This window comes from Toxotes jaculatrix, chromosome 5 (genome assembly GCF_017976425.1).
Source record: "Toxotes jaculatrix isolate fToxJac2 chromosome 5, fToxJac2.pri, whole genome shotgun sequence".
In the NCBI taxonomy this organism is placed as follows: Eukaryota; Metazoa; Chordata; class Actinopteri; family Toxotidae; genus Toxotes; species Toxotes jaculatrix.
The window spans coordinates 24,887,984-25,032,162 of record NC_054398.1 but is presented as its reverse complement, the minus strand read 5'-3'; the positions used below and the strand labels follow the sequence as shown (position 1 = coordinate 25,032,162).

Genomic DNA, 144,179 nt, shown 5'->3' with positions numbered 1-144,179 from the left:
AAAAGATTTTTTGACCTCAAAATGTCATAAAAAACGTCATAGTATAGTATGGCGTTTTTTTCAGGCAATAAAAGTCAAAAATTTTTTTGACCTCAAAATGTCATAAAAAACGTCATAGTACAGTATGGCATTTTTTTTGACCTCAAAATGTCATAAAAAACGTCATAGTATAGTTAGACATCAAAATCTGCCAAAAAAGTCATACTTTAGTATGACCTCAAAATGTCATAAAAAACGTCATAATATAGTATGGCGTTTTTTACAGGCAATAAAAGTCAAAATTTTGTTTTACCTCAAAATGTCATAAAAAACATCATAGTATAGTATGGCGTCAAAATCGGACAAAAAAAGTCATACTTTAGTATGACCTCAAAATGTGCCAAAAAACGTCATAGTATAGTAAGGCGTCAAAATCGGACAAAAAAAGGCAAAAAATTTTTTGACCTCAAAATGTCATAAAAAACGTCATAGTATATTAAGGCATCAAAATCGGCCAAAAAAAGTCATAATTTAGTATGACCTCAAAATGTGCCAAAAAACGTCATAGTATAGTAAGGCATCAAAATCGGCCAAAAAAAGTCATACTTTAGTATGACCTCAAAATGTCATAAAAAACGTCATAATATAGTATGGCGTTTTTTACAGGCAATAAAAGTCAAAATTTTGTTTTACCTCAAAATGTCATAAAAAACATCATAGTATAGTATGGCGTCAAAATCGGACAAAAAAAGTCATACTTTAGTATGACCTCAAAATGTGCCAAAAAACGTCATAGTATAGTATGGCGTTTTTTCAGGCAAAAAAAGTCAAAATTTTTTTTGACCTCAAAATGTCATAAAAAGCATCATAGTATAGTAAGGTTTCAAAATCGGCCAAAAAAAGTCATACTTTAGTATGACCTCAAAATGTGCCAAAAAACGTCAAAAATTTTTTTGACCTCAAAATGTCATAAAAAACGTCATAGTATAGTATGGCGTTTTTTTCAGGCAATAAAAGTCAAAATTTTTTTTGACCTCAAAATGTCATAAAAAACGTCATAGTATAGTATGGCGTCAAAATCGGACAAAAAGTGTCAAAAAATTTTTTGACCTCAAAATGTCATAAAAAACGTCATAGTATAGTATGGCGTTTTTTTCGGGCAAAAAAAGTCAACATTTTTTTTGACCTCAAAATGTCATAAAAAACGTCATAGTATAGTAAGGCGTTTTTTTCAGGCAATAAAAGTCAAAATTTTTTTTGACCTCAAAATGTCATAAAAAACATCATAGTATAGTAAGGCTTCAAAATCGGCCAAAAAAAGTCATACTTTAGTATGACCTCAAAATGTGCCAAAAAACGTCATAGTATAGTAAGGCCTCAAAATCGGCCAAAAAACGTCATAGTATAGTATGGCGTTTTTTCGGGCAAAAAAAGTTAAAAAATTTTTTGATCTCAAAATGTCATAAAAAACGTCATAGTATAGTATGGCGTCAAAATCGGACAAAAAGTGTCAAAAAATTTTTTGACCTCAAAATGTCATAAAAAACGTCATAGTATAGTATGGCGTTTTTTTCGGGCAAAAAAAGTCAACATTTTTTTTGACCTCAAAATGTCATAAAAAACGTCATAGTATAGTAAGGCGTTTTTTTCAGGCAATAAAAGTCAAAATTTTTTTTGACCTCAAAATGTCATAAAAAACATCATAGTATAGTAAGGCTTCAAAATCGGCCAAAAAAAGTCATACTTTAGTATGACCTCAAAATGTGCCAAAAAACGTCATAGTATAGTAAGGCCTCAAAATCGGCCAAAAAACGTCATAGTATAGTATGGCGTTTTTTCGGGCAAAAAAAGTTAAAAAATTTTTTGACCTCAAAATGTCATAAAAAACGTCATAGTATAGTATGGCGTTTTTTTCAGGCAATAAAAGTCAAAATTTTTTTTGACCTCAAAATGTCATAAAAAACGTCATAGTATAGTATGGCGTCAAAATCGGACAAAAAGTGTCAAAATTTTTTTTGACCTCAAAATGTCATAAAAAACGTCATAGTATAGTATGGCGTCAAAATCGGACAAAAAGTGTCAAAATTTTTTTTGACCTCAAAATGTCATAAAAAACGTCATAGTATAGTATGGCGTTTTTTTCAGGCAAAAAAAGTCAAAATTTTTTTTGACCTCAAAATGTCATAAAAAACGTCATAGTATAGTAAGGCTTCAAAATCGGCCAAAAAAAGTCATACTTTAGTATGACCTCAAAATGTGCCAAAAAACGTCATAGTATAGTAAGGCATCATAATCGGCCAAAAAAAGTCATACTTTAGTATGACCTCAAAATGTGCCAAAAAACGTCATAGTATAGTAAGGCATCAAAATCGGCCAAAAAACGTCATAGTATAGTATGGCGTTTTTTTCGGGCAAAAAAAGTCAAAATTCTTTTTTGACCTCAAAATGTCATAAAAAACGTCATAGTATAGTATGGCGTTTTTTTCAGGCAAAAAAAGTCAAAAATTTTTTTGACCTCAAAATGTCATAAAAAACGTCATAGTATAGTATGGCGTCAAAATTGGACAAAAAAAGTCAAAAAATTTTTTGACCTCAAAATGTCATAAAAAACGTCATAGTATAGTATGGCGTTTTTTTCAGGCAAAAAAAGTCAAAATTTTTTTTGACCTCAAAATGTCATAAAAAACGTCATAGTATAGTATGGCGTTTTTTTCAGGCAAAAAAAGTCAAAATTTTTTTTGACCTCAAAATGTCATAAAAAACGTCATAGTATAGTAAGGCCTCAAAATCGGCCAAAAAAAGTCATACTTTAGTATGACCTCAAAATGTGCCAAAAAACGTCATAGTATAGTAAGGCCTCAAAATCGGCCAAAAAACGTCATAGTATAGTATGGCGTTTTTTTCGGGCAAAAAAAGTCAAAATTTTTTTTGACCTCAAAATGTCATAAAAAACGTCATAGTATAGTATGCTGTCAAAATCGGACAAAAAAAGTCAAATTTTTTTTGACCTCAAAATGTCATAAAAAACGTCATAGTATAGTATGGCGTTTTTTTCGGGCAAAAAAAATTAAAAAAATTTTTGACCTCAAAATGTCATAAAAAACGTCATAGTATAGTATGCTGTCAAAATCGGACAAAAAAAGTCAAATTTTTTTTTGACCTCAAAATGTCATAAAAAACGTCATAGTATAGTATGGCGTCAAAATCGGACAAAAAAAGTCAAAATTTTTTTTGACCTCAAAATGTCATAAAAAAACGTCATAGTATAGTATGGCGTTTTTTCGGGCAAAAAAAGTTAAAAAATTTTTTGACCTCAAAATGTCATAAAAAACGTCATAGTATAGTATGGCGTTTTTTTCAGGCAATAAAAGTCAAAATTTTTTTTGACCTCAAAATGTCATAAAAAACCTCATAGTATAGTATGGCGTTTTTTCGGGCAAAAAAAGTCAAAAATTTTTTTGACCTCCAAATGTCATAAAAAACGTCATAGTATAGTATGGCGTTTTTTCGTGCAAAAAAAGTCAAAAATTTTTTTGACCTCAAAATGTCATAAAAAACGTCATAGTATAGTATGGCGTCAAAATCGGACAAAAAGTGTCAAAAAATTTTTTGACCTCAAAATGTCATAAAAAACGTCATAGTATAGTATGGCGTTTTTTACGGGCAAAAAAAGTCAACATTTTTTTTGACCTCAAAATGTCATAAAAAACGTCATAGTATAGTAAGGCGTTTTTTTCAGGCAATAAAAGTCAAAATTTTTTTTGACCTCAAAATGTCATAAAAAACATCATAGTATAGTAAGGCTTCAAAATCGGCCAAAAAAAGTCATACTTTAGTATGACCTCAAAATGTGCCAAAAAACGTCATAGTATAGTAAGGCCTCAAAATCGGCCAAAAAACGTCATAGTATAGTATGGCGTTTTTTCGGGTAAAAAAAGTTAAAAAATTTTTTGACCTCAAAATGTCATAAAAAACGTCATAGTATAGTATGGCGTCAAAATCGGACAAAAAGTGTCAAAAAATTTTTTGACCTCAAAATGTCATAAAAAACGTCATAGTATAGTATGGCGTTTTTTTCGGGCAAAAAAAGTCAACATTTTTTTTGACCTCAAAATGTCATAAAAAACGTCATAGTATAGTAAGGCGTTTTTTTCAGGCAATAAAAGTCAAAATTTTTTTTGACCTCAAAATGTCATAAAAAACATCATAGTATAGTAAGGCTTCAAAATCGGCCAAAAAAAGTCATACTTTAGTATGACCTCAAAATGTGCCAAAAAACGTCATAGTATAGTAAGGCCTCAAAATCGGCCAAAAAACGTCATAGTATAGTATGGCGTTTTTTCGGGCAAAAAAAGTTAAAAAATTTTTTGACCTCAAAATGTCATAAAAAACGTCATAGTATAGTATGGCGTTTTTTTCAGGCAATAAAAGTCAAAATTTTTTTGGACCTCAAAATGTCATAAAAAACGTCATAGTATAGTATGGCGTCAAAATCGGACAAAAAGTGTCAAAATTTTTTTTGACCTCAAAATGTCATAAAAAACGTCATAGTATAGTATGGCGTCAAAATCGGACAAAAAGTGTCAAAATTTTTTTTGACCTCAAAATGTCATAAAAAACGTCATAGTATAGTATGGCGTTTTTTTCAGGCAAAAAAAGTCAAAATTTTTTTTGACCTCAAAATGTCATAAAAAACGTCATAGTATAGTAAGGCTTCAAAATCGGCCAAAAAAAGTCATACTTTAGTATGACCTCAAAATGTGCCAAAAAACGTCATAGTATAGTAAGGCATCATAATCGGCCAAAAAAAGTCATACTTTAGTATGACCTCAAAATGTGCCAAAAAACGTCATAGTATAGTAAGGCATCAAAATCGGCCAAAAAACGTCATAGTATAGTATGGCGTTTTTTTCGGGCAAAAAAAGTCAAAATTCTTTTTTGACCTCAAAATGTCATAAAAAACGTCATAGTATAGTATGGCGTTTTTTTCAGGCAAAAAAAGTCAAAAAATTTTTTGACCTCAAAATGTCATAAAAAACGTCATAGTATAGTATGGCGTCAAAATTGGACAAAAAAAGTCAAAAAATTTTTTGACCTCAAAATGTCATAAAAAACGTCATAGTATAGTATGGCGTTTTTTTCAGGCAAAAAAAGTCAAAATTTTTTTTGACCTCAAAATGTCATAAAAAACGTCATAGTATAGTATGGCGTTTTTTTCAGGCAAAAAAAGTCAAAATTTTTTTTGACCTCAAAATGTCATAAAAAACGTCATAGTATAGTAAGGCCTCAAAATCGGCCAAAAAAAGTCATACTTTAGTATGACCTCAAAATGTGCCAAAAAACGTCATAGTATAGTAAGGCCTCAAAATCGGCCAAAAAACGTCATAGTATAGTATGGCGTTTTTTTCGGGCAAAAAAAGTCAAAATTCTTTTTTGACCTAAAAATGTCATAAAAAACGTCATAGTATAGTATGGCGTTTTTTTCAGGCAAAAAAAGTCAAAATTTTTTTTGACCTCAAAATGTCATAAAAAACGTCATAGTATAGTATGGCGTCAAAATCGGACAAAAAAAGTCAAAATTTTTTTTGACCTCAAAATATCATAAAAAACGTCATAGTATAGTATGGCGTTTTTTGCGGGCAAAAAAAGTCAAAAATTTTTTTTACCTCAAAATGTCATAAAAAACGTCATAGTATAGTATGGCGTTTTTTTCAGGCAAAAAAAGTCAAAATTTTTTTTGACCTCAAAATGTCATAAAAAACGTCATAGTATACTAAGGCGTCAAAATCGGACAAAAAAAGTCAAAAAATTTTTTGACCTCAAAATGTCATAAAAAATGTCATAGTATAGTATGGCGTATTTTTCGGGCAAAAAAAGTCAAAATTTATTTTGACCTCAAAATGTCATAAAAATCGCCATAGTATAGTATGGCGTCAAAATCGGACAAAAAAAGTCAAAATTTTTTTTGACCTCAAACTGTCATTAAAAACGTCATAGTATAGTACGGCGTTTTTGCGGCCAAAAAAAATCAAAATTTTTTTGGACCTCAAAATGTCATAAAAAACGTCATAGTATGGCGTTTTTTCGGGCAAAAAAAGTCAAAAAATTTTTTGACCACAAAATGTCATAAAAAACGTCATAGTATAGTATGCCGTCAAAATCGGACAAAAAAAGTCAAAAAATTTTTTGACCTCAAAATGTCATAAAAAACGTCATAGTATAGTATGGCGTCAAAATCGGACAAAAAAAGTCAAAATTTTTTTGGACCTCAAAATGTCATAAAAAACGTCATAGTATAGTATGGCGTTTTTTCGGGCAAAAAAAGTCAAAATTTTTTTTGACATCCAAATGTCATAAAAAACGTCATAGTATAGTATGGCGTTTTTTCGTGCAAAAAAAGTCAAAAATTTTTTTGACCTCAAAATGTCATAAAAAACATCATAGTATAGTATGGCGTCAAAATCGGACAAAAAGTGTCAAAAAAATTTTTGACCTCAAAATGTCATAAAAAACGTCATAGTATAGTATGGCGTTTTTTTCGGGCAAAAAAAGTCAACATTTTTTTTGACCTCAAAATGTCATAAAAAACGTCATAGTATAGTAAGGCGTTTTTTTCAGGCAATAAAAGTCAAAATTTTTTTTGACCTCAAAATGTCATAAAAAACATCATAGTATAGTAAGGCTTCAAAATCGGCCAAAAAAAGTCATACTTTAGTATGACCTCAAAATGTGCCAAAAAACGTCATAGTATAGTAAGGCCTCAAAATCGGCCAAAAAACGTCATAGTATAGTATGGCGTTTTTTCGGGCAAAAAAAGTTAAAAAATTTTTTGACCTCAAAATGTCATAAAAAACGTCATAGTATAGTATGGCGTTTTTTTCAGGCAATAAAAGTCAAAATTTTTTTTGACCTCAAAATGTCATAAAAAACGTCATAGTATAGTATGGCGTCAAAATCGGACAAAAAGTGTCAAAATTTTTTTTGACCTCAAAATGTCATAAAAAACGTCATAGTATAGTATGGCGTCAAAATCGGACAAAAAGTGTCAAAAATTTTTTTGACCTCAAAATGTCATAAAAAACGTCATAGTATAGTATGGCGTTTTTTTCAGGCAAAAAAAGTCAAAATTTTTTTTGACCTCAAAATGTCATAAAAAACGTCATAGTATAGTAAGGCTTCAAAATCGGCCAAAAAAAGTCATACTTTAGTATGACCTCAAAATGTGCCAAAAAACGTCATAGTATAGTAAGGCATCAAAATCGGCCAAAAAACGTCATAGTATAGTATGGCGTTTTTTTCAGGCAATAAAAGTCAAAATTTTTTTTGACCTCAAAATGTCATAAAAAACGTCATAGTATAGTATGGCGTCAAAATCGGACAAAAAGTGTCAAAAAAATTTTTGACCTCAAAATGTCATAAAAAACGTCATAGTATAGTATGGCGTTTTTTTCAGGCAAAAAAAGTCAAAATTTTTTTTGACCTCAAAATGTCATAAAAAACGTCATAGTATAGTAAGGCTTCAAAATCGGCCAAAAAAAGTCATACTTTAGTATGACCTCAAAATGTGCCAAAAAAACGTCATAGTATAGTAAGGCATCAAAATCGGCCAAAAAACGTCATAGTATAGTATGGCGTTTTTTTCAGGCAAAAAAAGTCAACATTTTTTTTGACCTCAAAATGTCATAAAAAACGTCATAGTATAGTAAGGCGTTTTTTTCAGGCAATAAAAGTCAAAATTTTTTTTGACCTCAAAATGTCATAAAAAACATCATAGTATAGTAAGGCTTCAAAATCGGCCAAAAAAAGTCATACTTTAGTATGACCTCAAAATGTGCCAAAAAACGTCATAGTATAGTATGGCGTTTTTTCGGGCAAAAAAAGTTAAAAAATTTTTTGACCTCAAAATGTCATAAAAAACGTCATAGTATAGTATGGCGTTTTTTTCAGGCAATAAAAGTCAAAATTTTTTTTGACCTCAAAATGTCATAAAAAACGTCATAGTATAGTATGGCGTCAAAATCGGACAAAAAGTGTCAAAAATTTTTTTGACCTCAAAATGTCATAAAAAACGTCATAGTATAGTGTGGCGTTTTTTTCAGGCAAAAAAAGTCAAAATTTTTTTTGACCTCAAAATGTCATAAAAAACGTCATAGTATAGTAAGGCTTCAAAATCGGCCAAAAAAAGTCATACTTTAGTATGACCTCAAAATGTGCCAAAAAACGTCATAGTATAGTAAGGCTTCAAAATCGGCCAAAAAAAGTCATACTTTAGTATGACCTCAAAATGTGCCAAAAAACGTCATAGTATAGTAAGGCATCAAAATCGGCCAAAAAACGTCATAGTATAGTATGGCGTTTTTTTCGGGCAAAAAAAGTCAAAATTTTTTTTGACCTCAAAATGTCATAAAAAACGTCATAGTATAGTATGGCGTTTTTTTTCAGGCAAAAAAAGTCAAAATTTTTTTTGACCTCAAAATGTCATAAAAAACGTCATAGTATAGTAAGGCTTCAAAATCGGCCAAAAAGTGTCATACTTTAGTATGACCTCAAAATGTGCCAAAAAACGTCATAGTATAGTAATGCTTCAAAATCGGCCAAAAAAAGTCATACTTTAGTATGACCTCAAAATGTGCCAAAAAACGTCATAGTAAAGTAAGGCATCAAAATCGGCCAAAAAACGTCATAGTATAGTATGGCGTTTTTTTCGGGCAAAAAAAGTCAAAATTTTTTTTGACCTCAAAATGTCATAAAAAACGTCATAGTATAGTATGGCGTTTTTTTCAGGCAAAAAAAGTCAAAATTTTTTTTGACCTCAAAATGTCATAAAAAACGTCATAGTATAGTAAGGCTTTAAAATCGGCCAAAAAAAGTCATACTTTAGTATGACCTCAAAATGTGCCAAAAAACGTCATAGTATAGTAAGGCATCAAAATCGGCCAAAAAACGTCATAGTATAGTATGGCGTTTTTTTCAGGCAATAAAAGTCAAAATTTTTTTTGACCTCAAAATGTCATAAAAAACGTCATAGTATAGTATGGCGTCAAAATCGGACAAAAAGTGTCAAAAATTTTTTTGACCTCAAAATGTCATAAAAAACGTCATAGTATAGTATGGCGTTTTTTTCAGGCAAAAAAAGTCAAAAATTTTTTTGACCTCAAAATGTCATAAAAAACGTCATAGTATAGTAAGGCTTCAAAATCGGCCAAAAAAAGTCATACTTTAGTATGACCTCAAAATGTGCCAAAAAAACGTCATAGTATAGTAAGACATCAAAATCGGCCAAAAAACGTCATAGTATAGTATGGCGTTTTTTTCGGGCAAAAAAAGTCAAAATTCTTTTTTGACCTCAAAATGTCATAAAAAACGTCATAGTATAGTATGGCGTTTTTTTCAGGCAAAAAAAGTCAAAATTTTTTTTGACCTCAAAATGTCATAAAAAACATCATAGTATAGTATGGCGTCAAAATCGGACAAAAAAAGTCAAAAATTTTTTTGACCTCAAAATGTCATAAAAAACGTCATAGTATAGTATGGCGTCAAAATCGGAAAAAAAAAGTCAAAATTTTTTTTGACCTCAAAATGTCATAAAAAACGTCATAGTATAGTATGGCGTTTTTTTCAGGCAAAAAAATTCAAAATTTTTTTTGACCTCAAAATGTCATAAAAAACGTCATAGTATAGTAAGGCTTCAAAATCGGCCAAAAAAAGTCATACTTTAGTATGACCTCAAAATGTGCCAAAAAACGTCATAGTATAGTAAGGCATCAAAATCGGCCAAAAAACGTCATAGTATAGTATGGCGTTTTTTTCGGGCAAAAAACGTCAAAATTCTTTTTTGACCTCAAAATGTCATAAAAAACGTCATAGTATAGTATGGCGTTTTTTTCAGGCAAAAAAAGTCAAAATTTTTTTTGACCTCAAAATGTCATAAAAAACGTCATAGTATAGTATGGCGTCAAAATCGGACAAAAAAAGTCAAAAATTTTTTTGACCTCAAAATATCATAAAAAATGTCATAGTATAGTATGGCGTTTTTTGCGGGCAAAAAAAGTCAAAAATTTTTTTGACCTCAAAATGTCATAAAAAACGTCAGTATAGTATGGCGTTTTTTCGGGCAAAAAAAGTCAAAAAATTTTTTGACCACAAAATGTCATAAAAAACGTCATAGTATAGTATGGCGTTTTTTTCAGGCAAAAAAAGTCAAAATTTTTTTTGACCTCAAAATGTCATAAAAAACATCATAGTATAGTATGGCGTCAAAATCGGACAAAAAAAGTCAAAAATTTTTTTGACCTCAAAATGTCATAAAAAACGTCATAGTATAGTATACTGTCAAAATCGGACAAAAAAAGTCAAAATTTTTTTGGACCTCAAAATGTCATAAAAAACGTCATAGTATAGTATGGCGTTTTTTCGGGCAAAAAAAGTCAAAATTTTTTTTGACCTCCAAATGTCATAAAAAACGTCATAGTATAGTATGGCGTTTTTTCGTGCAAAAAAAGTCAAAAATTTTTTTGACCTCAAAATGTCATAATAAACGTCATAGTATAGTATGGCGTCAAAATCGGACAAAAAGTGTCAAAAAATTTTTTGACCTCAAAATGTCATAAAAAACGTCATAGTATAGTATGGCGTTTTTTTCGGGCAAAAAAAGTCAACATTTTTTTTTACCTCAAAATGTCATAAAAAACGTCATAGTATAGTAAGGCGTTTTTTTCAGGCAATAAAAGTCAAAATTTTTTTTGACCTCAAAATGTCATAAAAAACATCATAGTATAGTAAGGCTTCAAAATCGGCCAAAAAAAGTCATACTTTAGTATGACCTCAAAATGTGCCAAAAAACGTCATAGTATAGTAAGGCCTCAAAATCGGCCAAAAAACGTCATAGTATAGTATGGCGTTTTTTCGGGCAAAAAAAGTTAAAAAATTTTTTGACCTCAAAATGTCATAAAAAACGTCATAGTATAGTATGGCGTTTTTTTCAGGCAATAAAAGTCAAAATTTTTTTTGACCTCAAAATGTCATAAAAAACGTCATAGTATAGTATGGCGTCAAAATCGGACAAAAAGTGTCAAAAATTTTTTTGACCTCAAAATGTCATAAAAAACGTCATAGTATAGTATGGCGTTTTTTTCAGGCAAAAAAAGTCAAAATTTTTTTTGACCTCAAAATGTCATAAAAAACGTCATAGTATAGTAAGGCTTCAAAATCGGCCAAAAAAAGTCATACTTTAGTATGACCTCAAAATGTGCCAAAAAACGTCATAGTATAGTAAGGCTTCAAAATCGGCCAAAAAAAGTCATACTTTAGTATGACCTCAAAATGTGCCAAAAAACGTCATAGTATAGTAAGGCATCAAAATCGGCCAAAAAACGTCATAGTATAGTATGGCGTTTTTTTCGGGCAAAAAAAGTCAAAATTTTTTTTGACCTCAAAATGTCATAAAAAACGTCATAGTATAGTATGGCGTTTTTTTTCAGGCAAAAAAAGTCAAAATTTTTTTTGACCTCAAAATGTCATAAAAAACGTCATAGTATAGTAAGGCTTCAAAATCGGCCAAAAAGTGTCATACTTTAGTATGACCTCAAAATGTGCCAAAAAACGTCATAGTATAGTAAGGCTTCAAAATCGGCCAAAAAAAGTCATACTTTAGTATGACCTCAAAATGTGCCAAAAAACGTCATAGTATAGTAAGGCATCAAAATCGGCCAAAAAACGTCATAGTATAGTATGGCGTTTTTTTCGGGCAAAAAAAGTCAAAATTTTTTTTGACCTCAAAATGTCATAAAAAACGTCATAGTATAGTATGGCGTTTTTTTCAGGCAAAAAAAGTCAAAATTTTTTTTGACCTCAAAATGTCATAAAAAACGTCATAGTATAGTAAGGCTTCAAAATCGGCCAAAAAAAGTCATACTTTAGTATGACCTCAAAATGTGCCAAAAAACGTCATAGTATAGTAAGGCATCAAAATCGGCCAAAAAACGTCATAGTATAGTATGGCGTTTTTTTCAGGCAAAAAAAGTCAAAATTTTTTTTGACCTCAAAATGTCATAAAAAACGTCATAGTATAGTATGGCGTCAAAATCGGACAAAAAGTGTCAAAAATTTTTTTGACCTCAAAATGTCATAAAAAACGTCATAGTATAGTATGGCGTTTTTTTCAGGCAAAAAAAGTCAAATTTTTTTTTGACCTCAAAATGTCATAAAAAACGTCATAGTATAGTATGGCGTTTTTTTCAGGCAAAAAAAGTCAAAATTTTTTTTGACCTCAAAATGTCATAAAAAACGTCATAGTATAGTATGGCGTTTTTTTCAGGCAAAAAAAGTCAAACTTTTTTTTGACCTCAAAATGTCATAAAAAACGTCATAGTATAGTAAGGCCTCAAAATCGGCCAAAAAAAGTCATACTTTAGTATGACCTCAAAATGTGCCAAAAAACGTCATAGTATAGTAAGGCCTCAAAATCGGCCAAAAAACGTCATAGTATAGTATGGCGTTTTTTTCGGGCAAAAAAAGTTAAAAAAATTTTTGACCTCAAAATGTCATAAAAAACGTCATAGTATAGTATGCTGTCAAAATCGGACAAAAAAAGTCAAATTTTTTTTTGACCTCAAAATGTCATAAAAAACGTCATAGTATAGTATGGCGTTTTTTTCAGGCAATAAAAGTCAAAAATTTTTTTGACCTCAAAATGTCAAAAAAAAAAAAAAAACGTCATAGTATAGTATGGCGTCAAAGTCGGCCAAAAAAAGTCAAAATTTTTTTTGACCTCAAAATGTCATAAAAAACGTCATAGTATAGTAATGCTTCAAAATCGGCCAAAAAAAGTCATACTTTAGTATGACCTCAAAATGTGCCAAAAAACGTCATAGTATAGTATGGCGTTTTTTTCGGGCAAAAAAAGTCAAAATTCTTTTTTGACCTAAAAATGTCATAAAAAACGTCATAGTATAGTATGGCGTTTTTTTCAGGCAAAAAAAGTCAAAATTTTTTTTGACCTCAAAATGTCATAAAAAACGTCATAGTATAGTATGGCGTCAAAATCGGACAAAAAAAGTCAAAATTTTTTTTGACCTCAAAATATCATAAAAAACGTCATAGTATAGTATGGCGTTTTTTGCGGGCAAAAAAAGTCAAAAATTTTTTTTAACCTCAAAATGTCATAAAAAACGTCATAGTATAGTATGGCGTTTTTTTCAGGCAAAAAAAGTCAAAAATTTTTTTTGACCTCAAAATGTCATAAAAAACGTCATAGTATACTAAGGCGTCAAAATCGGACAAAAAAAGTCAAAAAATTTTTTGACCTCAAAATGTCATAAAAAATGTCATAGTATAGTATGGCGTATTTTTCGGGCAAAAAAAGTCAAAATTTATTTTGACCTCAAAATGTCATAAAAATCGCCATAGTATAGTATGGCGTCAAAATCGGACAAAAAAAGTCAAAATTTTTTTTGACCTCAAACTGTCATTAAAAACGTCATAGTATAGTATGGCGTTTTTTTCAGGCAAAAAAAGTCAAAATTTTTTTGGACCTCAAAATGTCATAAAAAACGTCATAGTATGGCGTTTTTTCGGGCAAAAAAAGTCAAAAAATTTTTTGACCACAAAATGTCATAAAAAACGTCATAGTATAGTATGCCGTCAAAATCGGACAAAAAAAGTCAAAAATTTTTTTGACCTCAAAATGTCATAAAAAACGTCATAGTATAGTATGGCGTCAAAAACGGACAAAAAAAAGTCAAAAATTTTTTTGACCTCAAAATGTTATAAAAAACGTCATAGTATAGTAAGGCATCAAAATCGGACAAAAAAAGTCATACTTTAGTATGACCTCAAAATGTGCCAAAAAACGTCATAGTATAGTATGGCGTTTTTTTCAGGCAAAAAAAGTCAAAATTTTTTTTGACCTCAAAATGTCATAAAAAACGTCATAGTATAGTATGGCGTTTTTTTCAGGCAAAAAAAGTCAAAATTTTTTTTGACCTCAAAATGTCATAAAAAACATCATAGTATAGTATGGCGTCAAAATCGGACAAAAAAAGTCAAAAATTTTTTTGACCTCAAAATGTCATAAAAAACGTCATAGTATAGTATACTGTCAAAATCGGACAAAAAAAGTCAAAATTTTTTTGGACCTCAAAATGTCATAAAAAACGTCATAGTATAGTATGGCGTTTTTTCGGGCAAAAAAAGTCAAAATTTTTTTTGACCTCCAAATGTCATAAAAAACGTCATAGTATAGTATGGCGTTTTTTCGTGCAAAAAAAGTCAAAAATTTTTTTTACCTCAAAATGTCATAAAAAACGTCATAGTATAGTATGGCGTCAAAATCGGACAAAAAGTGTCCAAAAATTTTTTGACCTCAAAATGTCATAAAAAACGTCATAGTATAGTATGGCGGTTTTTTCGGGCAAAAAAAGTCAACATTTTTTTTGACCTCAAAATGTCATAAAAAACGTCATAGTATAGTAAGGCGTTTTTTTCAGGCAATAAAAGTCAAAATTTTTTTTGACCTCAAAATGTCATAAAAAACATCATAGTATAGTAAGGCTTCAAAATCGGCCAAAAAAAGTCATACTTTAGTATGACCTCAAAATGTGCCAAAAAACGTCATAGTATAGTAAGGCCTCAAAATCGGCCAAAAAACGTCATAGTATAGTATGGCGTTTTTTCGGGCAAAAAAAGTTAAAAAATTTTTTGACCTCAAAATGTCATAAAAAACGTCATAGTATAGTATGGCGTTTTTTTCAGGCAATAAAAGTCAAAATTTTTTTTGACCTCAAAATGTCATAAAAAACGTCATAGTATAGTATGGCGTCAAAATCGGACAAAAAGTGTCAAAATTTTTTTTGACCTCAAAATGTCATAAAAAACGTCATAGTATAGTATGGCGTCAAAATCGGACAAAAAGTGTCAAAAATTTTTTTGACCTCAAAATGTCATAAAAAACGTCATAGTATAGTATGGCGTTTTTTTCAGGCAAAAAAAGTCAAAATTTTTTTTGACCTCAAAATGTCATAAAAAACGTCATAGTATAGTAAGGCTTCAAAATCGGCCAAAAAAAGTCATACTTTAGTATGACCTCAAAATGTGCCAAAAAACGTCATAGTATAGTAAGGCATCAAAATCGGCCAAAAAAAGTCATACTTTAGTATGACCTCAAAATGTGCCAAAAAACGTCATAGTATAGTAAGGCATCAAAATCGGCCAAAAAACGTCATAGTATAGTATGGCGTTTTTTTCGGGCAAAAAAAGTCAAAATTCTTTTTTGACCTCAAAATGTCATAAAAAACGTCATAGTATAGTATGGCGTTTTTTTCAGGCAAAAAAAGTCAAAATTTTTTTTGACCTCAAAATGTCATAAAAAACGTCATAGTATAGTATGGCGTCAAAATTGGACAAAAAAAGTCAAAAAATTTTTTGACCTCAAAATGTCATAAAAAACGTCATAGTATAGTATGGCGTTTTTTTCAGGCAAAAAAAGTCAAAATTTTTTTTGACCTCAAAATGTCATAAAAAACGTCATAGTATAGTAATGCTTCAAAATCGGCCAAAAAAAGTCATACTTTAGTATGACCTCAAAATGTGCCAAAAAACGTCATAGTATAGTAAGGCATCAAAATCGGCCAAAAAACGTCATAGTATAGTATGGCGTTTTTTTCGGGCAAAAAAAGTCAAAATTCTTTTTTGACCTAAAAATGTCATAAAAAACGTCATAGTATAGTATGGCGTTTTTTTCAGGCAAAAAAAGTCAAAATTTTTTTTGACCTCAAAATGTCATAAAAAACGTCATAGTATAGTATGGCGTTTTTTTCGGGCAAAAAAAGTCAAAATTTTTTTTGACCTCAAAATGTCATAAAAAACGTCATAGTATAGTATGCTGTCAAAATCGGACAAAAAAAGTCAAAATTTTTTTTGACCTCAAAATGTCATAAAAAACGTCATAGTATAGTATGGCGTTTTTTCGGGCAAAAAAAGTCAAAAATTTTTTTGACCTCAAAATGTCATAAAAAACGTCATAGTATACTAAGGCGTCAAAATCGGACAAAAAAAGTCAAAATTTTTTTTGACCTCAAAATGTCATAAAAAACGTCATAGTATAGTATGGCGTTTTTTTCGGGCAAAAAAAGTCAAAATTTTTTTTGACCTCAAAATGTCATAAAAAACGTCATAGTATAGTATGGCGTTTTTTTCAGGCAAAAAAAGTCAAAATTTTTTTTGACCTCAAAATGTCATAAAAAACGTCATAGTATAGTAAGGCCTCAAAATCGGCCAAAAAAAGTCATACTTTAGTATGACCTCAAAATGTGCCAAAAAACGTCATAGTATAGTAAGGCCTCAAAATCGGCCAAAAAACGTCATAGAACAGTATGGCGTTTTTTTCAGGCAAAAAAAGTCAAAAATTTATTTGACCTCAAAATGTCATAAAAAACGTCATAGTATAGTATGGCGTCAAAATCGGAAAAAAAAAGTCAAAATTTTTTTTGACCTCAAAATGTCATAAAAAACGTCATAGTATAGTATGGCGTTTTTTTCAGGCAATAAAAGTCAAAAATTTTTTTGACCTCAAAATGTCATAAAAAACATCATAGTATAGTATGGCGTCAAAGTCGGCCAGAAAAAGTCAAAAATTTTTTTGACCTCAAAATGTCATAAAAAACGTCATAGTATAGTATGGCGTTTTTTTCAGGCAATAAAAGTCAAAAATTTTTTTGACCTCAAAATGTCAAAAAAAAAAAAAAGTCATAGTATAGTATGGCGTCAAAGTCGGCCAAAAAAAGTCAAAATTTTTTTTGACCTCAAAATGTCATAAAAAACGTCATAGTATAGTAATGCTTCAAAATCGGCCAAAAAAAGTCATACTTTAGTATGACCTCAAAATGTGCCAAAAAACGTCATAGTATAGTAAGGCATCAAAATCGGCCAAAAAACGTCATAGTATAGTATGGCGTTTTTTTCGGGCAAAAAAAGTCAAAATTCTTTTTTGACCTAAAAATGTCATAAAAAACGTCATAGTATAGTATGGCGTTTTTTTCAGGCAAAAAAAGTCAAAATTTTTTTTGACCTCAAAATGTCATAAAAAACGTCATAGTATAGTATGGCGTCAAAATCGGACAAAAAAAGTCAAAAATTTTTTTGACCTCAAAATATCATAAAAAACGTCATAGTATAGTATGGCGTTTTTTGCGGGCAAAAAAAGTCAAAATTTTTTTTTACCTCAAAATGTCATAAAAAATGTCATAGTATAGTATGGCGTTTTTTTCAGGCAATAAAAGTCAAAATTTTTTTTGACCTCAAAATGTCATAAAAAACATCATAGTATAGTATGGCGTCAAAGTCGGCCAGAAAAAGTCAAAAATTTTTTTGACCTCAAAATGTCATAAAAAACGTCATAGTATAGTATGGCGTTTTTTTCAGGCAATAAAAGTCAAAAATTTTTTTTACCTCAAAATGTCAAAAAAAAAAAAACGTCATAGTATAGTATGGCGTCAAAGTCGGCCAAAAAAAGTCAAAATTTTTTTTGACCTCAAAATGTCATAAAAAACGTCATAGTATAGTAATGCTTCAAAATCGGCCAAAAAAAGTCATACTTTAGTATGACCTCAAAATGTGCCAAAAAACGTCATAGTATAGTAAGGCATCAAAATCGGCCAAAAAACGTCATAGTATAGTATGGCGTTTTTTTCGGGCAAAAAAAGTCAAAATTCTTTTTTGACCTAAAAATGTCATAAAAAACGTCATAGTATAGTATGGCGTTTTTTTCAGGCAAAAAAAGTCAAAATTTTTTTTGACCTCAAAATGTCATAAAAAACGTCATAGTATAGTATGGCGTCAAAATCGGACAAAAAAAGTCAAAATTTTTTTTGACCTCAAAATATCATAAAAAACGTCATAGTATAGTATGGCGTATTTTTCGGGCAAAAAAAGTCAAAATTTTTTTTTACCTCAAAATGTCATAAAAATCGCCATAGTATAGTATGGCGTCAAAATCGGACAAAAAAAGTCAAAATTTTTTTTGACCTCAAACTGTCATTAAAAACGTCATAGTATAGTACGGCGTTTTTGCGGCCAAAAAAAGTCAAAATTTTTTTGGACCTCAAAATGTCATAAAAAACGTCATAGTATGGCGTTTTTTCGGGCAAAAAAAGTCAAAAAATTTTTTGACCACAAAATGTCATAAAAAACGTCATAGTATAGTATGCCGTCAAAATCGGACAAAAAAAGTCAAAAATTTTTTTGACCTCAAAATGTCATAAAAAACGTCATAGTATAGTATGGCGTCAAAAAAAAGTCAAAAATTTTTTTGACCTCAAAATGTTATAAAAAACGTCATAGTATAGTAAGGCATCAAAATCGGACAAAAAAAGTCATACTTTAGTATGACCTCAAAATGTGCCAAAAAACGTCATAGTATAGTATGGCGTTTTTTTCAGGCAATAAAAGTCAAAATTTTTTTTGACCTCAAAATGTCATAAAAAACGTCATAGTATAGTAAGGCCTCAAAATCGGCCAAAAAACGTCATAGTATAGTATGGCGTTTTTTTCAGGCAAAAAAAGTCAAAAATTTTTTTGACCTCAAAATGTCATAAAAAACGTCAGTACAGTATGCCGTTTTTTCGGGCAAAAAAAGTCAAAAATTTTTTTGACCTCAAAATGTCATAAAAAACGTCATAGTATAGTATGGCGTTTTTTTCGGGCAAAAAAAGTCAAAATTTTTTTTGACCTCAAAATGTCATAAAAAACGTCATAGTATAGTATGCTGTCAAAATCGGACAAAAAAAGTCAAAATTTTTTTTGACCTCAAAATGTCATAAAAAACGTCATAGTATAGTATGGCGTTTTTTCGGGCAAAAAAAGTCAAAAATTTTTTTGACCTCAAAATGTCATAAAAAACGTCATAGTATACTAAGGCGTCAAAATCGGACAAAAAAAGTCAAAATTTTTTTTGACCTCAAAATGTCATAAAAAACGTCATAGTATAGTATGGCGTTTTTTTCGGGCAAAAAAAGTCAAAATTTTTTTGACCTCAAAATGTCATAAAAAATGTCATAGTATAGTAAGGCATCAAAATCGGACAAAAAAAGTCATACTTTAGTATGACCTCAAAATGTGCCAAAAAACGCCATAGTATAGTAAGGCATCAAAATCGGCCAAAAAAAGTCATACTTTAGTATGACCTCAAAATGTCATAAAAAACATCTTAATATAGTAAGGCATCAAAATCGGCCAAAAAAAGGCAAAAATTTTTTTGACCTCAAAATGTCATAAAAAACGTCATAGTATAGTACGGCATCAAAGTCGGCCAAAAAAAGTCTAAATTTTTTTTGACCTCAAAATGTCATAAAAAACGTCATAGTATAGTATGGCGTTTTTTTCAGGCAATAAAAGTCAAAAAATTTTTTGACCTCAAAATGTCATAAAAAACGTCATAGTATAGTATGGCGTTTTTTTCGGGCAAAAAAAGTCAAAATTTTTTTTGACCTAAAAATGTCATAGTATAGTAAGCTGTCAAAATCCGACAAAAAAAGTCAAAATTTTTTTTGACCTCAAAATGTCATAAAAAACGTCATAGTATAGTATGGCGTCAAAATCGGATAAAAAAAAGTCAACATTTTTTTTGACCTCAAAATATGCCAAAAAACGTCATAGTATAGTAAGGCATCAAAATCGGCCAAAAAAAGTCATACTTTAGTATGACCTCAAAATGTGCCAAAAAACATCATAGTATAGTAAGGCATCAAAATCGGCCAAAAAAAGTCATACTTTAGTATGACCTCAAAATGTGCCTAAAAACGCCATAGTATAGTAAGGCATCAAAATCGGCCAAAAAAGGGCATACTTTAGTATGACCTCAAAATGTGCCAAAAAAACGTCATAGTATAGTAAGGCATCAAAATGGGCCACAAAAAGTCATACTTTAGTATGACCTCAAAATGTGCCAAAAAAACGTCATAGTATAGTAAGGCTTCAAAATTGGCCAGAAAAATTCATTCTTGAGAGTGTCCTCAAAATACATCAAAAAATGCCATAGTATAGTAAGGCTTCAAAATCAAATTTGGCCAATAAAAGTCATACTTTAGAGCATCCTCAAAATATGCCTGAAAACTTCATAGTATAGTAAGGCTTCAAAATCAAAATCAGCCAAGAAAAGTCATACTTTATGATCTCAAAATGTCTCAAAATGTGTCACAAGGGGATGCAAGGACTCAGACCCAAATGCAAAAAAACTCCAAAGATAGGCAGAATCAGAGAACTAAAAGTCTTTTAATAAACCAAAAATCATCCACATGGGAGAAACAAAACCTCAGAAACAAAACTAAACAACAAAAATACAAAAATAAACAAAAAACAAAAATAAAGTCCTTACTTTAAACGAAACCAAGGTAAGTCCATGAGGGGGAAATCACATGACACAGGAACATGAACAGACTTGATCATAGACAGTGACATGGAAACAGGCATGGAAACTGACAAACCGACAAGAAAACAGGGAAACAATGATACTTAAATACACAAGGCAATGGGCAACAGGTGAAACCAATTAAGGCGGGGCAGACAATCACCAATGGAGGGAAACATGACAAAAACAGGAAGTAGAATAAGACAAAATACTCTATCTATCTATCTATCTATGTGGGAGATTCAGGCACAAATACATCCATTTCCTGTGTGTTGGCAAACGGTCAACTTTGTGGCGGTGCCACAGCCACACCATGTAACTTTGATGAAAGCTTTTGATAACTTTCACTCATCAATGTCTTCTGAACCATGAGTCAACATTTAAAATGTATCAGATTATGTCCCTAAGAGGACTTCATTAAAATACAGTGTGTGGAATGTGGAAAATAGGGCTAAAAATAATGCATACAGCCAGTAGGTGACGCTATGACTGTATCATCATATTAGCATATCAATCTGTTCAGAATCACATGGTCATCATGCCTGATTTTTTTCCATCTACATTGGATGAAGTATGTGGGCGATACAGCCACAAGGCCGACTTCCTGTACATTGCGGAATTTTTCTCCATGAGGCTTTATTTCTCGTCTTGACGTGATGCATCTGTGTACCGATTTTCAAGTCTGTTGGTCTTACGGTGAATATTTTCACACTAGGGGATGCTGCAGAGCCGTTTGGCCACACCCGGTCGCACGGACAGTGTCAAACAAGAATTTTTGTCGTGGGACAATGTTGGGCAAAGTTTGGTGACTTTTTGAGCACGTTCAGGGGGTCAAATTAGCCAACAAAGTGGCGGAAGAAAAATAAAAGAGGAGAATAATAATAATAATAATCCCTTCAGTTACAATAGGGCTTTGCACGAATTTCGTGCTCTAGCTCTAATAAACCGTCCTCTGTAACATGTTTTTTCTTTAAACATTTATTGACATTTATCAGGTAACACTATGGTTTTAAATCATTCGGTTCACTTTAGAAAATCCTCCAATGACATACCGTAAAGCTACTCTGAAGAATCCCTTTTGATGTGTGGATTCACACACAGCATGATATCGCTTGAGTACTTCCTGTCTGGTTCTTCATTTTCGTCATTGTCTTCCGCTCTGTGTTGACTGTGCAGGTCCGTCTCACTGTCAGTGTGCTTCCACATCTCTGTCTCTGTGTCATCTTTCTGCTGCCCCGGAGACCAAAAAGTGAAAATGTTCCTTTTCCAAAAGGAGAGAAAAAAATTTATATCAGGAACATGATGTTGATGGATCACTAAAGGCTTATTGAACTACAGATCACTGTCCTAACATCAGTTTGTTAAACTGCCTCCTGCTACTAAATACATAATAACATGCAAAGAAAACAGAGGAAGCTCATGTTTTTAGAATTTAAGATAGTTGCGCTCAGAATTGTCTGTAGTCTGTGATTTTTATTCTTCTACATTCTAAACTAAAGTCGCTGTTTCTGTTTCCACAGGGTTTTAAGTTGTGCAGCAGATCTGAAAACATGACTTACAGTTTGTAGTACCACACAGCACCTGCTGCTGCCAGAAGCAGGACAATGACGCCAAGAATGATGAGTGCCATGGGTGCAACTGGAAAATAAATCAAAATGCACCAATTCAAATCCAAACTGAACAAAATTTCTCAGAGTGCGTTTACGTGCACCTCAGTGTCCCAGTTTCTGTGGTTCTCTATACACAGAAATTATTCTATTCTATGATTTTTTGTGTGTTTTGTTGATGAATTAACTAAGGGTTATGGACTGTATCAATTTTTCAGAATATGGTCCAAATGGTCATGAGATTCTATATATATATATATTGCTTTTTCTTTTTTTTTCTTCTCCCACTAGTGATCAAAATTGTATAAACGCAGCTGTAAGGGTGGAGACATGACAATCACAACAAAATGAAAATCTAAAAATGAAAGAAAACCGAACCTCCCAGAGAAAGTTTTGCAGAGCTCACAGACTGAGGCAGCGCTGGCTCAGAGGTAGAAAAGGCCAAAGCAACGACAGCGGCTTTTGAGGTGATGAGATGAGAAAGAGATGTAGGAACACGGGTGGAGAGAGATTTAAGAGAGGTGGAGGTGGAGGAAATCCCAGTTGAATGTGCTATCTTGACCGGGAGAGTGAAAGCTGAAGTGAAAGATGTCTGCTCGGGGGATTTTGTTGTCATGGGCTTTCTTGAAGGTGCAGTCGTGGTTGTTGATTTAACCAGAGTTGTGGTGGGCGTCGAGGGAGACGTGGAGGTTTGGGGGGCAGCTTTTGATGTACTCTGAGTTTCCTCTAAATCTGCAAGAGGAGAAGATTGAACTGATGTTCAGCATTAACTTTAGTACCTTCTGTACATTACTACTAATAAGGAGATCAACAGTTATAATACACAGACTATAATTCATAGCTGTAGAACGATCAAGTGACAGAAGAAGGGAAAAAAATAGAAGAGAGTTTTCTATTTTGCTCTCTCAATAGATGGGAACATTCAATAAGGTCCAGTAAACATTAGGTTATTAAAGAACCATAATATCTTCAAAAAAATGATTTAACTGTACAGACTGAAATAAACAGCACCTGAGCCACTGAAGCAGAAAACACCAAACTGTCTCTCTGCAGGTGCGAACCACGGCACCACTCCAGTTTTGCCATCTCCACAGGTTTTGGCAGATGTACGTCGTGGGATGACTGCGATCTTTTCGGCTACCCAGCCAAATCTGTTGGAATAATAAATAAAGTGCTGATGATTTAATTAATGGACTGATGAGTCATTTCTCAACACTGAGCTTCAGCCTTATTTTACTGATGTGTAGTAAGAAATCTGGTGGCTGTTTTGTTTTGACATTTTCACCTTTTCTTTGTCAGAGAGACTGAAACAGGGAGCAAAACCTCCTTCACGTTTACAGGCTGCACTCAGCTCAGAATAACAAGGTTTGCCGATTGCCATTTTGTCGTAGAATCACATGAGGTTAATTCACAGGCTTAAGTCTTGACATTTTCAAATCTGAAACCTTCCCCTTTCATTGCCAGATCCTGCGTGAAACTCAAGTTAACAATCTTCTTTTTTTTGTCTTTTCTTTGATTATTTGTTTTTTCTGAATCAGACATCAGCTGTTATTGGTAGCTAACACGATGTGATGAACTTGGTTCAATCATTTGTTTTTTGCATGAGTGATTAATGGTAAAGTGTCGGAATATTTCACCACAAAAACAAAAAAAAAACCAAACAATTAAAAAAAAAAACAAACAAAAAAAAAAAACAACAACAACAGAGAGCTTCCAGCAGGAATCTTCAACACTGCACATCGGTCAGTGACCACATGTTGTCAGCCTACTTGCACATCTCCAGTCCTTGCTGCACTGCTCGTTGCATCTGGTCCGTGGTCGCTATGGTGACGTTCAGAAATAGGCAGGCGGCTATGGCAGCACTGAAGTTCAAGGTGTACTGTCCTCCTTCAGGGACCATGAAGACCCCGGCAACTCTCTGACTTTGAGGGGCGGCTGATATTTTGTGGGAATACGCACATTTAAAAAAAACATGCAGCACCAACATGTCATGTAAACAGTATATACATAGTCACAATAAATAGGAACACCATATATGCACATGTGCCACAGATTAATTCATGGTACTGTTGGTAAAACAAAGAAAATGCATCAGAATTGAAAATCTTCTGTATTGGTCTCATGATAATATTTGATAAATGTACATTTTTCACGTGTCCTTGATGCTTCGATCAGACCATAGGATTAACTTTTGATTGTCACATGAAAAACAAAATATTCCTTTGACTATAGAAGATCATGCAGGGAAGACCATAAATAAATATTGAAATGTGACACATTCATGCATTCAAAATGACTACACCATTTTCACACCAGCAAAAGAAATACAGAAATACATGAATGTTCCAGCTTGGTCAAAATGTGACTATTCAACCTACACCAGAAACAAACAACTTACCTTTAATTACACTGGATTCAAAGGCAGGAAATGAAGCTGCAAAACACAGAAGCAAAAACTGAGTAAAAACCCAAAAACTTGCCATGTTTTGTGTAAAATATGTTTCACTGTAGTGGGTGAAGGTGAAGGAGCAAATAAACCAAATGCAGGGAAAAAGGCACAGGACAAATGCGATGTGGATAAGACGAGGAAACAGGAAGCAGAGGTCAAACCTGCCTGATGCCCTGTAACCAGATAACACCCACATCCACATCAGGAGACTTTGACACCAGCTCTAATTATCCAGACTTTTTTTTGTTTTGATGTTCAAATCCTGGATCCGTGACATTTATAAAACATTCGACAATAACCTGGTTAAAAAAAAAAACAAATTGAGGATTTCCAGGAAATATTAAATCTGTATAAGATTAGCTTGAGTTATCATTGAGTTGATTAAACCTGTGCAGCTTGTTGCTTCATGTTTCTCTATCAAACTGCTGCTTTAACAGCCAAATTTAGATGAGGCAATACATATACAGTACATATTTGTCTTTTTAAGGTTTTCAGTGTTTTGGAGATTTTCTGCTTTGCCAGCATTTATCGTTCAGAGGTATGAGGGGCCACAGGCACAGGGGTCAGTGGGAAAGGGAACTTCCTCCACATTGTACCTCATTCCTGTCTCTTGTTTTTTAACCACTTTCTATCTTCATCTCTATTATCATTTCTGGCTCTTTTATTAAACTGTGGTATTTTTCTATATATTTTTTAATGATGTTTCTTGCAGCTGCATGTTGCCAAAGAACAGTGTTCAATCCTCTTCCTTTTTTCTTAACTATCACAGAGGTAGAACAGTGTGTCACACAGCAAAGAAGCAAACCGAGACAACGTGCAGCTGATGGCACAGCACCTTTGATGTGTTTGCATGTTCAATGTGGGCAGCACAGCCGGGGATCAAACCTCTAACCCTGAAAGAAGGTAAAGAGTAAAGCAGAGAGAAATCAGATTTGTTTGAACCTCTGCTGTCAGTCTCCCTCACCAGGCAGGACGAGCAAGTCTGGATTTAAGCTCAATGTAAACTGAGCTTAAAAATAAATGTACAATCCTTTTGAGGGTCGCGAGGGGGGAACAGAATCAGTCCCAGCTGAAATGACTAATGGATGGTGGACAAATGTACAGTATAAATATAAATTCTTTGTTTTTACCTGTTTTTGAAGCTCTGTTTTGGAGTGAAGTGTGTAAAAGGTCTAGCTTGATATTAGTAGTTTGACATGGAAAATATGTTCCATTCCAGGGATTCAAACCAGCAACTTTTCAACCAAATGCCTGCCTGCTTCTCTAGGAGATGGTGGATGAATAAACAGTACAAATACAAACTAAATGTGGGAAAGAAAGAGGTCTGTCATTGTGAAGGCTGCTCTTCTCTGTCAGTCCAATGTATTTACAGTCAGTCATTGCTTTCTGTTCGACATGTCCTACTTTCATGACTGAGTGAATATCATGTGAACAGTGGAGCTTCCTGCCTGCTTCAGGCTCCAGCACTGATAACTGGGACTGGGCTGTAAGGGATCCAGTACTGTAACACAGATAAGAGCAGGAGGAGAAGCTAATTGGTCACACTTCCATGGTCAAGAAGAGTGCTAAATCTAATTTCAGCCAACGGGAGAGAAACGCACAATAATTCAATGATAAAAGTGTGACAAGTTCCTTCACGCAGCATCATTACGGTAAATCCTCCCCAGGGACAAGAGGAGATTGTAATTGAAACAGTTTTCCTGAGGCCACTGATCCAAAGCCAATTACACACACTTTTATTTTTTTCTCAGACAGACTTCAGTCACATAATTCACTCTTCCTAAGAGTTAATATTAAACTGTTATCTGCTGCTGTGGTTAAGTTTAAGCACAAAAACTACTCGGCTAATTTTAGGGAAACCATGACTGTGGTCATGGTTAAAAGAGAGGACGTGATCAGTGGTCTTCCATGTCATGTCTTTGATTTACAGTACACACACACACACACATACACACACACACACACACACATATATATCTATATATATATAAAATAATTGCACCCTTGGCTTTCCAGATGCCAATTTTGTCATTACGGCTTATTTTTCCCTGCTGTTTTCAGATTCTCAGTAACAGCTGACTCTACCTGAGCCCTCTGTCAGCCTGAGGACACCTGAGGATCAGCTGTGAAACCCAGGAAAGTGGCCCTTTAAAAAAAACAAAGAAAAAAACAAAATGTGTCCCCTCCTCTGAAAATGTCTTGTTCCCCAGTGTTGAATGGTATCTATCTGAAGATTTCATGTCTTCATACCAGTGTACACAAAGTGTTTGCCTCTGTCCCACACAGGTTTGTCCTCTCATGTTACCTGATGAATAATGAATGACGCTCACCTGGTGATAGGATCCAGCCTGTGAACTCCACATGAAACCGAGAACTTCATTCAAGTTGTTGGCCCACATTCTGGCTAAAAACGAGGCACCCCATCTTCTCTCAGAGCATCATCACAGAAACCTGGACCTGGCTTTGAAATGTCTCTCAGAGCCAAATCCCACACAGACCTGCAGACAGCTGGGAAGTCCTCGCTGGATGACAGCTTGTATAAGTCCTTCTCCATGAGCAGCAGTAACGTCGACAGAGGCAGCAGGTTCGGGAATGAGGTAAGAGAAGAAGTCAAAGGTCTCTCCAGGCCGACCAGGAGGCCTGTACGGCTGGTCAGGCCGGTCAGTGCCATCAATTCCAGCGGATCCTTCCTCCAGATCAACCACCTGCAAGGAGAGCTGGTCAGAAAGAGGAAGGTGAGGAGGACGAAGGGTGAGGGTGGAAGTGAGCTGGATCAGGCCCCAGGCTTTTCATGCATTCAAAGAGATTTAGTTAGCTTTAATAAGCACCAGAAGGGAAACTAGCTACTGTATTCTCATAATCCCTTTTAGGATGCTATCTACAGATCTAAAAAAAAAAAAAAACCTCATTAATGTGTATGATTTTACCATGGCATTATGGGCCTATGTATGTATGGGATGGCTGCAGGCCGGATTGGTCTCAATATTGTTGCTTGTGTCTGTGTGAACTGTTTGTTCTGTGAAAAACAAGATGTCAGTGAAACAACTCTATGCTTCAGAAATGTTGCAAGAATCGATGAAATTCTGCAACTGGAGCAGAAAAATGCATTTGAAGAAACACCTGACAGTGTTTTCAGTTTGTTTGTTCAATTTCTGTGGATGAACCTGAACCTGTTGGTTCATGGCACTGTCACTTCATCACTGCGATCATGAATGTGAATAAAAGCCACTTGGTGGCAAACAGCGCCCTCTCATGGAGAGTCTGCAGCCTGCTAAATGCGAGGGAGTGAGTTTAGTGCTGTGCAGCTAAAAAGATGCTAAATCCCTGAAGTTGTTTAGGAAGTTGAGAACCAAAACTCAACACAAAGTCCATTTATTAGCTAATCTGGGGCTTTCTATTAAATCACATGATCTTCATCACTGAATGGAGATTGCCCAGTTGCCGTGGAATGGTGAATGTTCTTAAAATGGTGAGAAAAAATGGAAATTCGAACACCTACAACACAATGACAACTCCATTTGATTGATGAAGATCAATCGACAGAACAAAAAGTTCAGAACAACCTACTAAATGGACCTTGTGGTGAGATTATTTTCTCAACTACCTAAATTACTTAAAGGTCATGAGGGAAGTCTGACCTTCAGCTTAGCTGAGGGACGTTTAGAGCTTAAATACTCATCAAAACATTAGACATAAGATGTTGTGATGGTAAGAATGGATGTAAAGAATCAGAAGTTCTGTTTCAAAGCACTGTGCTTCCAGGAAGCACCTTTTATGTCTCCAAAAGACAAAAAGTCATGATTAGGGTTATTAGGTTTATTTTGTGTAATCCATCATTTTGTCTCCTTTGAAATGAATCTCTTAAGTTTTTCCTCCACATCACAGGCCATTGATAACGTAAACTTTCCTCAGGAATGTGAGGATCTGAAGAAAGAAAACAAGTACTTATCAAACGAGATCCACATGGAGCGGATCATGATGCGCACAGAGAATGAGCTGACCATGAGGAACCTCAGGAACCTGAACCAGGAGCTGCAGGCTCAAGTCAAAGAGGTACATTCATGCACTGGAAAAAGTTTTAAACAGCACATCACTCAACAGATGAGAAAAAAGCAGTGCTTCCTCTTAAATTCACCCACCAATTCAAACAAATGTTTTTCCTCTGTCGTCATCATCAGTCTGAATGTTATGAACTGTAAACTGCGCTGTTAGTAAGAGAGGCAGCAGCTAGCTAATCGTTTTCACTGTATATTTGTTGTTTTCAGTAATTAAACATGATAATTCGTCACATTGGCAGTGTGACGTTACAAATATGAGGCTGAACATGCAAGCAATAGCATCTTTTCAACATTTAGTGCCAGTGTCTTTCCAACTCCACATCTCCAGTTTGTAACTGGACTCCTGTTATAATTGTGTAGCTCAAGCTGTAAAACCCTGCAGGGATGTGACTTATATGTGTGAAACTAATGGAGTGGCCCTTTAATACCAGACTACCAAACTTGAGGTAGAAGAAGATATAGAATCTCAGATTATATCTAGTCTGATATGATGTAGTGCTGAATATGAAAAGGGGAACCATCCAATGTCATTACCCCATATCTATTCATGCCATATAGTAGTACTGCTGACTCCTGTTCTTCAGCCAAGTGCTTGGAGTTGTATTACATCTACAGACAAAAGCCGGCGTCTACTGTTTCCTGACCAAGTCACCACACTATACATCCACCCCCTCTCTCTGATCACTCCCACCCCCACCCCATCAGCTGAAGCAGAAGCTGTATCAGAGCCAGCAGAGGGCGACGTTATGTTCCCGGGCTGCAGATGAGGCGGAGGAGTCCAGGGGGGAGGCGGAGAAGAGCAGGGCCCTGGCAGAGGCCCGGGCCCTCGGGTGTCAGCGGGACAAGGAGGCAGCCGAGGCTGACAGGAGCCGCCTGAGTGAGGAACTGCAGCAGCTGAGAAAAGAGGTTCACACACAAACACGACACATAGTGTCAGCTGATCTGCACGCTCACCTGTAAACAACTCGTTAGCAGCAGAAGAGAGATAAGTAGAGGCAGCAATTAGTGTAACTTTAGTACAGCATGTAATGTATACACACCCTGGACCCTTTCTGACTCCATCAGGGTGGGATTTCACACACTGTGGAACTTCATCCCAAATTTCAGCAGTTAGTGTTTTTATTTAACCAGCAAAGGATGCAGTAGTTGTAGAACAAAGAGCTAATTTAGCAACTGACTTATTTTAATAAGTCAGTTTGTCTGTACTCCTAATATAAGGACTGAGACAGTAACACAATCTGGGGTCCACAACCATAAAGGTCTGATCCCCCTGTGCATCTCACCCTGAGGTCTTTTAACCCAACAGTATTAGGTCAGAAGAAAAACCGCCATCATTATGAATCAGTCCGGGCTCAAACAGGATATGACATCATCAGACTGAATCGATGGATTAACTTGGCACGTACCTTTTCTTTTTGTAGCACACTGATGTGCAGCTCCTACTGGCACAGACAGAGAAGAACTATTTTGAAACCAAGCTGAAGTTAGACCGGGTGTCTGGGGAGAAACAGGCCCTGCTGCAGGAGAACAGGACCCTGGAGGGAGACAGAGATGACCTCCGACACAAGCTGAGACAACTCACTCAAGAAAATGTCCAAATTAAAGAGAGGTGAGGGCATTTCATCAGCACTTGGCAGTAAATTTTGGGACATTAAGCTCACCAGGCAAGATTTTTAGAATGTTTTTAGATAAATTCAGCATTAAAGAGAATTTCAATGTGAAAGAATATCCCTTCCCCTCTCACTATGAATATTACAGATCCACCTTATTTACCTAATTCTAGTTTAAGAAACACATAATTTCATGCTTGCAGGTTTACATCACACATGCAGAAGACATGAAGCAACACTGACGCTCATTAGGAAGAAGTTTTTGAAAGAAAGATACAACTGTGTGTAATGTTAAGAAAAACCCTTAAAGTGACCAAATACACTGCAGGATGTGCTGTATAAAGAAAAGTGAAGGACCAAGCATAGAGCCATGGTGTGCACCAAATTTCCGCAGAGCATGTGAGACACCTAGATTCCTGGAAAAAAAAAGTAGCAAAGCAGTCAATGCCACTTAAAACTATTCAGTGTTAAAGTCTAAAAAAATGAATAGTTAGTAATAATGTTAAACAATAGTAAAACTTAATTCATGCAGTTTGGTGTAAATACATCTTTTGCAGTGCTGCACCACACATGACCTGTGTAAATACTGCAGCTCTGTTTAAGCTAATTTAAACAGTTACCACAAAAGGCTCATTTTCTCCTGATGAGTACATAACAAAGGGAGCATTAGTCATAACATCAAAGGAAAATCAGGAACAAGGAAGTAGATCAGGAACACCACAAGTTTTTCTTTTTGTTTTTGTTGAGACTGAATTTGTAAAACTTTAAGTGCCCGAGGAAATGTCAAGAATTAAACTTAGTTTGTAGCAACCGCAGTATAAACACAACTGAAAATCAGCTGTAACTGAAAAACACTTCAGCTTGAATGATGACGGCGTCCCTGAGGTCAGTCATTGTGCAAGTTTCATAACTGATTTAACAATCATGACATGTCACACAACAACCCTTTGAACATGGTCAAAGCCCAGCCAGTGGTATGTGAGAGCAGAAGAGCAATAAAAGCTGCCCTGGAAGATGGAGGAGCTGAAAGGAAAGCAGAGGAGGCGAGGGCAATGGCGAAGAAAGAGAATGAATTAAAAGTCTCTGGAGGAAAAAAAAATGTAAAAACAAGAAGAGACAAAGATGAAAGTCAGACAAGACAAGACAAGGGCCATTTGATACTACGATAAGCTTCACAAGATATTTGGGGGTTTATAAAAACTACATTAACTTAAAAGTAAAACCTCATTAAATCACACTTCTTTACCTTCATTTTGACGTGTGCATAGGTGGTCTCTGTCCATCATCTGTGAAGTTGGGTGATTCTTCTGAGGGAAAATGGGGCGAAATTCCTGAATGCATATGTACTCAATTAGTATAGATTTATCCAAACGCACTACATGAATGTGTAACACAGGTACACCAAAAGGGGTTAGATTTACTGCCTCATAACTTGCTTATTTATGCACATACGTGAAAGTTAAAGAGCTGTTTGTCATTTTCGTCTCAGGCGACCAAGCGTCGTCTAGATGTATATAGTGCTTTAAAAACACAAGACAAGTTTGCATTGAAGTTCTAACAGCAAAAAAACAAGTTATGAGTTTGTTGTAGACATGGAATCAGAATCATTTCTCTACAGTCGGGCTGCAAAAATAAGATATTTGGGGATGTGATTTTGGTGTTCTGTTTACAGTGAGGTGAATTCGAGGCGCAGAGCGATGGCTTCTGAGGAGGAGAGCAAAAAGGCCAGTCAGGCTCAGCGGGAGGCCGAGGCTGAGAGGCGCCTGGCTGAGAAGGAGAGGCAGGAGAGAACGGCTGAGTGCCTCAGCTGGAGGGAGAAGCACCAGGATTTAGCCGACAGGTTCCGAGCTCAGGAGGACCTGAAGGCCCTGAGGCAGAACAAAGCTGTAAGAAAGCATCAGCACATAACAGAAGTTAGAAGTTTATAACAACGATGTGTGACATGCTTTCATTAAACCAACAGCACATGTTTATTTTTTCCCAACAGTGTCAAGCCAACATCAAGAGCTATTTCCTCTGCATGACAGAGAGCGATCAGAGGGTTAAAATTCTTAAAAATCAAGACGGCACCCCAAGAAATTTTACAGTGAGATGATTCTACATCTAAGTTCCTACACCTGGTGATATCACTGTCTGTGCCTACACCACTGGGCTTCTGAAGACAAAAGCTTTAAACCTGACAGTAGCATTGTGAAAGCAGTTTGTCTTATGTAATGTGATTTTGTTCAGGAGGGAGACCCCGTGTACATCTCCACTCCAGACTCCAGCCCTGAAGAGCCTGAGAGGAGCTCATCCAGGTAAACAAAGGCTCAAGGCTTTTGAGTGCTCAGTGCTGCAAAATTGTTTGGGCCTCAAAATGAGGCGGCAATCATTTTTACAAAATGATGTTAGTAGATCTGTAACAAAAGTAAATCTTAAAAGATTATTTTCTTCCTATAACATGTTTATTTATGCATCTTAACTTACTTGTGAATTACATTTTCTAAGGACCACGTTCAGGGTCTCCGCCCCACACGCAGGGAGGGATCTGGGTCCAAGTCACTTTGATGAGCTGCCCGCCTTCGGAGGGGAGCGACCCGACTCCGCTCCTCCACGCAGAAGCAGGAAGGTGGTGGAATACTTCTGGATCCCCACAGACCAGGACTGATCGCATCATTACCACAGACTGCTCTCAGCTTGCTTTCCACACGCTCTTCAGCAAGGCATCAAAAGTTAAGGTGCTTCAGCGGAGCTGCTCTCTGACACAGGGAAGTGTTGGAATATGGAAGGAAAAACAGTGTAAATAAAAGTGAAAAATACTTCTGGTGCTCATGTACTGGACTTTATTGACATTAAAGCAATAGAGGTGCACAATAATTATGAATACCTTATATTATGATCCAAATCCATTGCCTTTTACATAAACATGGCTTGTGAGCACGATTCTTGGGTAAAACTTGATGTTTATAATTTTTTAAGCTGTTAGACATAGTGGTTTGGGGGGTGGGGGCAATGACAACCTATCTAAAAGGTTTGCTTTGATTTTGCCAATTTAAGAAAACCATTAAAAAATCACTTGTTACATTTTCCAATCTGAGGATTCAAAATAAAGAGTCACACCAAATCCTGGGTGAGATGAAAGTCTGACACCCGACCTTTTAACAGGTACATTCCTCAAAGAGGACGCTGAGCTGTCGAATTCATAAAAACAAGCTTTTTCTTTCATTCTCAAACATTAATACTTGTAAACCACGTGAAGCTTCATAGGAAAAGTCTGCTTCAGTAAATTTATTGTGCAATTAGGCCAGGACTAAATCAAATACTTCAGCATCTGCTTGGGCTCTAGGTTCTTCTTAGTAGATTTCATTATCCCAGCACAAAAAAAACAAACAAAAGCCCATCTAACTAAGAGGTAGAAACACAGGCAACTTTGAAATGTTACGGCGGCACACCAATGATTACAGTTTTTTTAAAATATTGTAACATTTGGAGGATAAGTATTGCAACCACTCATGTAATAAGACAACAAAGAGGGACAGATAACAAAGGGAGGGGGGGGGGGGGGGTCTCCTGATGAGGGAGAAACAATCACAAAAAAAGGAAAATGCCCATCAGTGACTATGAAGAGCACTTTTATTTAAAAAAAAAAAAAAAAAAAAAAGGAGGGGGCTGGGGAGAGGCAGGAAACAGGTTTTTAGTAAGCATAGGTTGACTAAACACACACCTTAATTCATTACGAAATGTTTTGCCAAGTTACGCTTCTCTCTCACTTCAGTGGGCCCATTTGCCGTCAATTACACTTTAAGGAACAATGGCTGAATGTTGCCTATTGCTGAGGATTTTTCTCTATATGGATCCCTCTGCAGCCTCTCCGGTGATTTTAAATTACCCTCTGTTGTGTTTGAGCGCCACACGTGTGTCATGATGGTGAAAGGGAATCCAGGCTGGGCCCGCACAGAAGATCACAAAGCAGATCACTGACAAGACCTTTTGTTAACCTGTCTTATGTTTGCAAACTAGCATTAACGAAGATCACCTCTATTTTTTTTTTCAATTATTTAGGGTAAATCCTAAATATTCTTAAATAAAGCAGTTTCCTATTGGGGAAGGTTCAAATCAGTAAAACTTGAGTGGAAATAAAAAACATGCAATACAGTGAAAAAAAAAAAAAAAAAAAGATACAAACCTAACACAGTCAGAGCAAAAAGAAAAAAAAAAAAGACATGGTTGAGCCACTCCAGACTTCATGTAGCTGAGCAGGACAGATCCAAAATCAAACATCCATTAGGCAACAGATCACATGATGCTTCTCAGCCTATCATCACGGTGCAGGTGGTAACACACGAGGCCCTACAGGTACAAGCTTTCGGTTTATATTTGCAAGACAGAAGCAGCTGAGTGCCGTGTGGTAGTGGTTAAATTAAGCATGGAGTTTAATAAAGGAAAGGCGAGTGTAATAATAAGATAAGGTCGATCTTCTAACACCATGATGCTTCTGCTTGGTTTCTCAATCTGCTTCGTCCTCAGACTCCTCCTCCTCCGCCGTCTCCAGCCAGGTGAGCCACTGGTTTACCTGACGGGGGAACAAACAAGGTGAAAATCTGTATAACTTCACTGATCATTAGACTTTAACCGTTTCATGTAATGTTTATGAACAACTGCAGATATTCATCGCACATATTAAACTAAAGTGTTTTTTTTCCTCTAATAAAGACATTAAAATAAAAAAATAAATAAATGTAAACCCCACTGTGATGACATTACTGTACCTGGAATAAAGCCTTTCCTTTTCCAGGGAATTCTTGGGTAATGTCTTCTTTCCATGCAAGGAAGGCTTCTTCTTCAATGATCTCCATGTCGTAGAAGTTGACAAAATAGCGCAGCAGCATGCCTTAGTTAAAAAAAACAAAAAAACAAAAAAAGCATTAATGAATGTTCCCAGTAACCTTGAAATATTGTTTTACATGATTTGTTGCAAATATATATATACATACACACACACACGTTTGACCAGGAATCATAACCAAGATATTTCCTGAGGAGGAAAATCCTGCTGTTGAAAAATAAACCTGGCGCTGCTCTCTGGTGGACAAACTATGTAATGGAGAGTTTCCAGGCTCTCTAGCATTTCCATACTGCAGTTTATTGTTGCTTACCAGCCACCACAAACAGCATAAGCGATATATTTGCAATAAGCTTACATCAGCCTGGCCAGTTTATTGGTCTTGCTCTAGCAGACTGTCTAAGACACTGGGATACTGTACCTTTAGGGAACCCGCTGGCGTTGCAGTGCACCTGCAGGGCGTAGAGGGCGCTGACCTGCAGTTCGGTATGGTCATGCAGGAACTTCTGCATGACGGGCTTGAAGGCCAGCAGCAACTGTTTCTCCTGCTCCAGCTGCTCTTTGGAGGGTGCCGCTAGCTGTTCGTCACCCTCCGCCATGCACAGCTCCTGGGAGATGTACTGGAGGAAACTGGGGGACGGGGGGGAAAAATCATAGGACACTGGTTAGTTACACCACAGATCATATCACTTCCTTACATTTGTTCTGAATTTATACACACAAGTTAAAAAGACATCATGACTTCTGTGTACCTAAACATTTGCTGGTTCCAGATTCTCCAATAAGAGGTTTTTTTTTTCTGGTTTTCTGTTTTATTTAGGTGTAACTTGAAAAACTGAATATATCTGAGTTTGAAGTTGTCCGCTGAAGACGAAAAGAAATATAAACTCACCTTTAATACAGCCTAGCTTAGCTCTGGACGTTTCACACACACACACACACACACACACACACACACACTGCTTGAGCCTCATGTTCATCAAAATGAACAATATGGAGGGTGTAATTACCTGGTCATGAGGATGTTGACAAAGCCTTTATCAGTGTGAAGCTTGGGAGAGATGTTGTCTTTAATCCACTTGTAGATGGACTGTGGAGAGGGGTCTGCCTTTATCTGCTTCAGCAGCTCCTTCTCCAGCTTCAGCAGTGGGAACAGGAAGCTGAGGCCCTTCCCCTCCAGGATCTCCAGCATGCGGTCTTTGTTCTGATCGATTTCTGCCAAGCAGTCAGTTAATCAGACAGGGGGTCAACGTGCTGACAGCAGTCTGCTCAGTGGGATGTTTGTGCGTCTAATGTGATCCCTAATTGATGATATCCGTGTAGAGGAGACTGGGGGTTGATGTGATAAAGGCAGAGGACCATTTTCAACAGGAAAGGGGAGGAGGTACATACCTGGGAGCATCTTCTGCATGTTGACCTTGCTCTGCTGGAAGAGGTCGGTGAGCCACTCCCGGTCCTTCAGCTTGGCTGTCTGTTGCAGACAGAGCAGGAAGAGGGGGAAGTGGGTGCCGTTCTCCAGGGGGTGAGCCAGCTCCGCCACGCTCACCAGCTCTGCGATGATGGCCCGGGCCGCAAACTGGGCCAGGTAGGACTTCACCAGGGGCACGTCCACCTCGATCTTAGGGCACTGGTCCAGGACGTTGAGGAAAGCCTGCGCGAGCGGAAGGAAATGTGGGAGCATAAATAACAATGTGGTCTCCTTCTGATCAGTGAAAAATGTGTCATCAATAATGAACAGCAAACTTTGAGGGCAATTTATTATTCTTTCGAAAATTAAGAAGTAAATAAGTTTAAAATGAAGTGGTGAAATAGTTTTTTCATTCCTCCCCTTTCTGAAAATCCCTGGGATATTTTGTGCTGGACTGAACGTGGCTGATAGGGATCATCTGTGCTGTGACTGTGTGGTCTGTACATATATGTACACACACTGATTTTTGCATTTATTTTTGATATTTAATTGGTGCTGGGTGTGCGCACCTGCATGAAGTTCTCTGCAGTGATGAGGCCCTCGATGCGGAGTGTGTGGATCAGAGTGCTGGCGTGCTCCTTGTCCTCATCGGGACGGTCCAGGGAGCACACGATGATCTTACTGAGCATCTCTGGCAGGAAATGCTTGGGAGCCTTCATCTCTCGTACGCCGCTCACAGCCTCAGTCAGGTTCTTACTGTTCAAGTACTCAGTCATAATCGCCTCCTGAAGAGAGGATCCCAGTGCACAGGAATGAGATTTCACTGTGCAATTACACACTGTTTATGTTTACCTTTCAAATGTGGTTAAAGATGATAGATAAACAAATAATGGTTTTGCTTACCGTCATCTTAAGCAGTTCCTCTTTAGCAGGAGGCGGTTTCTTGTTCGTCTTCTGAGGTTTCTCTTGGATGGGCGGAGGGTTGGTCTTCAGGCCAAGCTGTGGAGGCTGAGGCCAAAGGGTATGTGATTATTACACAGATACAGTTCAGCCAACAAATCTCTACAAGGTCATGCCACGGTTCTTCTCTAAAATGTTTTATTATTCCTCATTCATGTGTGTTTTAACTGCACTCCACCTGTAAACTGTGAAAAGGGACTGTCTCTTACCTGTCCCAGAGGGGGGGTCTGAGTGCGTGGGGGCTGAGCACTGGGAGGCATCATGGTGGGGATCTGAGGCTGGAGCTTGGGTACCTGGTTCTTGTTGAGAAGGAATGACTGAGCAGGCCTGAGGCTGATCTGTGGGACCACAAGGCATTGTGACAGACACAGAGCATGGAAAAGGATTAGTCCTGATCATTAGAAAATTCCAAACCTGCTAATTATCTAAATCCATGCCCTCATATCTCATAATCGCAGTCAGCGGACCAGCTACCAGTTTAAAGAAAAGAGGAGAAGGGGTGGAGGAAGGACAGGAAAGATGGACGAGGTGAAAGATAGAGTAGAATAGGCAGAATGGTAGATAGAGAGACTGGTAGCAGGTTGTGTTCCTCAGAATAACGCGTCTTTTTATAATCAGTGGGCATGAAGACTCAGCACTGGTACTTAGACTGCACGAAACAGCCAGCGATGCTGGTGTGATTATATCTTGTGCAGTGTCTGAACTGTGGCGTTTTAACTTTATTAAACTGTACTCTTAACACTTTCACTTCATTAGGTTTTTTGTCTGCATCTTGCAAACCAGCTACAACTAGTTCTGATTACCTCATCAGCATTGAGCTGTCCTTTCTTGCTGAATCGTGGAGGCATGTCCTTAGACTGGACCTGCTGCTGGGCCATGTGGTTCTGGTTCTGGTTGAGGAAATGCTGGTTCTGAACCTGTCAAAGGTGACAGCGGCATAAAGGGTCGCTTTGTTAAACTCTGACCTCAGGATTTGTAGAGAAATAGAATTCGGCGTCAGCCTGAATAATATTAAACTGCCACTGTCAGCAGGGTTACCTGGTTGGACTTAACAAAAGACTTGGGCCCCATGTCGAACTGTGACTGAGGTGGAGGGGCGATGTGGCCACCGTGGCCGTTAAAGAGCGGGTTGGTGCGATGGCGTCCCATTGTGGGCGAGTACCGATCCTGAATAACCCCCGGGCCAGTTCCAATCCCACTGCCTGAGAAAATACAAAGTACAAAAAAAATCATGTTAGTACAGATTTTACACAGAGGTGTGAATCCAAGCAGGTGTGTGTGAATCCAAGCAGGAGAAAAAAGCAGTCCACAAACCGGCCACTCCATTTTTAGCTCATTATTTTGAGAACCACAAAACAAAGACAATAAGTTGTAGCTTTTCAAGACCCCACTGAACAAAGCCCGTACCTGGCATCTGTCCAAACATGTCGGCCAGTCCCCCAAGAGTCTCCCTGTCCAGTTTCATTCTGTTGGGCATGAAGGGGCTTTCCAGGAAGAAGTCCATCCTCATCCCCTGAGACATGGGTGCTGGGATGAAAACACCCAAATCCTACAGGAATACAGAGAACACAGCCGGTGTCATTTAACTGTCCGACAACGTGAATAAAAGTCTAACTGAGAACTCAACTTGAATTTCTAACATTAACTCAAGTTTTTAAGTGTGCAGTATAAGTTTCTGGTATGATAACGACCATGTAGTTTAATTACATCCTGTGTATAGTGACTCACACCCTTCACAACAGGGTGTTTGGCTGATGTGCAGAAACTGGTTGTTTGTAAGGAACATAGGATAATAATGACATATGTTTATGTTTATTTCTGGACTGCTTAACATACTCACGCCTTAGCCTCAGCTTCTGATGGTTAACTATTTATCATGCCAAAATAATAATGATAATATCAATACTAATGCTTAGAATAATAATAATATTTCATTTATGTAGTACCTTTTGTCAACAAAGCTACAAAGAGCTTTACAATAAAAATAAAGAACATAAGTGATATAGTGAGAGATAAGAGATAGGGGGAAAAAAGAAATAAACATCCGATAAAATACTTTAATTACAATAAGTACTGTCAGTAAGGAAAAAGCCACACAGTAAAAGTGAGTTTTAAGAATAGATTTAAAAGAGGACACTGAGTTTGCCTGCCTAAGACTTCCTGGCAGGGAGTTCAACACAGTGTGGGTGATCTAAACAATGAGCACCATAACTTCACTGGACTCACTTTCACTGCATCCTGACGGATCTGGTTAATCGTCTTTGGTCCGTTGTCAATGAAAGCCTTGCGGGGGACCCAGTTGTTTTCTCGCAGTTCCACTGTATCTTGCAGCAGGAAGCGGATCCTCGCGGGCAACTCCTTGTTGTTCATTAAGGATCGCATACGGCCAAAGTACTGATCCATTAAAGACTGAAGAAAGCATGGAGAGAGGACAGTGGGAGTGAGAAACAGCAGTGCTTGTACATACAGCATGGCTGCAGGGTTTATGTTAGCAATGGCAGTGAGCCAATTGGGGCATTAGGTGAAGCTGCATGCAGCCAGATGGTGAGATAAGCCAGAACCTGAAATGACCCAGCTGACCCAGGCAGAGTAAGGCAAAGTGAAAAAGAAAAGAAAAACCCAAAATGTACAATGTTTGGTTTTTGTTTACCACCCTGATAATTTTAAAACTGTAAATCTTTCACTAAAGCTTTTTAGGGTTTTACTGCTTCATGCAACAGCAAAAGTAACTGTTTCACCTATGAATAGGTTATGCAGAAGGTCTTGCATGAAATGCTGCCATGATCCGCAGACCCCTTGGTGTTACTTCCTCTCCTGATGGACATGGTTTATGAGAGCCACGAAAGGCTGGAGCTGTTACCTTTGCTTTCTCATGGTCGAGTCTCGGCCCCACTGTTCTCATTATCTGACAGAGGCACTCCAGATCCTCCCCCATATCCTTGAGCTGGACTCTCTTCTTCTTTTCCAGAAGCTGCAGAAAAGATTGAGGAGAAAAGGAAGGCAGACCGTCATACAAGGTATTTTTTTTCTTCTCACATGTGCCTTCTTGTATATTCTTACAAATGAGAAACGGAGACTTCAGACATGATGTAAGGATTTAAAAAACAAAAGCAAACAGGAGTGTGCACGTACTGTTTTGATGCACTTATGAAGGATAGATTCGTGGATGAGGTCGAGTTTGCCAAGTTCCCCGATGAATTTAATGTTGCCAAGCATCTTAATCTTGGCAATGGCACGCTGCTCCTCCTCCTCAGAAGTAAGAGGGTTGTCATGTTTGTCATAGACTAAGGTAAAAGAGGAGGAAATACAGTTGGTGAATGGGCCACGGCAAAATGAGCTTCTGCACGTCTTACAAGATGCACATGGGTGGGGACTTACTTTCAACATTTCTGGTGCGGTTTTCAAATTCATCTTGAAGCTTGGAAATCAGCAGTCTTCTGAAGGTCTATAATAGCAACAAAACATCCACTGAGCAACAAGCAATATCAAAGCAAAGTGCTTCAATAAAAGTGCATATTACAAAAATGCATGAGAGCTTTATGTATTTTATATTTGCATTACACAAGAGAAGAGTGGTGCTGATGGCTTTATTATAGCTTACTCAGCAGAACAGGAACGGTTAGTGTTATAGAGGGGAAAAACAAACGGTCCAGAAGAATGTGAACAGCCACACTCACTGTGCTCTGCTTTTGGGATGTTTGGATCTCAGATGAAGGGCCATCAAAGTTTGGTGCGTCCTCTGCCAAGCGCAGACATAGCTGAGCATAGAGCGAGCTATATTTCGGCTCTTCTAGGGCTTTGTCTACAATCTGAACCACAGAGAGAGAGAGAGAGAGAGAGAGAGAGAGAGAGAGAGAAGGGAAAAACCCAGAGAGGGACCACTCAGGTCATTAAAACATGTGGTGTATGGGTATGAGTCACTCAGGGCAGCCTGCCAAGTATTGATGAATACATTCCCATTTAACAGAGTACTAAAGAATAAAAATGTACACTTACCAGCAAGATGATTCCTTTAAGGACGAGTTTTGAATCTACGCCCACGTTCAGGAGCTCAAGGCATAGCTTGTCAAACTTCTCAGGCGTGAGTTTGTTGAGTATGCTAGGAAAATAAACACAACAGGGGAAGGGAGAGGCAGCAAGAATATGATGTCAGTATGACTGTGCAAGATCAAGATGTTGGCATGACATAATTTTAATCAAGGCTTTCCCATTTATTTAGTTGCATGTGGCAATGCGCCAAAGTTTGATAGGACCACATCAGTAAAACAGCTTCCATATTGATTAAACAAACAAACAAAAAAAAAAAAAAAAATATATATATATAAATAAAACCTCCTCCTTTACCCACAGGCTCATGACTCGTCAAACATACACCACATTACACCTCTTGCATAAAATAGATCCTGTTGTTGACACGTGTTCAGACTGCATTTAGCCCACTAATACCAGGCTGCTTTCACAAATAATCCTTGGACATGGGGCTGTGTGATATGACCAAAATCATGTGACCTATATAGGTCATTTCATATCCAGATAACAGTACACCATATATCACATTTTCTGTAAATTCAACTAATATATCATCTCTTTCTACATTTTGAATTATGTGCTTCACAAATAAATGGTACTTACTCATATGTGTGTATTTTTCTACTTTTATTTAGAACTTTTGAGCAAATTTTCAATTAAGTGTGTAACAAAATTTAAAATATAAAGATATCAAATTTAAACACTGACAACACTTTCCAACCATAGTTGCAAAGAAAATAAATGTAGGTCTAAAATGTGAATATGATAAAGCTCAAGCCCAAACATATAATACTCTTTAACAGTAGAACGAGCCCTTCTTTTAGGTACAGGCTCCTCCTCCTGTTCTATATCATGTTCACTCTCTTTCATGTAAATTTCCTGCCATAAAGACTGATGTGCAACACAACAAAAAATAAATAATAAAAGATAATATGCAACAACGCTCATCACGATATATATCGTCATATGGCACAGCCCTACTTAAACAACAGAATTCACACAAGACACAGGTTTGAAGCTGTAGTTCTATACAAACCACTTCTAAATCCATACAATCATATCTGCCAAACAGAACTGCTGACTTTCAATATTTTGAAACTGGTCACTTCAGTGCTTGGTCTGGAGATTCTATGTGAACCTGCAGACAAAGTGAAGCAATTCCAAAATAAAATCTGTGCTCTTTTATATATATATATGATCACGTTTATTAGACATTTAAAAAGGAAGCTAACAAACTTGATAATGCCGACCATATAACAACCTTTTATTTATCACAGAAATCATTATTCTTCACACAGCTAAGTTAATATTACATCAAACCCACCTAGTTAAGAAAAAAAAACATCAACCAGTTCATAATGCTTCACCACTTGGATGCTCATTCACTAATTATGATTTATAAATTCTTTTTACATCTCATTATACACACTGGTTTTCTTATTCTTTACTGGCGTTGTACTTACTGAGAGAGAGCATCGCATTCTGTTAATCAGTGTGGCAGTCCGTATGTGAGTAAATGTTACATATCTTGATGTTTGGATCATGAATGTAGAAAAGCATTTCAGCGAGAAGAGAATTTTTACCCATATAAAAACACCTATAAAATTTAGGTGCGGTAGGTAACTCAGTTTCGTTGAGCTCAGCCTGCAGAGTTAAAAGTCTGCCTCTGGTGGTGGCCAACAGCAAACCTACATTCCTAAGAGAAACACTGTCATCTTCTGTACTTGTAAACATCACCTGACACAAGAGCCTTTAGCAAAGCACATGCCATCTTAATGACTGCAGAACTATGCAATTCAACACTCTGGCACTAGTGGACTCACAACATTATCTGCAAATGAAGTATCAACAATACACGAGCAGCAGAAAAAAGACAAGATGCAACCAATAAACTTCCTAAACTCCTGATCTGGTCGTTGATAAATTCAACAGAAGACTAAACTTTGAAACTAAAATTTGATTATCTGACAGTACGTGGGTATTTTCTTTAAATGAACCTGACCTCAGGTCCTGTAGCCTTTGTCCAAGACACTGTTACAACTTTCAAGATTATTGTACAAACATTTACTTGCTTTTTTTTTTCAGGAGAGCTCTACTGGAGTGAATTAATTTTTGCAAAATAAACCACACTAATCTGCTGTAAATTTTGTAAGAACTGGACTTTGCACACAGCTGAAATAGTGTGAGCAACAACAATCTTTGGGCCACAAGAGATCAAAATTCTTGAACACTATTAGGGTCAAGAAGGAGGCAGCAAAAAAGCAACAAAATGCTGGGGATGGATAATTAACTCAGAATATGCATATGGGTTCGAACCTTACCCCCTCACTTTCCTGAAGATTGCATCGTGACGCTCTTTTTCGTTGCTGGAGTTGACATCTCGTCTAGTGCTTCGTGAAGGAACCCATCTCTGAACGCTTTGCCCTGGGGTTTTCCCCAGGAACTCGCTGCAGAAACGCAGAGAAAGAGACTGAGTGAAGTGCCACACAGTTTGATGACACTGTGGCTGGTGAAGAAAAACAACATAGTTCTTATTCCAGAATAAAACCTAATCATTTACAGTACCTGTTTTACAAATGACAGCACACTCCTGCTACAAATGCTGCACTAAGAAGAACATTATTTTTGCCTCATTATTTACTCAAAATTCAGGTGTGTAGATAATCACAAGCAATCAAAACAACATTTGTTCTTAGTTTCAATCAAGTGTGAGTGCCCTTAAGGCATTTATACATTTCCCTTCTTTCCACCATTTGTTGTAAAACAATCTCAGAGTGCCCAGGATGGTACAGTAAACATGTACTATCTGAGGTTGACTGGCCTTTCAACCAACAAAGTTGTCTAGTCTATTTTTTCTAAGGCAGAGGAAACTACTAACAATCATCACTGGATCCATAGTGTTATTAATTAAAATCACTTTACATCAAACATGCTCTAGAAAAAATGCCAAACGACAAACCTGTTGCCGACAGTCTTGGGATAGTGCTGAGGTGCACCCCTACCACCTCCTCCCCCCGAAGAAGCACTGCAGAGGCAAAGTTTGAAACACATTAGGTACATGCAACACTGCACAGGACACAGTGATCATTTATCTCCATCTCATAAGAGCCAAGACGCATTGTACAGCTTACTCATTCATTTAGCCTTCATTTAAAATTAAAAAGACACTGAGGAACAAGTGCCCTCACTTAGAGGTGAGATAAAATTACTACAAAAAACAGTCTAAATTGAAATATGAACTATGTGTATCCATGTGCTTGATCACTGAATTTTGAGACCATTATTTGTGTTTTATAACTCCATTAAAAACAAGGTCAAAGCAATTTGTCATTTATCTGAAAAAGAAAAACAGTGTACTTAGTTAAAAAAATAATAATTTGAAAGTAGAAACTATTGGAATAAAGGCTTGGCCAAAAACTACTGCTGGAGAACCAGAGGTGCAGCTTTAAGAATGACAATTCACACATTTATAAAGAGTAACACACAAATCACAAATACAGTATATCTATGGTGATGGAGTGTGCATTAATGTACCCTTCAGTCAACTGAGAGGAACAAAAGTGAAACATGTCACCACAGTTTGGCCAACAGCATATCTTCCACAGATGGAACCAATGGTCCACCTTTCAAGTTGGGTTACCATTAATTTGGTTCTTGGTTATGTCACAAGTTTTGTTATCTCTATTATCTTTGAAATAGTATTGCAGTTTAGTCTGCTGAAGCATTTTTTTTTTTTTTTTTTACAACAGGTTGGTAGTTCTGTACCCGTGAATTTCCCCCGGGGATGAATAAGGTATCTATCTATCTAAAATTTGACTGATTATTCTATGTACTGATGAATCTAGGTTTATGAGTTACTGATTTAATGCTTACAAATAACATCATTACCAATTCTGCTTATTTTTCATGTTGCTTAAACTTTAAAACCTTAAAAGCATGCACTGTAAGTTTGAAATATCAAAGACAACTAATAGATTAATCAGAAATGAAAACCATTACTTATCAGTCAGGATTTTAGGCAGCAAATTACAGAAAACATATCACTTTAATGGCCAAAACATTATGTGACACACAAAAGCTAGGACTACATACACGAGTTTCAGGTGTAGTGGAAAAGCAGAACAGGTCATTCTTCACAATGACTGCTCTGTTCACAGACACCATGGTCTACTAATACTCAAATTTTTAGGACAGTGCAGGAACTGTAAGTCAGTGCAGCATGTGTCTGCAAGCCTTGTGAAGTTATTGAAGGCATTTACAAAACCTTTTAATGATCAACACAACCAATTTGACAGCTGACATACCATGTGAAAATTGAGACTTCTAAGAGGGCACACAGACTACAACCTTAAAACCACTAACTTTTACATTTAACATACAGTATCCCAGAGCACTGAAGCCTCAGTTTAGATCTTGTAAAACTTAATCCAGGTTGTGAGACATCCTGTAAACAATGACCCTGTATACTGAACTGGGTGTGTGCTGCCATCACCACAACACAACCAACAGGACAGAAATCCTCCCAAGGCTCATTATGTCTACCCAACCCCCCCTTTTCAAAAGGTCTCACAAAGAAAAGTGTCTGACAGCCATTTTGAGCCGTCCCACATCCTGCTTTGTTCTAAAGGCCGGAAGTTCCTGCCCAAAATGCTAGCAGAGGGCTAACCATGGGGGAAAAAAAGGCACAAGGATCTCCATGTTGGTATTTCATGTACAAGCTTTGGTTTATTACCTGAAACGAGAAGCACCCCCTTCTGCAATCACACTCTCCACTTTGGCGGCTTGACAATGAAGAATACTCAAAAGAATAAGAATAATAGGAAGGGATGGGGAAAACGGTGCTGGAGAAGAAAAAAGGGGATGGAATTAGTAACTGCATGGGGGTTGGGAAAAACAAGACACCATCATAGCCTAGATATAAACACAATTTGCCATAACATTATTAAACAGACAAAACATTGCACTACAAATTTAACGTTTTCTAGGGACAACGACGGTTAGCCAGCTTGGCTTGATAAATAGTTGACTAGCAAAGTCTTTGTTATAGGCCTGGCCCCTAACAAAAACTCAGAATTATCATAGCAACCACATTACACATTAATACACTGTGAACACGATCAGGCACCAGATACAACTGCATTAGTTGAGTACTGGTACGTTTGTTTGGCCCAATGACAGAAAATGCCGAACCGCAAAAATCTCTGCTCGTCTTTTCTCGGCTACAACAAAGCAAAGGTGCGTCAGCTAACCGGCTAACGCAACCCGCTAACGGCAAGTAATTAGCCAGCTAGGTTGCTAAATCCATAAGTTAGCTACGTCACGACACTGGAAAGATGCGTACCACGGTTCACTATTATTATTTTATACGGGCTGCAGAGGCTTTATTTGGCTGTGTAACCCAATTTGAGGAGGGATATTTACAGTTACACCGGACTAGAGGTGCTGTCTGATTTGAGATGCTCTATGTTGGACTGCTGTTCTGATGACAGAACTAGCCCGCAAACCAACCTAACGTTACCGCTACACCATAATGCAGTGAAACAGGGCAGGGCAGCGTGGTTAGCCGCTAACGTTTCCAGTCGACTGTACTTGTATTGCTATCCCATCATGGCTGAGGCTTGACATAAGAATTTAATCAGAAGTGATCCCGGGCCGAACTCCGTGCCATGGCACATAATGACGAGTCACAAAAAACAACAGTGAAACGATGTATCACCACGTTTACTTTCAAACAGATATTTGTTAGACTACCTAGGCGACGACGCCATTTTCTACTTGAATGTAAATCAGCTGAGCCATCGGTAAGCTAGGATATCTGCCGGCTCCTAAGCTAATATGCTATAGTTAGCTTAAGCAAGCTGCTGTTAGACGTTAGTATCTTAGCTTGCTAGCTAGCAGAAGCCATTTTGGATGAGCCGGTGCGGTTTTGTAAGGGAGAAAAGCCTGCCTTACCTTTACCAAAGCAACTTCAGTTTTATATTTTTGTGTTACTACCAGAGAAGAAATAAGACAGTCGTAAAAGAAAAACGAGTTTTGCGACGGATATCAGGAGAGCTTAAAGCAGAAAGATGACCGCACTAACACACACATCAATACCCTGCTCACCGCCTTGCTTGTTTGCGTTAGCTAGCTAGGAGAGAGCTCAAAAGCCTGCTGCCTTATGGGGGCAGAAAAGTCAACAATTTGCATTGGTCACGTATGTTGTTGCCATGTCAAATCTGGCCAATCACAATGAAGATATATTTTTAAGGCGTTTCCACGACACATAGCATCCAATGAGAGATGTCCTGAATCAAAAGAGGCCGCCTTCTTTATTTGATTGATGCACAATTTAACATCGGCAGTGCAGGACAAGATATTGGTTATCTGCACAAATTAACTATGATTAAGACATTTAATTACGGATAGATTAGGTACTCCATGAGTATCCCAACCCTTAAATGAATTTGCAAAATCTTATGTACTTATGTAAGAAGTGTGAACAACAGATCTCAATAATTAATTCAGGTTTTATAAGAAAACATTCTTGCTAATAATAATATTACCAAACGAGCTCCAGTTGTCTTAGGGAGAAATGCATTGTAAGATTCGCAAACAAATCCTACAAATGGGCATTATACACCTTTACAAGATATAACTTTCATTTTGCTTTTGAAACTTGTTTGCATTATATTATCTGATCTCATTATTTTAATGATTTTAATACAGTATTTCTGACTCAACAGAATTTAGCAGCAGAGAACCACGTTTCAGTAACTGTTACAGTCCAGTAATGTTTTTTCCACAGTATATACTTTAATTTGGTCATATAGCACTGAGACATTTCATTTCACATCTGTGTAGAGTATACAGCCAATTGTCAACTTTGGAAAGTCCAAAGTTGACAATTGGCTTACTGTCAAGTGACTACTATTAAGAATCAATCTATTGCTTTTCTGTGTTTGTATTTGGGTTAATCTTCAGGCAAGGATTAGTTACACATTTTTTTTTTTTTTAAATGGTAATTGGGGTGGGTTATAGCAACCCCTTTGGCAAGCCTGCTCTGCATTAGAATCTAGTATCTGTATTTTACTGCAATATACATTAAGTCATGTATTCATATCTATTCATACATATTTAAGTATCATTTATGCAGATATAATATGTGCTGCTCTTTTATGTGTTTCTCAAAGACAGTTTTTCAGTTTTCAAACTTTAAAGGGAAGCAGATCAGAAAACACTGCAACCCTATCCAATTTCCCTTGTTTATGGAATCTTCTAGAAATTACTCTCAGTTTTGTAAGGAAAGACAGGCAAATTACCGCACTTTTATCCCAGGGTTAAAGTGGGCCAGAATGATCCGGAGCATCGTTCTGGCACCTTCAATTAATAAGTAAATAAATCTGATTGGCAGTGTCATACATAATAATAACAAGCAATGGAGTGTGGTTATACTGGGACAAATCCCAGTGGGCTGCCTCATCAGTGGGCCGGTGGACCATCAAAAAATCCATTTTACCGGCCCTCTCTGTGTGCCTGTCATTTGGGTGTGCATGAGAGTGTGATGCATGTGTAATAGTAGGGTGCAGTATATGTGATCAGCTCTCACCAAGATCATGCTGGAAGTAGCCATTAAAAGATGGGTGAACTGTGGCCATAAAGGGATGCACATGGTCAGAAATGATACTTTGAGAGGCTGTAGCAATCAAAGGATGATTGATTGGTATTAAGGAACCCAAAGTGTACCAAGAAAACAGTTCCTACACCATTACCCCACCACCAGCAGCCTGGACTGTTGACACAAAGCAGATTGGGTCCATTGATTCATGTAGTTGATGACAAGTCCTGACTCTACCATCTGCATACTTCAGCAGAAACTGAGGTTTATCTGACCAGGCTTTGCTCTCTCAGTCTTCAACTGTCCACTTTTGGTGAGCCTGTGTCCACTGCAGCCTCAGATTTCTGTTCTTGGCTGACAGGAGTAGAAAACAATGTGGTCCTCTGATGGTTGGACGTATTGTGCATTCTGAGTTGTTTTTCTGCTCACCCCAGTTGTAAAGGGTGGTTATCTGAGTCACCGTAGCATTTCTGTCAGCTCCAGTCTGGCCATTCTCCTCTGACCTCTCTCTTTAAATAGTATCTGCCCACAGAATTGCTGCTCTCTAGAGGAGTTTTGTTTTTCACACCATTTTGAGTAAACCGTGAGACCGTTATGCATCAAAATCCCAGGACACTCAAACCAGTCTTTCAGGCACCAGTAATCAAAGTCCCTGAGATCACATCCTTTTCCCCATTCTCATGTTTGAGGTGAACATTAAAGGATGTATGTATGGATGTGAAGCAATTTACATGTATTAATCATATTTTTATTGCCAATGTGTGAATGAACTGTAATGTAACTTAAAAAATTAGGCTTTATCATTTGCCTACAACAGCCTGTGGACAGATGTCTGTTGTATTTTATAGAACTTGTGAAGAAATCTCTGGAAAAATCCAAAGGATGTGAGATTAATGCTCGGTCCTGAGCGCTTTGCCTCAGTGCCTCCCTCCCACTCCCCTACAGCGCCAACAGTGTGCAACACTAACTAACGCTATCTTAGAAATTGAGTCCTCTAAAGTCATCAAATGACCAGCTCCCAGTACAGCATGGACTCTAAGACAATGTGCACATGCGCACAAAAAACAACAACAAAAACAACTTAATGACTGATTGAATAATTGCATGAATAAATGGGTGTACAGGTGTTCTTAATAAAGTGCTCAGTGAGTGTACAGTCCAGAGCATTAGTATTTAGATAGTTCTTCAGGCTCTGTGCATCGGCACATTCAATTTGAAATAAAATTATGTATTTAAGTGCCATGTCACAGCTTTAATTTGAGTAGGTTTACATCAATATAGAAAGAACTGTGTGGGAGGGATAGAAAGAAGCATGAAAGGAACATTTATCTTATTTTTAGGCATTTCATGTTTAATTCTGAGGAATTAATAACTGCCATCACACGCAGAAAAGAATTAAGTGGGTATATCTCAAGGTTCAGGTTACGAGTTTTGTTTCTTCAACTTCCTTATGACGGATGGATCAGTCATCAGGGAGCTTGAATCCATGATTCTCCATTTACAAGTTCATATGCTGATGTAGCTGCTGAAGAAACTCTGCTGTGCACTGTCAATCACAGTCCAGTCTCAAACAATTATAACTTACTTCAATTTCACTTTATTCACAACTGGCAGGTTTGGAGCTGCATCAGTTAAGGGTGAACTTCTACACATCACTCAGTCTGCTGAGAAGGGCATGGGTCACAATATCTTCTTCTCCATGCAGCCAGGAAAATAATTGGGGACCTCCATCACCCTAGACACCACAACGCTTTCCCCTGGCACTTTCAGTTAATCAACCCTCCACCTCTTCACCTTTCCTGCAGCGCTCTAGCTAAATATCAGCTCAATAGGACAAGAAGTAAGAAATAAAATAGTTTTGTGGAAACATCTATACATAATACTAACATTTAAACAAACTGTCATTTAGTGAAATAACTCTGAGTCATCATGTCTTGAGGATGTGCTGGCAAATTAAAAGTATAAATTACTGCAGCTTTTGCGAAATGTGGTTAAAATTCAAATTGTGGCTACAGTTGCAATTGTAGCTATTGATAGGTTTCATACCAAACAAACAATACACCAATTAACTATTATTGATGATCAGTGAAATAAAATAAAATGAAATCATCTAGTGATTCTGGGCTGAAGTTGTTGTATAAAAAATGCAGAAGCTCCACCTGGAGGAGATGACATGGCTTTTAACTACACAGCTTCTAACCCACTGAAATGTACTGTAATATGGGGTACACAAAAACACAAATATTTGTTCAAAATCAGTACAAAAGCTCTTCAGCTATCTGCAGATATTGCAGTGAGCTAACTCTGTGAGAAAACTCTATCCACTGAAGAGCATGCACTTTGGTTGAAAACTAGTAAGTACATTTAATTTTAACTACTTTAACTACCTATTACTTTTAAGCACATATTCCCATTATTTTTTTTCACCCACTGTCTATAAGCTTCACAAAAGTAGTTTAATCAAAATATATAGCATTAGTATTCAGTGGTAGTTATGATGTGGATTGCAGTGCTGTTTGGTGTGATATTGTGCAGGTGTTCATATTAATCTGTGTACCCCCTATGGACTGGTACACAGTGGCATAATTAGCAAAGAAAGTATAATTATATGGACGTGATTATAATGTTCTAATGCTGAAGGACAGATTAAGAAGAAACTGTTTGCTCCTACAGTAAAACCTCCTACAATGAAGGAAAAAAGGAAAAAAAGTATGACCAGACCTGTGACATATGGTTACTAAAAGTGATGTTGTGCTATTGCTAATTATGTGTGAAATGAAGATAAATGGATGAAACATAACACAGTTTGCTCAGAACTGTACCAGCAAGACAGGGATGTTGCGTGAGGCAGGTACGAAAATTGTACTTGAATGTATTTCATTCAGTTCTCCACTAGAGGGCAGTCATCTCCCTGCAGTTGAGATGACTGACATCAAAAGGGTTCATGGGATTTTGCTTCTCTGTCGCTCTGTCTTCCATTAGGATTCATGTCTGGATCTCTCCTGAATCCTATTACCTTCCCCTATCATAACCACTGACTTCAAACCCCACAGACAAAATAAAACACCTGTGTGCCGTACCCTTGACAACACTATCGTGTTGTTCTCGCTAACCTCTTTCTCGCTCTGTCTTCATTGTTCTGCTTGTTTCCTTCAGGAAAACTTTCATCTTGCAGGTCTGCAGTAACCCTTTGAATTGCTTTATGAGGATAAAGATCTCTGACCCAATTAGCTGTCTTTATTAAATAACAGTCCACAGGCCCTCATTTAAACCACCAGCCAACCCTCACACCAACCTCAACCCTCCCCTTTTGTGTTTCTAAAGTACAAAGTGATTACAGATTTAATTAGCTCCGGACCTTGCTTCCACATCCATACTGATATGTGTGCAGAGTTTGGAGATAGAATCCTCAGCTGTGTGATGATAACTTGCAGAGGAAATGAAACAAGGACTGGGCTCTAGTTATCTTGACTAATTGCACAATGAGCTGATAAATCAAAACAACTAGCTTTTTCATGTAATTTTCACAATAATCACCATCTACCCTGAAACACCATGGATAGGAAAACCCTTACATCTATTCTCTCAACATCTGGTAAGGAGCAGGACAGACAGTCTAGTTACTGTACTGAGCCTCAGCTGGTCAGACCTCAGTTCTGTTCCCTCCAGCTCTCCTTCGTCAGCTGTGTTTTATTAAAGCTAAACTCTGTTTGATTCCATTAATTTTTTCTCTTACATATAATTGTCAGACAACTGCAGAAAAAAGCAACATGATCAAGGATCATACATGACACTTAATAACCAAGGCCAGCATTAAGTCCCACATTGTTGCATTAAAATGTTTGCTGATATCATGGATGCAGAATGTATAATTTGAGCTTTAGTGTGGATGGAAGGCCAAGAGGGAGAGAGAAAAAAAAAAAGCACTTTCAGCTGTACCTGGTTTAGTTTGGACATGGTCTAACTTAAAGGGTTGTTTTGAGGCTCTATATGGGAATACTGCCAGCAATGACAAGATACATGACTTTGTGCCCTGTACACATCTAATCTTTCCACTACAGGATGCAGTGCACAGACATGGCAACTATCATTCTTTTATACTTTGTTCTACTTTTGTCATTGTAGAAAGGCTTCTGCTGCCATAAATAAAGGCCACTGACTGAGCTAATGGGTTACAAGGAAGTATTATATGAATGTAAGGTAAAAACAGATGACTGGGATTATTTCTTCAGTCAAAAACTCTAAGAATGAAATTTCACTTTTATTTGTGTTTCTCTTAACAGGATTTAAAAGAGTATTTTAAAGAACCAGGTACTGTCAAAGATCTGCAAGCAGGGCTGGTGCCTAAAAAACAACCACCATGACCTTTTCTGAAGTCGCATTTATCGCTCAGTGACAGCTACAGCATGAGGGTTTTGGGGTTTTTTTTGCCACTTTTTGTTGGAAACGAGCTTGAGTGAACAGATCTGTCTGCGCTGCAAAGGTGAACAAGAGATAAGGAGGATCTGACGGTTTAAAAGAGAGCAGAGTGAAACACAAACCACAGCAAAGCAAACTATGAATCTTGTTGTAATTTATCATTTCTTGTAGCTGAATGCCAAAATGTCTTCTTAAATTGATCTATGTTCACTGAATGCCATCAAACAGAAGAATCTGATAGAAAACTACCAATAACTGAAGCTGAAGCTTATTATTAGCAGTTTATTCATCTTTGCTAAAGTAGCATACATGTTTTGGGATGGTCAAGGTCATGCTTTGCACCATCCCACTGGCTATTTAAAGCAGGTTCACCTTTAACCCGCTCCTATGTGCATTCATGCATGACCTTCAGAGTACACAGAAAATATGACTGAAACACTCCTTTGCGCTCCCCTTGAGATGAGTGTGACCTTTCTCAAGTATTTCAGAACCTCTATTTATCCAGAGAAGGGTTTTCCCAGTGTGCCACATTCTGTTTTTTCAGCTCCACAAGCTCTGCATTTTTACAAAATTCACACATGAGAGGTGCCCAGGATGGCCAAAGGCCTCTTCTGCAAGCCCATGAGGACTAGGACTACCAGGGAAAACATAAACTAGATTAATTTTAACTTACTAAAAACAGAAGGAAATGGATGGAAATAGCTGTTAATGCTAAAGTGAACGTCAAGTTTCTGAGAATCCACTCTTTTGCAATGACATTCAATTGTCAAGGATAAACCTGTCATAGTGGAGGAGGTAGAGGCACAGTTTTTCACAACAGTAGCCTCAACCGACCTTGCTGTAATACAAGCATAAAACATGTATTTTGAGAGAGGGGTATGACTCTTGTGTGTTGTTTACTGGGAAAAAGTCTGGCTGTGCTATCTCCCACCGCCTACACAACTTCACACCACATACTGTATCTGAGGTTTGTTGAGGGATATTCTGGGAAATGTGGGAAATTGTCAACTGGAACAGAAGTATGCTTTGCTGGTTTAGGGAAAGCGGGCAAAAAGCTGAAGCAATATCTCAAAGAAATAAGTCATTGGAATACAACGAGGAACACATTAGAAGGCTTGAATGTGTGTGGTTTTTTTTTTTTAGCCATGCTAGTGCTGTGGTTCGGTCCACCACTTTTGTCCATGTTGAATTATCTCAACAACCAATTGCCATGAAACAGTCATAGTCCCCAGAGAATGAAACCCCCCCACCCAGGATAAATAACATTGGCGATCCCTTAACCTCAACACCTAGTGCCATCATTAGGTCCAATTTATACATGTCTGATACTTTGCTTTTTGACCAAATACCCACAAAACTAGTTCATCCCCATCAACCTTGGCTCTGCTTTGTGTTTAGCACATTTGTTCTAAACGGTATGTCAGCATAGCCATTGTCAACATGTTGTTAGGCTGACGTTAACATTTAGTTCAAAACAACGCTTCGCTTAAGTACATGTACAGGACGTAGGTGTCTGTTCCTTTGCCTTGTTGAGGGACAGCTTGGTGGAGCTGAAGCAGTTTTGGGATTCAGTCTGTCAACCTGCCACTCACAAGCTCTCTCATGTAAATTTGAGGGCACCATTATCTACATCTCCTTCTCTGGCTGTAATTTAAGTTGAGAGGTGTCTGATGTATCATGCTAGATATCAGTTTTCAACATGGGGTTGGTAATAGTGGGTATGAGAAATGGAATAGGCTGCAGTCACAAACTTGAAAACAATTGACTGTGTGCAGCCCTTTAATCCTTCCCCCTTGTCCCCAGAGGGTATTATAAAAAGTCTCCCATTCCCAGGCTTTCTGCTGAGGTACTGATAAACTGTGGTACATGTGACCCTCCTCACATGCGAATCAATAATGCACTGTGATAACTTCTTTTTAATCTCCTCAGTCAATTACATTGTACCTGACAGGCTAATCTAAAAGAACGCATTACTGTTTGAGTGGCCCATGGCAAAGGTTATCGCTCTCTGTATAAGAAAGGGGTCTCTGTGCAGAGTACAGAAAGCAAAAGGACTTCATATCAAATTTCAGTCTCTACAAGTGATGTGAGAGAAATAATTCACTCTTCATGAGAAAATCAATATGAGTCCATGTTTGCAAACTTTCAGTCAATTTTGGTTCATCACAAGATGGTGATGTGTTTGACAGACTTCTCCACAAACTTCTCTAAGTGGGGCAATTGATCACTTGTCAGCTGCATGTCAAAGTCAAGAATGAGCACTTAAGACTTGGCCAGAGCAAGAGTGTATTTCCAGCATAAAGAACAAGAGAATTACTCCACCATAAAAACCCCTAAAGCACAGGTGGGGATACATTTTCCCTGTGGAAATGTGTACATATTATCTTCATGAAAAAAAACTTTTCTCCAACTTTTTTTCTTCCTATGAAAGAAACAAAATCTTGTTTGTTTGTGTTTTTCTCTTTGCTGAGAATCTCTCTGTCTTGGGAATGCAGGATTAAAATATTAGCACTTTCTATTCAAACCCTTCCCTCTAGTTCAAAACAAAAATCAATACGAGCTCGATTGTGTAAAAATGTTCAAAGAAACTCTGTCCCAAGGGTGGGGTTGCTCACTGTGAGTATTCCGGTGTATTTAGACTTGAGGATATACACCCCTCTGATAGAAACAAAGACTGCTTTTGGACTCAGATTTTAAAGAAGTTCAAGCCTCTTTTTTGTTGGTGGAGATTGTTCTCTACATGTGAAAAAGTGTGGGGCAATCCATTTTTATAGTTTTATGTTAAATATTCATATATTTGTATGTGGATGATGAAAAAAAACACTTGCAGCTCCTGGGCATAACTGGCCTCTGCACACAGATGTTTTTATACACAGGGAATGTCACTTTTCATACAGCAGATGCTGAGGGGCTAAGGTGGTCTGGTCCCTTGATGCTGGCAGTGGAACATAGAAAAGTCTTTTATTAACAGCCCACATTGGGACTGATCACAGAAACAAATAAATCCAAATGGTAAATTATAAGCTGGCCAGGTAAAGCTCTGAAATTGAGTCTGGGGCACTAATATATTCATGCAAAGCTTTTTCCTTAAGTGAACAAATGAAGAGACGTGTTCTTTCTTGCTGTGCCTTTAAAATGGTTACTCCCCACTGGCATTAAAATCTGAGCCTAAATATGAATACACTGAAGACACGTTTTCTTTTATCTCTCAACTTGTGTTAAAAAAGAGGGACTGTAGCAGCAAAAAATGGTTCTCAAACACACCATTACTCTGGACCTCTGTGGTAATTTCGCACCATGCCAATTACCACGCCCCATCATTTGTGTCATCCAAACAGTAACGGGCTGCCTAACATAAGAGAGCAAAAGCATCCGTAAATAATTTCTTGCTATGCAAATGGAGGAGACCACTGAGCAGGAAAGTGGCCTTGCAGCTAATTAAAAAGCCGCTGCTCAGGCCGATCCTGTCCCTCATTATAGGCTTCAGTCCTCCAAGGCTCAGAGAAGCACTATGCTCCTGGACTGAGCAGGCATCAAGAGAAGGAGCAGTCAGAGGTTAGGTCTAGGAAAAACCGAGGCAGCTTTTGTAGAGAATGACATTCAACCCAAATTAAGTTAATTTGAGGTTCTGCAGCGGGCCTGTCAAGTCCTCACAGCGTCAGGGCTCTGGCAGACACACAGCTAATAGGCAGCGCAGCTCTGTGGATGAGACACTGTGAGCTGCAGAGTTAGTGTCACACTCTATCTCAGCCTCAGCTCTCTCTTCCCCTTTACTGACGCTGACCCTGTCTGACATTTTCAGGAAGGAAATTATAGTTAATCTGTACGAGGTGTGTCTGGTTTGCATTTTCAAAGGTTTCTGTAAATGTGCTGATTACAAAATGTGGCATTTGAGGGGTGCGCATTGTTACCTTTGTGACTATTTATTCTCATTAGGAAAATAAATTGATTCTTTAAATTTTACTTGGACAATTACTGTAGCACAATAACAGCAAGACACATGTATTTTAATATTTCAACACACGGTGATTAGAGGTGGTTCCTCACTTTGCAGTGCCATCTGACAAAGATACAGCAACAATGGAGCACATGCAGAATTAACAGGAGGTACTATGACCTCCTGATAGTCTGGAGTGTTCAAGGATGATTTTTGATCTGCTTGATAATTGTCTTCCATTCAGTTGATTGCTATTTCTCCTCCTCAGTTCACATGTGATGCAGATCAAGTGCTGGCAAATGTTTCCATGACTTTTACTTCCATCGTCTCTGTATTCAGTCCTCATGGAGAAAGGACTTACCCGGGCGGCTTGTACATGGGTATAATTAAGATGTGAGACTACGATAAGAAATCTCTCAGAAAGTTTACAAACTGAGGCAACATGAAACGGCGATGTTTAATTTATGCCTATGCCTTTCAACATTTAATGATGTCCTCAGATGTTCTTTAGGAAGAAAAACACACAAATTTCCATGTAAATGAGAAGACAAACAAACAAATATGCTAGTCTCCTGGATCACCACATATCACGCAGTACCAGACACCCAGATTATGCCAGTGACTGAACAAACATGCCCTTGTCTTCTTTATTCATCGCTTTTCCGTTTAGTTTGTTGCCCTGGTTGTTTGTGCAAAGTGTATTATTCTGTTCCAACGGTTATCCCGCCCATATTGTCAGACAGTGGCCAATTCACTGCTGTTCACACAGAACTCGTCCTCGTGTGGAGACTTTGAAAGATGTGTTTTAATTCAAATAAAATGAGGCTAATGTGCAATTAATCTTCTGCAACAACAAGGGAAATTAAATGTCTCTATTCAGCATGAAAAGGTGTGATAGGAGGGGAGATTAGCTTAACTGGTACAATGACACACTGTTTGCTGCTGGGGAATCAGTGTTGTTAAATCTTGTTGGCGATTAGCCGTGATTAGGTGATGTCTGATAAGCGCTGATTTGTTATTTGATTTGCTCATTGGAACATTGCAGAGCTTTAAGCTGTATTATTATTATAAAACTTTACATTATTATTTTAATAAAACATTTAAAGCAGACAAGTTTTTGTCCTCAGCAAGTCCGGTAAGTGTGTATTTTGTGTGCATCTGTATATTTCTTTGTGCAATTTAAGTTTTTGTGGTCACAAGTAAACATTTCCCAATTAATATTCTCTGTCAACAGCACATCAACATTTTCCTACAGCTCAGCTGTTAGACTTCCAGCTGTGGACAGAACAACAAATGAATGACTTATTCTGTGTTTTCTGCTACCACAAACCAGACAGCACAGTGGCAGTGTCGCATCTGCTTCCTAGTTCCTCTTGTTCCCTGTTTCCAGCCCTTGCTCACTTCCCTTCATCTCCATGTTGTCCCCTTCAGGCCTGCCATTCTTCATCTGCCCACCAGATGTCTCCGGACTTTTTTCCTTTTTAAAATTCCACTGCTCACCTGTTCATTTCATTCTCCAGTCACCTGAGCTTCCCTCCTGACTCTCACACCTGATAAACCCAGTCTATATATATAGACTTGCCTTTGTTACTGGTTCTTCATTGGATCATCTGTTTGTTTTTCCTTGTGTTTTCCCTGCGTTCCTGTTACCTCCATGGATCATCCTGCTGCTGGCTTGTCTGCCTGCTTGTCATCTTGCTTGCCTCTAAGTCTGTTTTTTCACCATTAAAAGTATCTTCACTGAACTTGCCTGCCTTTGAGACTGTGGTTGGGTCTTCCCTGCCTGTGCTGTTTCCAGCAGCGTGACAGGAAGCCAACATAATAGATTCCAGAGGGATTGTGAGGAATGAAGAATTGAATGTTGTAGATCATCACTGATGAGGCCACCGAAGGCTTGTTTGTGCTAGTTAAACGAAGTTATATATCTTATAGTTCACTCATTATTTTCTGTCACTCGTAAACAAATACAAGTGACTCGGATTTAGCTTCAGGAAGCAAAAACTTAAACCCTAAAACCCACTGTTGGTTACTTGCCCAGCTCCAAATAGTAGATCAACAAAGTTAGCAACAATCATCTGAAGAGTTTTATGAAACTGAGCTAAAAAGAAGAGTGAATATTGGACCTGTCCCTGATGTCCACCAGGCACAGGTCTATGACGTCACATCTGCGATGCGCTTTTGTTCTGTCCGTTTTGCACGGCTTCACAACCAACGGGGAGTATTTCAGAAGCGAACATGACGCAGCTGCACACGGAGTGGGGTGGAGTTCCCAGGTTACGCTTATCTTGTAGCCAGAAACACAACCGCAAAAGTATGCTAATGTCACTCATCATCTTTTTCATATCAAATTTCAGACAAAATAACAATCTTTGAATTAATGCCTGTGAGCAGTTCCAGTTAAGACAAACAGCCAAGAACCCCCCCCTCCACTCACACACACACACACACGCACACGCACACGCACACACACACACTCACACACACACACACACACACACACACACACACACACACACACTGTGACTACCTCAGCTATCAATTCAAACATGATAAAATACCAATAAAACTGTTAAAACTGCAGGTTCAGTGTTTTTCTACAGCATCAGCAAAACCGCTTACATCCTGCCACCGTTCTCTTGAAATATGGTGTGTTTCCATACCATCAACGCAACTGGGAACAGGCCGGGTGAGAGACTGTCATGTCAGACAGTGCACAGATAGATATCAGACTGCACGCACAGAGTACACTCAATCTGCCGCCCCTGTGAAAATACACATATGATGGGTGATGAGTCTGGGTCATTACATCGAAATGTTCGCCGTCGCGCGCTGTGATGCATGGAGGCTTAGTGGGCAGCCAATCAGTGCTGGCTGCTGTTTGCATTAATTACTCGTTATGATGGGGCATTCCTCGGTTAATGAGACACTGTGCACTATTGTCATTTCTTTTGCTATTGTGATTAATCATTTTGTAGTTAGTTTGGGGAAGAGGGTGCTGTCTGTTGCTCTTTTGTTGTTAGAACACCAGGCCAGTGGACTTAACCATACTACAAAGCACAGCATGTCACTCCAAATCAAAAGCCTTGTCAAAACCTTTACTGGACTCACTGTATGCAACTATGTACAGTATAGCAGCAGGCTGTAGCTCATGACTTGTGACATTTTAGCTAGCATTTTTCAGCATGAGGATCAGGTTGTTTGCTCCAAAACAACGGTGATTACCCCTCAACACCTGATTTTCATGTCACGGTTCTCTCATGCTCTCCTGCATCCTGCTCTGTTGTCAGTGCAACATTGCAGCCCTGAAGCAATGTGTGCAGAGCATTGCAGAGAGAGAGAGACCTCCAGCCTCTAGTGAGAGATCACAAACCTGAGTTCCTTTCCAAGCATAGAGAATAAGGAGCAGTACGTCGTGAGAAATGGCAGCAGGAGATGTGACAAAGGTTGACAACTCTGAAGGCAGAAGAGGGCTCTGTCGATGTCAATGCAGAGCCCTGCTGTCAAGGCACAAGCATGTCAAATACCTTTGTAGGTATTAGCCAAAGACTACTTGAATAATTCAAGAATCTATAACTCTGCACCAACATGTTTTTAATCGGCACCTGCATTTCTCATCTGAAATATCAGCAGATTTTGCAGGTTCACTCAGTGTAAAAGTCTGCACCCGTCACCCACAGTTTCCAGTGCACTTATGTCAGAAGATCCACACCTAGAAGAATGTATCAACCAGTTACAGGAAATCAGTATGGTATATCATAAACTATTTATTTTATTTGGGTCCTTCAAAGTACTTTATTTACCAATACTAGTACTTTAGTAGTACTTTATTTATAATAGATTAAATTAAATTTGAAGGTGAAGTGACGGTTAAAAAAAAGGTTTTACCAATTTCAAGTGCATGTATTCATTGACTGGACATGGGTATAATGCTGAGACACTGCATTTGGTGGGTAGCTGTTGCAGTCATAGGGAATCTAAGGAGTAGATATCCTATGGTCTCCAATGAGGTCACACAACAATCTCATATTGGAGTTGACAGTCACATGTATTAGAGTGTGAACTGGTCAGAAACTGGGATGTCAGGACCTCAGCAGCTTCACAGCAATTCACACCTTTGTGACTCTGACCGTCACACATGAGATGTCACACACAGGTCAACTAAGCTTAAAATGCCTGAGACTCCTCGCCAGTCAGTAAAACATCATCCAAACTGAACAGGAAGTTGTCGTGTAATGAGTCAGCAGTCATTTCCAACCAAGTCATTTCCTTTTGTAGCTTTTCTGCTTGATAAATGAAGTCAGTTCTAATATGATAACCTGTTTGTCTTTAAAGTAGACAAGTGACTCATAATTATGTGCATAAATATACACCCAGTTTCATACTTTGTTTCCAAAACAGGATCTTTAACCTCTTAGATGGGTTTTACCTTTTTTATACTGCTCACTTTCATCAACAAATGCCACAGGCCACGTATTCTTTTGTCAGTGTTTTTGTTTCTAATTATTCTCATCCTTTGACTGCGATCCCTGGGCAGTAGAGTTGAGAGTTCTTTGAATAAGCAGTTACATATGTCTTCTAAAGTTGCTCCGATTTGTTGGTGTGTGTGTTTGTTTGTGTGTGTGTGTGTGTGTGTATGTATGACTACAAAACAAAATGATGCACAAATGAAGTCCTGAGGGAGCAGATGAAGGCTTCTAGTGCTGGCAGCTGATGTTTTAGTCAGAGTTGGACCATGGATTTTGATTGCACTCTTACCCACAACTGAAAAAACACTGCAGGCCATGCAAACCTACCAGCCAACCTACTGCCTTTGTTTCAATGTGACCCAGAACGCAACTTAAATTTAGTCACCAAGGTAAAGCCCAGCCGAGGTCACAGAGACAGCTGAAAACCACAATATAAATCTCCTCATTTAACAACTTAGGCAGTGAGCGTTTTGCAGGAGCGAACACACTCACTCACACAAGAAGTTTCCCAAAGTGTTTTCGCCATGCAGATGGTGCGTGACTCTCATAAAAGCCTTAACAAATGGAAGAAGTAAATGAAGTGGACAGTTCTTCCCAACCGGAACATCTAGGAGGTTCTACAATCTTGGAGAAAATAGGTTCACATCTAGTTTCACTGGTCCAAGGAAATAATGACACATGAAAAACTATCCTGCAGCAACTAACTTTGTTGGTAGTCCGACTCACAGAGCCTGATACCCTATAGACTCTATATTAGTCAGACAAGCTTTCCTCCCCTCTGGGTATACAACAGATCTATTGTTATTTGTTTTACAGTTGTTTCAGCATCGTACACAGAAAATGTTTTAAAACCTGTGACCGATCCATATTCCAGTGAAGTCTGTCAAGTTTTGAAAAATAAAAAACAGCACAAGACAGAATCTGCTTTTTGCCGCTATATATGTATGATTTATATTGCCTGATATGAGTTTTTTTTTTTTTTTTTAAACCAGTCACACAGAGTACGGCAGCACGTTAATTAATCAGGATTTCAATTAACAAAGCGAGAATGTTTGCATTATCTCTGCTGCTTCAGATAAAGCTGGGAAGCAAATTAAACGAGGATCAGCACTTGGACGTGCATCAGATGGAATGCTAATGGCCGCTGGCGATCGCACAGCTTCATTCTGCATACTGTCAAACGAGTGTTTAGGTGAGAGATGAGAAATGTTTTGCCAAGAAAAACAGCAGAGTAGAACAATGTAAAGATATATATTAAAGGTGAATTTGCTTAATTATAACTTGGGTGTCACATACACAGTTTTGACAGTTATTGCTATTGGATACATGACATGATTACTATTTAGTTAGTCACCAAAGTCACTGCTGTGTACTAGGAATATGGCAACTTGGCATTGTGGTTAGGTTAACCCTAACCCAAACTCAAACTGTAAGTATGTAATGTCTATAATAATTACTAATTCTGTGTGCACACAGCCATGGCAAATATGGTAGTAAATGAAGTATGTCAAGAGCTGTCCCTAAACCAGAGTCTCCTTTTCTGTCATGACCCCCTTTGGAATACTTTCAAAAGTCTGTTTCATACTTTATGTCATTTTGTTTTCTGAATAAATCTTGCTAACCTGACTCTTGAAAACCTTGTTAGCATCAAAGTCCTCTTGTTTCCCAAATGGATCAAAACTTAAAGCAGAAGTTTAAACTTGTTGTGGCAGGAAAGAGCACAGGTGGCTCTGCCTCCCAGCCAAGGAATCACTGCCCTTAACTGTGATGGATGTTTTGGGGACACCCGTTATCCTTTAAAGGATGCTTTAGGTAAAGACGTTACTGTTTACCTGGGCTTGTTTAAAAAGTTGTTTACAACTGATTGCCTGACAGCTTGTACTTCTTTTCCAGTCAGATGTCTGCTCTTTTACCAACATTTCCACAGTCCCAGATCTCAACAGTAAACTTGTATTTTTACCGAAATATTTATGAAAATAAGACCCAAGTTGTAATAATCCTGTAAGATACCTGAGCATTAGCACTGACTATGACTGATGATTGATAATTACTGATGAATGCTATGCTGCACAAAGATAAATTGAAATGGAGACATTTCTTAAATATGTGCCAAAGATTTGTGTCCTTCTTTAGCAACAAACAAACCCTTTGCACCATAAGCACCACACATTGGAGGTGTTTGTTGACTCTCCAATATAACAACACTGATTGGTGTGGTGAGAGAGGCCTCTAGGAATTTATATTAGCCTCTGTGATCAATAAGGAGTTTTAGGTTTATTGCATTGCAATCAATAACACCAAAACAAACTAAATGTTCATCAGATTTCATGATAAATTTATACAATCCAGAAACAATAGTGTATTGATTCTTACATTTTAAATGTGGAACCCTTGTAGGTTTCATAAACCCATAACAATTAACACATTAGACTCTATAGACAAAGTTATTATATTCAGAGCTCTCAATGTGTTCTTCACAGATATATTAAAGTTTCAAAGTAATCTGACTGATATAAGCAACACTTGCAAAACAGCATTTGACAAATTACAGCCCATGTCCTCACGCAGGGATATCCAATCAAAGCACAAACGACAGACAATAAAACTCAAAGACATACCAATTAGGGTTAAAGGCTAAGTGGGAAGGCTTCTCTGCAGCAGTCGTCTGGTTGACCACGTTATTGTGCAGATCCAGCTTCCCCGCACCAGCCAATCGATGCGGGAGGATACAGACGATGAAGGAGCAGAGTCCGCAGGGAGAGAAGTTGAATCACATGGTCTCCGATCAATACTCAGCAGTGTATTTCACCTCTGCTAAGACACTCGCCCACCACGGTATGGAACACACACATCTGACTGGCCTCAAAATCCGTTTCAATGAGAAGTACTTTTTACTTCCTTTGCAAATTGAACATTTAACTTCACTGGCATGCATAAATGTATTTTCTGGTGTGGTGTCAAATATGTCAGTGTTTCTCTACATACATCTCTCCCGCAGGAAAGATTAAAGAAGAAAATGGGTGGTTTGACTAACTCAATTTCAGAATTTTTAAAGAGACAGGTTTACAAGTGAGGATGTTATCTTCTGAGAGACTAATCAATAGAGCCAATCTCACACCCAGGAGGGCTTTACTGCCCATGCACTTATTGATGCTTTCACAGCTGTGGCACTGGTGCCAGCTCCTCCCTCTGCCCCTCAGGACTCAACACTAAAACGCTGTGGAGATTCCATTTATTTTTCTGTCCAAGGCTTTTGATTCACTAAAAAATTGCTTCACTTTAAAACAATTTTTTTTACTCAATACTGACACGTTTAGCAATACAAAAACTCCAGAGCAAATTGTTGTTCTGCTCACAATGTGCAGCCTCTTCATTTATCCAGGGCTATTTGTGATGGGGTAGATGTGGGCACAGTGAGGAATGACAAGAGGTATGCTCACAACAGAAAGCACTTAAGAGATATGTTTCTATTTTTCAACTTTTGATGTTCTATTTTAACTTTTGATGATATATTTCAAAATCAATAAAAAAAAAACCCACAAGGGAGCAAAATCAATGCACCTTAAAAATCACTTTCTGTCACATATACTCACACAAACACAATCCCACATACATTCACACAAACAGTAAACCAGAAAACTCTCTCAGCAAACACACCTCAGTATTACATGAAAACAGCACTACTGTTCAGTGCTGTACCCTCTTCCCCACAGGAAGAAGGTACAGTATATGGACAAAAATAAGTGGACCATGTTGTATACATTCTGCTGTGTAATTATGGTCTGAGTGATATTGTTTGTGGTTTGAGCTGGGCCTCTTATTTCTAAGGAAGGGCCTTCCTGACATGACCAAGTGTGTACATGACAACTGTCCACATACTTTTGTCCACATGGTGCACTTTACCCCTGTGTTTGGTAAAGCACATAGTGCAGATTGTCACAGCTACAGGCTACATATTAGTCTATAGATGCAGATATAGATTAGTGGCCTTTAGATGTGATGCTGGTGACTGATTTTTTTAAAAGCAAAAAGTTAATTCAGACTGCGGACGTTAAGGTTAATGTGTGGGTCCATAAAACACGGGCATTATATTGGTACGGCTGAGCCGATGCCAACACACATACATTTTACTTATCCACACTTACATAACCTCCCTTCTCTGCTAAGAACAGGGACAAATGTTGCAAATACTACATCCATCCTGTTTCTAATTGCTGTTAGGCTTGGTGGGCTGAAGTGAACCTGCACAAGTCTGCAAGTAATACTGGTTTACAAATGATAACGTGATTAATTAACAAACATATTTTTAGTGATTCTGTTTGGGGGAGCTGGAACAATAGGCACTTGCCTTGGACAACAGCTGGTGACAGTTGTATGACAGTAGCACCACAGGCAGGAATAATTAAAAATGAGCAGAACCAAAGAATGACTGACACTACTATGCAAGACTTCTGTCATGTTCTTTTATAATCTACAGGACATACCTCTCTTACAGACATACAGCATCTTCTCAAATTGGAACATTTAGAAATAAATGTCAACTGAATCAACTGAAAGCCCTGCTGTTTTTTGTTGTTGTTGTTGCCTTTTTTTTTTTTAACTTTTGCAATATAATCTGAGATTGATTTACCCCTGAGATGCCAGGGGCACTTGCTGTGTGCAAATGCCTGCTGTGTTAATGCTCCTAACTATGATGCCGTGAACTGCTTGGTAAGGCTGAGTCCTTGCTGTAGTCTGGGTGCCTAAAATTAGCATTAAGAATGACTGAACTAAAAACTTTACTTCAACTATTTTTAACCATCAGTTAATGGAAATAAGCGATCAGGCTTCATTGTGAAGGCTTATTGTACCTGCTGTGCAGAGAGTGTTGACCCACAATAATGTATTTTTAAATGCAAAATAAATTCAATCAGTCAATCTGCTGCTGCAGCATGAAATTTTAATCTCTGAGTTATCCACTGCTCAGTGAGCAGGTATGGTTCTGCAGCAGCCACTGCTGGCACAGCTCTGCAGCCCTCTACATGACATTGTTACATCCACCATTTTGTTAGCCTGGTTCCAGACCATCACCACATATCTCTCAGATTTGTTCAGCAATTCAAACAGGTCTGGTGTTGTGCCATTTGTGCCAACTTTCCCTGGAGAGAGAAACAATTGAAAGTGGAATTAATTATCATCAATCATGTTCCTACCTAGCAATCTGTATTCATTAAAAATAGCATCAGAAAAATGGGGACAAGTATGACTGAGACTGACATGGTTGAAAGTCGACCTAAAGAAATTCTCAAACTGTCATATGTTTTTGATCCATGTGAAAAATGATAAATGTTCAGATATCTGCTGAAAATGTTTTGGCAGGACAGCTACGTCACTCGCTGCTATTTGGTTAGAGCAAAACAAACAAAGCAAAAATAATATAATAAAGACAGAGAAAAGAAATCATCTAACGTGAACACAATGTCAGGATGAATGGAGTGAAATGAGATGGTAATTCTGAATATTAGAATATGATATTTTTCTACAAGCAAACAAACACTGACACAGTTCAACTGTGTCTCCTAAAAATTATATTTATGCACAGCTAATATGCAACAGCAAATGGATTTTGAATGAAACTTTGTTGTGACTGGATTACATTTTTTATTAATGTAATAGAGTAATGATATTCAGGCACTCACAGCACTTATGATTAAGGATGAGGGAAGGTTGATTTACTACTCAGTGTGTTTATTTACATGTAACCAAAGCCATTATCTTTCCATAACCTTAACTAAAGTGCTTGTGTTGCCTAAACCTAAGCACAGATGGGATTCTGTACTGAGGAGACTGTCATGGCACTTAGACAGTAGTAGTTCTGCTTTAATAAACATAAGCGATTAACACTGCTGAAGAACATGAGTCCCACTGACCAGAGTCCTCCTGTGGCACTGATCAAAGCTCAGAAGGCGCAGTAGATCCAGCCTTTGCTCTGTAACTCAGTTTTTGCAGAGTAACGTTTAGTAAGAGTAAGATTTGTGAGGCACTCATCACCAAATTAAACCTAAATGACCCTCTGTTACAACATGGACTGAATGAACATCAGCAGAGTCAGACAGGAAAACACTAAAGTGCAACACTTTCAATAAAAGGGACAAATATTCCTAATTTTCCTCCCATGCAGCTTAGCTCCCCTATGCTGTCCCCCCTGAAGTAATTTGCAGTGCCAGATTGCCTCCGTGCCGTATGACAGGGAGAAGTGGCTGTTTATCAGACGAGCTGGTATTTAACTTTGTAGGACACGTTTGTATTGATTGGGCTTTGTAATTTTCTCCCGAGTAGATTGAGGTGCTGGTTGCAGGCTGCTGTGCATTAAAATTAAAAGGATATGCCTTCAGCATGGCACGGTGTAGAGAACCACGTGTAATTCTCACAGTCATTTATGTAAAAAGGAAGATTGCCACAGGAGAGGTTTTTTTTTTTTTTTTCTGGCAGCGAGAAAGTGAAGAATGTTCTTTGGGCACCAGGTAAATTCTAAAAATATACCTGGCACCCCTCTAAAGCTCTGCACTTGGATTTAAGATGTGAAATGAAATTTTATTGATGCCCATGGGGAAGGTTAAAGTTACCATGTTAATATGGTACAGCTGTTAAAAATGCTTGTGTGCTTCTAATTCAGAAAGAGATGGCGGTGTGCTTCAGTGTCACTGGTTAGCACTTTTGCCACAAAATTTAAATTTAAATCTGCCAGCCTTTCTGTTTGTGGAGCTTGTGTGTTTTCCCTGTATCTCTATGTGAGGTTTCTCCTGTTTCCAGGCCCAAAATATGCAGGTTATTTTTATCACCGACATTTTATTATTTTTGAGATTATTATTAGAGTGAGTGACTGAAGAAGTGGGGGAAGACAAAACAGCTTCATTGTTATATGTCTTACATAAGAGAATTTAAGGAGCCTTCCAGACGACAGTGAGACAACAACAGACAGAAAGGAAAACCGAAAAATGTCAAGAAAGTCAACAATGAAATCCAGAGAGAACAGTTTGATCCATATCCATAAATCTGAAAGTGTATCAGATCCCAAAATTTTGCAGAGAGAGGCTGCATTCTTCACACGGTGCTGTTGTCTGCCTGAACATGGCCTCTGTGATGAAATTTAGTTGTGAGTTATTGTGTTTGTAATAGTACCAGCAGCAGGTGTAATGGCTGTGGGCAACCCAACACCGGGTTGACCGGGTTGCTGTGGGAGTAGTATGTAAAGTGAGACTTCCAATCCTGCGTTTACACATTGAATTGAAAGTGCTAATTGGCTTGAAGCTTGCTGGTATGAGACAATGTGTGAGCGTTTGATTCATCTCCGTTAAAAGAGCAGAGTAAGAGGAGAGAGCTAACATCTTGACTCTACACTCCACCCATGATTTCTCCTTGCTCCTCCGAGTAATTGCCCTCTTTCACCTCCTCTCTCTTCTTGCAGACTTGTCTTTTCAGACTGTGAGGAGGTGGCATGCAGACGGAGAAACCTCTGACATCCGGTTCTCTCCACTGCATGTTTCATTCAGGTCCTGGTCTTCCATGCTATGAAGAAAGCTCAGGAGAAGTTTTATTGTCTATTCAAGTCTGCAGCTTGGTATTGTGATAATACAAGCGACCAGTGCTGCAGTTCTTTTATTATACTTTCATTGGTTAAAGGTTACATGGTCAGTGAGCAAACTAAAAATAATTGAGTATTGTAAGAATGGTGGCAAACAGCTCTTCTTCAAGAGGCAGATGCTCATTAAATCTGTCAGTGATCGGTGTCAAGTAAATTCTTGCTATTGTTCTGTGGTAGTAAAGCCCCGCACATCTGAACCCTGCAATGTCTTTTAAAGCAATGTGAACTGAAAAGTTGTGCTGACAACATGTTCCGCCAAGAGTGTTGAAACTTTTTAACATTTCAGGAGCACTGAACATCAAGTAGGTAGGCCTTCAGTAGCAGCACAGCAATAGCAGGAGCTGTGACGAGTTTCTCGTCTGCAGGGGCTCTGCCCTGCAAGCTAAAATAAAAAGGGCCTCCTCAGCGGACAGGAGGAAGATGCTCTTTTTTTTTTTGACGGCAGTTCACGTTGTTAGTGACACATAGTTTACTTCACTTTTTACCTCACTAGCTCGAGTTTAGCTTGTCAGTTACAGTATATCAGCTTGTTGCAGTTCACTGCTTCATTCGAACTAATTTCCATCTGATAGGAGTTGTGATTACACTCCATGGCAAAGTGAGAGGAAGTCTTGATAAACACCCGGGGTTCCCTGCTGAGAATCATTATCTTCATTTCCATCATTATACCAAAGGTCAAACTTATTTCCACACACACGCACGCACGCACGCACGCACGCACACACACACACTATGCCAGATGTTTAGTCCACTCCACATTCAAGACACTGTCAAGGCAAACATCATAAAATTTCCTCTGGTTAACACCTATTTACAAAAATGGACACAGGAAATCACAATTTTTAATCTAAACATCAAATTCACTTAGTTTAGTAATTCATTCATATACACCAATTTATATATGTACATTCATATTCACCTGCATCAACTAATTCTATAAAATAACACCAGGAATATTCAGTATGACTGGCCATGAAATTCCCTCCGACTCATATCTGCATTGCCTAATGGACTAAAACCCTGTGGGCTCCCACTCTGAGGTTATTTCTGTTTACTTGAATAAGTAGTGAATTTTTCATTCTTTACTGCTTATAAACGTAATCGTGCTACACTATTCTGTATTTATTTATTTATTTATTTTTCTGTGGAGAACCTACCAGACATTTATTGGGAATTTGCATTCATAATTACCCTCCATGCACTGTTGTAGTAACTGCTTCAGTGATTTCTGAAAAGGTGTTAAACTAACCCGGTCCCTGAGAGACCTGACAGACAAGAAAAATACAAACAAAATATAAACAGAAGCTTGCACAAGAGGGGTGGAATACAAATCACTTTGATTATTTTACTTTTCTCTCCTAATACTAATACCTAATACTATTACCTAATACACAAAAAGTCAATCTCATTTATTGGGTTTTAAAAAAAATGTTGTCTAAATTATTTATTTAGCATGGTGGAAATACTGTTTTTGGCTTTAGCACTTTGACCAGATCTTTCTATTGAACTGAAGATTGTAAAATTCAGCATTTCAAATGTCAGCTAAGCAGTAAGTTTGATTGCTGTTGTAAGGACTTAAAGAGCAGATTAAACAAAGACAGTGGGGGCTGAGTGCGAATGTGTAAATGTGCAGTTGTGTTTATGTTATATGGGGCATTTCATAGCGGTAAGGTAAATGAGCAAGGAAGGCCTGGATACTGCTCAATCTGATCGCACCTGCACTCGATCATCCTCTGGTTCTCAGCACCTAACAAGGTATATGAGTTCTGCTTCCTCAAAGCAGGTTACAGCAATCCCAGAGGTCCCTGCAATGCTGGGGTGGTCCCTGGTGTAAATGTGTGTATGTGTGCAGGGAACGTGTGTGTTTGTTCTTAGCTGTGCATGTGAGCGCGCTTGTGCGTGTGTGTTTGTGTCTGTGCATGCCTCTCTGTGCTTAGGTGTGCATGTGTGTGTATGAGAGGTCCAGGATGGAAAAGGAACTCCACTAATAGCCCTGTCGTCTCTGTGGGCTCTCTTCCAGGCTCGGCTGACCTTGAGCAGGGGCTCTGAAAAGATGACATGCCCAGGCTTCCCACTCGCACTTGGCCCCGAAGTTGGAGAAATATCGTGTAAACCCTTCCATTAATCATGCAACTCCTGGGTCATTAAGCACCCCAAATCGCCTGCTGTAACATCTACCTTTACACTCATGCTATCTCTCCACAATAGCCAGGAGCTGTGACATTGCTCTTTAATAACAACCAATGACACACACACACACACACACACACATACCTCCCTGCTCCTCTCAGCCTATTGCTGTTTGGGAGTCAGTAACTCTGCTTGTTATGCGCCAGTATCACGCTGCTAATGCAGAGAGACGTGTGTAAATCAGGAGATAATGAAACGTACGGAAGCCTGGACCAGCTCCGTGTGTTAATACCTCTGCACTCTTCACTGGAGGCGAGTAGCATGGCAGACGTGATTTCATGAGGCACAGAGCAGTTTGCCTCCGTTCACTGGTAATGATGAGCGAGCAATTGTATGACATGATGGGATATCTGGTGACGCAAACAGGGCTCACACTGAGATAGTTTGAACTCCAATTCCATCAAGACAATACCTGTTGGTGTAACATCATGTAATGTTACCTGCAGTAGTTTATTAAAATGAATCTCATCCAAGAGGCTAGGTTAATTACTTAAGCAAGTGAGCCACTGAGCAAGTTAGCTTGTAAGGTTGATACATCCCATACTATATCCTAATACTACAAAAATACACAATGTACACAGCTCATTATTTTAGGGGCTCTTAGGGATCATCATTAGTAGTCCATTTTGTTACCATAAGGATTCCCTGAGCTGAGCTTGTTTCAAGAAGACCTAGTTTAGACCTAGTCCTGTTTTGACCCTGTCTCCTCAAACAGCCTTCTGCTTTAGTTTTTTCTCACTGTAAAGTATTGCTAACCTTACAGCAAGACGTTGCACCACAGTCTCCATTTTGTTTACATCTTCTTCCCCATGAGATCATGTGACGTGGTGCATTGCTCCCTCTGGAACAATAATCTTAATAATATCCTGTAGTTTGTGATGCGCCATGATTTAAAATCTTCGTGGTGTGTGCATGTTTGAGATAAGAGAAAAACGTCTGTGTGGGTGATGCAACTGATTTCAAAATCGGTTAGGATCTTAAAATAGTCTGGCTTGAGTAAGCTGATGGTTCTTCTTAGTTGCCATAATTACAAATGGGGTCCAGTTGGATTGATTATGACCATAGCCCCTCTTCCCCTTTTCAAGCAGGCCTCACCATCCAATTACTTTTAATTACTGAAGAGAGAATGCGCAAAGCACCTTAGCAATAGGCGACGTGAATGGAATCGAGGGCTCGCCGGTGGGTGATAGGGAGTAAGAGAGCAACAAGGCTGACATGTGTGGTTTATGGATGACTTCTTCTGGGGCTCACAGGGAGCCTCTGTCTGTGCATAGCTCCTCGAGGGCTGAATTAGCCCCCTGATCCACTAATCAATTTGGAGAGGGAGGGAAAATTAACACAGGTTCTCCCACTTGGAGTCAAGGAGGAGATATATCCCTCCTGGTACTTATAATTTGCTGCCTGTGTGAAATAGATGCCAATATAAAAAGCAGGCCATTTGTGTCAAAGGTCCTTATTATTATTGCCATGTGATATATAGGATACAGTTGAGGTGTTTTTCTATATTTGTGGTGAAAGTCTGAATTAGATTCTTGGCAGACACATAGATCATTTTTGAGGTTAATGATCACAGTGTCAGGTCTTTGTGATCAGGCTAGAAAAATATTTGAGCACCATCCATGACCTGTATAAATCATATCCAACGGCATATTTAAAGTATTATTGTGCCATAATGAAATATTCAAATACAGCCTGTCTGCTTCCAGCACAATGGAGCAGGTAAGTCTGTAATGATGACATAACGGCCTGGGAGGAATAAATGGGATTCATAGGAAATGAATCAGAGTTTCCAGGACTCTCAGTGTGACGGATGAGGCCAGAAAGTGGGTCAGAACCACAGGTTGCTTGGCTGCACAACTGGGCTGAGACACAACGCCCAGGGCAATCAGGCATCGGCAGACAGGCTATCCCTGCACTCAGCCAGTTCCTCAGGTCAGTTATAGATTGTCACGTCCCAAGATCAGGCCTTGTGATGATAAAAAGTGAGACTGAGGGATCATTTATTTCTGTTTTGTCAGCAGAACAAAATAGTTTTTCTCAAGTATCCAGCCATGACTCATGCATGACTCCAAAACTCCAGCTCACTCTGAGCTACAGGACTGTCATTTGTTAATCAAAGGAAACTCGATTTGAACACCTTTGACTAAGTTCTGAATTTTCCACCAAGTCAGTCATATTTTAATCACTCCAGTCCTGCAATTAATCATCAAACCGTTTAGTGTGATTGCAATAAAAATTCAGTTACCTACTGAGGTCTTTCGCCTGACCCTTCCTCTCCCCTCATCTTAATTATATTCTGTTTGGTGGCCCTGTGGTGGAGCAGCGCCTGTTTGCCTTGCCTTGCCTCCCCTTAACAGTCATTAAGAAAAATGACACAAGTGCAGGTAGTGAAAGTACCTCAGTATGCAGAAATTAGTTTAAAGGCGGACGCCATACAGCTCGCCAGAATGAAATCCCCTCTACTTGCTCTCACTCAGTGCAGGGAGTCATAAATCACCATGCGCTGCTTCCTGACAGGTGAGAATCAGAGCGTTCTGTCTTTGAAAATGTGAGGCTGGGACACCCCTGACTGCACGACTGGCCCGAGCTGCCCTTCAAAGTGTTCACGCATACAGCTCAGTGCTGATTATTGGATACTGAGAGTTAACATGGCAGTGAGAGGGAAAGGTTTTGCATTGGTGGCTGAAGTGCTACCTGGAGTGGACCCTTAGAGATGAATAACTATAGTCCATTAAAAACAATATGCTGAGTATATTGTTACATTGCTCAAGGTGAAGTTAAATTGAATTTCTGTTCACCACAAACTCAACAGACTGAACTGCTGTCTAGTTTCTCTGTGGTGCTCTGATGACAGGTGCTAGGAACAACTCACACTTTGTTTTTCATGAAGATAAAAACAGATGTTGCTGTATCTGTAAGTCACTTTACAACAACCTCTGCACCTGCATCAATTAATGCACAGTCATTTTTCATGGATGTAGCTGGCAGAATGCCTGTGTAGGGACCCGGTGTCCCCACTCACCTGACTTTTTTTTTTTTTTTTTTTTTTAATGTTGCCATGATCCCAGAAGATAGTGAGCTAACAGCTCTGTGGGAATCCCACAGAAATGTACTTTGGTATCAGACTTTGTGTTCGCCCATGTGTGGACATTCATAAATGAATTCATAATCAGTTTGTCTTTTAAAAGGGTTTTGCCCTTGGAGATGTCTGACACTGACTTTGCCTTTGCAGATGAAACTGCACATCAATTCCCATTACTTTTACTTGTCAGATCTCAGATTGTCTTTGTCACCAGCTGGTGGCTCTTAGAATTCTTTCACTCGCTATCTTCAGTTGGCTTTATATGTTTAAAGTAATGTTTGTGTTATGGTCCTTCAGCATTCCATCATTTTACCTTTCCTGATGGGTAATATCACAGATTTTGTTTATGATCAGATACCAAGTTATTACTGAAAATCTTCTTTATACACACACAAAAAGAGAAACAAAAGACAAAAGATTAATATTTAAAAGCCTTTGCATTAGTGTGGCCTAAATAAACAGCCAAAGATCAGACTTGTCTCTGGGTGCTTTTCTGTATTAAAATCTAATGTAATTTGCTGCATGTCTCATGTCAGATTAAGGTCAGAAATGTCAAAATTGTAATAATAATGATGGTCTTTTAATGGAAATAGTGTGGTGCTTCATCTCCCATTAAATCTGCCCTTCAACATGTGATTCCATGAGTGCTGATCATATAATATTAGTATGTAGTGGAAAAAAAGCCACAAAACATCACATTTAAAGGACGCTCGAGGTCATTCACTGAGCGGTTGAATATGGTTTTTTACCCTGGGAGCTAATGCATAGTCAAGTCAAGAGGGGGTGAATGCAAATCCTGTAGTGGCAGAGGTAATAAGATTAGCTGCAATGAAATTCAGCTAAATGAGTCAGTAATAATTTGTATCTTCTTTTTTCTTCTCTATTTAATGATTGTTTTATAGAAAATACAAGACAGTAATGTCTTATCTTTTCCTGTCTATCAACATCAGAAATCCAAATATATCAAATTCACTATGATACGGAGCAGAGACGTGCATCAAACCCTCACATTTAAGAAGCTGAAAACTGAGAATGCACAACATTTTTGCTTGATAAATTACTTAAATGATCAATCGACCAAATTTGTTGTTGATTAATATCTATTGTTCAAATGTTAACACTTCAGCTATAAATGTTTAAGCACCTGTGTATAATGTTGTTGTCACATTTCAGGGATAAGCAGCAGGGAAGAGGCCCCAGATGCAGTCACAGGAAAGGAAGAGCAATGAATGATTCATTTTACACTTTGTGGATCTGCTCTTTCAAGGCAGTGAGTTATTATTATAATAATTACTCACTTGTGTTAGTTGTCTGGGGGCAGATTTGTTGATCTACCACAGACAACAAAGCATCCTTTTGTCTTTCCACAATTTGGGAATTCAAAAGAATTGGTGAGAGGATGTGTATTTGAATGCCAAACACATAAAGGTGCATATACTCGTCATAACCTGTTTCTAAATGAGGACAGAATGGAATAAAATTATAATGAAATGACAGTGACAATGAAATATAATTTGGCTGCTGAGTAACAGAATTAATTTCTTTTTATTGTAAGACTTACATTAGGTGAATCTGAAGCCTTCGTTAGGATCACATACTGCAGTTTTGTTGAAGTTCCTGCATGTTTCAGTTTATCTGAGACATTTATTTATTTATTTTGGTGCCATCTGTTCAGTGAGGAAGGATAATCTAACACTTGTGACCAAACGACTTTATTATGATGAATTAAGTGCTAATGTTTGTGTCAGTTCTGAAATTGCTGCCATTACATTGCATTGTGTTCTTGCCTAATGATGCATGGTAACTTATTTAGTAAACAATGTAACTGTCAGCATGTAACAATGTGACTTTGGAAAGAAAGTGACTTATAAGTCCAATGACAATTACCTGTTCTATGACGATGATTCAGTACTTTTCTTATTTACTTTCACTGTCTCTTCTTACTGTATTTGGGCAGGTTCAGGTCTGGCTCATGTGCATATGTCAGTGTTAGAGATGAGCTTGTTTAAGTGGTAGTTTTCATTTGTCTGCACAAATAAAGCAGATGAATAAGACAAATTCCAGCATGATTCATCTCTGTGTTTTTCACCCCCTTTAATGTTAATTGTAATAGCCTTATATCTTCATCTTTGCCGTTCATTTTATGAATAGATGTGTTTGCTAAAGATGTGTAACTATTTCATGTGATGGATGGTTATTGATCCCCTTCTCGCTTAGACAGATGGATGGTTCTGTGTGTGGCACAATGTCTTTTACAGAGATAAGATGTCCTACAGAGCTACAGAATTAGAGAGCTGGATCGATGTGTGAGCGTGCCACTGACATACGTTATTATTTTCATACTACACTGCAGATTTGATGACACAGCGGATATACAAATCATATAAGCAGAATCTGGAGATGCACTGAGTCCAGTTTTAATGAAATTTATATTAAATATTACAAGAATACTATTTCAAAAACAGAGTTCAAGTTTATTGTCATTGTCACATGCATTAGAAACTCTGCATCCCAGTGCAATGAAAAATTCCAGTGCAATGAAAATGACAATTAACATAAATAGAAAATAAATCTTCCCCCAGATGTAATTTATAATTTATCCACTCACACTACTCAACCAAACCCTTTTGCCTCTTTGTAAATCGTATAGAAAATGTAATTTGACAGTTATCTATGCACAAACTAACAGGCTCAATTTCTTTTTTAGATACAGTTCACATATAGGTTTTAACTAAATTAGTAACTCTCTAAATGGCAACTGTTTCTTCAGCAATTAACAGTTGCAATCAACATTTATTAAACTCAAAGACTGCGAAAAGAGACCCCCAGCAGTTACAGCCACTGTACAATTTCTGTTCCATCTTTTTTTCAAAATGTAAGACATTTTATAAATTTAAGCTAAAATACCAGGCTTTAAGACAGAGCTAGTTCAAATTTCAGCAACTGGATATCATGGCTGAATGTTACCAAAGTGCTCCATATGCATGGCTGTGCAAAATTGTAGATAAAAAAAAAAAATAGCTCAGTAACAATGCTACAGTTAGTTCTGGTGCACAAATGGGAAAAAAGTTTACAAATTTGTATGAGAAAATTTTTTTCATTGAGTTGCATCAGGTGCAGCCCGGCAGAATGCCATTGTTAAAACATTAGTGACAGCTAACAGACACAGGGAGAAACTGTTTAGTGGTTTAGTTTGAGCATACATAATCAGCACCAAGGCTGAGCAGATCAAACGTACTGTATGCAAGAGTTGCATTGCAATGTATCACCATGCAATGCGTTGAAAAAACTTCCATTATTTATGTACATCAAGTGTGATTAGTGGGCTTCAAGATGGAAAAGAACCATAAGGTATCGATGTGTGATCACTCCGCACACAAAATGAGTGTGTGGTTCTTGGGGGAGCTGGGAAACATCTGACTGAAGTTTGAACTGAAAAACTGGAGGTGATACAATACAGGACTGTCATATACATGCACAGACTAATCTCAGAAGAATAAAATGCAGCATTATGTGTAAGAGTGTCTTTTTGGAATCACAAAACTTACAACTAAAGGAGAACAAAGTCAATACCCTTCAGACGTGACAGAGGGGCATTGATCTGTCCCAGTATAACAGACCCACAGTGAATAGGAGCAGAATAAGCTGCTTATATGCACTGTTGCTGCCGCTGATTAAACAGGAATTAACTTGAACTGGGTTGCAGTTCTCCATACGAACATTTTAGCTGCATAAATCTGAGGTCTGATGGAGTGTTTCCGCACTTTCGTTCCCCTGACAACACTTTCAGAGAAATTACAGACCTACACTGCTAAGATGGAAACAAAAAGAGGGCATTTTACTGGCTGCTAATGGGAACCTGTCCAGAGAGAACAGGAAATGGGTGCTTTCATGCTCTGAGACAATATCACAGTAAGGAGTATGTCTTAATTTGGTGAACAGATGAATGTGGAGTCAAAGTATTTTGACTTCTGGGACAATGCAAAGGTATTGTTTTAGATGTCTATCAACCTTTTCAATTAATAATAGTGTAAAGTAGAATTTATGTTTAAAAAAAACAGTTGTTCATAGTACATAACCCTCATCTAACAACAAAAAACAAAAAACTCTTTTGGGTCATTTCTTGTAGGACATGGCTGGAGTTGACTGACACTCTAAATCAGCATTTAACAAAAGGATTGGCAGTTCTGATATTTTTGTGAAACTGATTCAAACATTCAGACCAATACTTCATACCATCTGTCCAGATCCTGCTTCAGTTGTCCTGTCTGTCGAGACACTGGTTTGAGCTTTACTCATCCAGTACATGGAGACTCCCTCACCTTTATGCCCTATGAATATGTTTATTTGACAAGTACCTCAAGCAGTGTTATACATTATGACTTCTGACTGTCAGTAACAAAGGTGGAAGCAGTATACCTGACCTTGACCAAGAGGTGGTATATCAGAAAGCAGTCATTCTTGTAACTATCAATACAACAGTCATTTTTTTTGAGACACTGACAACTTATTTTGTTGTTTAATGTGTAGGACTTGTTGGGAAAGACACATGGACCGATAAACTGACCAGTTTTCTTAGGTCCCATTGAGAAGCAATACCATTCTTTTTGTACAGCACATTCTTTTTTTTTTTTTTTTTTTACAGCACTTTATGTGTAAAGCTGTAAATTTTCTGCTCAATACATAAAAATGATGATACTGAATAATTCCATTAACCTTTTAAGATTATTCTGGAGATCCAAATGAATACGAGTGAAGGTGTGGAACAGAGCACAATTCTAAATCCCTGATGGGAGGCATCCACTGCGAACCCCACATTGTTAGTCAGTCTTAACAGTTCCTCTTTGTGGTGACAATCATCACTGTCGAACATGAGCCACAGCTGAAGCCTATTCAGCAGTGCTGCTTTGTCGAGGCCGTCTCTGCTCTCTAAACTGATACACAGCTCGCTGAAAACTGTCCTCATGTCAATCTCCCTTCTTTTTTTTAAAAATTTTACTCTGATTGTTCCTTTATCTCTTCATGCAGTTTACGAGATAGGAGGCTGGATGTGTAATCCATTGTTACCATTCTTTCATATCAGTCTGCTTCGTTCCCTTGTACCTCCCTACTATTATTTATGATTATTATAGCGTCACAGGAATGTCAAAGTGCTGCAGGCTCGACCCACTCCTCTGCTGTAAGTCTGGTGATCCAGGAACTGAGGCTTATTCTCCTGTTGCACACATTGTAAGTCATTTTGGATAACAGCTAAATGACTCACATAAAAATGCTAATTCGGTGTCACTCAAAGTTAGAGCAATTTTAATATTTCAGAGGAAGGGAGGGTGGTGCTTTTCTTTTAGGGCTATATATACGCTCTTCTTTGACAGAACGGTGCTAATAATGTTGTTAATGTCATAAAAAGTGACAACTTACAGATGAGGCGCAAGCCTTATTGTGTGTCTCAGTGTGTGTCTGTGTGCCTGTGTGTGTTAGTGTGTGTCCCTGGAGATAGTGTACATGTCTCTGATGGAAATGACTTAAAGCGTTCATCACACTCTAGCAGCTACCTTTCACAGAACAAAGAAACCTCATCCGTGAAGGAAGCTTTATTTGCCTTTTTCTTTCTCTTTTTTTTAAAAAAAGGGCTTTATTTTTTTTTTTATACAAAATGTCTGTTATTACACTGGCTATGTGTTTGAATAATTTACTCTTATTCCAAATGAGTAATTAACACCTCAGCTGGACAAAGCCGCCACCTCCCCCAGGCTTCAGTAACAAAGCTTTACTTCTCTGTGAAAACTCAAAGTGATTCTGATTTTCTTTGACAAGTTGAACAGTTGTTAATTAGTTTGTCTTTTTTAATCATTTTGGGAAGATCCAAATGAAACCTGGATGTCAGTGTTAATCACTATGTCTTTTCATCTCTGTTGTTGCAGAGGTTTTATTCCCTCTGCAAATACAGTCTTGTCATGTAAGAGTCTGCTGACACCTGAATTTTAAGACATCACCACTGATTACGCCCAGGAGAGAAATGCAGCCTGGCAGAGTTAATAACATTTAAACATGACAATTGTGTAACATGCAAAAAAAAAAAAAAGTATTTTGTACCAATAATACTTCATGCACAAAAGCATGTAAAGATGTAAAGACATGGTTTTAGCAGTTTGTCATGAAGAAGCGGTTGAATGAATGCTGACTGTAAGCCAGACCTTGTCGACCAACATCAGTGGCCACCCTCGCTAAGGCTCTTGCGGCTGAAAGGGAGCAAATTCCTGCAGCCAGTTTCCAAAATCTGGTGGAAAGCCTGAAGGAGCAGCAGATTGAAGCTCATGGTTTTTCAAATGAAATGTTAAACAATCAAATACAGGTGTGATGTTCAGATGCTGACATACTTTTGGCCATGTGTTCACCTGTACGTGTTTGAGCAATGAATCCTAGGAAAGGTGCAGGGAAGGAGTAATAATAAAATAGGGCACTTGCTCGGTGGAACGTCTTACAGCAAGAAAAAAGAAATTCAGAAACTGCACTGGTTGTTGTTTTTTTTTTTTTCCCTGCACCAAAATGACACCTTCGACAAGACATGAGGGAGTTTCATCATGTGCCACTCAGGAGTTTCAGAGAACATTCACAGAGCATTTACCTTCACAGATTTCAAGCTGGGTTTGTCATGCATGTAACACCGGGAGACAAATCTCAGCTTTTCTACACTACACAAGTGTATAATGTGGCACTGCACTGTTCCTCAGCCGAATTTCTGCGGGTGACCTACCTTCTAGTATAAAATGAATCTCCACCCCACCTTTGTGTGTGTGTAGAGATGTACAAGTCTTTTTTGACATGTTCATGAATGTTGAATTAATGAATAGAATTTCATTGCACAGATTCCTACATACACACACTAATGTCTAACTTTACACTTACATCTTCAAAGTAGGCTTAAAATAGAAACCAAGGCAGAATCCATGCTGCTGTGAATTAGACTTTAAAGAAACAGTTCTTTTTTAGGAGGTATATTTTTAGAACCTCAGTGGTAATTACTGGTTCGTAGACGTTTCAATTTCAATCATGCATGTAAAACAAAGAGACTGGATTTATCTCTCGGCTCTGCAGGCTGAAATGAGATAGAAATCCAAGTCTGTTTAAGTCAATGACACTATCCTTAGGTAATAATTAGACAGTTTTAACTCTTCATGAAAATGCTGTGATTCACGACTGTGACTTAAAAGCAAAAGTTTATTTTAATACACAGTGTATTTTCGGTCATACTTGAAAGTTCAGGGAGCAAAACCTTCAGGAAGTGATAAAGTCGTTAAGATGCTCCTGAACTCAACTTTTCAGAGCAGCAGAACTCTGCAGCCGAACCTGTTGGGTCAGCTCTTTTGTTAAACTGGAAATCCAGATTATTCTAACCAAAAGTGACTGCCCCTGCATCTGCTGCCCCAGCAATTAATGAGATGGGTCTCGGGAGTCACTGAGGCAGATCCCCGGATAGAGCTGTCCACTTTATCTTAGCCTACATGGAAACGTTGCAGGCCAGACAGTGATTTAGTGCCCAGGCTTCCTAGAAAGGTCACAGCTTCCTGTACCACACTGCAGGACCTCCCCTACTGTATCCACCAAAGAGTAATGGGGGCTGACTCTGCATGCCCCACAGCTAACATTAACATTTTTCTTTTTTGACATGCTTTAGAACTCTTCACACTTAAGATACTTTTTCCCTGCAATCCACTGACACGCTCCAGGACATGTAGAATCCACACAGAGAGCGTACTGTAACTTTTTTTGGAGATAAAGCTGTTTTTTTTTCTCACCCTGAATTTTATTTTAAGTTGTCTTGAACATAAAGAATTTAGTCTTCAGTATAGTTACTACTGTCAAGTCTTATGCATGCAACATGGCTGTAGATTTAGATCTATATTTTGAAGTACAGCTGAGTCTGGTATGAAAAGAGAAATCTGAAAGACAGTTTAACACAAAAGAAGGCATTAGCTATTACCTTCTTTGATAAAGAGCCTAACGATCATGAAGGGTGAATTTGGGTGTATAACTACACCAACATGGATGAGACACCAACTTGTTTTATGGTCCTTCTTATGGCGGGATGTCTACATAGCTTTTTTCTCTGGCAGAAAAGCGCTGGCATGGCTCTGGGGAGCACTTCATCCCACCGCATCATCAAAAAAGCCTTGGTTTTGTTTCTATGACAACAATATCTTGACAACATATCACCAACGCCATTGTATGATAGACTTGCATCGCCTCTTTGCTTTCCACATGAGGAACAATTGAATTGTTGAAGACCCTGATGCTCAGGGAAAAAAACAAAAAAACAAAAATACACTATCTGGACACAGGCCCTAGCTTGTTTAAACACAACAGAAAACCAAATATGGAGAACAACCCAGGCTTTTTCATTGTATATGCTTACCACCATTCTACAGCTCCTACTGTATAAGAATTTCATGTTTCCTGGATTGGTAAAATTCATTGGCAATGAAAATGTCCAGCTAGGATCAGCAGTGTTTTAAGTCTTGAGCCTTCTGGTTTCTGCTGTAAGTGACCACAGTTACTATTTTTATTTATTTATTTATTTATTTATTTATTTATTTTGCTTCTCCCACTAATGGCAGAAGTAGGCATTTTAAGCAAAAAATACTCTGAACTATTCGACACACTCCTTGGCAGAAGAGGAGACAGAAGTCAGAAACACAGAAATAATCTCCACATTGAGACCATAAATTACCTGTGTGCCAAGGCTGTCATTTCCATTTGGCTTAAAGGACCACTACGCAGGAGTTCGGTTACACGACTGCAACGTTAGAGAAATCAGTCTGTACATGAAACTGCTGGAGCAGTTTAACTCCAGCAGATCAGTTTTTGTGACAGAAAAAGATGTCACAGAGATAATGTGCCATTAACACCGACATTCAGCTTCTGCTTCTCCTCCGCTGCTTCATGGTAGGAGTCTTGTTCATGACAGCAGGGAAGGTCAGTCCACTGCCAGCACGTTCATCAAACCACTCACGTCGAGCCATAAAATGAGGACAACTCTCTGGCTTTTAAGAGGAAAACGCTCTCAGGGATGCTTTGCAATCCATTTAATGTAATGACTACGGCACACACAGGCACTCACACACACACATAATGTTATATGAGCGTAATTCTACAGAGGCTAAACGAGGCTACTCACAGAGTGCTGGTAAGAAAAAGTCTTGATTGCACTGAGATTTTGGTATCGCCTCAGGCTACATAATCCACACTGCACAGATGGTTGATAGCGTGGTGTAATTTTAACTCTTTGAAACTCTTCATAACAGATGCCAAACCAGCAACCTCGTACATTTCAGAGCAACATGCAATTCTCAAAAATTTCAACAGAAACTAAAGAAGTGATAGTGTTATGTGAATTTAAAGGCTCCATGTTTTCATGCTTATGTCTGTACCACTTCTGTGTGTCTATTAAACATTTCTGTAAACAGTGCTGATTTGACTTTCCCCTGCTTTTCTGAGGACCTCTTTCTGTCCTGTTCACTGTTAGGCCAAAGTAACCACCTGCCATTCATCAGCAAATGCTCTGACAGGCTAACCACGGATCATAATATACACGTACAGCCATGTTCACAATTTGTACTGCTCTTCCAGATCTGTGCCGATCAGCACACCTCCCTCCGCCCTGACAGCAGCCATACCACCGCTCTCTCACTTTACCTCGCTTGCTCGCTCGCTGACTCCACTTGTTTACTGTTAGCCATTAGCCTACACACTGCAGCTAAAACACTAGTGGTACTTAAAACTGTCAAGACCACCGAGACGGCAAAGTCCATGCTCTTCAACACAACTGATAGCAAAGCTTTATATCCTTAACATACAGTTACAACACAAGTTTGTTTACACTGTTTTACCCTCCACAGATAACTCAGCTGCAGCTGCTGATTGATTATCTGGACTTAGAAAAGATCATATTCTTTACTGGCTTGTAAAGATGAGAGGGGGCATCTTGTAGCGGGGGAGATAGAGGAATGGCAGTAGTAAGTGACTTCATATTGTCACAGCTTTTATTTTACACCTCTGAGTTTATAAAAAACACGAAGCACAATCGAAAGCCGTTTTCACGATACGGGACCTTTAAAGCACCGCCTTAATGAGGTGACCTTGAGTCAACATCAAAAGGTCCGTAGCGATTGACCACTCCTATTTTATCTCCATTTTTGATCGGCTGCGATCGATGTTAGCTGCCTATTAAATGAGCAGGGGACACCATTTATTCTGCGGCCTCTTTCATGGGATATAGATCAGTCATCCGGGGTCGACTGAGATGGCCTCCCGAGGAGATCTGACTGAGGAGATACAGAGGAAAGCGATAAAGTGAGGTTGATCCCGGATGGGAAAAATCACCTTCCAAAGGAGACGTGGTTCACACGTCACCCAAAGAAAATCACTAAGCTTTGTCAGTGAATCGACTGACCATCAAAGAACTCAATTCTACAAAGCTGTAATATTCAATAATTTTATTTTTCTTATTCAAGATACATAATGTTGTTATGTTGTTGTACGCCATGTCACATTAAAGATGTAACCTCCATCTCATTCTCTATTTAGATCCAAAATTTAGTTAAACTTAATAAGACTGTCCTTAGAAAAAAGTACAACAGCACTGGTCAGTTGCCCAAATGCCTAAAACATATTGTGTTGACACTGACCTGACAAAGACCTTTTGTCAAGTGTGAGTAATGTTTTTTCTAAGAAGTGAAGGTGGAAGTGGCCTGACATTGTTTTAGTGCAGCAAAGGAGGTGGTTGGTCAACAAAGTGAGAGGCTTTGAGAAGGGACAAAGTGATAAATAGAAACCGTCGATTGAATCCTTCCTGAAATGGTATATTTTGGCAGGTACTGATAAATGACGTCACCTCGCCATAAAGAGCACCACACAAAGTAAAAAAAAACCAAAACAAAACAAAACAAAACAAAACAAAACACAACACCATCAGTGTCACCTCAGCATTCATGTCCTGTTGATTGAAATACAGAAAAAAAAAGCTTAACTCATTGTTTGTAGCATATAATTTTCCTGTCTGTTGGGGAGACATTTTTGCAAGTTAATGAACTGTGTGCAGCATTTTGTAACTGAGGCATGTTTTTAAAGGAAGCAAAAGGAACAGCAAACCTTTACAGTGTTTACTGCATCATGTGATGTCATTATCTGTGTGTGTGTGTGTGTGTGTTTGCGTGTACAAAATGTTAAGGTATTCGTCAAAGCCAGCGGACGTGTGAATGTGACCGTGTAGGCGTCTGCACCGAGCTGATAGTGCTCTCAGCTTCAGCTTGCGACAAAACTGCTCGAACAGCTTTTAAACTTTGATTCAGAGGAACCGAGTCGTGCGATTATCTAAAACCCAGAAGCACGCTTCACCACTCACACACCCTCATCGCATCCTGCCAATCGACAGGTCGAACTCTTCAAAGAGGCTCCCCATGAAGAAGCTCACCCCGCCCTCCCCCGTCTGTCTCTTTCTTCTCCATCTCTTTGCTTTCTAGTCTACCGGAATTAGAGAGAAAACTGATCTTCAAAGAAGTTTGTGTTCTTTAAATTATTTGAAAGCTGCTACAAAACACCAGCAGGTATGGTTGAACCTGGCTGGTATGATCTGTGTCACAGAGAGCATCGGCTCCAGTGTGAGGCTGTGAGCTGTGCAATTTTCAAAATCCACTGTGGGTTTTCAAAGAGTTTCATGATTCATAGATAATGAAACTTGCTCAACCCGTAAAAGACCTTGTAAACCTTTTAAATTAGATTGCTTAGTTTGCACATGAAATGATGCAGCACTTCATGCTTGGACAAGGAATTTGTATTTTGCACTGATAAGCAATAAATTTACTACACTTTTCATAAGTACTGACTCCCTTATCATCTGACGTTCATATAACTATGTTTTTTTTTCATTTATGTTTTCAGTTTTCAGTTTTTTGATCTTATGGAAAATAAATAAATATTAAAGAAAATGCTTGAAATTAATTTATTAACCCAAAACAAGATTGAAAAGAAAGTATTAGAGATAAGTGTCATGGTTTTATCCACCACAGCAGTGACTGGCTGTAACCAGGAATCCATGGGTGGTCTCAGCCTTACAGAGTCTGTTTTTCCTTCTCCTGGGCTGTCCATAGAGAGCCTCATTAACCAGTGTGAGTCAGAAATACAGTATATTTTGGTTCACATGTAAAAATAGGATGATTGCTAGTGAGGTGGAATTACAGTGCAGGTCACCATCAAATCTGTTTCGAGGACAAAATTCACAAACATAGATATGCAAGAGAGAAAAAAAAATCTTGCAGAGGAAAACTGAAAAAACATGACAAAGCAGGAGTGACAGGCCAAACGTTGGCATCAGCGGTCAGATAATTGGGTTCTCAGCATGAAAATAATATGACTGGAATCAGGTACTGCTGTGTCTTGGTCACAACTAGTCCTGCTTGTAGTTTTTCCAAGAAAAGAGCTATACAGTCCCTCTGTCTGTCTATAGAGACAAAGCAGGCGCTCCTACTATTGTTTAACAATGAGGTTATTGGTTATAAAATTGGTTCACAGAATTGATAAGCGGTAAATAACAGTCATTACAAAGTTCTGTTCCAGAATGACTAATAATAATAATAGTAATAATAATAATTCATGCCACAAATGTCTGTGCCAAAGGCTGTGTCCATACATTGAGGTGAAAATTTGCTGATGGTGCTGGAGGACAAGACAAAGTAGTCACTAAAGTCTTTAGGCTTATTCCTGATTCCAGGGGACCATGAATCTCTGAACAAACTCTGGTATTTCATCTGATAGTTTTTGAGATACAGTATTTCTATCTGGACCAAAGTTGTGGAACAACAGACAGACTGACTGACGTTGCCATCCCTCGAGCAGCCTCACTGGTGTAGCTTAAAAAACACAACTAACCAAGATGTCTGAGCTTGAAGCGGTTTCTTATCAAGCTAATGATGAAATACACATTTCCAATGAAATATCTAAATCAAATGCATCAAATACATAGATATTTTGTCTTCATTTGTCTTCAAATTTTAATTTGAAGACAAATCAACAAAATCACCAAGACTAGTTTTGGATTTAGTCTGTTGTTCAGAAATAACAGACCCCAGCATGCACTCACTTGGCAATCAAAACAACAAAGCTGTGTAATAATTTGTTGTGATTTTGAGCTGTCAATCATTTTTGGAAAACTGGGTTTACACTATGTGAAGCACTTCATAATCAGCTCGTTCCAAAGACTAAACACACACACACACACACACACACACACACACACACACACACACACACACACACACACACACACACACACACACACACACCCTGTTGAATCTCCTCCCTCTGTGCTTGTTTCTTTCCCCTGAATGACGGGATTGGCTTTCCTCTTGTATGTTTGTGTGGTCTGTCCTCTCTCCAGGTCTTCACAGTGGAGAGGAGGTCGTGTGGTTCAGGTCTTATTTGTTGGCTGCACCTGAAATTGCTCAGTGTCCTCTGATTGTCCATAACGTAAATACACTTTGTTGCTTTATTCTGTGCACACAGCATCTATTCCATGTCAGTCTGTCCTGAGGTTTCTTCCGTTTTTTTCCCCGTTAAAGTGTTTTTTGGGGGAAGCTTTTCCTCCCTGATTCCAGGGTCTAAGGACAGAGGGTGTCGTAATGCTTTACAGAGTGTTAAACCACTTGAGGCAAATTTGTGATTTGTTATATTGGGCTAAATAAATAGCATTTGACTTGACTTAACTGATTGAGCTGTACATGATCATGGCTTTAAACATAGCTTCAGGCAGCTGTGAGTGAACTTATGAAAAAGCAACAGTCGTACATGTTATTCATTGACACAGGACGGCGGTCTTATGGGAGGTCTTTCACAGCAATATGAATAGCTGTGACCTTTCATGGAAGCCCAGGCACTAAATCATAGTCTGTGCTCTGTGTTTCTATATAAGCTAAGATAAAGTGGTCAGCTCTGCCTCGGGATCTGCCTCAGCAGCTCTTGAGACCTCTCTCATTAATTGCTGGGGCTGTGGACAGTCACCTCAGAGCAACTGATTAAACTAATTGAAAGCATGACACTTTATAACAAAGACAAGAGTTTTGTTGGTTTGAAGGCGTGTGTGTGTGTGTTATGTTGATGTCCAGTGGAAAGGTTTAACTCATCTAAATTAAAAAACTGACTCACTGACTTCAAGTTGTCTGTGCAGATGATTTTAGTTTTATTTCCCCACTGTTTTCAAATTCTTCCTTGAGGTTTCAAACTTACAAACATCTGAAAAATGGCTGATATTGACACCATTGTGGCATCGATAGTGCAGTCCATACATCAAATTGCCCCTTTTATACTTACAGTAACAACTGCTTAATAAAATTATAAAATTCACTTGATTGAAAGAAATTAATTTAAATAAGAAACATTAATCATATAAACACCAGTCAGGTCATGAATATCTACCTGATGGCTTTCACAAGGCCAGCAGCAAAGGCATTTGAGTGTAATTCACATTTCCTGGAAATCCTTGCAACCTTGAGCACTGAAAAGCAGCATTTAGCGTTATGGTGCGTCATTCTGTTTACAGACCTTTAAATGTAAATGTAAATTCTGATGCCAGAAAACTTGACTGACAGACTGTTATTATTATTTGTTTGATTCTAATATACGTACCCTAGAAAGCCGTATTAAGAGTAAGTGGATTATACTGATGAAATTAAATAAACTGAATTGAACTGCAACATCTCTTTCCAGAAACAGTGCATTTATTACTCTGGATAATCCATATAAGTCACTGTGAAGAGTCTTTATAGAGAAAGACACATTGCTGTTGAGTTTTTCAAATGTCATTTCTCAGTGCTGTGAGCACCACAAATGAAATTCTATTCATCTCCATTGTATTGGTATGAAGGCAGAAATCTCAGAGGTGGATATCACAAAACATGGACAAATGACACCAAAACTATCTGCATGGCCGGATACCAAAACACATACGTGAACTGTGATCTGTGTCAGCTTTGATCATATGACGTGTGTGTAAGTTTTAGACGTGCACCTGTGATATTTATAACATGTGATTTCAAGTTATTTAAGACACATTGCAATGCTCATTTGACAGCACTGTATACATTAGTGAGGATTTGCGTAGCCATCACTGAGGTTTAGACATTACTGACACAGTTATTATGAAAATATCAGCAGTAATTCTAAGTCATTTTCATATCTCTATCCTTGGATGACAAGGGGAAGGAGGCTTATTAGTCATATGGCTCATATTGGATTTGAAATGGCATTGAGTTAAATGCCCACTACTGAGCAGCAGACTAAGTACCGATCACTTTGAGAAAGAAATTTCTTGTGAAGTGCAATGTTCACTTGATGACTGCATTGTTCAGCGAGGCCAGTCAACTTGAAAACCACTGCTGCACAAAGCAATGCTATTTCAGCTTCGATTACAGCGAAATGTTAAGAAGTCAGTGGAAGAAACGGCCCTCATTACAAGTAGTTAGCCTTGATGGGCATCTTCAATTGACTCTTAAAAACAGCCATAATGCTGCCACCGAAACACATGCAGCTACGCTGTAGCACAAGAGCACTTGAGGAGAAAAGGAATATTTGGGCTGCTTTACAAACAGAAATGGGCCCGTTTGCAGTGTACTCCACCTGAAATTAGGCCAGAAACTCATGCATTTTTCTTCGCTGGGAGCAGTTGAAGAGATGTGCTCTGGGACCATTTTAAGCAACCACGCTACATGCGCTATTTGCCGTATTTTAGCAGCCATTTGAACTGCCTTTTGCATCACAGATGGAAAAACAGAAGTGTTCTCCCTGCTGCTGTCAAGGCCACTTTAAAGCTGGCGAAGTTAGCAGATCATGTAAAAAAAAAACAAACATTTGATGATCTGTCCTCAGAGGGACTCCTTTCAATTATTTTGGCAGCATTTGAAGAAAGAAGATGCCATGCCGTCTAGTCACTGCCTGTGCTTCGAGATTGTTCTCATACTGTGTTGTTAAACAGCCACCATGGCACATTTGAATTTCAAAGCTTGCTCTTCCCAAGGAAAGTTTCCAGAGTGACTTTCACAAAAAAAGCAGTGAAAAGGTATCTTTTTTTTTTTATTTTTTATTATTCACTCAATCAAATCCCGAGAGACATTGTTTGTCAGTGCCAATTTAGAGATGGTCCCCTCACATATGGTGCTTTAAAACAAGAGAAAGTTATTCAAGCTGATCTGCAATCCCAGGGAAAGAGATTTTTGAAATAACACTTCTATACTGCTCTGACACAGCACACTGCCACATTTCAGATGACTGAACTGTACAACCGTACATGAACTGACAGGAATTCACACTGTTTTTAGTGTCAGCAACATGTTATTTAGAAAGTATTTGCTCCATTTTAGTAAAGAGACAGTTTCCACCACATAACTATGACATGAAATTATGGAATCTTAATCTTGCACATCCATGTTGGTAAAAACAATACACCTACGTCAGCACCATAGCAGATGAAGTGCTGTTCTAATATGAAAAGAAGCATGTTTAGATGAGAATCATGAGAATTGTCAAACTGTCGGGAAGCAGGATTTAGGCTTATAAGGGACTTTGGGAGTATCTAGCTTTTCTGTGGAAAAGTACAAGGCCTGGGCAGAGCTAGGCCTGACAGCTTGTTCCTTTCTGGATCTTATTCCAAACGGATCAAATATGCAGATTTGATAAATTAAAGAAATCATTCCTCTTTGCAGCAAAATAATCCTTAAAATATATATTTATTTATATATATATATATATATATATATATATACTACCAAACTATGTTTGGTAGTTTGCTTTTTTAAGCGTTGAATGGTAGGAAACACAGACCCATTAAGCTACAACACTATATTCAATAAAATATACACATATAGGTTTATGGCTGATTGGTGTAAGGCCTCCAAGCCTCTGAGTGGGTGGGTTAGAATATGTGTTTGTCTGACAGCTGAGCCAGCAGGGGCAATGAGACATATGCAACACACTCTAGCTTGTAATGGTATTGAGTTAAGAGCAGGCAATGTTTTGTTCGCAGCAGTACTAAAGAATACGGACTACACTATTTTGCATCTGAAGTGACCAGAGTCCACAGGTGCAGATTTTATGTTGTTCAGTGCGCTACAGCAATGTACAAAATATTCAGGTGGACATTTAGCTAAACAGACAAACAGCACACAATAATTCTGCTCTGTGTTTGAGTTTAATTCTTTGAATATCAAGATAATTAATATACATTGTTCTCAATGTTTCTTAAAAAATGTCCAAAGCTAAAGTTACATATCATAAATAAGGAATTAAAAATGGTTTGGATTCTAGTAATGGTTTCAATGCTATTCTTGGATTTTAAAAAATACTATCGAAGCCCAACACCAGACCTGGCAACATCAAAGGCATTGTGATGACTGTCAGGTGCCTCACCAAAGGGTTGATATGCACCACTGACTTGGAGCAACATTTGCCGTAATTGGGAAAATAGCCCTGCATCCGCACACCATGAAGCCACATTGATTTTCTATTTATTCATCCCTCTGTTCCTGAAATTCAGCTGCGCAGCAGATGCAAAAGGGAAGCGGCTCCCAGAATCCCTCAGCTCCTCTGGGAGCAGCTGTGTTCTGAGAAAGTGATGTTCCTATTGTAAACAAGAGGCCGGTGTGGATGTGTATTCGTCAGTGCGTGCTCGTATGTATGCTCCCTGGCTTCATCTGTCTTGATGCTTCATGCTAAGGGCAATGACTCATGCTAGGGGAAGGGCCAAAAGACAAACAAGGCACAAGGTGGAGACCACCTGCTGGGCTGGAGAGCAGGGCGAGGGGAAGTGGCTCTCTCTGACATCCATCTCAGCTCTGATTCATTATCGTCTTTATATGAGCAAAAGGTTGCCGTCTGCGGATTCTGCTGAAAGAGCGTGTGATGCATTTGTCCACCTACTATCCCCCCAAGGCTCGGCAACCCTTCCCTCCCTTCCTGCCAACTCTAAGCACTGTTATTTAGAGTGATGCATTTCCCTCTGCCTTCCTGCTGGAGTGGACTCTCCATCACCTACACAAACACAAACTCACACACACCAACAGGAGTCACGTACGCATGCCCACGAGTGTGTGAAGACACACATGGATGCTAACACAAACAGACACACAAACATACTTCTGCCACGAGTGTCTAGTGCAGGAAATGGAGCGGACTCGCCACAGTATCCAGGGGCAGCAGATCCGCTCCTGTGCAGCAGAACTTTGTTTTAGACAGGCTGCTACGTTGCTGAGGTAAAAAGGCAAAGCTCTGCCACTCCGACTCTCTCAGGCTGTGCACGCACTGTTCCAGTTCAGATTTTCTTCAAGTAATGTAGAGCAGAGTATCAGTACATTTCAAGCTCAAGTATATTGTTATTTCCACTCAGACCTGCTGGGAAAGAATATGTTCCTCATGGGAGTAACATTTTTTTTCCCACCCACACTGAAGTATCTTAGTGCAGCATCAGTTTAAAAAAAAAAAAAAAAAAAGACATATTGGGTGATGTATGACTTTGGTCAAATGCCCGCAGTGCCAGTGCAGGAAGTATCATGTCCTTTACATGGCAATTTGGAGAGGATGTGGAAGTCATGGAGATCCACAGCTGGGGGCCTCAAAAAGGCAAGGTGACCCTCAGTAATCAGGGACAACCAATAGATCCCTATGTGAAAATCAGGGACTGATATTCACCAAATGTAATTTTGTAAACATTTGATATTTTGGTTGAGGTGAACGTACATCAGCCCGGTAACAAGTTGCAGTGACAGAGAGGAAGCCTTAACTGGAGATGCTTCTATTCAACCAAAAGTCCAAACCAAAAACACACAGTAACAGACAAGTATGCTGAAGCAGGAAGAAGTGTAGGTCCAAAAACAAATATGACATCTTTCATTAGTGTCTCTCTGAGTCTTTTCAGTGTCGCTGTCAGCACGTATTGGTCTCAGCTATGGTTTGTATTCTGGAAGAGAAATGGACAGTCACAGAAAAAATTCAGATAGGAGTGGAAATTTGGAGCCGAGCATGAAGGTGTGTAGAGTGACCGTGTCCACATTTATTCCACACTTATTTTTCCCCTCTATTCCTCCATGCTGTCCTGGTTGAGGATCCTCACCTCACCTCTCCTCATGCAGGCCATATTGTCTCATCTGCATTTCAGGGTTCCTGGCAGCCAATGTGATACTCCGAGGATCTCCCTTTAATGTTTCAGCGTTCAGCGGCCCGGCTCAGTAATTTCCAGGCCAGAGTGGCCAGGGGAGCTAAAGCGCTAAATTGCTGTCTGGAGATACTCGCTGGCTCTTAAAAAAGCGACCCCACTAAAATGTTCTTGTGCAGGACTGCGCAACCCAGCACATATTTAATTCCTGGTTAATCAGCGGGGGCAATAGCGCGTGTAAGCAGATTAGCCCCACCTTTATTTATCCATAACAGGGCAGATCAATGTCCGTCCATTTTGTTGGAGGAGATCACTGCCTTGTGACTGGATATTTAGTTTGTCATTTACTTGCCAATAAGATTTAAATAAAAACTTTACATCCCATCTGTTTTCATTCTGCCCTGTTATTTTCTGCTAAAGTCCCACAGTGGCTGCAGCCTGGTGATATCTGATTCTGGTGAGCATCTTGAATTCTGTGCAACTTGGGATTCATGAATACAGTGCATGACCCAGAGGTAACTCTGCAGTAAAAGAAGGCTGTAATGGATTTCTGGGGTAATAACGTTAATGTTAATTATTGTTTGGATGCCTAAAGAAGGGGATTTCAGGAATAGATGAAATGGGGACAATGAGGTCATGTCCTCTGTATTGTTGTTTAGTGCTTTAATGACTGGAAGAGACTCAGTATCCTGGGCCCATGCATTTTAATGCCACTACAGAGAAATAAATGTTATTCAAATAACATTTTTCTGAGCGGCAGACTGAGGCTACGGTTAGCCAGTGGTCTGGTTTTTATACTTGGTGCAGCTGCTGCTGCTTTCAGAGCTGGGAGGCACACAAGATGAATCTAGCTGGAAAAATCGCCTATACGATCATATGCCAGCAAAACTATGTGATAATGTGTAAAAAATAAATAATCAAACAGATAAAAAAAAGAGTTGCTACAGTTGAAATCTGCTATAAAGTGAGCACAGAGGTTCAGTTAGATTTAAGCTACGTGAACCTCATAACACACATAGTAAGTGGCATCTTGGTAAGATCCGCTTATCTGTGTATCCAGGCTGTGAAGTCTCTGGTTCATTTGTCTCCCCCAAAGGCTTCAAGGTCCTCAGACCACATAGAGCAGAGGATGAATGTGCAGAATGCTGCCAAGTTCCATTGTTTCACTCTCATGCATCTTGGTGTCAGTGTTACCAAAAATAGAGCTGTCACATTTCTATTTTCATTTTTTCAACCCATGAAACAGAACCAACATGTTTCGCAAATAAAAAAGCAACCTTGAGTAGTAAGACGCTGCTCCTCAGAGATTAGAACCAGCAGATGAAGCGCAATATGCATGAATATGATTAAAACCATTGCGAGTAGCTGGGGTCAGAAGTCGTTTCACTTGGCAACTGAATATTCATCAATTTCATCCTTAAACTGTGCAATGATTAATTGAACCTCCAGTGTGATTAAAATATGAATGAGCTCCTTTCAAAGCCTAAACTCTCAGGGACGGCACATCCAAACCGAGCAGTGCATGTTTAATGCATGAACCACATATTGGTTTATCTTAGGTAGACCACTTTTTACTGCCAGGTATTCTTTCCTCACCATATGCGTCTGAGAATGTACAGGTTTCAGATCTCAGAGAGTTTATTTCAGACACACTGTGACTCCAAGCCCTTAAAGGGTCAGTGTTGCCTCTGTTTGTTCATACCTTCACTTTTTCTCTGGTCAGGTATTTTTAGAAGATACAAAAAAAACCAAACAGGAATCAGTGATGCTAATGAGGGAAATGGCATAGAGAGTGCCATTTTTGCAAGAGCACAGACACTCCTTCATTGCCCTGGGCGTTGTGTCTCGGCCCAGTTGTGCAGCCAACCAACCTGTGGTTCTGACCCACTTTCTGGCCTCATCCGTCACACTGAGAGTCCCGGAGACTCTGATTCATTTCCTATGAATCCCATTTATTCCTCCCAGGCCGTTATGTCATCATTACAGACTTACCTGCTCCATCGTGGTGGAAGCAGGTAGGCTGCATTTGAATATTTCATTATAGCACGATAATACTTTAAACATGCCACAGGATATGATTTATACAGGTCACAGAAGATGTTCACACATTTCTGTGCCTGAGTATAATTGCCGCAGGTTGGGATCAGTGACCCGACATATGAATGTATCTTTATATGATGAATTATCAACAGTTAGGGAAGGGTAAATTCACTGAGAATGGCACATCTCTTGTCCCCTCTGCAGATGGCTGGTCAAGCAGGAGGACGACATATATGGATTTTTCTGTTTTAAACCTGCAAACCTGTGGCATTTGGATTTGTTTGCAGAACGTAGAAATGGGCCTTGTGTTAATTTTCCCTCCCTCTCCAAATTGATTAGGGGATCAGGGGGCTAATTCAGCCCTTAAGGAGCTACACTTAGACACAGTCTCCCTGAGAGCCTCAGAAGAAGTCATCCATAAACCACACATCACCCAGCGGTTAGCCAGCCTGTCCCCTCGCTACATACATGTCAGCCACAGCCTGCTGTGGAGAGAAATGGACCACGCAGTAAATGAATGCACTTTATTTCCAAAGAGGCCAGACAGAAACAGTGGGAAAAATGACAAACAAGAGATGATAACGAGCAAAATCCAATTAAATACTTTGTTGTTTCAAACGAAGATACACTTGTTGAATACGCAGCTTGCTATACAGCACATGGCTCCCTCTTACATTTCTAACATTTCCTTTGAAGGAAAACTTCCCTGAATACATTGAATTTTGGGAAGCTATGTCACTACCAAGAAAACTATTAGAGGGTAACCTAATAACAAAAATAGAGAAGAGAGAACTGCTTTTATTAATGGGGACTGGGACCTGGTCAACCAAAGGAGAGAGGAACGAAGATCAATTTTAAAGAAGAAAAAGAAGAAGTATAAAGAACAGGTAGAGAGTCAGCTCTGCTCCGGTAAGGCCAGGGAAGCAATCAGCCCTAGTAAAAGCACCTGGACCTGATGGTTTAAGGGCCACGGTGATTGAATTCTGTAGGTTTCGTCTCACAGCCCATTTTACGAAATTGTTCCAGCTTTTATTGAATGAATGTTCTGTTCTCATTTTCATTGGAAAATCATCCTTGTCCCTGAGAAACGGAATTCAGTGATTTTAGAGTGGCTGCACTGACCAGCATCCTATGCAAGTGTCTCAGTGACTATAAACAGTAAATATAAACAGTAATGCCTCATGCTCAACCTTCCTCTCATAACATTATACTGATGATACACATATACTTCTCATTTTTTTGACCACGAGATAATTCAGATTCAGAAAACTAAATCCAAAAGTAAAATTAAATCTATATTTTTCATATAAAGTTTCAACATTTTTTGTTGATAATTTTTATGTCCGTAAAGACAAACCTCAGAAAGGGTGTGGTTTATCTATGAATTATCTGCATGTGAAAGACTTTGTTACTGGTAAAAATTCAAACTGTGGTGTTACAGTTGCAGTGCTCTGAGTTAGAACATTATGTTCTCTTGGCTTCTAATACACCTCCTCCCTGGTTGCAAGTGTCACGTTTTAACATTATAGGTAACACTGTCTTTTAAGTAAGAATTCGACTAGCCAATCATGGTGACAATAGTGTCCAAGTCAATATTCTCTCCTGCTCATTAACTTGACTGACTTAGATTCAAAAAGCATTGACTATTAAGAAACTGGTCATAGAAGGAGCTGATGCCCTGAGGTAAACTCACACTGAGCGAGCAGCAGAAGGTTCATTGGTCTTGCTCAAGGACATTTCAACATGACAAATGGCTACTGATGGATGGATTATTAGTTTTTGTGGGAACCAAACCTGAAACATTTCAGTTGCTGAGGCTTGGTCTGGCTCAGGTTCTACCCTTGAAAATTAAACTGTTTTTTTCCAATCAAAGTATCAGATGATTAAAAGGAACGATTCCCTATTGATTTCCTGTTGGAAGCACTCGGAGACATGTTTTGTTTATTGCTATTCCGCAAATCAGCGGAGCACAGCAGGAAGAGAGAGCAATTACAAATGCAAATTCCCAATAAGTGCCTGGAAGGTATGTTGAAAGGTCCTCCGAAGGATATAATTACAGCCTGGCTTGATTACATTTAAAGGGAGATGAGGAGGAAATATTCCTGAATTATTCAAGCAAACAAAAAACACCCTGCAAGCATGCGAGAAGCAAGAATTAGAAGCAATCTGACGTGATTCTTGGTCTGTCTTCACTCAAGAGACTGACGTCACAGACGACCAAATACAAAACCCATTTTGTTTGCTTGCCTCAAGCACTGCCAATGATTTCTCTCAAAACATTTGCTATTCCTCATCATTTCCACAACACGAAAATTATATCTCTTTTTTTTTTTTCACTTAATGAAGCTGAGAATGGAAATAGTGTGAGGCCACATTATACATTTTTTATTACCAGCCTCTCTGACATTAGCTGAGATTAATGTGGAGTGGACTCGTTGATTAAACTGCACTTTAACCAGTCAGATGTCACCATCAACCTCTGCACCCATCTCTTCAGAGACTGAATGAAGTCAGGCAGAGAGAGGTGTGATTCATTGTCATTCCTGTAACCTAAGTCACCTATTGGCCTGCAGCTTCTTAGTATTGGCCTAGTATGGAAAATGTAGCATGTGAAATCTTAGTATGCAAACTTAGTTTGTCAAAGTTCTGAGAATGATTTCAACATGAACTCAAATTTTAGTTCAGAAGCAGATGGTCTCTGCACAATCAAAACTGCCTTATAGGTTTCTATGCTGTGTGGTATGGAACAGTCTGGAAACAGCTCTACAGGACTCAGCAGATTGTTCAGTTAATTTAAACATCAGTGTGTTAGAGAACTTAATTTTACTTTTAAAACAGATTTTGACCTTGAATGCAGCCCTTGAAATCTCAGCTTTAAAGAGATGCCAGAGAAGGGAGATAATTTCATTTTGGTCTTTTATTATTAGTCTTATTCTTGCGATGCCCAAAACATCTAAATTAGGACTTCAGACTTTAAGATGAAAAGCCGTAATAGATTCATGAAGTACCTGCTGAGCTGTGTAAATCCAGGGCCATAACATTTAGAACACCTCATATTTATCACACAGAAAGTGGGGCTCCTTTGAACCAGAGGAAAAACGACACGGCCCTTCTTTATGCCCATTTTCCTTTGACACTGTTACCAGTGTTGACAGAAGAATCAAAGTCCTGGTTTAAAGGATTTTGACTGCCCAGGGGGAATTCAATCAGGAGAGGAAAAAAACTAATCACCTTCCAGTTATATTGCAGAGCAGGAGATAGCAGCCTTTCATTCCTTCTCTTCACTTGTGCTCAACAAAAGGAGGCGTCCAGCGTGGACGAGGAAGTGGGAGAGATTAATCTCTGTGACTCTGTGACCCGTTTGGAGTAGTGCGTCTGTCTGCACATGACTGAAGAAATCAGTGTGACCTTTGGTGGAACGGTACGAATGCTGATAATGATTCTCAGCAGGGAATCTGCAGTGTAAATTAGGGCTTCTTTTCACTTTGTTATGGAGCATAATCAAGACTCTGCTCCGACGCCTCTGGACGGAAATTAGCTGGAACGAGGCAGTGAACTGTGAAGGGCTGGGGCATTACGAGGACAGGTGCTCTCTCATACAGATAAACTAACTCACTGATACACTTCCCATGTGCACACAGAAACACTCTGAGACACACAAATATGCACTTGACCTATGCTGATTAGCAAATGTGTTCACCCAAAGTATGTTCCAGTTCTCCTCAGTACAAACCAGCCCCCAGTGGTGATCAAACCAATAACCTTGGTGATGTTAGAGTTGTTCTCTACACACTGAACTACACAGACATAGTCACCTTCAACCAGCTCTAATCACTTTTCACATCACAACATATAAAGACATGAAAAAAGTTTATGTGGAATCTGTTATGATGAAACAAATATTTCAAGTTATACACTGAAAAACAATTCACTATATAATTTCCCCCCTTACTTTTTTATTCATGCCTCATTTACCACCCAAACCCCTGCGTTAAGTGTGTTTACATTTGGACCCATAAGAACCAGTGGACTCATCCGCAGCACAACAATAACTTGATTAATGGTTTTCTATTAAAAACTATTCCTTATGTTGTAGATTCAATATGGTGATGTGTTTTTTTGTATTGTTTTATTTCTCAAAGCAAGAAAACCAGCATCAACCTGACCGATTTTATTGCTGTTCTCTTCCTCCTCAGGTACATGGCACAGAACTGTTCCACAGTTTGTTGCTTGTATCCCAAATTATACATGCACCTTACTCACAGGTGATGGACCCATGACATTTACACAGGCATCTCTCTGGATTTATATTACACTGAACAAATACCATGCCAGCTCAGCTCCTCCCTTGCTTTTCTCACACTTGAACTGCTCTGGAAGCATTTTACACAGGTCAGACCTATGGAGAGGAATTAGAGTCAAAAATGTCACAAATGCGTATTACATTATCTGCAAATGAAAAGTAAGATTTACAAATATGTACAAATATGGTGGTGTTTGTGTGTAATTTCAAAGTGGAAAAGACATTTTCCTGAATCTGAATAGCTTGCGCACAAATCAGTCTACAAATTTTGTAGATTTCTGGAGAATGTATTGTGACAATTTTGAGTCTAATTTCTCTCCATACAGACCCATCATACCTTCATTTCAATGTTCTGTGGGAGGACAACATCTTCCTCTGGGTTTTCTTTTTATTACACTGCTGTTGAAAGAAAATGTTAACTTTTAGTAATTACAAAAAGTTTATTAAAACCTTGTTTTGCAGTGTCAGTGCATGTTTGATGCAAATTGGTTTCATGGAATCTAGGGGCTTCAAACTTGGTCTGCTTTTAAACAACCATGTAAACTGTCAGTTCAAGTTAAGTCTGTGACTCCCAGGTGTGGATGTGTGGAATAAAATGAATATGAAGCAGGGCATTGCTGGAAAAGACCAAGCATGCTGCGTGGACTTTTAAAAAGGATAAATAAAGCTCAGACGTATATCACTTCCTTCTTATCAGCTGTCTATCAAAACCCAACCCCCCTTCTTCATCTGACAAGGCCTTGCCAAGGATCAAATGTGCTTACAAGCTGCCCTGCTTTCAGCACCCATCATGTCTGCGTATGTCTTAGCATCTGACACCAGCCCACCAACCCCCTGAGCTTCTGTTTTTACATAGCACGCATCTTCACCGTACCAACTGCCAACCGCCAACCCTCAGACTCCCCCATCCTCTCGCTCCTCCCATCTGAACCTGTTATATTGCTCATTCAGGCAACTGCTAACTGAGCCTGAAACAATTTCTGCTCCGGGGTTACAGCTGCCCATCTGCGCCACTTTGTCATTCACTCTCAAGAGGGTTGATTGGGAAGAAGGAGGTGTATTCTGCTGCTGTTCACTCGCACTCAGCACTCTGGTGTGAAGTAACAGAGGAAGTGGTTTATCTGCCTGCCCTGGGGCGTGTTTGTCAACAAGGACCTGAGGATGTTGTGTCACCTAAACTTGTGTGTGAAGCCATTCCCTCTAAAAAACAAAAAGAAGTCCTTTTGTTTTTGCCTTTTTCTTCTTAATCTCTTTTTGAGATAGGACTAAAGCTGCCAGAGACACAGAGCAAGAGAGAGAATGTTAATAGTCTGAATTCAATTCTTGGCCAGCATGTGGGTACAGAGATGATTTGAGATTTTAACAGTACAAAAGGCCAGTGGATTGAGAGAAGGCCTAGATGCTGCCAAGCAAAGAGGTGAGATATACTGTACACTCCAAAAGTAGAGACTCCTGTACTGTGAAACGCAATGAAATACAGTGCAACAGTCCTGCAATAAGTACGGCTTTACTTATCCGCGCTGAAGTGGTGTTATATCAAGTATCTAATGTTTTCTGTAAGTAACTGACACATGTGGAGGAGCAAAAGAAAATGTAAAAAATTTCAGTCAGCCAACAAGGTATTATAGTGTGAATGTAGAACATGCAGAATTGAGATTTGGCTCAGACCTCGTCACAACCCTATCTCTGAACAGCAGCGACCGCATGGGAAGAATTAGAGAGTGACAATAATAACTTGCCCCCCATGGGGAGAAAGACTCTGAGCTTCACTTCCATTTATTCCAGGGCTGTTGTATTTGTCTGCATCCTATTTTCATGGTCACTCTTGTACTGTAAATGTAACTACTACTATATTCCCCTGGGAGATTTTGTCAATCTTACAACACTGGATTGCATAGACAGAGGGTCTAGTAAAAGTTATAGCATTGTGACCACTCTCAAAGTCAACTTCAAAGTTAAAAACAGACAAAGGATTAAGATACATTAAGATGTTGTCAGAATCGTAAATCTCACTGCAAAGATGAAGAAAATGAGAAGATAAATAGCAGGCAAAAAAAATAAAAATAAAATAAAATAAAAGCACATCAGTAACGAAAATACAGAAAAGCTGAAAGTGAAGATTGATGCGTCTATAAAGACGAGACTTCCAAAGAGAATCCTGAATTTGTTTTTAAGGCTGCTATTGTGTGGTCTGTTCTGTCAAATCTTTTATCAACATTTACTTCAGACGTTTTCATTGAACTCTGTTGTATTCACTTTGCAAACTTCTTTACCAGAAAGAGAAGAAAATTAAATCAGACATGACAACGATGACAAGGTCACTGAGCTCAAGTAAGCAAGAAAAACAAACATTCATAAAGTACAATTCAGTACAATTTCAGTTTTTTTTTGTGGGGGGGGGGGGGGGGGGGGTTTCTACAAAAAACACAAATGGGCAGTCATGACACAAAATAACCAACATATCTCACTGCCGACAATATACAATAAAATAGATGTTTAAAGGTAAAAGTTTTAAAATGTTTTAAAAATGTTTTAAAATGATGCTATGGTGAGCTGACACTTTATGCCACATCGTGTGTTATCAGCTAAAACATCAGTTTGTGTGGCAGCAACATAGTTTTCTTAAACTGTAGTACAAAATGCCAGCTTTGTATAATAATAATAATAACAATAATAATAAAGAATACGTTTTCTTTATTTGCCATTCAAGTTATTTACCTGTGTATATTGTTTGATGTATGGGATTATTTGTCCTGAGCAGAACTGCTTGAAGGAATATTATAAAACCAAAACTCAATTTAGTCCTCCAACACTCCTACACTCTCCTAATGTGGTTTCTCTGCTGAGGGGAGAGCCTTCCTCCACTAAACTCCTCAGCTCCATCACAGTGCTCCTTCTTAGCACTCTGAAGCATCAGCATTTTTATTTCACTGAAAAAAAAAAATGCTCAGTACATTTTACCGAGCTGACAGCATTATACTTTTACATTACAATGTTTGACAAGCTGTAATTTGCAAAAGCAGATTACTGGCCTTGTAGAAAAATTTGTGAGAATTAAACGTTTTAATTAAAACATCAAAAATACAGCTGTTTGATGTATTGAATCAAATGTGCTAATAGAAGCAGTGATGTGGTGGTAATTTAATAGATGGTTATCATAAAATATTGACCTAATTCTTAAGCTTTCTCCTTTTATACCCATGTCCACCTTATTTAACAGCCTGGATAAGATTCCTGCCTCGCATAATACTGAACAGATCACATGGAAGAACACAAGTATTAGAAATGCCTCAGCCCCAGCTGGAGCTAATGAGTTGTTTTTCTCTCTGGTCCGAAAGCAGATTATTTATCTTTCATGTTCTTAATCCATTAATTATAGGTGACCATAAAGTCCATTTGTTATGTGACACGTTGTTCACGAGTTTGCAAGTTTTGGGACAGACGACCAACGAGGACGAACTGACAAAGTCATCTTCGCTCAAACCAGTGCAGACACACACATACATGTCATAGCACATAAAAACACACTGTGAAACACAACGTGCACCTACAGGTACATTTACACCGCATGCAACACACACAATCAGGCACGCACACAGTTCAGTGAAAGGATCTGTGAAGGGTGAGCAGATCATGGTCATGGGTCGATGGGTCGAGAGAGAGATTGCTTCTCAGCTTGAGGTGAGCTGAGAGTTTGACTGTGACTGTCAACACTGTGGTCATTGCAAATATCCGAGTCACACTGCAGTGCTCTGATTGCCTGGCAACCTTTCATTCTGGGGCCCAAGTCATCCCTATATTACTTGATGGAAACTGATAAAAGTTTAAATTTTGCACATAAAATGTGAAGATAAGACCTTGTATTTGAATGTGTAACCTTCAAAATAAAGCATAAATGTTTTAGAACTGTTGGAGGTGGGGCTGCAATCAAAGATACCATGGTCATGTCCTTGGTTTTGTTTCTACCATTTGAATTTGGAGGATTTCATGACCCGAAGAGTTCACATCCTATAACTGTGCACACAATACATGGCAGGTTTTGAAGGCTGATTTTCACAAATGAACATTTCTAATTTTGATAGTTCGAATTTCCACCAGAATTGAACCCTTGCAGTGTGGAGAGGACTTTGAAACAGCATTTGAAACAACATGTGAGGAGAAAAAAAATGTACTGAAAATAAAACTGAATAGTTAAATGAATAATCTCAGATTTTTTTTGTGCCTTTTGTGTGAATTACATTTTGAAAACCATGGCCATGGCCCTAATTACCTCTGCCAAGGAGGTTCTGCCCTCACCTGTCTGTTTGCTTGTTTGCTTGTTGGTTTGTTTGTCAGCACACAAGAAAAACCGAACTGATTGGCACCAGCCTTGGTGGAGGGATGAGGCATAGGCCGGGGAAGAATCTATCCCCACTGTAAGATGGGCCTTTTTTAACACTTTCATCAGTTTCTCAGGGAATAATGTGTCGATCTTAGTGTAAAAAATCACACACATTCATTCATTGAGATCTATGTGTCTGTACAATTTGGTGCAGATCCTGATAATAATCCAGATTTGGTGGAAGAAACTGTTGAATCCACATTGTACTTGTTGTACTTGCTATGTTTGGCTCTGACTACTTCCTTTTTCCTTTTATTTGGATATTATGAGAGCTAAACATACGTAATGTCCATAATTTTACTGTCTGGTCTGATTGTGGTGACAAATGCAGGCACTTGACTGATGCCTTGCCAAATTCAGTAATTACTGTAATATATTGTCTCTATGTATTATTTGTTTTAGGGGGCTGAGATGTATAAAGGGTGCAGACCTTTTGTATTTATCTGTACAGGGTCAGACTTAACCCCCTGTACAGGTTCAACATGAACATACATGTAACATGGCTGTGCTCTTTCAACATTTTTATTCCTTCCATTTTCTGCTGTTTTAACATTGCCAGCTATTTTTCCATGGTTTGATGAGGGACAGGGAAATGACAGTATGTGTGTCTGCACATGTGCGTGGTAGCTGGGGAACACCCTCGGACATTATTGGCCCTGACATCTCTGGAGCAGAGCCCAGCCGTGAGCCACGTTAACCGATGTGTCAGGTGTTGGCATTCTTTTCTACTGTCTTTCCTCGGTTCAGATCAGCACATAAGTCAAGTCAAGCCGAGCCAAGCCAAGCCAGACCAGGCCTTTTCCACCCTGCTGCTTTCAGTACACCAGGCGATGATCTGGCCCTTTGTCATAGCACCAACTGTCCACCACCAGCTATTTTTCTTTTCTCTTTTTTTGTAGGCTTGCCTAAAAACAGCTCAGGGGGAGCTAAAAATGACAACAAGTTGGGCAAGTTTCTGACTCAGCTGCCGAGTAGAAGACGTGGAAACGCCTGTAGAAAACCATGCTAATGTGAGTTAAGTTACAAAAGCTCTCTTTGATATATCATTTGGAAATTAACATTTATGTCCTGATATAAAGGCTTCACAGAAATAACACCACCATGGATAAAAATTGATTCACTTTCGGTGGATTGCTTCTACGTGTCAGAGGAGCAGCAGCTAAAACAGAGAGGACTGATTTTATTGCTCCACAAATCCAAAGACAAATCCAGATACTGTAAATCCAGCATCAGTTATTGCTGTAGCAAGTTACTTCAGACCAGCAATGTTCAGTATAACCACATCATTCACTGGTGTATTGTCAGGAAAGACACTTCCACTCTATTGTATTGATTTGACTGAACTGCATTGCAACACGCTCGAGTGCCTTCTCTCCATTCATAAATGGATGAACAGTTATAATGTCCAATTGCTTTACACACAGATTGCAGATGGTAGAATGTTTCCCAAAGGTTTATTGCCTGCAAACTGAAAATATTTCAGCACATTTGTCACAGGTACAGTGACCTAATGATTAGGAAGAGGTGATAGGAGGAGGAGGAGAACACTGAAACCAGACAAAGTACTTGTGATCACTTTTATCCTCCTCATGTGCATTTAAATACCAAATTAATCTCTCGAGTTTGTTCACTACAAACAGGGATTTAAATATTTCAAATACCTTATTGAAAGCTAAAAATTTAATGAATTGACAGCTGATCTGCTTCTGTGTTACTTTCATTGGTTTTTCAACAAAACCATTAATAGAGAAAAAACAACAGATCCAGTCAGAGCAAACTAAATGGCTCCCCTCTCAAACCTCAGCCGTGGACATAACTATCCCAATAATAAATGATGCAGTACAAGGGGAAGTAGTAATAGTAGTGGATGACTTCCATAGATGATCTGGCAAACAGGAACTGCTGGGAGACCAGTGTATATAAACACTGGGGTTGATGAGGGACAGGTGTGAGGCTTAACGAGAGAATGCAGGGCAGGTGTGCAGGTGGGTGTGGAGATCAGCTGACTGGAATGGTGGGAAAGTCTGATGGTGCAGGGAGACCAAAATCAACCTGGTGAAACTGTCTTGCATGTGGCCGAAAGCAGTAAGTCACAGGAAATAGTGTGGGTAGATTTGTAAACATAAGCTGCAGTAGCTAGCAGGCTAACAGCAGCAGTTCAGTCCAAAGCTTTTGATTAAACAATGTTTCATCAAACATTTTACTCTGTCCTTTAAATTTCCTAAATGAAAGGTCGGCCCTGCCCATTCTTTCAAACCAGCTGGATGTGAACACACCCTGAAACATCCCTAAATCTGAAAGGCAGAACTGTTTCACTGTTTCATGTTAAATGTGCTGGAGGACAGAGCCAAAACAGTGAAAAACACATTACTCATGATAAAAACACATCTGCATGAGCTGAACTGTTTCAACTGGAGTGAAAAATTAACATTTATCCCAAACTGTTTACCAGCAAATCATGAACAGATGCAGCTAAGAAAAGGACAGAGGTCTGGAGGAAAATGACAGAAAGAACTCCTGGTAAAGAAGAAGAGTTCCTGGTAAAATTAGAGATTTGAGCTTTTACTTGGTACACTGGCTGTTTGGGGTGAATAAACACTGACTGCAAACATAGTAACATTTGCATGAATATCACCAGACCAAAATAAAAAACACTATCAGACGACTCTCTACACAAGCCACCAGCTTTCCAAACCTGAAGCATTTTCTTTCCTCCTGATGGTCCATTTCCAAAGTGCACATGCATGTACGTACACACACACACACACACACACACACACACACACACACACACACACACACACACACACACACACACACACACACACACACACACACACACATAAAGGCATGCTTTGAGTCACTCAAACACTCAAGGAAACACTCAGACCCACAGACCTGAACACACTCCCCTCATTTATCTTTTACCGTCATGAATACATAATGTGAACACAGGCACGCAAACATAGACTCATTTACAGTCATGTCGTACTTGCAGATTATTCGATGTCCTGAGAGCCCGTCATTAGATACACAACTTCTGAACACAGTCCGGGGACTGAATAATGATGCGGCGGTGTCTGCTCAGAGCAGCAGCAGCTCAGCTTACTTTCAGAGAGCCTGTCAGAGTAGTCAGAGTAGTCAGTATTTATCTTGTCAATGGACAACACCACCCTGCTCTTAACTCAAACGAACATAGACACATATTTGCATCAGTATATCAGCAAGGACTTTTCCTGAAATGCTTCACTCCTGAAAAGAAATGTTCCCCTTCACTGGTACAGTCCTAATTTTAACCCTTGTGCTGCCCAACCAACCTTATTTTCTGCCGCTCTTGAGCAAGATCATACTGCCAGTGATTGTTTTGCAGGAACACACAGAAAGAATGATCTACACTGGCAATGAAAAGTTTGCACACACTTTATAGAAAGGTAGAATTGTTTCCTTTTAATAATGATTAAAATTTTCATTTACTACAAAACATATTTGCAAATGCAAATCAGTTTTAAATCTTAGACGACACAAAGATCACAGGCAGTAAAATGAACAAATTCTGGTGTGTTCATGTGTTTTTGCTGAATATTAGTTGAAAGTCAGTTTGGCCTGTTGCCAAACCCAGACAATTTCAAAGTTCCAGGTTCAGAATTCAGCTTTATTTTCATTATAAAATATTTATTTTCCAAACCTTGATGCTACACACACACACACACACACACACACACACACACACACACACACACACACACACACACACACACAGAATGTAAAAAAAAAATAGAATTTAGATGTTAATTAGTAGAGGAAAACAAAACAAACCAGTTGTAAAATAGATAATAAAATAAAGAAGTCTGGGGAAGCTGTTGGCCTCTTGGGTTATTACTTCTTAGGTTCTTTGATTCTTAAATATTCTTTCTTGTAAGCAAATCACAAAAGACAAATTTTTTACTTCATGCTTAAACCAGTACTAAATAATTGATATTGGAGCAGTGATTCTAAATGAGTAAATCATAACCCAGTTGTCCAGTGCTGACTACCAGGCTTGCAAACACGCTGTCTGACAGGAACACACGTTATCTATCCAAGTTCAGGAACCTTTTATACAAAACTGTGCGGGGTTGTTTTATCTGAATCATTTCTTTATATTTGTACATTTTCTGCAGGATTCTGGTGCAAACTAGGTGCAGTTTTTGGGTTGAAGGCTGCGACTGAACCACAGGATCTGACTCATTTCATTTTCTGAGCTTAGAAATATTAGTGGAGTTAGACTGACATGGAAAGGAGAGATATTCCTTAACTATAAATGTTCCCATAACCTTAACATACTGTATCCTCATTCTGTCCAAACTGATCTCACTTCACTTTAAAGGTTAAAAACTCAAGGTGGTTGTCAACGTGTACTAAGCGATCTCACACACACACACACACACACACACACACACACACGGTGGGAGCCAGGTTTTGATGATTTCTTATTTGTATTTCAAGGTTGTGCCCTGCTCACATTGCTGGAGGGTAATGTCTTTGTGTTGACAACACGGTGGAGTTCATGGAGGAAACAGTGGAGCCACACTGTTGCAAAATGAACCACAACATGAAAAGCAGCTGTTAGTAATGGATGTCTTAACATTAAGCTCAGATAACTCTGTAATGAATGAAGGGAGTCTGCTGCAGAGGACCTCACCAGAAATGTTCCTGCTTGAATGGAAAGTGAAGCCGTGATATTACCTGGGAGACATGAAGTGATTTCCAGTTATTGCAGTTAGTTTCTTTTCAGTCGGTTTTAGTCTTTATAAAATCTTTCCAGGCAATAATTTAAGTAAAGATTCTATTATTACTTCCTACATTTTGAAGATAAATGCCTGCTGGTAACACCAACCACGTATGAACTCTCAGTAAAGTAGCTGCTGCTATAACTTCTTTTTTGTGTTCTTCCACACAGTATACACTTTCACATTATTCCCCAGGCAACAGAAATGGAGGCAGTGGTGGAATCTATAGGAGAACAATAAACTCCAAATTTTACTTTGGTAAAACAGGAAGTAAGAAACAAATGTTTTAAGGGCAGTAAATTTCATTATCTTGCGCAAATGGGTTCAACAAAGCACATGGTTGGAGGGTGATTCATTAATTATACCATGATTCTTGTCTAAAGCAAATAGGGTTTTATTATACTTTTCTAATATTGCATGAATCTTCCAGATGCAGTAAACACCATCAATCTTGTGCTCCGAGCAGGTTAAAGAAAACGCTGAAATTACTAAGAAATGCAGAAACCATCTGAGGCCAGGCTTGTTATAGGAACAATAATTTCTGTGCCCAGTGAAACAAAAGCACGCTGCTAAACTGAAAGAGGAAAGTCTCATTGTTTGTTTCATGGTGCATCATCTGGTTTCTTCTGCTTCGGGCATCCTCTCGTATCGTTTTGTAACTTTTAAATGTGGCACAGCTGCTAAAGCTAACAAAACTCCTCAAGTGTGTAAAGAGGTGATTAAACACACTTGTCGTCTTTGTGAGTCTCTCCAACATGAGCCGAAGTTCATCTTCGTTCATTGATCCCCGGGGTTGTTTAAATGAAAATGTTGAAACGGGTCATTACGGCAGCAGAGACGTGAGTTAAAAACTGAAAAGAAACAAAAAAAAAACAAACAAAAAAATAGATTTAAGAAAAAGTGTTTCTGTGATGTAAATAAAATGTTAAAAGGTCTTTCTAATTGAGTGGCTGTACATTTTATTGAGGCCTACACCATTTCAGAGTTCTACACTTCAATCATCAAGAACTTACAAAAGTTAATAATAACATTATGTGAAGCGTGCACATCATTGGCTGGTGACACAGTCAGTTTGAGGCTGAAAATTAGTAAGTCCTCTATTACTTAAGGGACTAAAGGGACAACACCATGTTCTAATAAATTATGGTTACTGGACAAAAGGGTATAAACAGACCATATCTTCTTCAAAGACACAAAAAACACAAAGGTGGAGTGAAAGTCACAGAGTCTGCAGGTTGATTTTAAGAGCTGCTTGAGGTTTAGCTGAGGTTTTTATGTTTTTGTCTAATGAAACACTCTCTTAATTAATTGCTTTACTGAGATGCAAGCAGCGGAGCCTTTAAGTGTAAAGTAAAAGGACCATTAATGCTGTTAATGTGTTTTATTCACACACACTCTAATAACATAATGTAAAAAAAAAAAAAAAAAAAAAAAAAAAAAATAGTAAATGAAGTCACTAGTCACAATTTATGTCACCTTGTTCAATGAATTCAATGAAAATTTGTCAAGGTTGCTTCAGGAATGCAATTTTATTGTGACAAGGCTCTCCAAAAGACTTTGAAATCGAAATAAAAGTCGCTTCTCCCGTATTTATCACACGTCTCAGTGAGACATGCAGCCTGCCCACTGCAGATAGTGGGACTTTTTAATTACATCCTCTGTGTTTAATTAGCACAACTTATTGGAATTTTGTGCTGAGAAGAAGAAAACAAACATTTGTCCACAATCAATTACAAGTGGGTGTAGTTTTAGAAGCCCAAGAAAAATGACCAAATTAACTCATTTTTTTTTAATACTGAAATCCTTCCTCGCTCAAACATGAGCGTTTTTCTGCACCGCCTGGCTGTATCCGTCATCCAGCAGGCAGCCCAAGTCAAGGCTGACTTCTCTTTTTGACACAGGTCAACCAGAGGTCACTGGAGCAGCAGTCCTGCTATAGTAACTCATTCTGCATGATATGAAACAAACATGGCCACCCTGGTCATCCATCATTTCTCTAGTGAGGCCCATCCATCATCACAGAGGCATGCTGACACCCACTTTGCTCAGGTTCCTCTCGGCTGGGCTGTGATTGGATGGTGTTAGGGAGCTGAGTTGCCTAAGCACTGGGGTGTTTTCACGCTTCCAGAGCAGAGAAACGCCCAAACTGTACAACCTGACAGAAACACATTGATTCAGAAATCTATAGAGATGGGATTCATCAACCTTGGGGCTTGGTTCACAAGAAGGTTTTCTTTTTCTCCCTCAGACGGTGAGAAGCATGAAGAGCATCAAGGTGGACAAGACAGGGCCAGAGGCATGTGTTAAAGTCCTGTGGTCTGATACTCAGCAGGGTGTTGTCAAAAGGAACAGAAAAGCCAGTTTGACTGTAGTTCTGGCGAGAAATCTTAAATGGCTAGTTTAGTCTTGCTAGTCTTTGTAGTTGTTCCAAATTTTGCACACTTGAAAAGGCGAGGTGAAAAGCCTGTTCATGATCCCCCAAAAAGTGAATTTATTAAGTAAAACTATTCAGACATCACAGCACAATAAATACAAAAAACAACATCACAACACCGGTAACTGCGTTTGCTTGTAAGTTAAAATTGTGAAAATTTTGCCTCATTTTCTCAGATCTTCAGAAAATCAAATGTCAAAAAAGGGGGTTTTAAGTTTCTGGAACTGTTTGAGGAAAAAAGGAAATAGATTTATAAACAGTTTTCACTTCTTGCTAAATAACAGAGCTGACAGAGCTTTGGAGCTACGTCACAGTGAAAATGGAACAAAACGCGCGTTTGTCAGCTGTGAATCTACAACCAAAACTTCATCTCTGTCAGGACGCACATAATGTTGTGACAAAGAGACGCGGCTGGCTTCATAAGCCACTTCTATTTATATGGATCATTAAAAGCAAAACCAAAAAAAACCCACTGATGCTGACATTTCCTCAGCTGACGGCAACAGCATAAAGTACTTTTGCTTTTCAACTTTCAGATAGAATCTTTTTCCTCAGAGATGACAGCAGCATGACTGGACCAGAACCCATCACGAGATCCAGATAAGATCCAGAAGGAGATAAGCCAGAGTGAGTCCTTCATGCAGGACACAAAGAGCAGAACAACTTCAGCTTTTCTTTGAAACTCCGCAGAATAAAACGACATTTGAATAACATAGTTATCTACAGTTTTGAGGGGGCTGGATTGTGAAGCTGGTTTTTATCATGCTTCATTGTGAACACTACCTCAGTGGGATGAATACACAAAACAGAAAGCTTTCTGTGTGAGAAGGCATCTTAAAGGAAACAGAATTCCGATGATGTGTTGTTTAAAGTGATGAGAAAGAAACAGTTCAATGGGGAGATAAGATGAGAGCGCCTCCGTGTTTGTGATGTACTGCGCCAATCAATTAAGTGGATAAGATGCAAATGATTACTCTTACAGAGTGGCAACTTAATAGCAACATAGATTTCAGGCAATTACGATAATTACTTCATTTAATTTACAGTGGTTTGTTGCAGACAGTGCATCACCATGGTGGATAACCAAAAGCAATTCAGGACAGGCAGCAAAGTGAAGGAAACACCATCAGACTCTGTTTGATGTAAAACTTTACATTTTTTACACATCCTCTACGTCTTTGCTAAATTTGAGTTGGACTGCAAATGATTAACAGGTGTGAGATACACCATTTAACATACTGGTGGCCTTATCTGATGGCTGTTTCTGCTCTTTGAAAGAACCAACCATTGGAGTTTTGTCTATAGGATTGAGAATGGGGATTTCATCTTACTGTGCCAGAGCCTAGCTAAATCAAAAATAATATCAGAACATTAACTTCTCTCAGCTGTGATGACTGAAAGACATGTTGCTGGGACAAATACATCAGAAATACTACGCATTCGTTTCGGAAAAACAAAAATATACGGTACAATGTGGTTTTCTTTGTTATGACCATTACAGTCTCTTACTAACAACTACCAGTCTTGTTATTAGCTTATGAATGTGTTTGGCTATATATTTAAACTGTTCACAGATAATTCTGGTGGTATTCAGTGGGCAAATCTGTGAAAAGGTTGTGCATCACATTAAACAGATATGAGTGAAGGTCATCCTGCACATGATCATCATCATTATCATCTTAATTATTACCCCATCATCGTTATCTTCATCATCATTATCACTATAACCTCACTTCCATCCCTGTCACCATCCCTCTAATCTCTCCAGTACAGGATTTAAGGAACTGTGGCTCATATCCTGAGCACTTCCCAAGTAATAAATATTTATTGGATTTCATAGTCTACTTTCTGTCACCTAATTTTGTGGTTCAAGTTCCTCAGGAAAAAAAAAAGAAAGAAAGAAGAAAAACTTTTGCAAATTGCAGATTCTGTAGTTTAACATGTGCAGTAGCTGTTAATGGTGTAATGACTATTTCTTATCAGACCTCAGGGGCTGTACTGTTTGGTAGTGGCTGAGCTCTGCTAATAGTCTGACAAAAGAGCCAGCATCCATCCTAAAATCACATTAGGACATACAGTGCTTTAATGAGGGTACCAAATGTCAGCTAAAGGTAGTGCAAGACAGACCGAAATAGAAAGATTTTAGATTTATTCAAATTCTGATTCATTTTGTTTACTGTTTTTATGGTAATGACATGTTTCCCACTGCACTGAGAAGAAAAAAGTGGTTAAGGATTATGAATAAATGAAATATATCAGAATTCACATTGTGTTCAGGGCTGCTGTTGATAGCCTGATGACTACATTTGATGTGTGTAGATTTACTTATCACATGAAACTTGGTTTTACTTGGTGACTTATTCACTTATTTTCTATTTTATTTCTTGAGATTCCTGAGGATTTAGAGCCAAATTACAATTATGATAGTTTTGGCAGTTCACTGAAATTCATAATGACGTTCTATCCAGACCGTGACTGGATTTACAGAAAATTGTTTTGATTTTACAAGAAAGAAAAGTTAATTGCAGGTGTCAGCTGCATCAGGTATCCCTGCTAAAAGATAATGAAGGCTTAGACGATAATGATACCGCCGCATCTCTGCCAGGTCAGCCAATGCACTCAGCTTAAAATTGTTCATTTGATTCTTATTGTGATTGACAGAACAAAGATTGATCCACCCCAATCTCAGGCAGTGAACTTTAACACTGGCACAAGTAGTCTACCACAGTGTAATGCAAATGCACGCCTACACCGTGTCACCCCAGTGGACAAGCGTCAACACTTTCAGTACGTATTGATCTTCTGGTGACACTGGATTTAATATGCTCCAGACTTGTCAACAACCACAACGGAAGGGGGCCTCCTCTTGGCTCTCTTAATGAACGTTTGGCCTTAAAGTGAGAGGAGAAAATCCTGCAGAGGATTTTTAGAGGTGCAGGATACAGCAACACCACTGAGCTTAAAATGACATTTTTCAATTTAAGCATGGATGCATTGATCCCACTTTTTCTCTCATGATACAGTTTCCAATACCTACACTCTGGGTTTTGGCCAGATACCAAAACCCAATCAGTATACCTGACTACGTGGCACCGACTGAGATCATTATTCTAAATATAAAGTAACATAATACTTTAACTCACACAACATGCATAAATTGTAAGTGCTCATACACCATTCTTTCTATTTTTTTTAAAATTATGTTGGGTTAGTAAAATTATACTGCTTTTTAAATGACACTGACATATAAACAGTACTTGATTGTGATCAATCGTGTGGTCAATACCAGAGCCTTTTATAAGGCCAGTTACTGATGCAGTGCATTGGACTGGTGCATTACTACTTCCAAAATAAAAATGTGTGACATTTTCTCATGTCTACACTGGTCACCTACAAGCATCAATATTTTTTTTTACATTAAGTGAAATTACTTGGCAGTATGTATAAACTCCTTTAGCTTATTGTTTTACAAATATGGTTCTATCTATCAAATCAACCCTGTAACCAGCTGCAGCCAAATGTTTTCAACAAACAAGCTCTGATAAACCCACTGATTGCTACCTGACTGGCAACAAACAGCAGCCAGACACAGTTAGCGACAAGCTGGTGAAGCAGCTAAAGGGCCAGATATTTATCTCCGGAGCTGTAGAGTAAAGAGTAAACACTGGACAGAAACATGACTCCAAATCAATGCTAATGTTGCTCCGTGCCATGTTGATGTATATGTAGGCAATTGTTTGCTAACACATGAAGCACAATATGTCAGGACTGTCTGTCTGTCTATCACCTACTTTTAAAGTCTTTCTGTCGCTCCTGTGGCCAAGCATGAATTAATACAGCGCTGGGAAAAACAACACTTTCATACATTACCATGGTAAAGACATGCACGTATAGAGCTATGATTTATCAGTAGGTCTACACGAATTAGCAACAGGAGCTCGTGCTACGTGTGCTATATTATCAGTTGTATTGTGTCCGAGCTGCAGCAGGTCCACAAAAAGTGACCTGCCTCTACTCCTTTTTCCTTTTCTTTGTCTCTGTCTCTGTCTTGCTCACTCTGCCTGCACACAATTGTTTAAAGCATTTTCTTTCTTTCAGCACATTATATATTCATGGGCAAATGCGTCTCTCTGTGCGAGAGAGTTAATGTGAATCTACATTATTTATCCCTGAGCTTAATGAGCAGGCCTAGCTTTCCCAAATCACTGGAATATTACACGTCCCAAAGTGTCAACACAAGCTGGGTTCTCAACATAATAATAATTACATTATGTAATTTGATTGTCTGGAGACAAGCCTCACTCAGTTCTTTGGTTTCTGCTTGTCTTTCCATCTGTCACTGTATGAAATAGCAAATTTTAATATTTCCTCTACACCCTGGTGGCAGTAACTGATGCTTATCTGAAGTTGTCCCCTTGCCGTGCCTAAGGATTTATATTTATTTGTAGCACCTCCCAAACCAACAGTTACTGCTGCAGGTGGTGGTAAAATTAACCAAGCATGGTGGGTGGTGATTGTAGGCCGCATCGCTAATCAGAGGTAAAAATATCCACAGATTAAAGCCAGCACTTGCAGCATCCTCGCTGTGTCGATGTGCTGTCAGCTCAGTGTGATGATAAATGTTTACGGCACTACATTGAGAGGAAATTACCTCTTTTTGCTAGAGGCCAGATCATTCATTCACAAGCGTAGCATGCCCATCGTCAGCCCTGTTGTAAATTAGTCTGCACCTTTCAGTAGGAAGAAAGGTGGGGAGGATTAGGGAGATCAATCTTTTAGACGGGCAGTTAAAATCATTATTTGGCTTCCTGCAGGACACAGGTTGCGCTAAGGAGTGACAAATTGTCTCACACTGTTATAAACATCCCTATTCATGGACACCCAGGGGTACGGTTGCTTTGTGTCCCTCTGTATGGAGATGACCAGACTGACAGACAGGAAAAGACGATACTGACTTAGTGAGGTTATTAAGGCTGCAGGACCTCCACAGTTATTCATAAGGAGCGACCATAACAAGCCCACAGTGGCTTTCCTAGCTAAGATTTACAGTGTGCTTCAAAAAAAATCCAGCCATATCCCCACAGAATCTATTATTTTGACTCTCTCTCCTCTATCAAGGTTGGGAACCACACTGAAAGAAAAAAAGCAGAAAGATGAAGCCTTCCTCAGGCGTGGTTTCCATGCAAAGTATCTGCTTTGTGCATCAAATGTGTCCAAAAATAATCACAAATTGGATTGTTTTATGAATGTAAAACGCCCTTGTCTTCCTGTCACTGACACTGTTGACGTTCGTGTTCTAACATAAGGAGAGATTTGTATTTTTAACAAACACAGATCTGAACAGAGTTTCCACATTGACGTGATTCAGACCCTCAGCAATCACTGCTCGACCGCATCATCTGGTGCTAATCCAGTTAATCTTTCCATTGGCGACTGTTCCGGGATGGCTGTTTCCCTGTTATTTTAGGAGAACGATTAAGCATTGTGGAATTAACAATGGCTTAACCTCTTCACAAGATTTCTTTACATCCTGCCTGGAGAAAGCACGGGAAAAAAATATTCAGTGGGGAGCTCTGCTGCTCTTGCTTCGTGCAGAAAACACAATGTGAACCAAGATGTTCGCAATTACTAGATATCATTCATTGCATAAATGATACTGTGAGAAAAGGGACTTGCTTCCTATATTGTGAAAGCCTGAATTCCTGTTCAGCATTTCAGTGGGATGATGTGAGCCACCTGGCTGTCCTTACAGATAATACCCCAGATTACCTGCCCTGTGAGATTTTAATGAGGCAGAAGTTTCCTGTAAAAAAATCACTTTTTAATTACCAGAAGGCCCCATTTCGTCTACTGTAGTCCAATAATGACCGAGTCCAAGAAATCAATTTAGTGCTGTACTACAAGAGGGAGTAGCCACATTTACTCCCTGTGCTGAAAAATGACCAGAAGCCTTGCATATTTTGCACAAAGACCAAAGTCATAAATTCAAACTATTGTATGGGAGTTTGTCCAAACCTCTCTGAAAGGGTATGTGGATAAAACACAGACACAGTCTTCATTTATTTTTTGCCAGTTCTGTTACTGACTTTGACTGTTGAACAATGACAGTAAGATGGCTCACATATGTGAGATACTAAGTCCTTTTACCATGTAAATGTGTTGCCTGTGTGCACTCTCAAGATGACATTAGAATGCTTTTGAAATCTTCTTATTGTTTGGCTTTGTTAGAGATCAATTAAACAAAATTTGAAAAAGGTGCAAGTGAAAATGTTCCTCCAACTGAGTAACACAGTCTAAATTAGTCTAATTAAATGAGACTGAATTGTTGTTTCAAATAGCATTAGCACTCACACAGCAACAATATTTGTGTTCAGTTCTTCAACAAATGAAACTGTGTCTGTTGTGAGAGACAAAATTGCCCAATCCCTTTTTTCAAGATCTTTTTATTGGTGTTATCAGTTTCATTGTCTTTGTTTGCCCGTGAACTCAAACCCAAAATCAAGCATCAAATTAAACATCAAGGTCAGAAATACATGATTACAGTTCCATTTCTAGTTTTTTATTAAATTCTTTTGGTATTTATCATTGTTGTGATAAATGCTGGATAGGAATGGTCTTCAGTAGCCTGCACTGATAATAAACTAATCTGGCATAATCAAGTATTTCTAAATGAATCTCTGCAGTAAGACACACTTCTCACATATGGTTATTATTCTCTGCGTTTCCGTAACACATGAAGGAACAATCTCAGTATTGATCCTCCACGAGCATTTCTCCAACAGGCAACATGCTAGCTCAGGTTTAAAAACGCCATAGTGGCAGCTCCACCGGGGAACGTGATTAATTCACGATTGGAATTCTGTCACTTCCCCCTTTGTCAGGTGTGAACAAGATGCTGATTGGACAAAACTTTGCTAGCCATGTCTGTGTGCTGGAAATCCAGCAACATCTAGCGAGATGGTCTTATGGTTTAAAAAGGCACAAAGCTGCATGCTTGAGACGGATCCCATCCTCAACACTCTTCCTCTGTTCCTCAGTTCAAACTACGTGTCAATAGGTTGTTCAAGCGTGGAACTAAAAGTCTTTAAATGTTCATCTCGATAAATGTTCAGAGGCCAACTGAGATCCATCTAGTTTATCTTTCAGGCCTCCATCAGAAAAGCTGTGATCCATAACATGCATGTGTCTCTAAGGAGGCGTAAGGCTGATGATGTGAAATGATGCTGGATGAGTCCAGTTTGTGTCATGTGCTTCCTGCACATGGCAATTTGCTGCCTACGTGTGTGTGTGTGTGTGTGTGTGTGTGTGTGTGTGTGTGTGTGTGTGTGTGTGTGTGTGTGTGTGTGTGTGAGTACGTGTGATGTCTAGTTCAAGTCTGTATGTATTCATGTGTAAAGTTTCAAGTGAATATGCATTTTGTAGATTAGTGGTAATTAAGAGAAAAATCTGATTTACGAAGAAATAAATGTTACCATAAAATCTTTGTTGTTGCAGCTTAAACGGCCTTCAGCCGCTGTAATTCATCCCTTTGATTCAAGACCTTTTACGAATGTGGAGAGCCTCACATTTTGCCTTTGGATCTTAAAGACAGCTTCCCTTCAACACACTCATTTGAATAAAGAGGATGAACAAATACAGTAACAATCTTAAAATAATCATCCTTCCTTGTTTACTTCCACCAGTCTAAACACAGTGGCACGCTCGCAGTGTGACAGTCGCCCAGGGGATCTGCCTTGTATTTTATGCATTCACACAAACTTGTTGCTGGGCCTTTACAGCAGCCTCTTACATAATAAATGTGGAACATAGCAGAGGGAATAACACTAACCCTAACAGTACCAGCAACAGTCACCACAACAGTCAACAACAACGTCACCACACATAATAAGTGCGTCAAAAAGCCATAATTATTCATCAATTTCTTTGAGATCTGCTGAAGACTGAAAACCAATAACCCTGTGTGGCGAAATGGGGGGGTAGTGGATGGTGCGTGTCACTACAACACCCAACTAAGAGCAACACTGAGAAGCCTGACAACGCCACCTTGGGAAACTCACCCAAGAAAATAGTTACGAGCAACCATACCAACTGCAAGGCACTCAGGTTTGTCATACAATGGAGTGGAGATGTGGTTCCAGGACAATCATCAAAGATACACTTTATTACACAATTGTGTTAAAACACTATAAAACACCATTCATACAAAGGGGATGTGAGGGAAAAAGGGGGCCTTACCAGAGCTGAGGCTCACAGTGGGGCCGGCTCGAGGAGGCACACGTAGTGAAGGGAAACCAGGACCAGGGGAGGCACAGAACACAGGAAGGAGGGGGAAACCACCACGACCACCACAACCTTCGGCTCTCAGCAACTGAAAAGGGGACCAGGAGACAAAATTAGTGGGGTCACACTCAACACAAGAAAAGTAACCAATATAAAAATAATAATAAGAATAAACCAGTGCTTATAGCATGGGCAGCTATAAATTAATCAAATTAATTAAATTAAGGATATCAATTACTAAACATAACAAAAACAAAACATTCATGAAAGGGGGAACAAATTCCAACTGAACACCAGAACTAATTGAACAGAATATCAAAAAATTAAACAAGGAAGAGAAAGAAAGAAAACAAATATATAAACCAGCACAGAACCTGTTTGAACAGAATACTTAATAACCAAGTAACCTAATGGGAACAAAAACTGTAAAGAAAACAAAATAATCAAAAACCAACAAAATCTGTATCAGTTGCTAAAATTCTGCAAAGCAACCAATAATCAATTAATTCCAACAAAAAAGGAAGATATTAATCAAAACAATGACCCAAAATCCATATTAACTAAATTAATTCAGCAAGGGGAAGGGGCAGTAAATAAGGGGCAGCCCCACAATTCATTCATATAATTTTAAAAGTGCAGGCCCAAGCGAGGCAAAACTGTCCATTCAGTAATTTCGTAGGTAGGGGTGATTGCGTTGTACACCTGCGCAGCCCGACGGCAGCAACGCCAGCGGAACCACAGCGGGAAAAGCGCGGGCGGAAACACCTCAATAAGGCAAAGCAGCCTGCTCCGTGCTGAGCAAACCAGACAGCAAATAATCCTCTGTATTAAGCAAAATGAAACTAAATTAATCAAACTATATATACATGGCGCATGCAGGTTAAATACATTAAACGCCCTGAGGCGTATGTACCGACCAGGTTACGTCTGATCACATGAGTGGAGGCTAGCAGGAACCCGCGGGCAATTTGCGGCACCGGGAATGAACCCACCAACCGGGCACGTCCGTGGAGGGCCTGAAATTCGGCTTCTGCACCAGCGACAACACGGAGGAAGGAAGCGAGAGACCGGGAAGTGGTGGAGGGGGGTGGCGGGGGCTCGGAGCCAGGGGCTAGAAAGGGTCAAGATGGCCACAGCACCCTTTTATAGAGTGCCCTCATGTGGCAATAGGCTAACAAGGACTGAGGTAAACAAGATCGCGCGCACTCGCACTGAAAGCAAAGATGGAACATCTCATCCTTCAACACCTGGTAAAATAAAAGATAGAGAAACATTAAAGCATTAAAGATCATTTTTCCTTCTTGTTAATCAACCCCCCCCCCCCAAATGAACATACTGAATACTCTGCTCAGGAAACATTCATGTAACAAATATCATTCTCCTATAGGCTTTAATCCAAGCTGAGCTGGCTGCTGGCCTAGGCAGTTTACAGTTCTTATGAATTTTAGATTCAACGTCATCTGCCCTTGAAATCATATTTGGGATGCTGTAAAATTAAATATGGAGTGATGCATGTTCATTTTGGGGTGCAGTATATTAAAATCCTGAATGTTGCATATTAATATTCCTAGCACTAGTTCTGGGTATATACCTCCCAAAGAAGAAAAGTTTTCTCTTGAGGAGTAAAACTGGAGTCTGGTTTAAAGAGGATGAGATGATGTTATTGAAAGTATAAAGCGCTCATCTTTTCTTACCAATATTCAGAAATTCAGTTTCTTACTTTTGCTGTATGACGCTTTGTTTTGTGGATTGGAGGGGGGGTACCTTTTCAAATCTGGCCTAAGGTGCACCCTTGGCTAGAACCTGCATTAATAGTCTATCTAACAGTGCTGTGAACATATACAGCAGTCATTTTCACTTGGGTGACCTCAGTAGGAATCTATCTCACCAGCAGAGTTAGAGGCATGCTCTTCCCACAGAGCTGTGGAAAATGAACTACATATTCCTTCAGTGCTACAAAGGACCACAAATGCATACATTCAGCATGTAATTGCTCACTGCCAAGAGCACAGACGACCTAAGGATACTGTTCCAGGTTGGAATGCAAAAATGGAGTTGACACGGCTGTTCTGTTGCTGAGGCTGGGGCGGCTATTTCTGGACAGGCTCCTATGATTCATCACGGGCTGTTTGGAGGTCTGACGTGTCAAGATGTGTCATTCCACTAATTGTCACTCTGACTTATCCTAAGCCCTCTCTAGCCCCTGAGCTCTCTTCTGACCTGAGATAATTCCAGCACAAAACGAAGCAGAGAGAGCAGGTTTTATACACCTCAGGGAAGGAGAATGTGGTTTGGCTCTGTGGAGTGTTAGTGCGCAGCTGGACTATGAACGCTCCTGATACTTTTCTGAACATGGATACCAGTTTCAACAAGAGAAAAATATTCTAATTTTTTCTTTAAGTATATGGAAACATACTTCCTCAGAAGTAATCATCCTGCTTTCATAACTTCACCATCAGTGGGAATAAGTGATAATACACACAGAGGTCTCCTGATATACAAAACTGACAAAGTGTTTTGTTTTGTGGGGATTCCTTCACAAAGTCACTTATTTTCTTTATCAGGATCTTATTGTTCTTATACCCATACATGAATAGCATCATTCACCAAATGAGGGTGTTGCAGGCTGTGCAATTATACCAATTAAACTGCACAGAGCTTTATATCAACTTTCAGCTCATTCATTTGGTTTTACAGTCTACCTTACAGTTCTGTTTTGTTTCACTCTCACTGATTATATCAGTGTTGTTTCTAACAGGCAGCTGTTTTCAGGTACAAATCTCTGATGAACCCATTGTACACCATCTGTCCAGCACCTAACAGCAGACACTCAAAGTTAACAACATTATTATTATTTTTTTTTAGTCATGTTATGTTTTACATGTTAACAGCATGGTACGCTTACACATTGGTGTAAAAAGTACCACAGTTTCTGTTTCATGCTTCATATTTTACAGATGCTTTCATGTTTTAGTTTACTTCTCCAATGCATCTGTTTTGTGCTTCATTTCTGCTGCTGTGACACTTTCATTTCATTGCGTAGGATCAGTAAAGTTCATCTTATCTCGTCTTATCGTAGCTTATCTTAAACCTTCCTCCACAACGAGCAGCTACAGTCATCAGGTGCATGTAAAATGCACCATCTCCCTTTGATATATGGTGAAGTAAAATCACAAAGTCCAGTAAAATGAAAATAGACTTACTCAGAATGCCTCCAAACTGCACTGCAGTTCTTAAGTAAATGCACCCCATCCTCTACCAGGATTATGAATGTATGAATGAACTATCTCTCAAAGCCTAAATATTCAGGCCTGTGGTTGCATCAAACTAAACTTTCCACAACTTCTCTCCCACTGGCAGCCCTGATATGGTTTCTGAAACTAAATTTAACAGACAATAGCGAGCAACTGCGCCTACCTTGCTTTATGTTTCGTCAGTACCCAAAATAAATGTTCACTTCAACAATGACACACTGCAAACTGTTATAATGAAGGTATTTTTATGCATATTTACATCCCAGTGTTGTTCAGGAGGCTCAACATTTCCATTTGGGGCATGAAAACACCATTTCCCATCTGGTATAAGCTCCCATCATGATTATGTGCTGGGAAAGGCTCATATTACCAAGGATATCCTATTTAATGTTATTTATTTATTTATTTTTTGTGGTCACACTAGATTCTCCTTACATAATAATATCCAAAGTATTCAGCTTAATTATGTATGCTGGGGTATTTGTGATTAAGATATGAATATGCATATAAACAGCTTAGCCCAAATATGACCTAAACTGAAGCATGAGCTGGTATCCACAGTATTCTCCCTCTCTCTGCATGTGACTGCGCTTATTGGTGTGAAGTCATTTTCACTGAAATTTTCCAATCAGCTTGACTTAATAGGCCCCACTATGGATACTTGTGATTAGACACAGACTGATGATTTTCACATTGCATCGTTCTTCACTGATTAATGTCTTGATTCTTATGCTCACTATATTAAAGTACAAGTTATGGAGGCTTAATTCTATGGTCATACACATTTGGCATTAGTCATTTTTATCTGTATATTTTAGAGTATTTAAAGCTCTCAGAGTTGAATTCACAGTGTGGAATACTTATGTATGAGGTGCATTAATTGTTTTAATCAGTCTCACAACTCTCATCAAAATGCAGGCTTAAGTAAAAATATCAAAGTGTGAGCAGTAAATGTACTTAAAATTAAAATGTAAAAGTAACACTAAAAAATGATTCATTACACATAATTACCCTTTTTCAGAATGTGAATTATATACATGAATGCATTATTATTAAGAAGGCATTCATGTGTAAGCAGCATTTAGAGTAACTGATCAAGGTGGAGCTGGTTCTACTTTTTCTAATGTTGGGTAATTTAATCCTATAAAAGTGCATCACGTCTCACATGATATTTATGTAAAATCTTTCTCAGCAAAGTAACTAGCAGCTATAAAAGTAAATAAATTAATAAACTGCAGTAAAAGGTATAGTATTTGCCCCTGGAATTTAGTGGAGAGTAAAGAAGTATAAAACAGAAAACAGGTAAACATACATAATTACTTTCCACCACTGGTTTTACATCGCTTTTATTGTTTTTCATTTCATTTTGTCTTTTCTTCATCAGTACCAGTTTGTCTTACTGAGAATTTTTTTGAAATCCCATTTTCAGAACTGAAATAAGGATCAAAAGAAGAATGGTTGAGGATGCGGCTTTCCAATCCTGGGGACATGATCAGGGGACATGGTCTTGGAAAGGTTTCCAAAAAGTCCCTGTCAAAATGAAGGTTTGTTCAATTTCACTCTCCCTGTTATTTCCCATTCAACAGTACAGACAGGCAACAAAAGCCTTTGAAAAGCTCCATGGGATGGAACCTCTATTAAGTCCTCCAGACCTTTATTATGTCTGCATTGATTTTTTTTTTACATAAAAGTTTGGGCGACTATGCTCTGACTTTATAGAATTTGTGACTTAATCTCCTTCCAGAAAGTGGGCCTTGAACGAATGTGGTGCACCCATCTTGGAGAGGATCTGTGTTCCCTTAATCTTATTAGCGCCCCTGGGTTTGAGGGTTACAGCCTTTGAGCCAGTCTCATCTTCGGGTGTATTTAAAATAGGATGCACTTTGTCTTGTGAAGACAGGTGAATCCAGGGATCTGACCGTCCGTGCCACGCATGCACCGCTGGAGCGCACGAATCAAGTCGCACCGCCCTCCTGTCCGCCTGCTGCCGGGAGGAGCAGAGGAGAGAGCAGAGCGGAGCACAGCATCAACAGAGTCACGGTACCTTAGGGATGTGGCAGTCATTTCTACAGCTAGAAATGCCCCGTGAAATTCTCAAACTTTGTTTTCTGTGAGAGCCGAAGGCGAAGAACAAAGCAAAACGCGAGCGGGGGGGGGAAACAAATCTTGCGGAGCTGCATCCACCGCTGCAGAAATTTCCAGCGGTGCCTGCCCGCCTGCCTAAGCTGTCGTGCGGGCTCGCGAAGCGTGTCGGAGCCGGTGTCCGAGTCAATCTAACCGTCGGAAGGCAAGAGAGAGAGAAACAGAAATAAAGGGAGAGAAGTCCACCTGTCCAGATATGCCCCGCTGACACCTGCCTCTGGACCCCTGCAGTATCTGCTGATGTGGAGGTGAGTGCCAGTGTGGTGTTTGTGTGATGCTGGCTGGTTTGACAACGAGTTGATGCGATGGTTGTTGAAGGACTCACAGGTAAGGCCACGTGGTTAGACTGATAACTGTAACAGCACGCTTGTTATGGTTTTTATCGAGCTCTGCAATGTGGCACCGAGATGGAGCCCGACTCATAACTTTCTGCACATTACAGCCTCCCTCACTGCACAGGCGTCACAGCATGTGGGGCTGCGTGTCTGATAACATCAAAAATGCAATAAGTCACAATCAGAGAGCATGCATCCAATTTCTGCCCAACCCGGCAACTGGGCAGGATCAGAGGGAAAGTGTCCAGAGCTTTACGTCTTTAAGCACATTATAGCTCCACTGAAGACACAAAAACAGCAGGAGGCATTGTTTATCTAAACGAAACCTATGCCTAATGGATCACAGCCAAACAAAGAAATACATGTGACATATGAGCACACAATTTCAGACTAGCTAATATAACTAAACCTCAAAGCCAAAACAACATGACATAATATGGTTATGTTGTGAATCAGTGCTGACACTAATAGTTAATAAATTGACTAGAAAATGGACAGAAAAAAATGTATAAATGTTGCACACATTCAGAACACAGATATGAGGATTTGCTGCTTTTCTCTGTAAGTTCAGTACCTTTGGGTTCTGGACTGCTGGTTGGGCAAAACAAGCTATCTGAAAACGTCACCTTGGGCTGTCAGATTTTATGACTGTCCTCGTCTCTACTTTTTGACATTTTACAGACTAAACAAGTAAACGTTTAACTGCAGAAACATTTTATAGATTATCCAGTCATGAAAATTCATCCCTTGAAACTCTGTGTTAAACCAAAACAGCATGTGTACCACAAAAATAACATAACTTGACTGTTCTCTGACAATCACAACTGTGAGACAAGAGCAACACCTGTGAGCAGCAACTATACAAATACAAAAGCAATATTTTAGCTCATCTTTTTTCTCAATGCCTAAAACATAAACACCTTCTTTCCAAATGCCGATATCAACAATATGAAAAAGAAAGCTGAAATGATCATCTGACATGACTTTACTTAACAAATGCTGAAACAGTAACGCATCACCAACGGCGCGCATTGTCCTTAAAGTCGCAGTTGAATTGCATCATCTGCCGGAGCTGCTCATGTCCTGCGGTGCGAATGACAGCTCCATGGCTCATGTGAAAGGCCTGTAGCAAAACAGCAGCTCATTACAAGTGCAGCAGCTCGGGCTTCCTCTGGCAGGAGGCTGCCGGCTCATTAGGGGTCACTGAGGGCCGACTCTCCCACTATGAGCCTCAGCTTGTTACCAGAGCACTCGGTGAAACTGCTGTTAATTGGAATGAATTCATTTTCACTGACAGATTGAGAAGACATACACGAGTCAGTAAAACTATCTCTGAACTGTGGAAAACTCACTGATGTGCTGATGATATTTTGTTTTAGTTTAAAAATGTATTTTGTAAAAATGGCAGTGAGGCTTTGAATTAGACAGCATGTCCACAGAAGCAGGGTTTGATCCCCACAACGGAAAATAGTGGGAAAGCAGGACGCCTCATCAGTGCCGCTAAAAAAACAGAGACACCGAATGCTTACGTTCTGCAGGGGATGCTGCGCCTGGCTGCCTCTGTTCCTCACTGCTTGCCTTGAAGAGATTTGGAAGTAGAAAATTCATGACTACCTGTAATATTGCAATCCATCACAAAGAGGAAAGGCTCCGGCATTCGGTCATTACATGCATCGGTGTTACAGTCCATTCAGAAAAAAAATACCACATCAATATTTTCTTTGAGGAAAAGCATAAATATACATGTTCAGCTTATCGAAATAGACCAGGGTTAAATCACGTTTGCTGGATTGGCATCAATACCTGGATTTATTTGTAAAATAAAAACCCAGGGATACAGTTTTGACATTGATGCAATTGAGCAGTGTGTGTGTGGATAGAGATTTTTTTTCTATCAATAGCTGCGTGTGTAGCAATATTGCTGTTAATATACTGAATAGTTATATGTTTTGTAAGCCCACCAAACTGACACTAATATTGCTTTCATGGGAAGCTGATGTTTCTCTGAGCTCTGAGAAAGGCATGATCCCTCACTGGCTTCCCATTCGTGACACAGCCAACTGTGTTTGTTGGAACACAAGTCCAATTACTGGTAATTTAGCCTCAGTTCTCCCTTCATCAGTGGGTGAGAATTTTTTCCTCTGGACCACCTGTTTACCAGCTGTTTTTTTTTTTTTTTATAGTGAAAAAGACAGTCGTCGAAACAGCAAATTTAGACTCCCACTCATATTTGTATGTTGTTGTGTCATTACTTCTTTGGTCTGTATTAACAAAACAAAAAAAGCCTGACTGTTTGTATATTAAACCCATGAATAACTATCTTTAACACGTGAAGTCTGTGATAGATATTATTTAAGGGTAGTTGTGAATAAATAGGTATTTACATACATTTACATATGAAATCCACGCTTCAGTGAAGAAGGTCGGACCTACAAAATACAGTCCAGGTGCATCAAGACAGTGGAGCAGAGAAAAGAGCCGCACCTGAGACACCAATGGACACTGCCTCTGAGCAGAATCCCAACTGCTCTGTTTCAGGAGCAGTTTAGACACAGGAGGTTAGGATTGTGCTGCGTATCTGTGGTATTACTGGGCAGATTCCAGCTGTGAGTGTGAGTATGAAGCAGAAGTCAGGCATACTTTATTTCTCAGCTAAAAAAAAATGACTAGACTCTTAAATAAAATGAATCATGCTTTTACATTCATTCATATTGTACAAGTAATTTAAATAAAGTCATTTTTCTTTGAAGGAAGGAGAGGCTTCCATTGACCCTGTGTGCTCAGGCAGAACATAAAACTAAAAATGCTCTAATCCTTCATACTTTCTGAATGGAATTACATGCAGGCTTCTGTTGCCTTGCCACAGTTAACACAGACAGTTTATGTAGACAAGATGAAAATGTCTATCCTGGGAAGACATTAATTCTTGTATTTTTTTCTGAAATCTATGTCTAAACTTAATCAGTAGGGAATTATAACCTCACGCTTACTCCATTTCAACCTGTCGAAACGTTTTTTTTTTTTTTTGTTTTTTTGAATAGAAACAGTTTCACAAATTTCTGTTGAATTAAATGATGTAATCATTGAAAAAGGACTTAAAATGCTGAAAAGAAATCCCCCAATTTCAAGATTCTTTTTTTCTTTTTAGGGGGAAAAAAGTAGAAATAAAAACTCCAACTGAATTAGAGTCAAAAAATGACATTACTCGCTGTGTGAGATGCGTTGAACTTTTAACTGCCTAGAGACACTGATGATTGCAACATCATCCACTCAGGTAGTCTGGGCAGCCACTCACTTGATTTTCCCGTGAAAGGTTAGACAAATGCCACAAATAACTGTTGGTCTGCCTGTTGACCGTACTCTTCCCCCAAGTGTCTTACCATGTTGATTATCTGAGGTGGCGCAGGTCATGAATGTCTCGGCAGCTGGAATCTATTGGGCAGCCTCTGAGCTTTGCTGTGACACGAAGGATGTGAGGTGTAAGCGACAGAGAACGAAGGCTGTTTCTGTGATAGTGGATTTGAGCTCGGATCTGTGTTCAGCCGCTGTGAAGAGAAATCTTACTGCCAGCGCTGACTGAGTTACTGACTGACTTCCTGCCTGGCTGAATGAGTGAAAGAATGGACCGTACTTACAGCATGCTTAGCACCGATGCCAAGATTAGCAGAGGAAGGAGCTGAAACACTCCAGGCATGAATCCAGACTGTATATTCATACAGTCGGAGATGCATTGATGTTGCTGTCAGGTGCTTAGCTGGTTCAGTGAGCAGCATGATGCAAAGCTTGAATATCATGTTTATTAAGAGAGGGGAGAGGAGGGCTCTGGGTATAATATTCAGGCCCATATGCTGAACATAAGGTTTCCTTCTACTTCAGGAAGACAGAATCAGTTATCGCCAGGCACCTACAGTGTTTTAATTGCCTTTACCTTGAATGGCAGCATCTGTTGTTGAAGTTTGTGGAGTTTACTCCCATGACCTGAACCTAACCCTGAGCATTCAACAGAAACTCATCATTCATTTGTTATTTCAGTTAATTGAATTTTCAGATTCTGCCGTAGTTCCATTTTCTTCCAAGTTTTGCCTCCATTTTCACTTAACTAATCCATTTACAATTTAAGGTGCATTACTTTAAATAACATGTAACTGTAGTGAAACTCTAATAGCAGCAGCAGCAGAAATATTCACTTTGCGCTAATGGACAGATGGAAAAGTTGTTCCTGTTGTTTTTTATGTCAGGTTTTCTACACTTTATGTAGCTGGTAAGTAATGGTGGAGTATTAAGTGATTCTTTAACAGGTAAAACTGGAAAACCATAATTGATTAAAGACAAAGTTATAAAATTGAATCAACTCTTAGTTACAGCTCACACAGCGTGTTAAATACAGTGTGTTATAATGTAGAATAAAATGATCCATCACATCCACTGAGAGCTTTGGCTCAGAGCCTGAAATGTAAACATCTGTGCGTGTGTCACAATCATCATCTCATGTCTCCTCGATACAATTTCTAATGTTCAGTTTTCACTGCAATCAAATTCTTACATTTCTACGCTTTAGTAGTGCTTTTGCAATAATCCAGTACAATAAGCTAATCATCTCAGACCATTTGCATGCCAATATCTTAGCACCGGGTTGTAGTTTCTGTGCTCCCATGAATATACTGATGTCAAATTACTAGAACTGGATATCAAACCTGAATATGAATTTGGTACAAGCAGAAATGGAAAAAACTCAAGTATTTAAAGCTGGCACTTTGATGCTCATCTTCACTTATTGTTATATGTTTTCTTATTCATCCACGTTTGGTTTCTTTTGTTAAATGAAAAACAAGGTTTTGTATACCTGTTAAAAAACATGTTTATATGTCTCTGAGTATTGTATAAGAAAAATTATCCTCACCAAACCTCAGAAAGCATATTGTGTTGTAGTGATTGGCTCTATTATTTTAAACCAAGCTCTCCAGATGTGTCAGGCTATGCATACATTATACTTCATGGTTACCACAATTAAGTCTGACCTGGGATCGCGGTGTAATGGCTGATTACACTGATCTGGAGTTACTTTTTGAGAGAGCGGTAGCACATACTGCAAAGTACAGATGATCGTTTCATACATTTGAAATAGTAGATTTATATTTTATAATGGTGTATCTAATAGATTAGACAATGATAGACTTAAGCAGAGACAGTAAAAGCTGGAATCTGAAGTAGGACCATGAACTGGGACATGTAAGTTTAGGATTTATATTTGCAACCTTACAGTGATATACAATAGTGAGGTCCAATGTAAATTCACATGTATGCACTTTTCATTTTGTATCTTAACATCAGAGCCATTTTATACATTACTATAAAAGAAGTCTCTGTATGGCACACTGATGAAACTGAAGCTGTTGGGGGCATTTCAAGCCACTGCTCTTCCTCTCATGAGTCATCTGTGCTTCAACAATTCCCTTTTACCACCAGTGTTTGATTTGGCTTCTCGTTTTTACTTCCTCTGAGAAGGGTTCAAAAAACGGCATTCACAACATTTTTCAGGGACAGTTCTTTGTACCTAAATCTCAAAGAGAGAAGCTTTACCTCCTCTCCAGTGCTGCACGTTACGTGTGAACCTCGTGTGTTTGCGGAGAGCAGACTGTAGGATGTCCGCACAATGAATCATTCAACTGAGAAGCTCATTCACATTGTGGCAGGACAAAAACCAAAGACAAACACTCAACACACTGCTGGTATAGATAATTATTAATTATTAGTTCAGCTGATTATGTACTGTTTAAAGTGGCTTTACCCTGGCTGCTTGTGTCACCTTTATGTCTGTCGGTTGCTGAATCTGTTGGAGTATTTTGTGAATGTTTCAATGCAATGAATGAGTTGAGAGACTTTAAGAACATTATTCAGGCACATGAATAAATAAAGCCAGCGCACTATGATACGCATCCAAACTATAAATGCAATGTTTTGATCTAAAAGTGGTCCAAATTTCTAGAAGAATCATCAGCTTTGTGGCTTTAAATTATGTATCCAAATAAGTAGAAAACCTCACTTGGCAGAAAATGAGGATCAAACAAATGAAATGTTTCACCAGCTCTGGCAGGTCTTGAAGTAACATATCTATGCTTGCAAAGGTGAAGCACATTCTGGAAATAATATGTCTAACAAAAGGTTTGAACTCTGGTTCACCAAACCCAACAGGGTATAAAGGAAATTTTTCTGAGAGGATTTTTTATTTTATCATCAGGTTGAGAAAAATCAGCACATACTGTTTCCTGTTTGTTTTCAGTCTGACCAACACATTTTCTTCAAATCTGTGTTTTCTTTCCCTTAATGTAGGTTTCTGTTCCTTTCTATCACACTGGCTTCTTTTTATTCAGCAATTAAAACTATAGTTTTGCTTATCAATGGTGGAAGAAGTAATCATATAACTGAGGTAAAAGTAAAGATACTACAGCTATTATGAGTGAAAGTAATGCATTAAACAATTTAAGCTTAGTCAAATATACATTAATTCCCCCCTTAAATGTAGTGGATTAGAAGTCTAAAGTAGCTCAAGATGTAATAATCAGTACACGACTTAAGTAAATGGTACAGGTGGAAACCGATGGAGCACATGTTAACAGTAACTTGTCCGATACCTTATAAATAGTAAATAGAGAACTGTCAAGTTACAGCTCTGAGCTAAAAAAGGGTTCAAATAAGAACACTCAGCTTAGCAGAACTACTGTCCATTACAGGGAAGAAGTTGCCTATGTAGCAGAATTAAGTCTCCTTGTGTTTTGAAGTGGAATGATCTTACACTCACTCAAGTGTGCTTTGCCTGCTTCATCTTCTGTCTCTATGGCCATTTTCCCTCAGCGTCTCCCCGTCTGCTGCTCATTTAGTATAATGTGACTTTCCGCCCATTAGTAGCTAAGAAGGGCTGCACTCGCACAGTTTATTGCCGAGTTCAAATCCACAAAAACGCGCTTCTGTTCTTAAGGCTTTATCTTTTTGTGTGGAATACATTAATGAATCAATAACATAGTACTACTGCGTAGTCCTGTGACCCATCACAGCTCCCTATGGTAATTTTAGCATAGCACCAATGCTGCCAGAATTAAAGGGCCAGTTTGCACAAAGTACAAAAGTACACTTTTTCTACTAGTCACAGTGGTATCTACCAATGTAGGCAGTTTTTTTATGTGTGTGCTGAGGTTTTTAGATATCCGTCTCTGAGATTTCTACATCCACCCCAACACAATGGAGACAGCGGTGACAGTTTTCATTTGAGATACCTTCTACCACACAAATGGTCCCCATGAAAGTGGTTGACAGTCATTTTTTAAAAATGTCATTTTTTATACTTTTGAAGAGCACAAATGAAACGCCTTTCATCTCCATTGTGCTGGTGTGGAGACAGAAGTTTCAGTGGAGAATACCACAAAATCTTGGCTAAATCAGTTTGCATGGGTAGATACTGCAGCACTAGGGGGTGAGAAAATTAGAGGCGTTTTTCTCCAGATACTGATGCTGATATCCTGCTGATATTTTGGTCCAGCTTTTCAAAAAGTGGGGATTTGCTCATTTCTTCTGTTTCATGTTTACCAGTGTAAACTGAAAATGTGAGCTGAACCAACATCCTAACAATGCTTTTGGCATTTTGTCAGGCATTTCTCACAATTTTCTGACATTTATAGAATGAACGATTAATTGTTCGCTCACTCAGAGTAGCCATAATTTCACTTTTTTTTGTTTAATCATACCTGGGAAACTTCTATATAAGAGGAGGGCTTAGTCATTATAAACACTACATTAGAGTTGTAAGAGTCTTCTTGTTGTCTGTAATTAGGACTGTAGAGATGATAATGGGAGCTAATGGATTGCTAGACAGCAGCACCAAAGTGCCAAAGAATCAAAGGAAGACAGTGAATTCCCTTATGAAATATGCATCAATGACAATGAAATGAAGACTAAAGGCAAGCTGTGCTTGTTTGGAGAATGGGGTGGAGGGTTGGTTGAAATAGGTTGCATAAGTATGCCATATTGATATTCCTTTTTTTATACATTCACACCAGCTGTTGATGAAGGCACGAAGCAGCTTTGATCAGCAAGAGGAGGTGTGCTGAGGTTGACATTACAGATGAGGACCTGAAGGCGACTGAGGCTGCCTGCTCCCTCGCTCGATTTATTTATTTTAACAAAGGAATTTCATTTCCTCAATCTGCTGTTTGGAAACTAAGGAAACGTCAAGATTTTAAAGTTATATTGGTGCTTTGTCTTCAAAATGAATAACTTTCCAAGATCGGACCTCCCACTTGTGATTGTAGAGAAAGGTCTCTGTTACTGGCTGATTCATTCTCTTAATAGTGTGATCACATGAATTGTGTACAATAACCAGCAGAATGTGCAGGTGGTAAATGCAGAACATAAGAGCACCATGCAAAGCAGTACATCAAACTCTAACAGACTCCAGTAAACAATGAAACCTTTATGAATAATTGCTTCCAATTGTTCCTCTGATTGTTCCTCTCACCAGGATTACCAATAAACGGCTGAATATGAGGCTGTCTGTGCTGCTGTTTACTCCTTTGCAGTCCCACGGTGAACCGTTCTCAAAGAGCCATACAATTTTGCTCACTGAAAACTCAGATTGACAAAAGTGCAAACTCCAAAAGTCAGCATTTGCACAAGGAGCCTTGGGAAGGAAATTCAAATAGCACAGTTGATGCACCTGCGACTGAAGCTGTTCATTGTCGTCACTAATTTATCACTGGAATTTCAGGCAACACAGGTGCTCAGACAGAATATACAGGTCTAGAGATTACTGCTGGAGAAGCTGATCCACTGGATGTCTGGGGCTTAGTCACAAAACCCATCTGAAAGTAGTTCAAGTTGGGAGCTATTTTTCAGAAGTTTGCTTAAAGTTATGACAATTTGACACTTTGAAAAAGTTTACACATACATAAAAACACAATGTTTGAATAGTAGCTGTTGCTGTTACCATCAGCAAAAAAAGAGAAAATCAACATAGCTTCATCATAGCTCTTTGCATTTACTGTACGTTTAAGGCAATGGACAGTGATAAAACTAATAATTGACTAGCTGCACAAAAATATAAATATTCTCAATACACTGAACAAACACTTGCCCATAATTCTCTTGAATTAATATTAAAATAAAGTTTTGTTTAACTTTTGTCTCATTTGTAGTGCCGCATGCCTGCAGTGAGGCTCACTCAGTGCACTGTGGTTTTGACTGTCAGGCTGATGTGGAGAAAATGACTGTGGTATTGGCTCGAGCGCCGTATGTTGGGAGCTGTACTCCCCTCTGTGACAGAAGTAAATCCACTCACAGCTCTCTGTCAGTCCTGAGTTAGTGGAAAGAACTGGACTCTGTCACTATTCAGTGAGATTACAACGTCAGTGTCTGATTTTTAAAAAATGTGGCTGTAAAACTTGATGACATGAAAAATTACTGTTGGTATTTTGCTTCGTAACATTCAGGAGCTGACTGTAAATGACACCAGGTCATGACAGAGTTGAATCATGGAAGCTGAGGAGAGAACTTTTCTTATGTCTGTGGATAACGTGGATTTCTGTAGGAAATAATTAACAGGAATGTGAAAACTGTCGGCAATGCGTGTAGGAGTTTTACTGTCTGTAAAAAAAAAAAAAAAGGTATATCTAAGGATTGGAAGGTTGTTTTAAGATCCAATGACTCAGAAATTTCAGGCTTTTAGACCTCACTGTGCTCATTCTCAAGCCAGAACACAAGCATTACCACTATTAAAGTATTTTCATGCTGATGCATCACCTTCATACAGGAGCTTTTGGCTGGATCTCTGCTCTGTATAACAAGCTTACTCATGTCTTTTGTAGAAAATACGGCTTCTCTATTTGTGCCAGTTACAGGCCGTGTACCTCAAGCTGTACTAGAGACCTGTTGATGTTGTTGCATTTCCTCGGTCTCCGAGAGAGATCAATAAATGTCAGAGACTGCTTAATATCGTGTTATTTTGGCCACCTCCGTCCCAAGATGCACACACATACACAACATCAGCAGGGTGTCTACCAAGAGAATCTAATTCTGCTGCTTCCCGGAGCTCTGTTTCTTCAGGTACACATCTGCCGTCACCCCTTAAATTGAGCTCATGAATTATTGAAGTCTGTTCCGCTGCTTCGACCCTAAACTGTAATTAGTTTTGCCCAACATTTCTCATCATGTTACACTTTGTGAGCTGCGGGAGGAGGAATACATTGTTCCTTTAAGACAGGAGAACTGGAAAGTGGAGAAGAGCAGGATGGAAAGAACCAATGAGAAACCAGGGTTTGCAGGAACTGTTAGTGGCACCTTGGAGAGGAGAGTTGTGCTTCGGGGGATAAAGGGGGTGGGTGTGGTGGGATTCTTTTTGGGGGGGGGGGCTGGGGTGGGAGTGCTCTTGAGAGAGTCAGCGAATGAACGAGAAAGAGTGAAGAGGAGGGGTAATAGAGAAAGGAAGAACATCCATGCGCGGGAGTGGGAAGACAAAAAAAAAAAAAAATCCTCATTGCCAGGCTACTCACTGCCTTTACAATGACTGTTTATCCCACTTTTCTGAGAGCCAATTATCTGCTCCCGCATGAGTCATGGAGATCATTTAGACTGGTGGCGTTCGCAGAGCATCAGCAGAGCTCTCTCACGATGCTCACACAGTAAAAGGACTGAGCGCAGAGATGTGTTTACATGCTTTAGGCAGGTGAGTGTACTGATTTTTTCATGACGGTGCTGCTGTAAGAGGCAACGCTTTCCTCCTCCACTTTTCAGCCGTTCGATTCGTACTCTCTGCATGCCGCTCCATATGTGTTTATTTCCACACTGATGTCTTAGTGGAGGAATATCTGACTCCTCTCTGGCAGCATCTATCTCTCATGCTGTTTTCTCTCTTCCCTTTCAAATTACACCCCCCCGCCCCCCCGTCCCTATTGCACGCCCTGTCCTCAGCTTTTTCTCTTCCATCTTTCTTTCTGTTTTGTGTTCTTTTGCCACCGACAGTGAGACATGTTACCATGTCTGATCCAGACAAAATAACTCATTTCAGACACAGTGCTTTCCATCCTGCAGCAGTTAACCTGCTGAGCTGGGCTGCAGTGTGCAGTGTTTACCTCTTTGATGATCCAACTTCTTAAAGTCTCACCAGTCGCTGCTGCTCTGTTCATCACACCATTTAATGTGTCTCATAATTAGTCTGACATGTAGCTCTTTAAAAATGGCAGGAGGCATAAATACAAACTATGTTATTGTGTCATGTTTGTATTTTCATTTCACTGAGGTGTTTTCACATCCCCACAGCTCTGTCTTCCTTACTTGCACTCCTGTTGGCTTATTTCAAACAGTGAGAACTTCATTTCACTTTTTAGGAAAACACTCCCGCTGCTCGGAGCAGAGGTTACCAAACAGGTAAACCTCAGATGTCCTGTTTGAGCGCTTTAGTGATTGCGATGAATCGCCTGCCTCACCCGCTTGGCTCTATTTCATACTATTGTCTGCTCACGGTGATTAACTGCCTGCGCTTGTGGCTCGGGTGATTTCTGCTTTGTGTTGAGAGCCCGGCTGCAGCCGGCGGACGGGACTGTGCGAAGGGGCCGGCTGCCAGGATTGGAGGGTCAGCTGATCGGCTCTGAGGTGCGGGAGATTTATGACCCCCAGAACAAAGCTGTGTCTGCTGAGGGACCATAAACCATAAATCAGGGAGAAGTGGGTCAGATTGGGTCAGTGCTCATCTGCTCACTGCAGATCTGCTCTCTCTTTTCCTAAAGGTGCTCTTTTTTTTTTCCCTTTTCGCACCTGACTGTGACACCATAAGCAACTTTTCCAGTCATTTCTCCTGGACAAGTCAACCTGTTGTTAAGTTAATTTATCCATCACTGTTTTTCTGTCTGTGCTGTTAAACTCAGTGATATTCAGCTGTCAGTCAGATTTGCTAATGAATTCATATTTTCTGTTTTAAAATGCCATTAGCTTCTCTAAGTGAATCACCCCTAATCCTTGTATTATCTCAGCTATGTTAACACTGTTGGCCTTTAGTCTCTGCTCATCTTAATCATCCTAATTATATAATGTTTGTCTTTTCAAGAGGCTGATGAGAATGAAATGGCATTCTGGCAGAAACTTGTTACTGAGTGTATACCAGGCATTACACTGTGCTCCATCTAATTCCAGTCTGTCTGATTCTGATCGCTGGTTTGACTGGTTTTGTGATTTGTCTTCCTAGGGGCAGTCGAAGCCAATGTGAAAAATTGATTTTCTGCAGAAGGCTTAGCAGTGGGGTTATGGCTATAGGCATGCATTACATTACAATGATTCATCTGGCATCTGCACACCAAAGTAGGCTAAACAAATTCTTTATTAATTGTTGTATTAGGCTGATATTTAACAATGCACAGGCATACAGCAGACGGTAGTGTGTGCTGTCAAGGCAGTGGGCGACGGGTATGGGAATAGCAGTGAATAAGTTGAAGCTGTGTTTTCGAAGTTCAGACAGCTTGAGTAGGGAGATAAATAATCTCTGCCAGGAAGGATGGATCTTAATTTATTTGTGTCTCTATTGTTGCACAAAGAGGCACTGCACACTGCTGCTGGAAATCAAACAAATGCAAATGCTGGCTGTGGAATGGAAATGACTGTGAAACATCAGAAGTCTCTCAGTATGACTGCCATAACAGCAGGGATTTGTACTTGTGTTTACGACAACACTGATAATATTTTCTCCCATTTTAGGGTGAGTAGGAATTAAGCATGAGTGTGAAGCATGCTGCGTTAATGTTTTTCCCTTTATTATGCTAATACCTGACAGGTTTACGGTGCGTTAGCCATGTATGGAATTGTCATATACATGTATACGTATTGTCAGCAGATTAAAAAAAAAAAAAAAAAAAAAAAAAACACAAGAAAAGTCCCCTAAGAGAAGTTTTAATCAAATGCTTCCCAAACACCTTCACTGATATTTGTTTTTTATTATGGAAAGTGAAAAACGCTGCAGCTTGAAAAGGCAAAAATGACCTTTTCTGAGCTAAATGTTAATTTATACACAGTGTAAAAATGGCTTGGACAGCAACAGAAATGATTCCAGAATGTTTTGTCTGCTGTTTGTGGCTTTTCACACATTTAGTTCACATGTTGTTCGCAGTCACAGGGAGTCATTATGCTGAAGTTTTGTTGCCATTATAGCTTTCGCTGTCAACAGTGCTGTAATGGGTTACACAAGCGGCATAATCAAGTCTCCAGGGTCATCTGTTAGGCCTGCGTTTGGTATATTACTGCAGTCCAGTCTTATTGTTACATTAGTTTGGAAGTGGCTCAGGACTGTACTGGAAAACTGTTGTTTAGCCCATTAAAATGAATCCCACAGCAGTTTAGTGGTGTTATTATATGCTAATGTACAGCATAAAGCTGCAGTGATTTTATGACCATCTTAACAATGAAGAGTAAATGAGGAAAAACATAACGGTATAACATATGCACTTGGAAATTGATCATTTTTAATATGCTCTCTCTGAAAAGCGCAGTTGGCTTGTCCCAGTCCAACATTTTTAGACCTTAATTCTGGCTATTTTACATATTACACATTACTGCTGGAGCCGAGAGAAGCAGCTAATGCATTTGAGTTTATTCAGTGAAGTTTGAAAGAGTTAATAAGACCAACCATAAGAGTTCTTCTGAGGCTAAAGATTTTTATTTAATCCTTCAACTAATATGAAAACATGTTAAGTATAAAATAATGAAGTTTCTTTCTCTACAGGACAACTGATGCCATTTTAATGTAATTTTTCAGTCACACATAATGATCATCAGAACAGCTTGGACAATATATAATTAAAATCCCTCTTTAATTGATTCCTCTGGATTATAGAAGACTTCCAGAATTCTGCAGAACGCTGCTCTGTACCTTTAGTTTGTCTCTGGAGAGTCTGCTGTGCTTTGAAGCGACATGTTTCATTGTGCATTGAATTCAGCATCAGGCGTGCATCTGTTCTATGGGTTTAACTCATCGACATCATCGAGCATGATAATTTCTCCCCTGACAGCTTTGAACGAGCTATAATGTCATATGCAGCGAATTGATGGTTTTATGCTTAGTGGGAAATAAATCAATGTGTCATACAGAGTAAGATTTTAAAATTACAGCATAGCGCAGTGTTGCCAGAAGTCACTTATCTTAAGGATTTTAGATATTTTTGGACACTTCACAGCCATGCATTTCTAAAAGGTCCTTACTGTATATTCTTGATGAGTAGCTGATGAATTGAAGTTACTTTAATCACAATTTGTCCTCAGCGGAAGGAATCAGATTGAGAGGTCAGATATTATCCACAGCAATGGGCTTTAATAACCCATATAGGAATATGAAGATAAGAAAAATGACCATCAAAGCCTCATTTCAGTGCAGCGTTCAACAATCAAGCTCAAACACGGTGCCATACTTTATTGTAAAGCATGACTTCTGACATTTAAACAGGATGGAGAAAAAAAAAACAGAACAGGCAGGAGTACGCATCTTTTCTAAAGTCTTCAACCTTTAGGATCCTACAGATGCTAAACTGCTGGCTGATTAATGCCTTTAAACGATCACATCTGTGTGTTATTTATTTATTCATTTATGTGACGACAATAACAATGTTAGCTAATAATTTTGTCAAAATGATTCCACTAAATGCTGATAAACAGTATTAAATTGTTGTGGAAGTTTCTACTTCACCGAGCTAAATCCCAAATGTGGAAGTCTGGACTCACATGGTGATCGTCCATATCATCATGTTCACTGACTATATGATCACAAACTTTATTCCTAAAGTTGTTATCGGTACCCTTTGTCTTGTTGTCTGACTTGATGTCCTCTTTGTGTTTTGTAGCTGAAATTCTGCAGTGAGCCTGGGCATATGAAGCCTAAGATCCTACAGATATTAATGGATTGCAGCCAGATAAATTATTAATGTCAAGGTGAGAATGAAAAAAATGCAACACACACACACGCATACATCTCTTTCAAAATCCACCTATCAGCACTTGCAAAGCTCACAAATTAACACATTATATCTCGTTGGTATAATCTGAGCAGCACTGTGACAACAAGGCTCAAGGAAGTTGAACGGAGCCATGCTAGGGGAAGCTGTTTCCCCTTCCAGTCTTTATGCTAAGCTGAGCTAACCAGCTGCTGGCTGTAGCCTCATATTTACTTTACATGAGACAGGAGAGTGGTATCGCTTTGCTCATCTAACTCTCAGTAAGAAGGCTGAAAACCATACATCCCAAAAAAGTTGACCTGTCCCTTTAAGTGTTTCTTCTTTACTTATTACTGTAATAAAGGAGGCTGCTGCTGCCTCCCTTATTACAGTCATGTATCTTCCATTTATATACCTTTAAAGGTGCGTGTCAAATGACAAGGACTTTTTACTTACTTTTTAAGCAACCTAATTCATCAGCTTCACACATGCCCACATACGCTGTCCTGGTGATGGGAATTACATAAGAATTATGTCCGAGAACGTCTGTAATACTACTGATGCCACAGAACTAGATTGGTCATCACTAAATTCTGGGACGATGACACATTTAATGACAATGGTTAGTCAGAATACTACTAACTAATAACTAATAATAACTACTGGCTCGCAAACATCCAGTGCAAACAAAACATTATTTCCTTTGTATTTACAGAAAAACAGCCATGAAAGCTATATCGAAGTGCTGCTTGAACTTATTTATGGAAGTTTTCTTTGGCTAAAATGTGTCACACAGTGGAATCAAGTGAAGACGTTATCAGTTTTAATTTTAGATTTCAATGGGAGTTCCCAGAAGTGTAACACATACTTTATGCCAAGCTGAAGCAACAAAAGAAAGTTTTCGGCCTCCTCTGATAGGACACAACACAGCAGGAAGCAAACCAAACAAGAAAGTGTGTGATCAACACTAAAACTGCACAAAAACTAGAAAAAAAAAGTTCCTGTCTGAAAATAACCAGAAGCAGTCAAACACCTGCAGTGCGGAGGCTGTTCCGAATTTTCATTTCACATAAAGTTTGAATGTCATCCTCTGAAGTCTGAAGCTAATGTAAGTCAAAGTCTTCATTTAGTTTTTTTGCAGAATTATTTTAATTAAGTGGTATTGTAATGTTATTGGCCAAGGGGCTTTCCAGTGTGCCAGCGTCTAACAGTAATGAGCAGAGAACATGGGCTTTCTTAATGTAGCCTAAATTTGCATTTTGCTCACTGCAGAACTTAAGGCAAATTACACCTCTCTGTCTGCCAAATTCTAGACTGCTGCTGAAATAAATACTTCCTCTGCTCTTGAGCAATGCTGTTTTGTGACAACGTTAAAATAACCGTTAAAACTAGCTATTCAATAGCAATAAATTTTTTTAGCAAAAACCTTTTCTTTCCCCATTGATTAGCAGTTTATCCCTCCTTTGTGTTTGAGACTCAGTGTTGAATGTCACTGTGGCTGAACCTGGTTAACTGCAGCTCAGTCTGAGCTCTCTCTGAGAGGTTTGGGAGTCAGCAGCAGTCAGGAAAAAGCACTCTGCATCACCTCATTGGAGTGTCACTTTTGTATGCCTTCCATTCATGCACATATCACGCCTCACCACATTATGTCACATCATAAGTGTGAATATTTTGGTCCTCATCAACTTGGCTTACAAAGTTTCTAAAATATTGAAACGGCCAAAAACTTATTTGTATTGAAAGACACAAAAATGTCCACCTTTAGAACCATAGATACACTTATGTTCTCTCACAACTGTAATAAAAAATATCCCTCTCCTAAAATGTATATTTAAAGGAAGATGCAACCAAATGATAAAACTGTAGCTGATCATCCTGCAGAAATTAAGAATAGCTGTACTGTTAATTGTCCTGTCTTTTTTGCCATTGAGGACGTTTTATGGTCAAAGTTTAATTGAACGATATTTAAATTCTTTGAAAAGGTAATGAAAACCACACACTCATAACATAACAGTGGACATAACTGGCTAGTGAGTCATTGGTGCAATAATGTGATCCTTCACTGGCTTCCCTTTGAACACAACAGGATTAAAAAAAAATAAAAAATTCAGGTGAAAAATCAATGACAAAATATCACAATGTGAACAGGAACTTAAACTTGTATTGTCATTAGTTGAGAGGAAACATCATCCCCAGGCTCATTTGTAAACATTTTCTGATCTATGCTCAGAAGTGAACAGGACATAGCATGTTAGGTTTCTGTTTGTGATGAGTTAAAACTCAGACTGTAGCTGAAAACTAGCAGCACAATTGAGTTGGAGGATAAACCCAGTACAGTTTTCCTTGGATGTGTGTCAGCTCTGCGGGTTGCAGTGCAGCAGCAGCTTCCACAGATGCATTTTCTATCCCTTGGCTTCCCGTTGCCTTTGTACCCTACGTGGGATAGTGTGAGCAGGTAGAGACAGAGCAGCAGAATGAATGGGCGGCAGAGGCAGCAGCGAGGTGGACCAGAGAGATTAGCTGGGAAATTGACACTGACAAATCTCATACATTAAGGCTTCCTGGGAGGCAGCTATCGGTAGAAGAGGCGGCAGGTACCATATCCCATAAATGGCACTGGGTTTCTTTAATACTCTGCTTGCAGCACGTTGGAAAGCTGAACCACCCTGTCGTCTCCAGCACAAAAGATAAGAAAGCCAGGTGTGCTCAGAGACATTTCATTTGACTAATGTGTTTACAGCTAGAATAATGAATAGAGTGAGGAAGATGAGAGTAATTAATTTGAGCTGTTCTAGCTAAGTAACAAAGCAAATACAGGCAAAACTGTTTCATTTCCCCTTGGAACTCGAGCTTTTTCCTCCCCTTTCGCGCCTGTTTTAATGAGATAAAGCCGAGCTTCTTTGATAAGGAGTCCTAGTTACTTTTGTTAGTAGCCTAGTAGCCTTTTGATCTGTTCTCAGGGCGTTTGCTCATATTTTCTTTATGAAAACAAAGGACAAAGCCTGCATTTACACACATTTCCCATCTTCTAAGTGTCCACAGAGCCTAAAAATATGACATTTAATTATTTTATAAAAACAGAAATTCCTATTTTTCTTTACACCATACAAAATGTAACTAGCGAATTCACTTTTATCTTTAATTAGGTATCATTAAGACTGAAATTATCTTATTCTCACTTGGTAAAACTTTTGAAAATTGTAGATATGCTGTACATTTCTTTGTGTCCTGAGAGTAAAGAGTCTGATTACCAAATATAAACAACTCTGCTGCCTTTTCAGCCCCAGTACTTGAAGTTTGCTGAGTGTTATTCCCAGCAACTTAACCCCGCTCAAGAGGGTCATGGTGTGCTCCTTCTATCTTTATTTATTTTGGACAGTGAAGTTGTTCTCCTGGAAAAGGATTGGTGCCCTTGCTGTTGCCTAGCAACAAAGTGAGTCCATGGGACTTAGCACCT

The 144,179-nt window shown here is 38.7% G+C and overlaps 2 protein-coding genes and 1 non-coding gene across 3 annotated transcripts; all 3 read right to left on the bottom strand.

The window, feature by feature from the left end:
• Window positions 1-20,353: 20,353 nt before the first annotated feature.
• lyve1b (lymphatic vessel endothelial hyaluronic receptor 1b) lies at window positions 20,354-24,470 on the bottom strand. The gene is made up of 6 exons (XM_041038788.1): window positions 24,386-24,470; window positions 23,757-23,922; window positions 22,999-23,138; window positions 22,366-22,719; window positions 21,940-22,018; window positions 20,354-21,641 (listed from the first exon to the last, which is right to left on the bottom strand). Exons 1-6 carry the CDS (start codon window positions 24,468-24,470, stop codon window positions 21,440-21,442), a joined length of 1,026 nt encoding a protein of 341 aa, XP_040894722.1. The 3' UTR covers window positions 20,354-21,439.
• An 8,439-nt stretch (window positions 24,471-32,909) lies between these two features.
• eif4g2b (eukaryotic translation initiation factor 4, gamma 2b) lies at window positions 32,910-127,376 on the bottom strand. The gene is made up of 23 exons (XM_041039179.1): window positions 127,298-127,376; window positions 120,955-121,148; window positions 119,993-120,125; window positions 46,056-46,164; window positions 44,283-44,348; window positions 43,645-43,770; window positions 41,291-41,393; window positions 40,972-41,103; window positions 40,673-40,739; window positions 40,427-40,578; window positions 40,155-40,265; window positions 39,521-39,703; window positions 38,702-38,843; window positions 38,333-38,496; window positions 38,098-38,211; window positions 37,504-37,632; window positions 37,238-37,342; window positions 36,904-37,119; window positions 36,319-36,577; window positions 35,937-36,141; window positions 35,348-35,556; window positions 34,853-34,974; window positions 32,910-34,656 (listed from the first exon to the last, which is right to left on the bottom strand). The coding sequence occupies exons 1-23, from the start codon at window positions 127,374-127,376 to the stop codon at window positions 34,591-34,593; spliced, it is 3,186 nt and encodes a 1,061-aa protein (XP_040895113.1). The 3' UTR covers window positions 32,910-34,590.
• Window positions 37,728-37,919, bottom strand: LOC121182771. The gene has a single exon (XR_005894170.1). It is a non-coding gene; the product is annotated as a small nucleolar RNA SNORD97 (small nucleolar RNA).
• Window positions 127,377-144,179: the final 16,803 nt, after the last annotated feature.

Excerpts from the sequence above, each read along its gene's own strand:
- lyve1b (XM_041038788.1), bottom strand. The coding sequence starts at position 24,470 with ATGGCAAGTTTTTGGGTTTTTACTCAGTTTTTGCTTCTGTGTTTTGCA. Across the intron at positions 23,923-24,385 it reads TGAATCCAGTGTAATTAAAG|CCGCCCCTCAAAGTCAGAGA; the intron begins GTAAGTTGTTTG and ends ACAAAATATCAG. Across the intron at positions 22,019-22,365 it reads TGCAAAACTTTCTCTGGGAG|TTGCACCCATGGCACTCATC; the intron begins GTTCGGTTTTCT and ends TTTATTTTCCAG.
- eif4g2b (XM_041039179.1), bottom strand. The coding sequence starts at position 127,376 with ATGAATTTTCTACTTCCAAATCTCTTCAAGGCAAGCAGTGAGGAACAG. Across the intron at positions 44,349-46,055 it reads GGGGGTGCTTCTCGTTTCAG|TGCTTCTTCGGGGGGAGGAG; the intron begins GTAATAAACCAA and ends TTGCCTCTGCAG. Across the intron at positions 39,704-40,154 it reads TCGACCATGAGAAAGCAAAG|TCTTTAATGGATCAGTACTT; the intron begins GTAACAGCTCCA and ends TGCTTTCTTCAG.